Source organism: Symsagittifera roscoffensis, chromosome 5, assembly GCF_963678635.1.
Source record: "Symsagittifera roscoffensis chromosome 5, txSymRosc1.1, whole genome shotgun sequence".
Lineage (NCBI taxonomy): Eukaryota > Metazoa > Xenacoelomorpha > Acoela > Convolutidae > Symsagittifera > Symsagittifera roscoffensis.
The window spans coordinates 35,742,996-35,856,492 of NC_087066.1; the positions used below are offsets into that span (position 1 = coordinate 35,742,996).

Consider the following 113,497-nt stretch of genomic DNA (forward strand, 5'->3'; position numbering starts at 1 on the left):
AGCTGCTGGCTGTGTCAAATAAATCGGGCACTTTTGCTTCTTTTGCAGTGGTGTGTCAAGTATATAAGCATGCTTTGTTCTTTGTGGGTTTTCCCAAAATCTAATGAGAACCATAAATCCGTAAACCCATAATGGATTTATACCAGAATGATAATTTCTGGAGAGTTACTCGAAAATTTACTAAACTGAGGTACCAATGGCACCAATGTATGTAGGCAATCAACCCGCACAAGCGCTTCAGCTGGTTAAAGTACAACTTTCATGTTAGTTTCGGGTAAACTTACAGGCTCCAAGTATTTTTATGTCGTTTGATCCCTGAAGTCATTACAAAATGAGCCTGCCAATGGGAACTAATTTTTCTGCAAAAGGGTTTTTGAGGGACTTTGAACATAATAATTGAATTGACTCTCAACGCCGCGTCAATGCATTTTATTCTGGGCAAATTGAAATCAGACAAATACAAAGAATGAATTCATTCTAAAATTGTTCGGGTATTTTCAGTGCAACAAGTGAATTGTTGTAGTATGCCCATACCACGTGTAGTGTGGGGCAATTGAAGCGGAGGAAATGGGCAATAAATGTGCTAGGCGCCGCAGCAGGTATGGCGTGTAGAGTGTCAAACTGAAGGAATGGTAGTTGTACGGAATGGAATGTCTATGAGAAGAGCAGAGTTGAGTTGAAGTTGAAAGGAGAAAGAAAAGCATAAAAGAGATATTGAATTTTATAGCGGGTAGTAGTCCTGAATTCAGGTTCAGTCTCAAAATATAGAGGATATGCATTGAACACAACACGGAAGGAACAGGAAGGAAAGATTAGGGCTATTTCTACTTTCCCATTCAAAGACCCCCTCGCGATTCACATGCCAATTCTTATACATTATACGCATTACTAGCACTACTATTATAGTCTATGGTTCAACTTCCACTTGCTTGATTATGAAATTAAACGCACCATGCTATTATACCATTTCAATTTGAATAATACCAAAAACTGCGCAAGTCATTTGCTGAAAAGTGAAGTTGTCGCCAAAGAAACAGTCCCAAGTGTTAGTTCAGCACATCAAAAAGTCAAAATATCAGAATCAGAATCAACTTTCGTGCAACAGAACACTGATCCACTTTGCAATTTCTGCTTTCCTGTGATATGTCTAAGAGTGCACAAATTGTGGACCTATTATGCTATCCCCTTCATTCCTTTTCAATCTTGAAATTTCTGAAGAAAGAAATCTGGACAAAAATGATGTTTTTAGACACTTTTTTGAAGATTTTGGCCAGAAATTTGCATATTTTGGCGCGCGCTTCCCCCTCAAAAGGCAATTTTAGAAAAATCAGAATTAGGGAGGGTGGTTAAAATTTCCCCTCACCCTCCTCACGCTACTGCTATCAATACCCATATGTTTCGTCCATATGGGATTGAGGTGGCTAGAAGAAAACCAACTTAAAAGAAACCCCACTGGTTTTGTCACGTAGCCGGATGTTCCCTAAATTGAATATGCTCTGTTTCACTGTTTGTCATTTCCTTCATATCAGAGGATAAACAACTTTGTGTCTTAGGAAAGGTATTTGCACTCAACGGAACAATATACACGCTTCAGTGATTGAAGCTCCAAGTTTTGATTAAGCTAAGTGCGTTTTAAGACCAGCTATTAGCCTATACTTCTCTTTTCTCCAATGTTGAAATTCTTATTAGAGTTTTTATTACTACCTCCCCTCACTATAGTAGCCAGCAATAAATTCAACTACTATTTCAAAAATTAAGCACATACGAACTTGGTACCTTCTAAGTGATCCCCTTTGCGATGGGAATGGTGGGAGTGAGAACCAACACGATCCCACAATTTAGTCATCCTTGCTCAACCACTGATGTACGAATGAAATTAAAATTATGTGCCTTTTATGCGTATTTCCGATCATCTGAGTGCAAATTCTCAATGGAAAGATTAAGACAGTACGAGCCAAAACAGTACAAGTGGAGGTCAAAACTGATTAAAATGGTGAAAACTGATTAAACTCAGACAAGGTCAACTAGTGGTCACAAACTAATTAATTAATCAGTAATTAGCTAACTGGTACTTTTGTGATGCTTAGTTTGTCATGTCACTTATATTCACTTTCTCAATTTGTTTTTTAACAATCACTAACTCTTGTCAATCCTCAGTTCAGACCTCAGACTCTCTCTCAGTCTCTAACACCAGCCCTTAAGGTATTTGCTCTAACTCTAAATCTTAACACAAAACGAGTAACCCACATCAATAAAAAAGTCTTGCAAATTAATTGAGTCATTTTTATTGCCGCTCGTCCTAATTTGAGTTATGAATTATTTGAACTCGGAATGATTGTTTGAAGCAGAGTTAATTGAATTTCAATTTTTAAAACCAACAAGACTGCTCGTATCAGGGCGAAGCCCTGAATGTTCCGACTGCCTTTTAAGGTTTATGGAGCAGCAGTAATAACATAAAAAAATAATTGAAATAAAATAAAATGAGAAATTTTTTTAATGAAAATCATCACCCCACACGCCATATAAAGTACAAAAAGATAGATTTCGTTCCTTGTAAGAAATCAATTATGGCAAATAAGCTTCGTTCAACCAATTTGGAACGGTTTATACGACGGATTAAATCTCCTCTTACGCGTTACTAGCGAAAATTATATCGCGCATTAATTGTCCCAAATTGGTCAAAATGGCCAAAATGGCAATGTTTAGAACCTCATAACTTTTCGAAAAATGATCACAGGTGAAATGTCTTTTCAAATTTGAGCTCAGGACAACAATAGCTTTCGAATGATAAAAAAAAATTCAGTCAAAAATGGCTGGTTAAAAAGTCGAAATTTGTCTGAAGAAAAAAAAACCCACCCCGAGCACAAATATTCCGTTACTTTCGTATCAAAAGTCGGAACAATAATTTGGTTAAATTGACGAAAATCATCACACTACTATCTCTGATACCATGTGCAACCAGATAAAACACTTGATTTAGATAGATTTATTGCTTCAATTTTTATGATTTTATTCATTAAAACAGTATGCAGTAAATTTATAAAACTAACACACCCACAAAATTCTATACTAGAAGTGTCTTATAACCCTTACTACCCAGTTTTTTTACTAAAAAAGTAACATAATCCGGAGTTAATCATAATCAGTTGCTGTGCAGTTAGCAAAGAAAGTTCTGAACCAAAATTTTTGATGTAAAGGAAATCGAGCAAGAAAAACCACTTTTCTCAACATGTTCTTTTTTTATTTGAATTGGTTTATTGAGACGATGTATAAGCTAAACTAAAAGAAAAAAAATTTGAAAAAGAAATGAAATCAGAGTTCGCTCCAAATTAATGTCGTCGTGCTATTAAAAACTGAAAAACGGGACATTTCAGAAATGCTTTTCTCGACCCATATAATAAATTTTTTTCTTTTGAAATCCAAAGTACGATCTATGATATTTCACTTAGACCTCAGAAAATGAGTGTTTTTGAGATACTTAAATATAGGCAATAAACTTAAGCTAAATCATAATTGCTTCCCGTCGCTAAAATGGTGTTGTCGGAGCAACAAGGATGGCCGATTTTACAAAGGCAGGAAATTTCGGCCAAAAAAGTTTTCCAAAAGAATCTCTATTTTTTGTAATTCGATTTAGCTATTTGCGTCGTGTGGATAGATATACCAAAACCTTAAAACTTTTCTACTAGGCGTATTTGCCCAAATAAAAACAAGAGTATAAAACAACACGTTTTGAAAAAATTGAAATATTTTTCTTTCAAAAACTTTTGTGGAGTTCTTTTGAGTCTCTTAAATTAGCGAAGCGCTTTTAAACTTATTCGATATTCGAAAACTCATTTTTCTAAAAATAAAACATTTTTTCAGCGCTTTAAAAAACCAATTTTCAATTTCGATTAGAAAAAAAACATTATCACACAAGATGTAACAAAGAGACTAATGGCAAACCACATTATTCTCGTACAAGGAACGAAAATGATCCTCAGCATTTTCGAAAACGCTGGGGTCGACTGTATGCCCAAAGACACAACAAAAACGGAAGATTTGACTCTCAGTTGCTCCGATTGCAGTTTTTTTGCTATTTTTAAATTCCCAATAATTCAACCAATAATACGGGGGCGTTCAACAGTACCGAAAAACAACTGTGCCGAAAGTGGAAAAGTGTTCAACCGTGCCTAAAATTGATGATTTTTGGAACTGTTGAAGAATAATTTTGATTTTGGCACTCTTGTACTTCGGCACTGTTGAACGCCCCTCTGAAGGCATCACAACAGTGCCGAAATACAACAGTGCCGAACATAACTTCATTGTTGAACACTTTTCACTTTTGGCACAGTTGTATTTCGGCATTGCTGTACTGCCCCAATTATACTTAAGCAATCGAATCTGTCTATACTACGTTTATCTAATAATGAATGCGCTGTTTTTTACGATAATCAAATGTTCTGTCAAATCATAAGTATTTAGACAATTGTGATATAAAGTAAACTTTCATTTGTTTTTGCACCTTTGGGCGTTGTGAGAATAATTAAAATGTTCAATCCAAAAAAAAACATTAAGTATTTTTTAACAATTTGGTGAAAAAAAAACATGAAATAAATCTAAGATTATAACCCGGGTCGAGGTCTCAGACTCAAGTCTAGATTTCGCGACAAACTTTTGGCATGTTCAGACTTTCCAGACCAACATAAGGCATGTTCAGATTTTCGCGACCAAAACCTGGCAGTTTCAGACTTTCGCGACGATGATGATCCGTCGCGACTTCCGCGACCGAAGCGGAGGTGGTGCGACAAAAACATCGCGAATCATATTTGGTATGCCCAGACTCTCGCGACCAAGATTTACCATTTCCAGACTTTCGCAACCGAAAAATTCAGGCGTGACGTTCGCGACCAAGTCGGATACGGCGCGAACCTGTGGCTCAGGAAACGGCGCGACCGGCGCGACCAAACATTTTCAGACGATTCAGACCGAGATGGAAACGGTGCGACTTTCCAGACCAACATGGAGACGGCGCGACTATACAAAAGTTTTTCAGGGCCTTCGCGACCGAGTTGGTTACGGCGCGACTCAGAAAACGGCGCGACTCAAGAAGTAACGGCGCGACAGGCTTGGCCAGCGCGAACAAAAATTGCAGTTTCAAGACATTCGCGACCGAGGTGGAGATGGCGCGACTTTCCAGAGAGAGGCGGAGACGGCGCGATTATCCAGAACGGGGCGGAGACGGCGACCATGAAATTATTCCTTGCGACCAAGGTGGATATCGTGCGACTTTCCAGACCAGGGTGGAGACGGCATGACTTTTCAGATCAAGGCGAAGACGGCGCGACTTTCCAGACCAGGACGGAGACGGCGCGACCATGAATAAATTCCTCGCGATCGTGCTGGAAGCGGCGCGAATTTTGCGTTCTGAATGGAGACAACGCGACTTTACAGACCAAGGCGGAGATGGCGCGACTTTTTATACCAAGGCGGAGAAGGCGCGACTTTCCAGATCGGGCGACCAAGAATCAATTCCTCGCGACCAAGGTGGATACGGTGCAATTTTCCAGAGCAAAGCGGAGACGGCACGAGCAAGAATCAATTCTTCGCGTTCAGAGTCGGGACGGCCCAGACTTAGGCGGATACGGCGCAAATTTTCAGATCAAGGCGGAGATAGCGCGGCCAAGAATCAAATTCTCGTGACCATGGTGGAGACGGCGCGACTTCCGAGACCAAGGCGCAGACGATGCGACTTTTCAGACCAAGGTAAAGACAGACTATCCGGCAATTTTAATCAAAAGAAAAATAATTAAATGAGTAAAATCACTTAAAAAACGATTAGTATTGACTACAAAAACTTTTGTAACCTTTTAAAATACGATTCTTTTTCAGATTAGAAAAAAAAATAAAATTTAGCTAATTAGGCTTTTCTTAGATTTGAAAATGATATGTCATTTCTGAAAAATTCTCAAAAGTTTTCTTACCAGCGTACATCAATTCAGGTTTTCTAAATCATCAAATAAGTGATCGAACAAAAAAATTCTTCTTCAAACTGCAAGATAACTGTAAACTTTAAAAAAAAAAACCTTTTTGTGTGTGAATTCTACAATTTTGGAATAATATACTAGAAAATAATATCTCGCCAACGCTCTTACATAAAATACAATTGTGTTCAGACATAAGTTGTGTTTTGATAAACTGTACCTTCATAATGAATTTGTGGCAGCCTATGGAAAGATTTTTATTGCCTATGTTAAAGATAATTTATTTTAAAATGACAATTAGCCACATTATTTTTGAAAAAATTTCAATGTTGTTTTAATTACTAAGCTTATCAATTGCTACCAACACTGAATTTTTTGAAAGTTTGTATGGGAATTGATATATAACCAGATTTTTTGAGGTTTCTGATGACCGGTAGTGGACATTTGTGGACCAAAAAATCCACTCCTTTCAAACAAAATTTCTCAAGACGGAGATAAGCTAAGCTAAGACAGACGCGAAGATTATCTCCAACCAACTAGATAGGGCAAGAGATGTGATACAAAGAGAAAAAAATTAGGATCGACCATTCGGCCTGACAAATCAGATATCGGTGACAACCATAGATGATATAGATTTACCATATCGGATTCAGCAACCTTGTCATTGGTATCAAAACATCTGGTCAGGGCTAAGTTCACAGAGACACACTTTCTCGATGATCTCGACTTTTTCTTCTCAGATCTCAAACATCGGAAAAACCCCGGGAAGCTCTTGATAAGATTGAGGACGCGGCAACACCCTACAGTAAACTGCGTAAGCTAGTGAAACAGACATCATCGAACAATGGCTTCGAAAAAACGAGAAATTACACCAAGGGCAACGGTCTAGTGGCAGTGCTTTTGACAAGGGGGTTTTTTTCTATGCAATGAGGAAAACAATTTTTGAATTATATTTTGAGGGGTTGCTTGATCCGAATCAATTCAGTGAAAAGACAGCAATGACTGACTTTTGATAATTGAGAGTGAAAAATATACGAAAAAAAAACTATTGGCTATGAAAAAAAGAGACGAAATTAGTGAAAATTTCTACAATAGGTTAAGGTCAAGTCAACGGGTGACCAACCCAACAGATTTTACGGCCCGGCCAAATCACACAAAATGGACACACCATTGAGACCAATCCTGTTACTCCCTGGTAGTTCGTATGATTAATCGAACAGGATCCTCGAAATATTTGTTGAGGATCTGGAGGGCTCCAACGTTAAAACAATCTCATTGGATGCCAGGATGATTGTAGAAAGTACTGAGTTGAAGCCTGAGAATCTCTTGATGGAAGATATTTATACACAAATATCTCACTCAAGTAAGCATTTTTACAGTGGTTAGAAAGCTACTTGAGAAGAAACAAACCACCGGAAGTCAAGAAAGAGCATGAAAACTCTACTGAAAATGGCTATCAGCAAGATGCATTCTAAGTCCAATGAAAATTGGTTTAAACAAAAATATGGATTTTCCTCTCTGGAAATAGCTTTAGCAAATCTTTGGTTAAAAAACTATAAACATGCACTGAGAATTGACTACACCCAAAAATTGCATAAAAAAGTGCCCTCAATGCAACAAACAAGTTTCCTACAGGTCAAAAAGGGTATCGTGTGAGTGATGCTTGAGTTGGTTCAGGTCAACAGGTGGACAACCAATCAGACTTTACGGCCTGGCCAAAGTTCAAAAAGTGGACACACCCTTGAGACCAGTCCTATCACTCGATGGTAGTTTATATGATAACTTGAACAAGACCCAGCAAAATTTTTGAGTTTCTCGACGGCTCTAACATTGAATCAAACTCATTGGAGGCCAGAAGGATTTTAGAAAACAAAGATTTGGAGCCCGATGAGAACATGAAGTCTATTGATGTTAAAATTTTATGCAAGAATGTCCCACTCAAGGAACCAATTTAGACAGTGTTTAGAAAATTATATGAATGGGAAAAGTCATCGGAATTTCCAGAAAGACCTTTCAAGATGTTACTAAATATGGCCATCAGCCAGATGCATTTGAAGTCCCTTGAAATTTGGTTTAATCAAAAAGATGGAATAGCCATGGATGTCTATCTGGAATAAGCTTGAACAATTCTTTGATTAAAAGAGTATGAACATGCACTGAAAATCAAAACTCTTTAATATACTACACCTAAGAGTAATTGATGAAAAATTTGCCCTCAATGCAACAAAAAAGTTTCCTACAGGTCAAAAATGTTAGAGTGTGAGGGAATTTTGAAGTGGTTGGGGAGTGATTATATCTCCGCATATTTGAAAGCGGAGATATAACAAACAGTGATTACCAAAGCTTAGCTGAAACGGTTTGGTATAGTAAGAAGTGCATTTGAGGATAAAAAAAATGAGACACAACCGCAGGGTGTAAAATTTCTTCCCGCTATGTGGATGATATAGTGAATACGGTCAAAGGAGACTTCGAAAAAGTGCTCCAGGCAGCCAAAAGATTTCATCCTCATTTATCGTGCGTTCTTTAAAAATCAAAGAAAAATCTTGCGTTCCTAGAGTCAGAAATTAAAACTCAATAAGGACAGGAGTGTGAGCTGTGAATGGTTTTTTAAAAAAAACAGCTACAAGTACTAACTTAAGTTGTGCTTCAGTATAAAAAGAGTGTAATTGAAGGAACTGTTTGCCGTGTCTTTCTACCTGGGGACGGTTTGATAAGGCAATGAAAGCGAATGGTACACAATAGTCGGAAGCCATTATCCAGAAAACTTTTCGTCTCGGAGTGCGTCTCGGGCCATCAAAAAGATCAGAGGGGAGAAAAATTAAATCAAGAGCAAGGGTGACCATCAAAGGTGTTCTTTTAGCAGTTAGGATGTACCACCCATGCTAGATATTCAATATGAGGTGAACACACTGAGGCGCAGATAGTGTTCCCGATGCGGAAACTATAAAGATGTTTGCTATCGTTTATAAGCTTTTGCGAGCAAACTGAAATCGAAAGTTATTTACAATCCAGGTTGTAATGGATGCACAACCATCTATATCGACAAACTCGACAACACTAAAACTATAGTCCATGTATAACATGGCCAAAATTCTGACAAGTTAGAGACTGACTTGTCAGAGTTGGGAAATATTTCCAAATCGAAATTTTATAACAATGAAAGAACAAAAAATTAAAAAAATTTCAGAAATTTACAGGAAAATGTGATTAATGGTTAAGTAATTTATTATGTAATTATAGTTGTTTAAATTTGATTGGTCAAAAACCTTTAGAAGGTTTTTAGACATGATGCTCATTTTTTCAGATCTTTGATCGTTTTGTAACTATTGTAAAAAAAACTTTGAATCCTGATGATGCACAAAATGTGCGAAAACGTTTGACTGAACATTTTGAAAATCTCATAACCGTTATTGTTAAAACTTAACCCTTTTTAGCGATAAGCTATAAATAAACTGTTATACTCTTTGAGGAAAACAGCCGTTTTTCTATTTTTTCTCTACCATTTATACCGAATTTTATTACCGCTTCTTGTTCATTATGGCAATCGTGTTTGAGCTACTAAAATGACAATGATTGTAGCTGCCAGCTCCCCTTATCACAGCCTGAAAGATCTTGAGCTACAGAAACGGAGAGAGGCGCAGCAGAAGGTCTACGCAGTCCCCGGCCTTTCTTTAAACACCAATACCTTGAACAGGGGGAATAATTTGCGAATTTTATTGGAACAGCAACCTCTGCCCTTAAGCAGATTATCCTCTGAAACGATGAGGTGAAAAACAGCATATCATCCCATCGAACTAACAACTATACGCCCTGCCCAATTGATGAAATACTGGCGTATCTACAATCGAAGCGAAAACAAATAAGTGCCATTGTCTACTGCAGGAGAACAGGTACTCTCGATATTTTTGAGGATCTACGGAAGACAGAGACAATCGTCATAACTACAACCGGTAACTTTATCTCTAGAAGCAAGAAACTAAATCCTGCGGTCCTCAGAGAAAATCTCCAACTGCACAAGTCGAGCGAATTGGAATTGAAGTCACTACGAGTGGTTCTGTCACATCGAGACCACCTGCCAGGCGTTTTCTCAAAGATACGGGCCCAGACCAAGAAACCATCGCAGGGAAGCCAACGAGCAAAGACGTGGAGAGCGGACGTGTTGGCTGGGGACCTCAAGCTGGAGCCGAACGGCCAATAAGTGGTAAGATTTTGTTGGGGCTGTTTTTTTTTGCTGGGTGCCAAATAAGTTTAAGTGCTCGTGGGCTGCAAAGAAGAGATGACCACCATTTTGCTGCAAACACCATTCCTTAGATTGGTCTTGAAGATAAAACTCACTTGAAAATTTGTGTTATCCTAATTAAAACATTCTAGTAAATTTAATAGCAGTTTCCTGAGAACTAAATTTCTGAGAAAACATCTCGATAATGACATTATACCAGATTTTTACGGTTTTGCGTGCCTGATAACGGTGTTTTTTTCGGATCAAGCTTTACACAATTTTCAATTGAGACTCCTGAGATCTGAGATAAGCCAGGCAAATGCGGATAGGGCTAAGGCATCGGGTAACATAGCAAAAGCAAGGAAGATAGTGAGAAAGGGCACATATGAGAAGTGGTGGCCTTCGCTAATATTCTATCTATACCTGAATGCAAGGTGTAGTGGCAATAACCTGATAAGCCGACACAAAAAAAAGCTCGAAAAATTTTCGGAAAGACAGGATAGACCATTAAAAAACTTGGATGAAAGATCAGTCAGAATCTAAGATGAAGTGATTTTGCCGCAGTGCGTGCGGGAAGTCTTAAGTTTTAAACCAATCCATCCGGTCAAATTCAGCAAAATTATTTTCTTAGGGAAATTGTCTGAACTGAAGTAAAATAGACAACTGGGAGAAAATTATGTGAGATTGAAGCAGCTGCAAGGAACTATGCTAAGAATGTGAAACAGACCCCCTCTGACACAGGTGTTGAAAAAGCCAGAAAGTATTTGAAGGTCAACGGTCTTCTGGCAGTGCCGTTTGATAATGGGGAGGGTTTTTGTTCAATAAAAAAGGAGACATATTAGAAGAAACTGAAAGATTTATTACAGGCAGAACAACTTAGTGAGAGGCAGAATCTGACAGACAGTGTGATCATAAAATTGGAAAGAGACATATACAAAGAATAACTCGCCATGAAAAAGACGGAAGAGATTAGCGAAGTGCTGTACGCTAGGTTGAGATCATGGGGGCGCAGCCAGCTAAGCTGTATGGTTTAGCAAAAGTACACAAACAAGGCACACCACTCCGTCCCGTCCTTTCATTTGACCACCTAAATGAAACATCGGCAAAATACTGTGATAAAATAGAGGGGGCAAACATAGAAACGAACACTCAAATGGCCAGGGAGCTCTTGGAGGAAACAGAATTGGACTCTGATGAGAATATGATTTCCCTTGATGTAAAGAGTTTTAACACTAATGTCTCACTCAAGGAAGCTGTTGAAAAAGCCGCGAGGAGATTATATGAGCAAATCAATCCTCCAGAAATATCTTGCAAAACTATGAGAAAACTCTTAAATTTGGCAGTGAGTAAGGTTTATTTCAAATTCAATGGTTTGTGGTATGTACAAAGAGACGGTTTAGCAAGGCGCGCCTCCCTTGCAGTAAATCTGGCCAGTTTGTTGCTCAGAGAATACGAACCTGCATTAATGAAAGAAGCACCAAAATTGACTGTGCTAAATGAGAATAACAATAAAGTCTGCCCTGGATGTCGAACAAAAGGGGTAGAATGCGAAGCTTGTTTGAATCGGTTCCTTGTAACGGTGTGGTAACATATCGAAATCCGAATATGCAGACATCGCTGAAATAGTATGGTAGTGCATGACTTGCAAAAAGCAACAAGAAGCAGATAGGACTGGGAATGGTGTTATAGTTTTTCTAAGATATGTGGATGACGTACTTAGAACTATCAAGGGTGATCCTGGGGTAGTCCTCGAGGCTGCCAATAAGTTGCATTCAAACTTGCAGTTCACCATAGAAGAACTTGATATTAACGGTAATTTGGCCTTTTTGGATTGAAATGTCATCGTGGACTCAGGAAAAAAGGTCACATCACATGCAATACAAAAGAAGCGTTATTGAAGGGACTCTCCATAGGGTTTTCAGAAGTAACTCAACATAAAGAAACTTTGACTGACCATTGGAAAACAACGATGGATTGAAAATCAATATCTGAAAAATTGGTCGGAGAGGGTAGTGTTTGAAACTCCAAGATCTTGAGGGAAAAAAATTTAGAGGTGACGGCAACAGAACCAAAAATTGATAAATGGTTGAAAGACTCACTCCCCCTTTTTACACTGCAATATTGAGGCAATTCATCTCATTTGTTTGCTGCAAAGATTCGGCAAATATCCGGGGCACAAATAATTTTTTATTCAAAAAAAATTGAAAACAAGCTTGCCATCCCTCAAAACTTTCTTTGCTTGTGAACTGAGATCAGAAGTGGTGTAGTGGATGTAACTCCACCTAAGTCGGACAGACAGTCCAACATTTATTCACAAGGATCGATGAACGTGGCAAAGGGGACTCCCCAGTAGGGCAACACTTGTTAGAATGTAATAAGGATGAAGGCGATACTGCTGAGCTGAAGTCAGAGTTTATAGACAAAACAGCCAACACTCCGAAGCTACTCACAACAAAGACTTTGCATATTTGGCGAGAGAGGCCAAGAATCGACACACGCGCTGAATTCAGAGGGCGGGAATTAACACTAAAACTATAGTCCATGTTTAACATAGTTTAAACTCAAAAAACTGACCTGTCGGAATTGGAAAGTATTACCAAATTGAAATTTAATAACAATGAAAGCACAAAAAGCTAAATAAATCCCAGAAATGTACAGGAAATTGCTCTGAATAGTTAGATAATTTATTAGGTATTCACAGTTGTTTGAATTTGTTTGGTCAAAAATTTTTCAAAGCATTTTAAGACATGATTCTCATTTTTTCAGATCTTTGATTGTTTTGTAAAAAATGTGAAAAAAAACGTTTAATCTTGGTGATGCATAAAATGTGCGAAAATGTTTGAACTAACATTCAGACATCCTACGACCAGGGTTAAGGAGCACCGAAAAGCGGATACTCGGGCAGCAACTGAAACAGCGTGGAGGTAATGGTTTTGGTTTAGAGTTAAGTTGGAAGATCATTGAACAGACCAATAGCAAAAATAGGTTATAAACATTAGGAGCGGTTCGTTTTTTTGCAAGGATCCAACCCACGCTATGAATTAGGCTGACATTGAATATTTAGTTCTAAAATCAAAAATTTTGTCCTAAAAATTTTCCACAAATCAGGCCAATTTTTGTGAATATTTCAAATTTGATTGCATAATAGGTTTTTTGTAACAATGTAATAATTTGAAAAATTATTTTTGATCCGTTTTTAAATATAAGGTAGATTTTAAAACCTGTAGATGCACTAAAACTGCGGAAACATTTGTTTAATTTACTATTTTAACGTAATCAATGTTCTTTGAATTTTTTTTCAGATGTTTTTTTGATAATTTTCTTTTCAGCAATTTTACAAACACTTCATTTTTAATCTACAATTTTTAATGATACAAATGGTTCTTTTTTCTTAGGTTGCCAACGCTGTGTGTTTACTCAGCACTATTAATGATAAAAAATACTCCAAAAGAAATTTTTTATTTCTAGAGCCAAACGAACGAACGCGCAGCAAAGTATACGTTCTGATAGACCCGTAGCCTCATATCAGGTCAATCTTTCAACTTGGGTTTCTTCTGCGCAGAAGTTAGTTTTCTCCATCTGAGTGGCTTGATTCCCAACCATCTGACTCTTACTTTCATTCAAGTGATTCTTTGCTTTCCCTTTTTAGGGAAAAGTAAAGCTCTGGGAACAACGACAACTCCAAACTGATTGCTGCCGAACTTGATGAAGATGATATCAAGGGAGCTGTCAGGTTGGCAGCCAGCGACGATACTTTCTTGCCGCCGACTCTTGAGAACAAAACACTGCTCGACGCGAAACACCCTCCTGCACCCGCAGACAGCTACACCCCCATCTAACGACTGTGTTCAACTTCAAGTTAGTCAGTCTGAAGTCAGGAGAGCGGTCATGTCTTTTAACGCAGGTAGTGCTGGTGGACCGACGGGCCTCAGACCACAACACGTGAAGACGCACTTTCACCATCTGCTAACGAAGCTGGCAACAACCTGCTCTCGCATCTGACAGACTACACAATTTTAATGTTGACAGGCAACATCCCTGCGTTCATCAAGCTTGTCGTCTCCAGTGCTACACTCATCTCTTTGGCCAAGAAATGTGGAGGAATACGCCCGATCGCGATTGGAGACACTTTGCGAAGACTCACTTCAAATGCATTTCACGGCGCATGCTGGAAAAACTCAAAGTTTATTTTTGGCCTTTTCAGCTAGGAGCTGGTGTTAAACACGGGCGTGAGGCGGTGGCCCATGTAGCGCGCGATATCATTGAATGCGCAGAACTTGATCAAGCCTTTGTCAAAATTGACTTTGCCAACGCCTTCAACAGTGTAAGACGTGATGCCATTTTGAAAGCCATCAATGAACACGCCACGGAGATCCTTAGCTTTGTGAAACTCTGCTACGAAGACAGCAGTTTTTTGATATATGGTGCCTTTACCATCAAATCAACAGAAGGGTTTCAGCAAGGCGATCCCTTGGCTACGTTTGGCTTTTGTCTTGTCCTACATCCTGCTTTGCAGAACCTCTTGAGCAAGCTGAAAACTGGATACCTGGATGACGTTGCTTTTGCTGATGAATGGCGCACCACTCTCCATGATCTTCTGAGTATCAAACAAGCATGTGAGAAACTTGGTCTTCGTTTGAATGAGAAGAAATGCGAGGTGACAGCTTTTGGGAGCAGTAAAAAGGAGATAGAAAGAGCTTTTCGTGAGACATTTCCCACTATTCAATGCGTTGATGCCGAAAACAGCACACTTCTTGGGGTTGGTCTAGGCACTCGGTCGATTCGTGCAGAGTTAGTGGACAAACTTGCAAAACTCAAGACACTCCTGCAGTGAACAGCTTCTTTACCATGTCAAACCGCATTCTTACCATGTCAAACCGCTTTCTTTCGTCTTTTTAACGAAGCCGTCGACCACTGGGAGTCTATCAGCAACCACCGATTTGAAGACTTAACCCCCTAGTGCGCTCAAAAATTTTGGACAAAACCTATCTACGAACAACAATCCGCAAACATTTTGAGCAATTGTACCGACGAAAACTTACTTGCTTGTTATCACGGCTTGGCTGGACGTCCTTCCTTGGCTGGACGTCGTTATCAGGTTCAGGCGCTTGGCTGGAAGTCCTTCCTTCTCGTCCGCTGGGTCTGACTTTGTCTGATGATGAGTTCCGTATTTCAGCTGGTCTGCGTCTAGGAGCCCCAGTAACCGCACAACACACGTGCAAATGTGGCTCTGTCCCAGCAACAAATGGAAGACACGCACTTGTCTGCCCGAAGATCAAGCACGGGTTCATCAAACACTCGAATGGCAACATGATCATTAAAATGATCATTCTATAAAATCACTCGGCATCATTTCCACACTAGAACCTATCGGGCTGCTGCGCAAAGATGGACGCAGACCTATCGCAAAGATGGACGCCATGGCAGCAAGGACGGACCTTGGCATGGGATTTCACATGTATAAGTCGTTTGGCAAACTCTAATCTGAGAATGGGAGTTCTTCCGGGTTAGAGTTCTTCCGGGTTAAAATCACTCGGCATCATTTCCACACTAGAACCTATCGGGCTGCTACGCAAAGATGGACGCAGACCTATCGGGCTGCTACGCAAAGATGGACGCAAACCTATCCACACTAGAACCTATCGGGTTTTCCACACTAGAACCTATCGGGCTGCTACGCAAAGATGGACGCAAAGATGGACGCCATGGCAGCGAGGACGGACCTTGGCATGGGATTTCACATGTAAAAGTCGTTTGACAAACTCTAATCTGCGAATGGGAGTTCTTCCGGGTGCCAATGCAGCTTCCGAGGCCGCAGTCCGCAAAAGAAACCACTATTCAGACCTGCCTTCCACCGTAATTTTCAAACCCGTTGCCATGGAAACACTGGGTGGCGCTGGTAGGTCTACTGCAGTTTTCTTGAAAGAACTTGCAAGGCGAATAACAGTCTTAACAGGTGAGAAACTAGCTTTTAAATTTCCCGAACAAAAGCTAGACTCAGCGATTCAGCGCGGGAACGCTGGATGCATCCTTGAGGCAACTAGTTGACCCACACCCTTCGCTTTACTGCTTCAACTGTAAACTGTGCGGTATATACGCTCTTTTTATTTCCTGTTCAATTTAATTGACTTCTCTTCAAAATTTTCCCTTTTTCATGAAATTTCAATGGTTTTTTGACCCGGTGAAATGATTAAAGACTAGTGAAATAACTTCGGTTACCATGATATTTTCTCACCTGATTTACTAATATTAATGAAGAGCTCGTGAAATAGCGTATGTCATCAAGATACATTTTGTCATTCTGATTACCCTGTTCACAACCAATTTAAATTTCTAGCGATCAGTCGGTTCTTTTTAATGTCTTATTTTTAATTTCGCTTTTAATCGCCCACATGTTTGACCTCGAAACTTTCCGAAATTTGAACGACGAAATGAAATACGAGCTGTATAAAGACTTGATCGAAAAGGTTACTTATTTTAAACGAATTATCGAAAACTTAACTGTATCAACGAAAGATGAAGAAAAAGGAAACAAATTTATTGATCTAGAAAATTTTAAAAACACGGGCTATTCGAAAATTGCAGAAAACAAATTTGAAAATGAATGGAGCAAGATTGAAACTCGGAGCAGAAATCAGAACAAACGAAGCGAAAATAACCAAGAAAGCAAGAATAACCAAGAAATCAAAATACAAGCAACCATATTCAAGAAGACAAATTCGACCAACAACGAAAACATTTATTTTTACCACGAGAAGGAGAATATTCTGGCCTATTACTGGGAGACTCAATTGTTAACAGAATCAATGGGGAACAAATATCGGAAAATGTGTTGGCGAGAGGATTTGGTGGGCACAAAATTTCTGCATTGCTGGAACGCGTGAGAAACAGCAAATCGCGACATTTTAAACATGTAACTACGCTAATTGGAATAAATGACTGCCTCTCAAATGATTTCGACGCGAAGGAAGCCGTGAGTAGCTTAGAAAAACTAATTTATCTCGTAAATCATAAATTCTCCCCAGAAACAATTTCACTATGTACTGTAACTCCCTTAGGCGCTTTTAGAAAAGATTTTAATCCAAATGTACAGAAGCTAAACAAGCAAATTTTTAATTTAGTACGGAATGTAAAGGACTTGGGCGAAGTAAAATTGGATATTTTAGACATAAACAAAAATTTTAGTCAAAATACCGATGCGCTTAGCTCGGATGGTTTGCATCCTTCTGATGGGGGTGTTGAAATTTTGGTGCAAAATTTTAGAGATTCTTTTAGAGGTTCTGATATTAATGCAAACACATGTGAGATTACAACCCGCCCCAGAATGAAGCAAACCCAACAATCATCAAATTTAGATCCAAAAACGACAGAAATGATACAATTTTTCCAAAACGGTGCAAAATTCTATAGGAAATACTAGTTTCGCATTTTTTCTTGGTGCAAACTTTGGCGATTATTTAATTTATTTAATTTATTATGCTGAATATTAAATTCTGGTTGTTTTGTGCAATTTTTCTAATTTCCAAGGCTCAGATGGAAAATAGAGAAAAAACCATTGTTTACTGGGGCTATCTAAGCTGCCATCAAAAGATATTATCATCGAAATGTGGGATAAATGAGCGGAGAGCTACCACACTGACTCATCTTTTCCTTTTTGCGTTGTTACTGACCCAAAGTGGGGATGTTGAAAAAAACCCTGGTCCTATTGAAACCATTGAAACAGTCTACGGCATCTGCTCAAAAAATTGTGCAAATCTTAAATTTGTTCATTTGAATTTTCAAAGTATTATTAGAAAACGGATGCAATTGAAAAAACTTCATGATGGTATGGGCGAAAATACAATTATAGGAATTTCCGAAACGTGGCTTAAAAAAGAAAATAGTGACAATTTATGGAATCTCCACCCTAGAACGCATGCGATGTTCAGATATGATAGGCAATCAGCGGTAAAAAAGAAAGGCGGTGGCGTTTTGTTATATATACCAATCAAATTGGCTCCGAAATTGAGGCCTGATTTAAATTTATTTGATAAAGAAAAATATGAGTCAGTGTGGGTTGAGTGCAAATCTACATTTAACATTTCCAGTAAAGAAAAAATGTTAGTTAATTTGTGTTTTAATCCAAGCAGATCAAACTTTATTGATTTTTTGGAGCAATTAACGCTTAACATAGATAATGCATTTTCAGTTTCTAATAAAATTACGCTTCTGGGTGATTATAACATAAATTATCTGGATAGCAAAGAAAAAGAAAATTTAGATTCTATAATTATTCCATATGGATTGAAGGTTTTTTGTCCAAACGATGAGACCAGAATTAGTTCCTCAACTAAAACTCATATCGACTACATCATCAGTGACTATGAAACAAACGGCATTGAATTTTGTTTTGATACACCTTATAAAACCGACCATTTTGCTTGATTTATTTTGATGGACATAAAAAGCGGCAAAAGTTTACCGAGGATAATTTCGACTTTCAATAAGAAAAATTATCAGAAAAATGAATTTTGCAATACACTCTCCGCTCTTCCTTGGTATCTCTTATATCAATGTACAGACTCACAAAACATGTCTCGACGATGATTTATTTAATTTCTAATGCTCTTCAGCAACATGCTCCTATCGAAAAAAATTTGTTCGTAATTTTAAACCAAAAAATGTATTGAAAACGGAATGGTTCGACTCAAAATGTCAGCAATTGTTGAATAAGAAACAGAATTCACTCAAATCATATCGCAGTCGGAGCGCAAGCAATAATTGGTCAAAGTACCAGTTTTTACGTAATCAAATGAGCCAGTTGATTAGAAGTAAACAACTCGATCACTCAAAAAATTGTTTTTCACTTCTCAGCACTATCCAACAAAAATTGAAATATATTAACCAAGTTAGAGGTACATGTTCTGGCAACAATCGAATTACAGTTCTACGAAATTCCTTCAGTGAAATGATAACCCAAGACAAAAAAATTGCCAATCATTTAAATTATATTTTTTCGATCTTAGGCGAATTTTTCGGCGCTAAAAAGCCTCAGAATTACAACAAATCTGCCTCTGAATCTGCACCTTTCCATTTTCAACACATTACAGTGAAGCAATGATTTGATATAGTTCGAAAAATCAATGTTAGAAAACCTCTCGGACCTTGTACCGTACCTGCTTGGGCAATCATTGACGGTCAATCAGTTATAGTTCCACATTTAACTTTTGTCATAAATACTTGCTTAGATGGGAACATTTTCCCGATCGAACTGAAAAAAGCACACGTAACCCCTTTGTTTAAAAAAGATGACCCAATGGATGCAAAAATTTATCGGCCAATATCAATAACTTGTGCTTTTTCTAAAATTTTTGAAAAAATTTTTAATGCCCAAATAACAGAATATCTTGACAAATTTCAAATAAGGACACCATTTCAATTCGGATTTCGCAAAAATATTTCAACACAAGATGCTCTTGTTTATGTGACAGAAAGTATTCGAAATCAAATAGATTCAAAAAAAATCGTACATGCAGCTTTATTAGATCTGTCCAAGGCTTTTGATTCTATTTCGCATGAAGTTTTAATTGAAAAAATGGTTTCTCTCGGTTTTTCAAATGGAGCAAATGCTTTAATTGCTAGCTTCCTAAACAAACGTATTCAAAGAGTAAACGTCAATGAAATTTTTTCAGACTGGATTGAAATCAAACGAGGTGTCCCACAAGGAACGGTACTTGGTCCGTTGTTGTTCAATTTATATGTTAATGACATACAAGAGCGATTATATGAAGGTTGTACTTTAGTTCAATATGCTGACGACTGTATGGTTTTTTCCTCTTCTATAATTTCTGAGGATGCTTTGAAACGATTGCAAAAATCACTTAATAATCTAACGGATTTTTTTGCAGAGAACCAATTGAATCTGAATGCATCTAAATCGGAATTTATAACATTTTGTCAAAAAAATGATAGCAAAAATGTAGATACTGATACAACAGTAATTAATGGGCATAATGTAGCCAAAATATCAGAATGCAAATATTTAGGCCTTATTCTTGATTCAAGTTTATCTTTTCATGCTCAAATCAAAACAATTTTCCAAAAAAAGGCACAAGGAATTAAAACTATAGATACAATTGGACAACAACTGCCGACATTATCATTAGTTCCCCTGCTTCATTGTCTTGTTTTATCACATTTAGATTATTCAGCAATTTTTTTACAACAAATTAATGCTACTTTGATGCTATCTCTAGAGAAACAGTTGAACTGGGCGTTAAAAAGAACATATTTCAGACAAAATTTAAATCTTCTTCCCTTCTTCGCATTAGCAAATCGTTCATTGGAATCGAGAAAAGAATTGAATTAAAGTGTATAACATACTTATACCAATATCTTACAAACAAAAAGAAGGCTTTTCAAAATACATTGAGACTACCGACTGCCAATTATAGGCTCAATAAAAGAACGAAATAAATTATTTTTGACAAACATTGTTCAACCGCTTCTCTACAAAAATCATTTTTCATTTGACTTCTAAAAAATGGAATTGACTGCCCATAATTTTGCGCAATTTAGAAAAATCGCGAACAGGATTCAAGAAAAAATTGAAAGAATTTTACGTGAGTGAATTGAGAAACAATCCAATATGTACAAATACAAATACGTGGCGTGATTTCCGTTTTTGCTAGTTCTATATGTTTTAATTTAGTTTAATTTTCCAGACATTTTTTGAAAGAGAATCTGTATATACTCTGTATATACGCTGTATGTTTGGACTATCAAAAAATCGTTTGTAAAGTTTTGATACCAGCTCGTTCTTAATTCTTAAAACTGATGTTTTTTAGTATCCGTAACTTCATATATTTTAATCAACCAATTTCTGAACTGTAACCGAATTTGTTTTGTTTTGTTTTGTTTATTGCTTGTTTTCTGATGTTGTGTTTTTGTTTGATGTAACCAATGAATTTTAACCAACTTTATTATTTACATTTTGCTATACTGATGCCTCGGCTTTTTACTGTATAGTAATTCAGGTGTTCTTTCTTTTTCTGAAAAGAATGAGTGAAATATCTGTGTTATTTTCAGGTAGGACGACGAAAAGACATGCAGTATCTGCTATCATGCAAGTGTCTTCCAATGATAGAAAAATTTTGTTGCGGAAAATGCCTGTGGTTGTTCCTAAATCACCTGATAAGCGTCTTCCATTAAAGGACAATGGACGAGAGTCACCAGAAAACGCTGAAGCAAAATTAATATCTTGCCAGCCCGAAGAGCTTCCAAAGTTCTTTTCTAGAACGATGGGCAATAAGCGGATAAAAAGTGTAGAAATATCCAAAAGTAACGGTAGTTGCAGAGAGCATACATCGTCTGTGAATTTGATAAAATTATATTTCAAAGGGTCAGTGGAGAAAAGCCTTGACTCTAATGCAACTGTAAAATCAGACAGCAACTCAATGTGTATTGAGGATCGACCAAATCGTCAGAAGCCTTCAATACTCACTCGTTTCCAAAGGAAAAGCTCAGCGAAGTCTAGAGCTCCTGAAGTGTCAAATGGAAAACAGTTGGAAGGGCATGCGGCACCGAAATCAGCTTTAGACGAGTTTCTAGAGTCAATTGAACAAAACGTGCCCACCTTTCCTCAGCAATTAATATCACAAACAAATAATATCTCAGAAGCTCTGCAATTAACTGGCAAAAGACTTCTGAGCACTGAAAGTAAGTCTAATCCGTACTCCGCGTATACGAAGCTCGTTAAAAGTCCGAGCGTATGCAAGAAAACCAAAGTAAATCTGGATCATCAGCGTAAAATGCAATTATCCGAGAGATCAGCGATTTCCCCTTACCTACATTTCATCCCAAACGGAAGAGTAGCTCCTCTGTTGAACCCCAATTTTGCAACATCAGAAAGTACAGTAATACATCCACAGAGCTCAAGTACCGAAATTTCAGAGCCGTGTCAACTTTCATTGGACTCGATATTCAATGAAGTCAGAAGGCATGCAGAGCAACCGGCTTTGTTTCCAAATCGAAAAGGTAGGTAACGTAAAAGTCATATCAATGCTTAATTTATCTGAAATTTCACCCATCTATTCGCGCAAAGAATGGATCCGTTTTTCAAGTAACAAATAAAACAAGTTTAGCCCACTTTTTCCGTAACAAATTTGCTTTTTATGATTTCATAAATCCGCATTTTGGTTTCTACCATTTAATTGGTTCATAGAATTAGCAAATGTCCTATAATTTAAAAAAAAACTAAATTACAAAAGGGTCCCTTCCGTTTAGTTACAGTAAGTGCACAAGCTGGATAGGGCCATACCAGCGATATAAAAATGCATATATATCAGCAATGAAGTCATAAATCAGCATTAAATGCATCGTCGTAATATTAATTTATCTTATCCGTCCTTCCTCTACAATAGCGCTTATGGAGTTGTCGATAAATTGAACTTTGCGTAGCGATCTGCACCCCCTTATACAAAGTATAGAGCTCCTCAGGAGCGCGAAGCTTATTTTAGTTCTTATGTAGTTTATAGATTCTGGATAGCTTTCTTGTCTTTTTTCAGTTTTTCGGCTAATCGCTGCATCGTCCGCGTGGCTGTTGGAGCAGCGCCACCAGTGCATCCAAAAATTAGCGGGCAGAAGCTACTCTGCTCTACGTTTAAAATTCTTTGCTGATATTTGGAGTTCTTCAGCGTTTCGTGGTATTTGTATGCATCCTTATGCAGTTTTCGCGATGTTTTGGCATGGGGGTTGAAAATTTTCACATCAAAGAAAGCGCAGCTGAATCGTGAACCTCAGAGTCCGTTTGCCTTAATGTCAAGTCGTGCCTCATCTTCAGTTGTAGTTGAATTGTTGACAAAGCTTTCGCCTTGCAACGGCTGAAGTTTCGGCTCAATCTCGACGTCATGGCAAACCTCGTTCATGAGGTTGGCGAATGTGTCTCTAATTTCATTGTGTCTTATGTGTGTGTAGCCACCCTTTGCATAGTGAAGCGCATGTGTCAAGTTAAAATCAGCACCACGTGCACATGTGAGTGGGATTTTGGTTGGTTCCCATCCGCATCTTAAGTAAATACCATCTCTGAACTCTGATTTATTCAGGTTGAAGTTGTATCTGATCAGTGGTAGAGCATTGAGCCAGTTTGAGGCTCCCTTTTCAGAGGCCAGGTCGATTGTGTATTTATCTGTTTCATTTAAGGAGTTAATGAAGTTTGTTTTTTTTTCGATTTGTTCTATCAGTTTTCAATTTTTTTGATTTTCGTACATATTTTTTCTTGCTGTGTTACTGCTGTAATAGGATCTTGAGATTCCAGTACTAGTGATGTTTACTTAGACCATTCTAGGTAGCTTTCATGATCGGATGGCAGATTGATGTTAAGTCCGCCCATTTTAAGGGGTAAGGAAGATATCTCACGGAACTGGGGGTTTAAAGTGTCTTTACCGACTAGGTTAGGTAATACTTGTTCTTTGATAATATTTTCACATATTTCTATATTTTCCATAGTGTTAGGCGTTGTCCTGGCAAGAAATGAAAGCTTTTCTTGAAATCCTTTAGTATAGCAGGCATAAACGTTTTGAGGGGAGGTTTTAGCGGTTTTCGTTAGTTTTTTCAAAATTTTGATTTTCTCACTCTGTTGAAATTCGGGGAACTTTTTACATTCAGATTCTGTTCCTATAACTGAACCAACCACTCGGGCTCCTGTCTTTATAGTGATTCCTGTATTTGCGAAAATTTTCTGAACTTCACCGAGTTTTTCATCCTTGACAATGAGTTGGCATTTGGATGCTTTCACGTGGTAGCCGAAAAATTTACCCAGTGATACAATTTTATCGTGGACGGATCGTAGATTGCTTAATTTACCGACTGCGTTTCCGTCGTCTGCGTACCATTTCTGGGTTACATCGTCTACTGATAAAAGTTTTATGAGGGGTATTATGGCTAGACCGTACATGGCCATTGCTAGTGGATCCCCCTGGGTTGTCCCTTCTTGAGAGTAGATTGTTTTTTTGTTAACGAATATTTTAGTTGGATTGGAGTAGGAGTTCTTAATCGCTATTAAAAGGGAAGGGCAGGTATTTTCGATGTTTTTTAATGCCAGCTTTCGGTTCAGCGAGTTGAAAGCGTTTTCGGCATCTATCAGTAAAACAGCATCCTATAATCGTAAATTGCTTGAAAATTTGTTGGTACTACTATGATAGAGTTGCGCCTTGAAAATCACCAGGTCGCTTGAGATTAATACACCTAAATCACCATTTTAAGATATGAAGTTTTAAAAATTGCCAAAATTGGAAGTCGACGACAAATAAGTTCACCAAAATATGGTTTTTAAGTAGTAAAAAAAATTTAAGCGAGCATTTTTCTTGAACATTATAATAATTGCACTTTTTAATCTGAAAAATTTCTGACTCAACATATTTTCCGAGATCCCTGAAATGAATAAATTATGCACAAATTAGTTATCAAATTATTACATGCGAAATGCTTGCGGGATCTGTCTATCATAGTTGCTTTTTCGAGGGACCACTCTATCATAGCTGTACCAATTTAATAACTCATTCAGAGTAAACATTTTTCTCACAGTCATGCCTATTTCATATGTGTATGTGTGGCTGGTTTTGACTATTACTCTTACCCTTTTTTTTACCCTTTTTGTTGCGACCATTGCAAATGTGGAGGAACTTTGTCTTCGGGTGTGTTTACGCTTGCCGGAATATAGACTTTTTTCGCTTTAAGAACTAGTGTAACAGATTCACAAATTATTTTTTTACCTTTTTTTCCTATGTAATAAAAAAACAGACGTTAATTCGCGCATGTGGCGAACAGCTTACGTACCTGTCTATAAAGACAAAGGTCAATGGTTCGAATCCCGCCAGGACCTGTTTTTTGTAAGCGGAAAATTGTCTGCGAGTCATAAAATCTTTGTCGGACTTTGGTTCGTCTGCTTTTTTAAATCGGCTTAGTTTCCGCAGCACAAAAATTGCGCAAAGTTTCGGCATTTTTTTAACTCAATTCAAAACCATTTCTGTGTATTCCGGTTTGGTCAAGTAATTGAGTTCCCAGAAGTTTTGCCTATTTTCTATGCATTTTTTCTATTTAAAAATTTTAGAAGTTGCTTACTTTATGAATTCAAGGCATGTTCTGTGCTTTGATGCAGTGGTAACACTCATGCTTGAAACGACAAATGCCAGAAATTCGATTCCAGACGAGACCCGTTTTTGTTGTAGAAACTGAAACTTTTCGAATAGTTTAGACTTTCGTGGCTGCTAGTTTTTGTCGGCTTAGGTCCCGCAAAAAGGTTCGGTTTATTTTTAGCATTTTGAAAGCTCGTTGCATAGTTTGTTATAGTGCAGGTATATTGAGGATTTTTGTCCTTGTTGCTTTTTTGCATATTTTTCTGAAAAAAAAATCTAATAGTTTTTTTTTTCATTTTTTGACTTTTCATTTCATTTGCTGGTAATCACAGTCATTCTTTTGTGTATCGCAAATGATGCAAAGCTCCGATTCGCTTCTGTGTTTATCTTTCCCACGCAAATTCAGTTTGAAATTTCCAGTCTTATTTTAAGCGAGTGATTGTCTTATAATAAACTTGTTATGTTAGTTATAAAAATCAAGTTAAGCTGTGAAATTTGAGTTTTATTCCAATAAAAATTAATTAATGATTTTTTGCGACTTTTTAGGAAAAAGTTCAAAAAAATCAAAAAACAATTTTTTAACTTTATGTTTTACCGAGGAAATTTATTGTCATTTTTAACGAATTTACTTTTACTATCAAAATTACTTTCTTTTAGTTTCTCTCATCCCACGCGACAAAAAGCGGCACAATAGTATAAAAAACAGCTTTTTTCATTATGACCTGAGCGTTCTGTGCAACCAGGTCGAAACGTCCTGTGCTAAAACTTTTATGGCCAGAACTTTCTGTGCAAATTTTTTTAAATTATGATCGGAGCTTTCGGTGCAACAGCAACAAGCTATCCTTGTTACATCTTACATTTAAAATTCCTATTTTTCCGCATTTGACCTAGTCCATTTTAAAGCATATGCTTCTTGGTTGTATTTGTTGATAGCGAGGCTTTCACTCAAGTTTTAGACTCTTTTTGATTTTTTGATGAAAATTTTCAGTGATAGCTAAGGAAAAAATATTTTTTGATTGTTATTGTTCATTGTTTGATAAATTTTCATTTTCCATCCCTGATTGACAAGTCAGTGTTCTGATGCTAATTTTTGTTCTTCGGCTCATGCGTCTTTATGATTTCATAATGAATAAATTGGAAATATTTTTTCGACAAATGACCCCTTATAAAACTTTATGCTTTTCAATTATGTTCAACAGTCGATGAACGTAGTTAAGACTCTTATTAAAGGTCGTGATGATTTCTTTTTCTCGGAAAAAGTCAATTTGGATTTTTGCGGTTTGACTTTTGATTTCTTTTAAAGTCAACTTCAATAATGGCAAACTCCACTATCGAGGAGCAAAAATGTTAAGGTCACGAAACACGTGATCGACCGCTATTTTCGAAAATATATTTTGATTATCAGGAAAAAAATTCTTATTAATTCAGTTTTCTCAAATTGAATTTGTTTCATCAGAAAGTCTCAATCCTCAATTTATTTTGCAATTTGGAGAGCTTAATGGCCATATATTTTAATTTTTGAAATTCGGTTTCTGAAAGTTTTTCAAAAAACAATGCTTTTCTTTGCGTTCATTTACTCTTTTCCAACTCTGTTGGCTGTTTTTTGAATCTCATTTAAAAACATTTGAAAAAGTCTACCTCACGGTCTGGCGATATCTTTCTCCTCTGTTGGGCCAGTGGTCATCCCGCGGCCCTTGATGGGACAGCTATAAGTTACCTGCAGCCATATGCTCTCTCGTTGCCATCTGGTTACGCCTTCTAGAAGTTTCTGATGAACGTAAAAAAGCGATGATTGGCATCTCCTGTCCCAACTAGAAACCTCCGCAGTGTCGTCATGAGGAAACGCTACTCTGCTACTGGCCCTGTACTGTTGTCTTTGACATCAACTGTCGCTTTCTAAATCTTCCCTTTCCACGTTGCCAATTCGAGTCTTTATGGAAGGCGCCGTTTAACATCATTGCCAATTTTGTTTTTCTTGCTACTTATATAGTTTTTCTTGCTAGTTATATGGATCTCTGATTTTACGTTTGCCATTTCCGGGAAATGTTCCTATGAATAATTTTGACAGTAATTAATTTCGTAGAGTTCGGTTTCAGGAAATGCACGGAAGTAGTAGCAATGTGTTGTCTTTCCCTTTTATTGTTCCACTCTTGAGGCCCTTTAACCATGTACTTGTTAATTCTGGTCCTTTTGCTATTCGGTTTATGGGTTCCTTGCAAGAGCCCAACCTACCTGGGACCCCAAAGAGGCGTATCTCAAGTGTCCACCATTATTTGAATGCAGTTTAAATTATGAGTTTCATCTTTTTCAGAAAAATTTTTTCATGCTCATCTTCGACGATGATGAACGTTCACGATACTTTCCTAGAAAATGATGATCATCTTTACTTTTTTCATCGTATGCTAGGATATTTTTTTTGAAGCTTGTGATTTTGACCTCCAAACTATAGTATCGGACATCAGTTTTAAGGGCTGATTGAGATCATAGGACATACAAGGTTTTACGAGATGGAAATTTTGAGTGCTTTTAATCGATAAAAGGGAATTGCCGGTGCGAAAAATGAATACACAATATCGATTTTGCTAGCCTGTTTTAGGAAGACGCTTAGTTATCAGATGTTTTTTGGTGATGTATTACAAAAGGTCGTAATTTAAAGTTAAATAGCTGGATCGCTTTTTGTTATACTTCGCACAGTATTTATAATTTATTTCAAAAGCCAAATTTTTTGGCGAAAGAAGTGCAAAATTTGAGTTTTTGAATAACTTTCATCTGGCAGAGTACTGTATTTACAAAACTATCCTAGCAGCATGTACAAATGATTGAAAATGAAATGATCATATTATGCTTTATAGTTCTCAAGTTTAATACATGCACTATAATTAAAATTATCACCTATTGTAATATATCACCGTTTTTTTTTCGCTCACGAAATCGGGTACCTCAAAGATACATGCTCCAAAAGTTGTTAAAAAAATTATATTTTGGTCACTTCAGTTTGAGTAGAAGTACGAAAAAGCAATGATATACATCTTTCGGATCTCTTTAACTTTCTTCTCTCCCCATTAAAAAGGAAGAAAAAGTTCTTCATTGAGAACAAAATAGCATTGGTATCTATGGATTAATTCCTCTTCGGGGTTGAATTTTTACTTTTGTGATTAGCAATCCTTATCAAATCGGAACAGACTTTTTAGGGCCGAAAACTTGTCGTCAAAGAGAATCGCTGAATCATTTGATTATCGAATGAGCATGTCAGCGTAACAATTTGCTTTTTTCTCGACTTTTTTTCTAAATATTTTAGCACGTGAAATTATTGTTACGCGCTCAATGTATGCGAAAGCGTAACAATGGGCTTTCCATTGTTACACTGACATATTGTTAGCAAATTGTTACGCTGACATACTCAATTTTATGAAAATTCAAGTTGAATTACCGGTTGTTGTTTTTACTCGTGCGATTATATATTTTCTTTTTTTTTCGCTTTAAATGTTAAATCGGCTCTTTTCCAGTTTCCCGACCCCCTCGTGAAATTACAAAACAAAGCTGTTCAATAATTGTTCACACGGCAATTTGTATATTAAAACTATTGTAGAAATTTGTTCACTTGTTCACGCTGACACGTTTTATGCAGTTTATAACATCAAAAGTTATTTTAATTAGACTTTCGTTTAATGAATTTCAGAAAAAAATTAAAGGGGGATCTGCAAAAGAGCCGTTAAATCGACTTTAATGGTATCGTCTATTGTTGTACCAAGCTTGTCGCATTTTATCGCTGCGTTTGAGGAAGGATAATTTGGGTGTAAAAAATTCGGGTTGAAAAACTATTAAGGTCAATTTTTTATGACAATGTAACAGGCGTCTGCACATGTATAGTCGGCTTAGTTGCCACTCGGTGATAAGTTTAATATTTTCCTTAAAGTGAACATTGCTCTAGACATTGTAGACAAATTTATGAAATTTTTGTAGATGTTGTTTTAGCACAATGTTTCTTTAAAAATTCGGCTTGATAGTATACCGTTCCTCCATCTCATTATATTTCGGCCATGCTAGTTGAGCTTGTATTGCAAGATCTGCGAAGCTCCGTTTCTCCTCTCTATTTGTAATAAATTGTTATAATCAGCGAGCCCCTTCGGAAGTCGCGATTCGAATACCAGTAAAGAATCAAAAGAGTTTTTCGGTGTTGAGAAAAGCTGGTCTGATTTTTTCGGCTTCATACTCAAATTTAGCGAAGAGCGTATAATTTCTACATTTTTACGATGAATTTTTCCAAGTTGTAAAACATTATTAGTTAATTACTGTTCTAAAAGACCATTATAATATGCGGGTATATTGGCTGTAGGTTTATATATTGGTATGAAAGATAGTTTTTTCATGGCTTTTTATGATATGTTTTCCTTATTTTCCTTAAACTGAACATTGTTCTAGACATTGTAGACAAATTTATGAAATTTGTGTAGATGTTGTTTTACCACAATGTTCCTTAGAAAATTCCACTTGATAGTATGGCTCTCCTTCACCTCATTATATTTCGGCCATGCTAGTTGTGCGTTGTATTGCAAGATCTGCGAAGCTCTGTTTCTCCTCTTTGTTTGTAATAAATTCACATTTAGCGTCTCATTCTGCTTATTTGGGGCAGTTGGTCCATGCAAGGGACGACTAAGGTTCTAGGTATGAATCGTGCTAGTTGCTGTTCTTCTTGCTGTTCTAAAGCATTAGTGCACTTAGGGTATAATGCACTCTTTGAGTTCGTTCGAAATTCATCTGCTGAAAGTAACGTAAAAAGCACTCTCCAAATACGAACGTGCAAATGGCGCGAAAATTCGAGAACGATTTCTAGTTTCGAAAGTGGAATTTATTTTTTAGATTTCCAGCGGAATAAAAACTTAATGTGTTAATCCAGTTTTCTCAAGTTGGGTTAATGTTATCAAAAAAGCGCCAATCATAAATCGTTCTAACAATTAAAAGAGCTTAAAGGGCATTTTTTTCTTTCAAGTTCGAAAGTTGAGATTGTTTTTCAAGAAATTCAGTGTTATTTTTTATATTTACTTGCGTTCATTGCTCCTTTCATATTTTCGATTGGCTATGTTTTACTGATTTTTGACGGCTTATTCGAAATTTAATTTTGGTTGGGATTAAAAATACTGCTGAATTTAGTTTAGTTCTTCTTACTCCTCAGTCTTAATGAAGCGAGGAGTTAATGAAATCTTCTTAAGTTTTATCTCATGTCAAAATCAAATTGTTTAAAACCATGTTTCATTTATGTGCTAGCAAAGTTTTAAAAAATCCTCCAATCTCCTATTTTTCATAAGTTGCACTATTTTTTTCACCTGGTTTGAGTTTGTCGAATGAGCTTTTATGAATTATAAGTGTGTTTAAGAATGCCTAACTTGTACCTATTTTGAAAAAACTTTGAAGGTTTTGGTTAAAAACTGCGACGTATCGTACCTTTCAGTCAATTATTTTACACCTGAATACTGGCATATATTTTTGTGTTGCAAGTGATGCAAAGCTCTAATTCGCTTCTGTGTCTAACTATCGACTGGCTCGGATATTTTCTGATCACTCTTATAGAGTGGGATGGAACTATGGCGTTGAGTTTTTCTGCTCGATTTTGCCAACCTCAAAGAAGAACGCGCGTATGTATTGGTATAATATTAAAAAAACCATGATTGGTATAATCAGTGAGCCCCTTCAGAAGTCGCGATTCGAATACCAGTAAAGAATCAAAAGAGTTGTTCGGTGTTGAGAAAAGCTGGTCTGATTTTTTCGGCTTCTATACTCAAATTTAGCGAAGAGCGTATAATTTCTACATTCTTATGATGAATTTTTTCAAGTTGTAAAACATGATAAGTTAATTACTGTTTCAAAAGACCATTATAATATGCGGGTATTTTGGCTGTAGGTTTATATATTGGTAATTACATTTGAAAGATATTTTTTCATGGGATCAAAAATTCTGTTTAGATGTCTCGATTTGCGACGTAAAGAATATGATGAAAAAGCGTCAATTGAAAACGAATCCGAGTCTGGACACTTATATGGGAAGAGACTGCAAGAACCCTGACAAGGATGATGTAAATTATATCAACAAAAGATCAGTGCTGGGAAAACAGGCGTTTTTCGCGCAAATAGGTATGGTTGACTGGTCAGCTTAATATGTATTAGATGTCATTGTCTTGTGACTTGAGCATATGTAGCTGAGAAATGATTCCTTCTCATTTATAGCTAAAAATCTCTATAGTCTCTCTGCTTGGCCTGTTTTTATGCTGAAGTGGAGTGTACTCTTTCTCTTTTTGCGTGGCAGTCTCTTCTTCGTAGTATAATTTTCCATGTATGTTTCAGCCGATGCGATGGTTGTTGTAACCCCTGACAGAGGCGAAGAGAAGAAACGGAATGCACTAGAGATGCTGGCGTACTCGGAACCAGCGAAGAAAGCAGCGAGCAAAAGACCTCGGGAGGACACCAGTAGTAGCAACAGTTATTCTCATCCTGCTCTGACTGCTGATCCAAGTGCCAAACGAGCGATGCGATCCATGCGAAAGACAGCCAATGACAACAGACAACTTGTGCTAGTAAGAAGAATTTTCAAGGATGTTGTTAAGACCATTTTAAAGGTTGTTTTGAGCAGTATGTTTGCTTTTATCGCTTATAGGTGAAAACTCTCTTTTTCAATGCTGCACTGGTGTTGTTCTCATTTCTAATTCTATAATCATATTATTAAATGCAATGTCTATTTTTGGCCAGTAACCTGAATAAAAGTGTTTGTTTTTAGGATTTTGGACAAAAGAACTTTGGTGCGCGCTGGTGCAAGTCATGTGGCTTCGTCTACACGCCCTCTCATCCAGACGACCTTAAGTTACACGAGAAATACCACAACAAGAAAACAAAGCTGCTCAAATACACCGTAGTTACATTAAGCATTACTTCATAAACAATAATTGATGATAAATTGAAGCTGATAACGAAAGTTAAGATACTAAATCTGAAAAAATAGAGCAACCAAATGCAGTGCAGCCAAACGCCAACTGCAAGTTTTTTTATTCAGTTTGGGAGTGAATAAGTCAATTTTTGCGCAAATTTCTAGTGCATTGTTCGACTTGTTTAGCTGAAAGGAAATGAGCGAGTGGTTGGTAGCTTCGAAGATGGTTGTATCATCCAAGTGGCCTATGAGAACACACAGAATGTGCATGGGGTCTCCTGTCTGAGCAGTGAGCCTGTGAGTCATCTGGAGAGAGTGGTGGGTGAGCTGAGAGAAAGAGTAGACGCTGAACTGGGCTTTGTGGAGGATTCACAAGACAGGCTTGAACCCCTAGTAAGTTCACTCGTAATATTAAACAGAGTCATAAATAAAACATCGGGTAGACACGACGATTTTTCAGAATCTCGCGTTGGTTTTCTCTTCCCAACGGTATTAAGAAAAATCATCTTTTCGTATAATCATCAAAATAAATCGAGTGTAAACATTTCTTGAGAACACAAATATCGTGCATGCCTTGAAAAGAGTCGTTTTAAACCATTTTTGGCATCGGTCGGAAAATATAAATTTGATTCGTAATAGATCTTTTATTTGGTTAGCAAAATTCTTCGTTCATAAGAAAGGAACAAAGTTTTTTTGAAATTAAGATGTTGCGTGTTTAGATTCTGGTCTTTGTATCAACCAATGGAAACCTTGTGGGCTACTTACTTGGAGAGAAGATCGAATGGGTTAATATCTTTATTCTGGATTTATCAATTGTTCTTGTGATATTTAAGTTAATCTAGCCTGTTCCTTGTACATTTTAAGTGTTCAGCAGATCATACAAACATTTTTTTTGTAAAATTATAATTTGCTTTTGTTCCGATTGAAGAATTCATATGAAAGGTGAAGATTGAGTCTATTTTAAATATTCTTTGTGCACTAATACAATAGTTGAATGAGAGCACTAAATGTAATCCTCGTCGTCCTCGTCGTAACTCTTGTTGTACAAGATGAAGAGAGCGAGAGTGGGGGCACAGAAGGCCAAGTGGACGAATGAGAACACGAAGGACACTATAAAGACATATCGCACCTGGTCATCATACCAATGCAGGAATCTGGGCTCGCAGCCAGCTTTGAAGAAGTGCTTATTTGTATCTTCCTCATTGTACTTCATCAGACATGATTGGCCCGTCTTGGAAGGCGGTGCAGTAATTGGGGCTATCGTTACCATAAGGGGTGGCAGATTTGTGTTGAGCTGAGAGGCATTGAAGGGCAGCGAGGATCCTCCTCTTGGCATGAGAAGAGGTTTCAGAGTAGAGGTAGTAGCAATGATAGAGACTGACCTTCTGGACGTTCTTCGATGTCTGGATCCACCGAAGAGTGTTTGCATCTCTTCCTTATATAAATCGACCAGCTGTTCGAATTTGGAGTGGGTCATGTCGTCTTCCTTGAATAGATCGGAGCAACAGGAGAGGGGGAACATCTGACTGTCTTCTTTTTTGCTCTTCGTGAATACTTTGTTGTTGTCTCGCCACTCCTTCCTAAATAACGATTCACTAGTTTACCTTTGTGTCACGGCAACAAAAGACAACTTGCAAAAAAGACAATTTGCAAAATTTAAAAAAAAAAGACAACTCGCCAAAAGAGACAACTCGTATAAAACTCGGAAGAAACTTAAATTCTTCCTTAGTCAAGATGTGAAACAAAAAGCGGTAAAACATCAAAGCCTTTGAGGCGTCAAAATTTCTTGGGTTCATGTCTTAGGGCCGGGAATTCTAAGAATTGGTTCTGCTCAATCCACTATCAAAATTCATTCAGCAAATAAGGAAGGGGCAAAGTTTAACCAAAAATCGCCTGATTCGTTTCAAATCCGGATAAAATCCCTAAGTCTATAAATGTCCTAAATATGAACAATTGCAACAAAAGATGTCAGAAACTATCAAAACAATGATCTAGTTTCGCAGCTGGAAGCTTCTTCATTTAACTTTGATCAAAAAAAGTTAACGCTCAAAGGCTTTTTGTTTCACATTTTGAGCAAGGAAAAATTTCTTCCGAGTTTCATACGAGTTGTCTCTTTTTGCGAGTTGTCTTTTGTTCGGATTTTGCTAATTGTCTTTTTTTGGCAATTGTCGAGGTATAGTTCCGAATCGCAATTATGTAATTAATTGATAAAAGCGAAAATGGTTATGATAAGAATACGGAAGCTTTAAATTAGAGTTAGTCTTGTAATCTTCTTATTCAGATGAGACGATTGGGCTCTTTTTCACTCCCAAGCCAAGCGCCCATATTTGAATTACAAATTTGATCAAGATTGCTTGTATCAGGGCGATGCCCTGAATGTTACGACTGCCTTTTAAGGTCTATGGAGCAGTAATAACATGAAAAAATTAAATGTATTAAGGTAAAAAGAATTTTTTAAATTAGAGATTTTTTGTTATATCATCTCCCGGCATGCCATGTAAATTACAAAGTGACAGAATTCGCTCCTAATAATAAATATATTGTGGCAAATGAGCTCCCTTCAACCAATTTGGAACGATTTCTAAGACGGATTAAATCTCCGCTTACGCGTTAATAGCGCGAAGTATATCGCTCGTTAATTGTCCCAAATTGGCCAAAATGGCAATCTTTAAACCCCCATAACTTTACGAAAAATGATCACAGGTAAAATATCTTCAAATTTAAGCTCAAAACAACAATACCTTCTGAATGCTAAAAAATTCGGTCAAAAACGGCTAGTTAAAAAAGTCGAAATGTCTGAAGAAAAAAAAGCACCCGAGCACAAATATTCTGTTACTTTCGTTGCGAAAGACGGAACAAAAATTATTTTAACTTTGTCATAATGCTATGACATTTTGCGTGGTAAACTAACATACTATTATGAACTGCTTTATACTGCATACTTTACATAGTAACCTCACGCACTTAGCCATAAAAACACGTAAAACAAGCTATCAAAATAAGAAAATTTGAAATGTGGGGATTGTGGAAAAGAGGCATGGAATGTGTGCAGTGCCTGTTTTGCATTCCGCAGCACTGGAACTTGATCTGCATGGTGGCCCAGAGCATGTGTTCTCCATTCTCCGTCTCGTTGGGACTCTCCGAGAAGTCATCCACACTCTGCTGCTGGTGGGACACCAGTGCTAACTCCAGTCTATGCGTAGGGTACACTGCCCCGATCAGTCCAAACTCACACATGCCTGCAAAGCGGGAGCTACACTTAGTGTGTTGTTTGCTGAGCTTAAGGTGGAATTATTTAAATACTAATTTTCTAGTATTTATTTTGCAATAACTGGTGAAACAAAACATGAGGCTCTTTTTCCTTCTTCCCCCACCGGGCATTAGTATCAATTTTATGGTGCACCGAGTGGTGGCTCTTTTCCACTTTCGCCCAATTTTTCAAATTTTTGATTTTTTTTTCAGTGGTCTTACGTGTTATTATGGCTATGTGTGCTGTTACGATGTAAGGTATGAAGAACACAAATGTGTTCACATTTGTAGGTTTGTTCGCCATGCAAAATTTCATTACATTATGACAACGTAAAGTTACTTTTTCAAAATTATTGAAATTCAAATGTTGGGAGGGGGTAGAAAAGAGGGCTCCTTTTCCTTTCCCCCCCCCCCCCACCTCACATAAGCGTCAATTTTATGGTGTAACGAGGGGTTTTACAAGGTTAATTATGAAGACCAAAAATGTTTGTCATTGCCTAATTAGTTCGCATGCCAATTTTTGTAACATTCGGATAAAGTGAACAAAACTTCACTAGTAAAATTTTGCAGGTGGGCGTGGGCGGGGGGAAAGGAAAAAGAGCCCGAAAGGTTAAGTATAATGACCAAATACGCTTGACATGGCCTAATTAGTCCATATGCCACATTAGCTCTTTTTCTACCCCCCCCCCCCCCCCCTCACCTGCAAGATTTTTAGAGTAATTTTTCTGTTCACGTTGTCGGATTTTTAATACACTTGCCAAGCGAGTGTATTAGTACGAACCGTCTTTTTTTCCAACTTAAAATGCAAATATTGGTGGCACTTTTGTTGCGACTAAGTCGCAAATGTTGTTGCGACTTTAAGCAACAATATTTGCTGCATCGCATTGTCATGGCAGCTTGTTTGCTGCACCTTTACAGCTTTTCGATAGAATGTGCTTTGACATTCGAATAGTAATAAATTAAAACAGTTGATGCATTTTTAGCTGATCAAGTGAGCCGAAAAAAAACTAAATGTTTCAAACAACATAACAATAATAAAATCTCGATTTCAGAAATTTTATAACTCATTGTATTATTTTTCGAAATGCCTAATTTATACATAATGTGGCTTTGTGCTTTACCATTTGTTCCTAGCAAAGTTAGTGTGGATGCCTTCATTTTGTTATATTACAAGTTATTACTTGCAAAATTGATTCAATTTGTATTTGGTGCCAAATTTGCTGATTGGTACTGCCGTTTAATTAGCATATGTAGCTGCTTTATTCGTGACTAGTGTTTGTCGGTTGTTAAGCTTGCGTGGCTGAGTGGCTAGTGCGTGAGACTCAAATTCTTTTGATTGCAGTAGGTCGCAGATTCCGATCCTACTCGTAGCCGTTTTTTTCTAATTCGGGGCTTAATTCTACTTTTTCATATTTCACTTGATAGAGCTGCTTTTTGGTCATGTTCTCGCAAGTGTTAGCGAAGCACAGCTTCGCATCTGTGCAAAATTTGGCATATGGACTAATAAGGCCACGACAAACATATTTGATCTTCATACCCAACCTTGTAAAACCATTCGTTATACCATGAAATTGATGCTTATGTGAGGTGGGGACGAGGAAAAAGAGCCGCCACATTTTAAAACAAGGTGAACAGAGAAGTTTGCATGTGGGTTGGGGTAGGAAAAGGGCCAAATAAGAGGCGTAGAAGTGAAACTTCTACATTTTACTGCCATTTGAGAGCACTCCAATAGGCTGAGTTGCCTGTGGAGTGAAGCCTCATTGAGCAAACATAGTCGTATATATCGCCCTTGTTTTTTTCTGTCTTTTTGTCATCTAGAATGATTTGATAAATGCAAGTGTCTAAGGGTAGCATTACCTAGAAATATCTCAAGGTAGCAGACGGCCGATACAAACACGGCAGCTGGCTTCTTGGCTGCCGCACCCACCAGTCCACTGATTCCCCCACACAGGATAGCCAGCAGAGTGAGATAGAGACTGAGGCTAATGAGTACAGACAGCTTCTGACTGACTGTGAAGAATGCGTTGAGATAGGAGTCTGTAATATTCAAGTGGATCCAATAATACAGAAATATGAAAAACTCCAGAATGAGGCCGCAACTGACTACTATGATGACGATCTCGAGAGCCTTTCTCACTTTCACCTGAAACCGTCGAGTAACCTCTGTTTTAACTGCTGGGTTCTGCTTGGCTGTTTTTGGTTGTTGTCTCAAACGTGGGTTCTGATGGTTCTTCATGGCTGTCGGGGTTCCATTGTGAAGTTTAGTGGATTATTTGGAAGAACTCCTTTCATATGCAGATCGATTTCAATTGTTATAGCCTCCAGAAGAATCACGAGCGTCTTTTTATTTGACACGTGGAACTTCAAGGCTCGTTTTTCTGAATTGAAATTAGTGTTCTTTAAGAAACTTTAATTGAAATCCCCCAACCAAGTAACAGTTGGACCTGTTGGACATAATGTAAGGCTCTTTTACAAGTTCCCACCCCTTTGTAAAATTACAAAATAAAACTGCTCAAAAATTGGGCTCTTTTCCAGTTCCCCTTTTGATTTTCTCTGAAATTCAACATGAGAGTATTTAAAATGACTTTTCATGTTATAAATTGCATTGAAACGTGTCAGCGTTAACAGATAAACAATTTTTTACATTTCCATGCAAAATGCCGTGTGAACAATTTTCTTTGTAATTTTTTTGAGGGGATGGAAAAGAAGAAAAGAGCCAAAAATTGTTTACACGGCATTTTGCAGATTAGAAATGTTTATAAAAATTATTCACCTGCTCCCGCTGACACGTTTGATTGCAGCTTATAACATGTAAAGTCATTTAAAATGACCTTCATTTTTTGAATTTTGAAAATATAGAAGGGGGAACTAGAAAAGAGCCTAATGCAATTTATGACTCTTAATTTTTATATAATTTATGACATACAATTTTCACCAAATTTTAAATCGCAGCAAAATAAGCATTTACAAATCAAAAGCTTAAGTGTAAAAATTAGATCTTAATTTTTAATCAATGTAGCTTAATATTAAAACTTGATGTTCGTAATTATTTGGCGGAAATTAGCGAAAATATATTGTTTACCAATGGTGGCTATGTGCAATCATGTTCTACGAGTTTTATGATCCTTCAATGTCTGCTTTTAGGGCTTCCGAGTAGTGGCAGATGACACAGCAGCATGTAGTTCGACTTCTGACCCGGTCAGTGGCACAGTGACTAATGCCCGTGGTGAAGAGGAAGAGATAGGGCGCAGCTGGAGTTGCAGCCTCACCCCCGAGACAGCAGACTGTGGGGTGAGCAGGATCTGGGTGGCCCCCCAGGTCAAGAGGAGACACATCGCCACTCGCATGGTCAACGCTCTCAGGTCACATCTCACTCGAGTATCGAGTATTTGGCGCTTTTCCAGTTTACTCTTTGTTCAATTAAAACATGAGTTGGTTCAAAAATTGTTCATCCGAGTTTTGCGTTTAAATGTTTGCGTTTTAGTGAATTTTGCGTTTTAGTGCAGTTTAAAATATCAAAAGTCAATTTAAATAAAGTTTCGGTCGTAAAATTATAGAGAAAATCAAGGGGTAACTAGAAATGAGCCGAGTGGTCATCGTTTCACAATGTTATTTTCCATTGCATCATTTAGTGCTACATGTTGCGCAAATTAGTCTGAGAGTCTTTGGGTTGAAAATATATAGCAGCTTTTTTATCTAAGAACGGCTAAAAATTGTGTTTTTTGAAACGTTGGTTTTCAATATCATTAAGGTTTTCAATAAGCCGATAAGCAAGGACATTGCAATCGGGTACTAGAATTTTTTCCATTTACAACTTTGTCAACAGGGTGATCTGCAATTTCAAGATCCCCATTTTCAGCTTGTACTCTGAACTGCAGCAGTCGTCTCTCTGTTGGAAACTGCAGCAGACTTATTTTGAGCATGTTAACATTTTGAATATCCGTACTTTTCAAATTTGCTTTTTAGGTTGGTTGTAATTTTATCAACTAGAAAGAAAAGTTATTTAAGTCACATCTCCTTCATTACACGCACACTTACACAATTTTTTTTGCTTAGTTGATAAAATTACAACCAACCTAAAAAGCAAACTTTGAAAAGTACGGATATTCAAAATGTTAACATGCTCAAAATAAGTCTTTTGAGCAATGTTAACATTTTGAATATCCGTACTTTTCAAAGTTTGCTTTTTAGGTTGGTTGTAATTTTATCAAACAAGCAAAAAAAAATTGTGTAAGTATGTGTGTAATGAAGGCTATGTGACTTATTTATCAGTTTCTAAGTCCTTTTTCTTTTTTTAAGTTTCGTTTTTTTTCTCGCTTTTTTCTTTCTTCTCAGTTCAACTTTCGGCCTATTTTGTATCGGCTTATTGGTCTAATATTTTTTCGTTCAATGAGCGAATAAAAAATGTGTGCGTGTGAGTATTGAAGGGGATATGGCTTAACAACTTTTTTTATTAGTTTCAAGGATTTTAAAAATTTTTTTCTCGGCGTCAGCCTATTTTATATTGGCTTGATTGGCCTCATATTTTGTCTTTTGATGAGCAAAATTTTTTTTGTGTGCATGTGTGTATTGAGAGGAATGGGGATAAAAAAGTCTTTTTTTGAATTTTTTTGGCTTAAAGGGTTTTCTCTCAGATTTTTTTTTTTCGGCTTGTTTACAGCTTGGTAACTTTTTTTAATTCTAATTTTACCTTCTATTGTCATGGAGTGAGTTTTTGATTCTTTTTTTTCGTTTTGTGTTTGTTTTTCGATTTTTTTGTTTGATTTAGTGGCTGTTTTGTATTGTATCTCAAGTGACGCGAAGCTCAGCATCGCCTCTGTGTGAAAAAAGTATAACGATTATAATTTTGTTTAGGCGTTTACGTGGCGTTAATTACGAAGACGGAATGTTGCCTAAAGAGCTGTTAGCTTTCTCGGATCCGACTAATGCTGGGAGGAGTTTCGCTGTCTCCTACATTGGAAGAGAAGACTTCCTGGTGTTTAAGTGCATCCAATCAAACCAACCTGTGAGAGACTTCCTTAAAGAGCAGGAAGAAAGAGATAAGCAGCTTTTGTAAAATACAACCAAACTGAAAGCAGCCAATAAATATCGACAATCGAAAAGTTGAGCTGAACTCATTTTCAAGAAAATTAAACTTGCCTTTGAACCAATGCTTCCTCATCGAAATAAGAATTATTGTAGTTTTTTTGAATTTGCAAGTGTAGATTGTAGATTATTTAATTCAACCTGTTCCCGATGTTTTTAAGTGTCAATGAACAGAGAGAAGTCTTTAATATGGTCGTGTTAATTTTTTCTGTGAGAGAATTTTTGTAAATTTTTCTTTTTCAAATTTGCCCAATCACGCTCTCTTCAAAAACATTAGATGTGGAAAAGTTTGTTGACTTCATTTCTTCATTTTCAAATTAAAGTGGTCTTTCATTTAAGTTTTTCCAGAGCAATCAAAAATTAAACATATCAAGTCAATTTTTTTGAAGTTTATTCTCCGGAAGCTGATAATTGTTCAAACTTTTTTTTTGAAAATATCTGTCAACTCTCTGTTGGTTATGTTTGTTTCTCGTTACCTTTGCGAGGGTTAGTGCCTTGTCAGTTGGTAAATATTTTTCAAGTTGACAGCCTTGCATATCTGTAAAAATCATTACGACGCAAATCTGTTTGCGTTTCATTAGCCATTCTAATCTTATTTCCCGATTTCTTGTTGGTTTTAGTTAAACCAACTCCAGATTAATATAGTTCCGTTCTCTTGTGATGAAAAAGTTTTTTTTTCTATATATTTAATTTATTGCGGCTGAGAACCCTCAGCATGTCAGTTTCTTCACGCACTCTTGAGGTAGATGGAATATAAAGACGCGAAAAATCGCCAATTACTTAGAGTCTCACAATTTCTAGAAATCCTGAAGAAAAAGTATCTTGATTTCTGCTTAAGTGCTCAATTTTCATTAAGCTAGTTCCTACTGTCAGATGACTACGTTTTAAATTTTGATCAAGAACAAGATTGAAAACATTTGAGTTTTCAAAACCAGTTTATTTGCTTTAACCGATGCTCAGTACAAGCATAGATGATATCATGAACCTTACAAACTAAGAAAACTATCAATGTAACAATTCGAAACCTGGATTGTTCGGTCCATTGAAAATAAGAAAGAACTTCGACTTCGCGTGTGTTCGTCTTTAGTGTCTTTTGTTTGACTTTCTTAACGCAAATCAGGTACCACAAAAAATCATTTCAAAACTAACAATACAAATTTGAAAAGCTCAATTGAGGGCTTTTTTTGGCAATGAGTGTTTTCTAAAATTAAAAAGAAAAAAGCTCTGCTAAGATTCAGCAAATTTCAAAACCTGGCTTGCAAATTTATGATAGCGTTTAATTCAACAGAGTCAATGAAAAATCTCACCATAATTCTAAACTTTGATACAGTAGATTTATTCAATCAAAACAAATGTGAAAAATGGTGTATGATTTAGCTTCAATTCTTTGAAAAGAAAATGTGACAATTGTAATGAATAAAGGCAGGATTTATTTTGTTTCTCACTAAATATGATGCATAAAAATAAGCTTCATATCTTTGAAAAATGTTTGGCTGTTGCTATGTAAAAAAAATTTTCGGTAGCATGGTGCTCATCAGCACAAAAAATTAGGGATCTCTTGAGTCTTTTAACTATAGTTTTCTTATTGATTATCAAATCCGAGCCTTAAACTTAATGTTTTGTCGAGAATCTGTAACATAATTGGGAATGAGTCAATATACTTAATAATAATAAAAATTAATTTTTTTTCACTCATTTAACAGTAAATTACTCTTCAAAATAAGTTGTTTGAACTCAAAAAAAACAATGAGACGTGGATATGAATGATTGTTCCGACATATAATAGTGTCAAGTACTACAAATAATCATCGGATCGGGCTGAGTGATATATCAAACTGAAGCATTTCTAGCCGTATTTCAAGCCTTTTAGCACAAAAAACTTTCAAAACGTTTTTCCAGTGTTGATAAAAAGCTGTTTGAAGTAGCGCATTATAATTTTGAGCTAATAGATCTATCAATTAACGTTCGTAATTTGATATTTTTAGGCTGAAAAATCTTGATTGTACCCGAAAGAAATGCATCTAAGGCTTTCTGGGCCAAAGTGTAGTTCAATTGAGCGCTACAAGGCAAACACTTTTTTTTAATTTCTATTTTTCAAAATTTTGCTGATATTTTTGTTTGGTATTCATTTGTTTGGTTAAATGATGTTAATTATGCTCAATCAACTAATTTTCTACACGTTTGTAGTTTTTTTTTGTCACAACGCGTACTCATAACTACTTCAATTTGATTTTTTTTAAAAGTTTTTGAGGAATATGTTTATTTAAAAACTTGAAAAACGTTTCATCAAAGCCTTTTTTTGCATTATATAGTTCCGTGTAGTTGAAAGAAAGTATGCCGACTTATCTGACTAACTCTTATCTGATTGCTTGTGATAATTAAAACTGAAATTAAGCTGATTGATTACAAGTAGATAATCTGAGTCAATTTTTTAGAATGATGTTTCGCCGTGAAAAATTTGATTGACGAACATAAAAACTAACACATTCATTAGCTCAAAGATTTTTAAAAAGTTCAAAAAGTGTGTAATCTGAGTAGGCGTATTCATATTTGGTACTGACAAACCAAAGCTCTAAAAAATCACAACTATTCCATTTTTCTTCGATACCACCAATGTGTAATAAATTGTTGAAGGTCTGACAATGATCTCTGTTTAAAATTCTATCTCAATGAAAACAACGCTTTTTTGTTATTTTTGACTGAAAATGTTTGCAGTAAACGCCTTCGTTTCAAATTTCATTGAAGTTTTAAAAATCATGAACGTAGCTTCCATTTTTTTTCAAATAAACAACTCCGTGCTACTATTATTCCATTTTCATTGCTATTTGTTTCAATATTTTGTTAGATCAAAAATGGATAGAATAATTGTCAAGACTTTGATTTAAAATTTTTGACTTTGTTTTTTTTAAATGACAATGTTTGTGCCAAAAAATCTCAACAATCTTGTTGTCGGCTTTTTGATTTTTTTGTTCAACTAAGGCTGCTTTGATTAAAATATGCGTTTAAAAACTGAAAAAATCTGTTGCGAACTCCAAAAATGAAGACGAACAGTTTGGCAATTTTCCTCTATGACAAAAGTAAACGCAGATTCGACATCTAAAGAGGAAAGAAGCTAACAGCTGGGATTATTTTTAAGGTTAGGGCTAGCTTAGCATTGTCTTCATAGGTTTTTTTAGCCCTAACTTTGAAAGCTCGCGATGGAATCTTTGGCATAAACCAAAATCGCAATCTTTGCTTTCATTTTCTTGAAGAGATGGAAATTCATTCAAGGCAGCTTGTTCGAAGCTAAATAGATTTTTTTGGGGGGTACGGCGACTTCTTTAAAGCTAATCACGGCTTTTAAAAAACTGATGTTGGTGCACTCCGTTTTGTTGCTAAGCAAAACGTAAACGCAGGGGGAATAAAAGCCGATAATCTGGATATGTACTGTGTACAATCGATAAAACTGAGACGGAAATATCCTAAAGTTCCATCACAAAGCCAAAATTTGCTATGGATGCAAAAAGCATTTAAGTTTTCCATATCCCCGAGAGTTCCGAGTCGCTCGCTGTCTTCTTTTCAGCAGTCATGTACACAAAAAGGTAAATATATTTCGGGAACGTCGAAGTGACGCTTAGTTGATGAAATTACTTCTCGTGGTTCTTCCGTTTTGTTCCTAATGAGGGTTCTTGTCTGGGCTGCATTTATCGCTTACAGCCTTAGGCTAATTGCCATCAACTGGTTGTTTACAGGATTGACGTGGGGTTTTGCTGTTTTTTTTTTCATTTGACTAACTAGCTGCCTTGCTTCTACGCGACCGGGGTTAAACTCATGGCTGTGCTCGTGACCGAACGAAATGAAGGTTTCATTGCCAAATTCAATAGTAATTGGTCATTAACGTGAACGTGATTTTGCACAACGCCAGTGAGTGGTAGATTTAGTGTCTCGCTTTTTAGTGAGCTCGTGTCCATCCAATATAAGTAACGTTTTGCCTTGTTCAGTTTTTACCGTAGATAAAATCTGTCACAACGGTGTTCATTTTATTGGTGCTATGTGTGTAATGATATATCTTTACGTTGTGTTTCGTTGTTAAAGTTTTTTTTTAATTATGACTCCATTAACAGGTTGAAAAAGAAAATTCAATCCCTAGAAAAGAGTCTTTTACCATTGGGACTATCTTTATGTTGCGTCTCAAAATAATTGAGGCAGCTGAATTGAGTCTCTATTCAATTGCGATATAGAGATGCAGAATCTTTTTTATCTCTGTCAGATTCATAAACAGATTCGGGGAAGTTGGAATTAGTAGCTTTTGTTTTCAAAACTTGCTGCTTTTAAGTCTAAACCAATAAGCTTTAACAAATCGTTTTAGCTTGGGTATGTTTTTGGGGCCACCATCCAAGTAAAAAAGTGTAAAACCTTAATCAGCTCATTTGCCAATACAAAGGTTTTCAAACGGTTTAAAATGATGAAAAAATCTTTTTGCTTGCTTCTTTCTAGTGACATGTTTTCAAAAACTGAAGCCTCGTTGATAAAAAAATTCCTCGTTACGACTTAAGCGACTTGACAACTAAAAAGTTGAAAAGGAAATAATTAAGTGAATTAGTGGCAAATCTGAAACAATTGAAAATGAAGTCACATCACTCAATTGGAGCGGTAATTAATGAAGGTCAGACGCTAGCTGTTACATTTATTAGTTAAAATGGTAACAAAAAAAACCTTCAATTCACAAAAGAAATTTAATGTACGATAAAACTAATCAGTATTGACTACTACATCATTTTTTCAATTGGAGCATAACAAGCAGAAAACAAACTGTTGCTAAAACTTTTTTTGACTAATCAAAACAAAATTCGGGATAAAAGACTGGATTTAATTACCTGATAAAAAGAGAATGAATTGGGGAAGTTAAAGTTCTTCCAGAGATGTTAGAACTAAGAAAAATCGTTGTGGTAATCCAATATTGAAATTATAAGAAAAATTGACAGGAGCAAATAGAATAACAACAGCCGTAGTGGAATAAAACTGCAGTGAATATAGCTAGAAAATGCATACATGAATATGAAATTAGAGTACGAGAGAATAGAGTACTCTGGCAATACTTGACTATCGGTCGGTAGTCCCTTTGAGACACTTCTATGCGATGAATCGATTGAGAGACGAAAGAGTGCATCATCCATTTCTGGCAGTTCAGTAGGCTCTTCCTGAGTTTTTGGTTCTTAGCTTGTTTCCAGAAGTGTGGTGATGGACGATTCTGACAGCAAATAGTTTGGTTCAGTTCTTTAGGGAGGGATTTCTTCTCGTTGGCTCAAAGAAGGTGTTTGTTGAGATCGATAATCTTGTTCTTTTTTTACTCCAGTGAAAAAACTATCAACAAATGTGTGCGAAGATGAAGCTGGGTCCAAAATCCCAAGCTTCATGTATAGACGAGTCGTTTCTCTCGGAACCATATGAATAGGAGCCAGTTTTGATTTTTCTGGGTCTGAAATAACTTTTGAAGCCGTATATATCTGCTTTGGTAACCCTCTACTGACTTTTCCCATATTCACATTAGTCCAAATTATCCGGCAGAATAAGAGTTTATTCATCGCAAAAAAAGATAACCTCCTGTTGTTGATTTTTTTGTTCACACTGGCAGTTGTTCAAGTCGCTATTGATCTTTGCTTTTCAAAGATTTGATTCTCAATTTTCTTGTACCTATCCCTAGTATTAGATTAAACATCGTAGTATAAGATTTATCTCAGCAAAAATGAGTGATTTAAAAGAACATTATTTAGGGAACACAGTATCCAAACTTGGTTCACTTATTTTCACATCACTTATTTTACATCACTTTTTCCCATCACTTATTTTACCGTATGTGTAATATTGCTCACAGTATTTCCATTGAAATGCCGAAATGAGGAGCCACCACTTGATCTGTTGTTCCTTTTAAAAGGTTTCACATTTGTAGAATTGGTGATTCTACTGTATTACATGCTAATGCTATAGTAACCTGAGCGTAAGAATGATTCGTCATTAAGTTAAGTAGTAGAGCAAACAAAGGGTAGAGTTCAAATTAGTTCAATCTTCGAAGATATCGTCCCTCCTATGCCACAAAACAAAATTTGACAAAATCGGCGAACCCCCCCCCCCCCCCCAAAAAAAAATCGTAACAAACGAAGCAAATGTTATGAAAATCAGAGGAGCGATACTAGAGATGATCTGACCCGGGTATACAAAAAACAGGACCCCTCAGACCCTTGGGGGGCAATTGATCATGGTCCCCGGAAGTGTAAATGACCCGGCCCTATCAGAACTCGGAAACTAGCGGCGGTTTTGGGCTCAAATTTTAGTATGTTGTAAGCCTAGTAAAGGGAAGCTTAAGTTTATAATACCAGACTCCTAGGAGCCCTACTTCCGGTTTTATGCCCTAAGTAAACAAACCGACCCCTAACTTCCGGAAGTCGTTTCTCGGCCTCTAATGGTCATAGGGAGCTGAAACTTGGAGGTATGATAGATAGTGGCAAGATACATCTTGTTTGAACCAAATCCGGCGGTTGGATCGGAAGCTATTAGCACTTGAGAAAAAACCCCTTTCAACCGGAAATAGGCAATTGACGCAAAATAATGAACGGTGGCATAATGATTTTATTCCAGCAATCGACACAAGATGCGAACGTCAAAAAGAGACACGTTGTGAGTGAAAACCCTCCGGCGACTTCTTCCGGTGTTAGTAGCCTTTTTCCGCAAAAAGTCATTATTGACCTTAGAAATGGGATATTGTGCGAAGTATTAATGGGATATGAATGGAGCTTGTTAGCAAGGATCCCCATGGAATTCTGAGCCCAACCATTCTGATCCCTGGGTGAACTTAAGTTGACCTTTGTGCGTTTTGACCACAAAATTGCATGGAAAACCACAAAATTAACACCAGAATGTGGCGTATTACCCAGCCCAACCCCTGGAAATGAAAATGGGTCACCTTGCTGAAAGTTGTGAGGAAAAGTCATATAATGGGAAGTAGAGCAGAAGCTGATAGAAATATATCTTTTACATTGCAACCATGGAGTAATAGAGTTAATTCAAAGTGGACTTGGTAAACATTGGGTTCAGTTTAGCTTGGCGAGTGATCTATTAATAGCAATTCAACTAGACTAAAGAAAAATAGTTCCAGAGGAAATTGATAGTAATAGGACTGCAGCATGAGAATTAGGTCTTCTAAATAGTATGAACAGCCGGGGAATTTACTTGGCTTCCCAGACGTGACTTTTGGTTTGATTTGACCCCTAATAGACTAACTACATTACCCTGATAGCTAGAAGTTCGATATTGGAATAGAGTACAGATCAAAAAATTGGATGCATGGAATAAATTCGCTATCCATGAAAAGGGTCTCTTCTACCCTTGGGAGGTCGGTACGTCAACGGGATCATTAAAATAAAGATCTTGGGAGAATCACTGAGTAAACATAGCATGGTTTGGAGGTTGAGTTGAACACGAGGAATGAAGTCACTGAGGTCAGGAACTGGCTGATTAGAATCGTTTGTTTGCTTGGTCAGTTTGTGACACCTACCGCATACCGGGTATATAATACTCTTGAAAATATTGATAAGAGAAAGCGAACTGGGCATGTGGCAGAGTTGACAGGGGGAGGGATATAGTCTTGAACATGTGCGGACGGGTGATTTAAGCGGATGTCAGGACTGATAGGGAATGGCGTGACTCAACTAAAACTAAAGTGTAAAGAAAGATAAGGAAATGGAGGGTACCGGAGAGCCTATAAGAGTCAGAACAGTTGTTGGCTACTATCAAGAGTAGTTGGTTCTCAGTCAGAGTAGAGAACAATTATTGCTAGTGAACGAGTTGCGCTGGAACCCGAGTTTAGTACCGGGTTGAACTAGTAGTGTGAGCGAGCTGTTTGGAACCCGAGTTTAGTACCGGGTTGAACTAGTAGTGTGAACGAGCTGATTGGTGCCCGAGTTTAGTACTGGTTTGAAATTTTTCGGCGAGCGAGTTGCGTTTCAACCCGAGTTTAGTACCGGGCTGAATTAATTGTGTGAGCGAGTTGCGCTGCTGGAGTAGGTGAGTTTAGAATTGCGTCAAGCGAAAATCGACGAGCGAGATAACGGAGCGATGGAAAGGAACGAAACGCGGGTTTCGTTAAAAAAGCTGCTAAAGACTAGTTAGCTCATTAAGGGCACTGTAAGTTACTTTTACTTCCTTTAAGATTGAGAATTTACTTATTGAATCCACAATTTGCTGAAATAGCAAGAAGCGCAAGAGGAGAGCCGAAAAGAGCCTAAATTAAGGGGGGAAATTGCGTAATCCTTTGATCGGCCAATTTAGTCTGACCACCAACACAACCCTTTCGAGATTGTGGATAATATCGTGTCTTAGTGTCTTAGCTATTACACGGTATAAAGAGGAGAAATTCTGCGGCCGTTAAGTAGAGTGAAAGCGTGCTTAGAGGAGACGACTCCCCGGAAAAAATCTACATTATTTGCTAATGGGATCCTCCCGGGGAACTCTTTGTCTTGTGTGCTTCGAAGTCTAAGAAACAGAGTTCGACTCTTTTGTTTGATCAACATGTCTTTGTGTTCGTTCGTCTTTGACTCGATTCCAGCTGTCTCTTTCGATTCCAGCTGTCTCTTTCACGAAGATATTACTCCCGTTACCTTAAAATTTGTGGCAAGGGTTGCTTACAATCAAAATTCCTAATAAAGATTTACTTGTGGGTGAAATGCTCATCGAACGTCGACCATTTGATCTTCAATTGAAAATAGTAACAAAGGTTGGCCTAGTACAGATACTGCATCGCTTATTGAAAGTCTGAGAGACTCCTGCAACATAGTAGTTTTTTCTCACCATTCGAAAAATGGGCAGAAACATTGTGTTCGGGTGTGTTTAATTTTTTTTTTTTTGTTCCGACCATTGAAAATTGGGAGGAACTTTGTATTCGGGTCTAGTTTAGTTTTTTCTTTTTGTTTTCCACGCAAAATCAGGTACCACAAAAAATGATCGGACTGAGAGGAGTGATATATCATATTGAAGCTCTTGCAGTTACAATCCGAATCACATTTTACAGTTACAAAAAATTTTACAGTATCGAGAAAAACCGGTTTGAAATTTTTGATTTTTTGTCTTATTTCGAGCCAGCGAGCAGTCTTGTATTAGTTGCTAAAGCTTACAATAACTTAATTTAAAACATAAAAACATAGTTTTACTTGGGTTACGTTAGTTTACTTTGAGTATTTAAGCTCATTTTGGAATCAAAACTTTCAAAAAATTCAAAAAAAAAACTGCAAAAAATTTGAAAAAATGTTCGAACGTATTTTAAATTATTTTTTCGTTTTCTAGTAACTTTTCTTCAAGAATAGTTTTTCACTTTGCTTATTCAAGTATAATTGACGAATATACCTAATCTTCAGTTTTTTTTCTGCTCCTTTTATCCCACCAAGCCGAAAATCTGTTGTATTTTTTTAGGACTATGAACAGAACATTCTGTGCTACTTGCACAGCTACAAGCTCTCCTTGTTTTCTTTTTCTTTTCTTTTCTACGCAAAATCAGTTATCACAAAATACTTCGGAATAGGTTGAGTGAAATGTCATATTAAAGCCCCTTCAGTCGTGATTTGACCGAAATTTAAAAATTAAAAAAAAGTTTTCCCAGTGTTGAGAAAAATTTGTTTAAATTTTTGTTTTTTGGTCTCATTTCGAGCGAATAAAAATAATCGAGCAGTTTTACAATAGCTGCTTAAATATGCTTGATTTAAGCCGCAAAAACTTGATTTTATTCGATTTAAATTTTTTTTGGCTTTTTTCAGCAAAAATTATAAATTTAAAAACTAAAATTTTACTTTCTTTTTTTAATATAAGGGTCAATTTCTAGTTTTTTGTTTTGATTGTTTCATCACACCACGCAGAAAAAACGATACTTTTGATAAACTTTTTCTTGGTCTGATGACTATGGTCAGAACAATCTAGGCTATTTGCACAGAATCCGGATATTCTTGTATATAAATTGGGTTTTATCAACCTAATATGTTTAAAACATGGTCTCCCAATAAAAAAAAATTAAAATGCTATTGAAATAACAAAAAATTTTGAATTCGTGGCTCTTAATGCACGAAGCTTGGCCTTTTTTCATTGCATTAGAATCCAAAAGAGGTAAAAATGTCTTGGCTAGAGTTCATGACATTTTTACTCCGAAGCGTTGGAAATAGTTCTCATCAAACGAAATCTTGAAAAGCGATCGATGCAAAAAAAACTTGTTCCTCAGAATAGTTCTAGAGAATTTGCAGAAAGTTAGTAGATTTTTTTGTTGGAATTGGATAATTTACTTGGTGTCTAATTTCGTTGAACGGAATAAAGCTGTACGTTCTGATCGGTTTGGAGCAAAATCTGCAGCTTGTATCTTGGAAAAGAAAATGACGGTATATCTATGGTTGAAGGATTTATGCTGCTAAGGTCTTCATCCAGAATTGGCCGGAATGCGTCTTGTGAAGGTCTCATTATCACATTCCTCGAATTGAAGGATATAACTGACTTCCTTTTCATGTACAGCAATCAAAAGCTTTGCGTAGTAAAAGAAATAGGCGCCAAACTTGCAGTTTTTTAATCCATTTTCCCACCAAAAATTCAACCATTGGACTAAATATTGTGTTTTTTTCCGATAAAAAGAGCTAAAGAGCTTTGTGTTGAATAAAACAGAAACATTCAAAAATTTTTCAGGCATTTCCGGACTTTTCAGGCGGTTTTTCGACCGATGGAGAGAAAAATGTGATGTTTGTTCTTTAATGACAGAATTATTAATGCCTAATTATAGGGTTTGCCAGTTTGAACCGAAAGCGTGATTAGCGTTTTTTCCAATCATGTCAATACTCAAAAAATCCTATCACAAGCTTTTAAAATTAGAGTTTTTTGAACAGTCAGAACAGTGATGTTTGACATTACCCCATGACGGAGTATAAATGATTCAACTTGAAACTGAGGCTACTATCTGGTTACGCTAATTTCAGAATTTATCAGATTTGAAGCGATAGCGTGATTGTGGAATAGTGTCAGTTTTCAATAAGTCCAACGCAATGCTTTTACAATTACGAGTTCAAAATGATGATTTTTAAAATTGCCCATTGACAGACTAGAGTTGATGCAAACTATTATTGAGTCTTCTATGGTAACGTTAAAATTAGAAATTTCCAGATTTGAACCGATAGCGCTGCTATAAGGCTTATGTTTTTGTTCTGACGGAATAATACTTGAAGTTGATTTTGACACCGTATCAATGAAAAACTTTTTGTGATAACAGAAAGTTTTAGTACTTTTCTTCAACTAAAATAACCCGTTTAGTTACAAGCGAAACATATAATTGAACAAGACTGCTTGTATCAGGGCGTAGCCCTGAATCTTCCGACTGCCTTTTAAGGTCTGGAGCAGTAATAACATGAAAAATTTAAATGTAAAAATAGAAAAATTAGAGAATTTTTGTTAAAACATCCCCCACACGTACCAAGTGATCAGTTTTGCTCCTATTAACAAATCAGTTGTGGCATATAAGCTTCCTTGAACCAATTTGGAACGATTTCTTTGACAGATTAAATCTCCCATACGCATTTACAGCGCAAAATCTATCGCGCCTTAATTGCACCAAATTGGCCAAAATGGCAACCTTTAAACCCCCATAACTTTGAAAAAGTGGATCACAGGTGAAATAATTTTTCAATTTAAGCTCAGGACAGCAATAGTTTTTGAATGATACAAAAAAATCGTCAAATATGGCTAGTTAAAAAGTCGACAATTGTTTGAAGAAAAAAACCCATCCCGAGCACAAATATTCCGTTACTTTCGTTACGAAAGTCGGAACAAAAAATAAATTGCAATGGTCAATCTATCAAGAATGAGAACCTATTGTGTCAAATTCAATCTCTTTGATACAATCGCTTTTTAAAAAATCTCAAATTAAAAAAAAATTTTTTTATTTAATTTTTTCATGTTATTACAGCTCCATTGACTTTAAAAGGCAGTCGGAGTTTTGTTTACCATGTTTTGTTTCAAAGGCGATTGCATGCGACACACATTCTATTGAAGTAAGGATTTTTTTAAAATATTTTAGATAAAATCTCATTTTTTTAAAACAATTATTAAGAAGACTGTTTACAATAGTTGTGTCCATGACTTAGTGCCAGGGATGCGTAAAAATATATTGCGGTCACAATATATTGCAATATAATATATTACAATAATTGATTGTCAGCTTTCACACAATACAATAATTGATTGTCCTGTCGACAATATAGTGTAACAATATGATCAAAGCGTGCAAACACCGCAACTGCCAGTGATTGGCCGGAAGTGTTGCTGACGCAAATTGACTCATTTCAGCCATCACTTGGTTTCAGAGCACAGCCATGCCTAAAGCCTTTGACTGCACTCCCCATACGAGCAAACAAGTTGCGAATTTCTATTTCACCGTTTTTGGGACATTTCTGTTGTGGATAAAATAATTACGCGTGGTTGATTGTTTTAATTCACAGTGTTTACCCCAAAAAAAAATTTCTCAAAGCATCCGGCAATTAATTGCAATTATTCCAATAATTGATTGGCAGGGTAGAACCAATACAATATATTGGGTAACGGGTACACAATATTATTGCAATATATAATTACGCATCCCTGCTTAGTGCTAATCATTTGGCGTATGGTTGAGTCCACAAAAGCAGTGGACTACAACAATGGTCTTCTTTTTAGGTTGCTGTAACAACTATTCGATGCAGTTAGTTATACGCCTTCGTTCAACCCAAATTAGATAAACAATCTGTTTCGTTAAGTTTTTCTGATAATTGAGCAGCGACATTATCTACCAGTTCATGAGTGTTTAGCAGCTTGATTTCCAAATTGTACAGTTTCTGTTGATGGCTTTGAATCCAAGGCCTTTTCAACTAACTAGTCTTTAACAAGTACTTGCAATTAGGCCGGTAAAACACTTTTTATCGTTTTGTAGTTTTTGATAAACCTTTCGGATCTTAGTCTAATGAACTCATGCTCATCAAGCCGAGAAGACTGAAAACTACCCTTTTGCGTTTTAGTTGGATGGGTCTCAGTGGCTCGTAAAAACGGGTAGTTTTATCTGGTTATTTATTTGTGCGATCCGTTGAAATTATTTTTTCTTTGTCAAAAAAAATTGATTAAAAGTCCAACTTTGAAGATCCTGAGGGGCAAATATAGTTAACTGATTTAGTATAATTTAGAGAATGTTTTTGTCTCACTTCGATTTCAAAATTTGGCGAAAAATTTCAAGGATGTTACTTTAGAATGGGTTTGTATAGGTGTTCAACCTATCGGAGAGAATAGGGACGCATTATCCTCCGATTAGCTTGGTCGCGTGGTCTTTAAAACCACAGTAGCTGTGTCCCTGGTTTTTGAGCCAATGGAATCATCTCCGCATGACGGTCACAGAATGTCAGCTCATGCAGTACATTTTTCTCCACGAAATCACCAGGGTTGTCTGAATTACTTGGATGTTCAAGGCTATTAACGCGTAAGCGAGATTTAATCTGTCTTAGAAGTTGTTCCAAATTGGTTCAAGGAAGCTTATTTGCCATAATTGATTTGTTAATAGGCGCAAAATCTATCACTTTGTACTTAATATGACGTGTGGGGGGATGTTTTTACATAAAATCTCAAATTTCAAAAACAAAATGATTTTGTTTATTACTTTGAATATTTTCATCTTATTAATGCTCCATAGACCTTGAAAGGCAGTCGGAACTTTCAGGGCTTCGCCCTGATACGAGCAGTCTTGTTAAATTTTGGTTTCAATTTTAAGTGAATTTAATGTTTGACAGGGTGTTTTGACTAGTTTTTTTCATATTAAAAAAGAATCAAATTTTTGCAATTGAGTTCAAAATTCAAACGAGTTTAGGTTAAGCTTCTCAACTAGATTGAAAGCACTGAAACATTCTAAATCAAATGTTCTGAATTAGATTAAAATCACTGCACAATCAATTAGCAAAACAAAGAAAAGTACGGAATTATGTTTTTTGTTGTTCGAGACCTTTTTTAATGAAAAAGGATAGCCGGTTGCTGTGCAAGTAGCACAGATTGTTACGAACATATTCTTAAAACAATACTTAAAAAAATTTTCGTGCTTTTTTCATAAAAGAGTTATTTTTGCGCGTTGTGTGATGAAAGGATTTGACAAAAGCCTAAAATTAAGACATAATTGACTGTTACAGTAAAATAGGCAAATCGGGCAACATTTTTTTGCCAAAAAATGATAGAAAAAACAACAAAAATAAAATGAAAATTTTTTTTTTGCAGAAAGTTTCAATGTTTTTTGGAGAAACTAATTTGAGTTTTTGAAATTTTTTATTCTAAAAAAGACAATAAAAAACTTAAAATCTTATAGTTTATTATTCTACGATAAGCCTGCTCGCTTGCTTCATTCACTCGAATTAGACCGAATTGAAATTTCAAATCGGTTTTTCTCGACACAGGTACAACTTTTTGAATATTTTAACATGTCGTTTGAATCAGCACTGAGGGGCTTCAAGTTGATAAATCACTCGCAACATTACGATGATTATTTGTAGTAAGACTTAAACTTGGCCATTAATTCGAGCGTCAGAAAAAAATTTATGATAAAACGCGTCAAAAAAACTTGGTGGGCACTCTTCGGAAGTTTTTGATCGAAAAAAAAATGTTTTTGTTGGAGTCATTAGCCATATAATTCAGTTTTATGTTCTAGCCTTACAAAAAAGAATAGTTAGCCTACGTTTTGTGTCTTATATAGTACCAATTGGGGAAGGGAGATGATTATTGGCTCTAAATAATTTTCCGGCCGATTATATTAAGCAAACAAAGAATCAATGCCATATGGAATGAGTCTTATTTGAAAAAAAATTGCATGCACTGCCTTAAAAACTAAAAATGTTTAATATATTGCACCTGCTGAGCTGTATTGCAAAAAAAAACGTTTAAGCAATGAAGAAATTATCTATAGCTTGTCTGAAACTCACGTGTAGATTTAAACACGTTTGTCTGTTTTTTCTTCTGTTTAACGTATCAAAACATGTACACTCAGAGCAAAACGTCATGATTACGCAAATATAGCAGACTACATGCAGATCTTTTAGACTACTGAACTCCAAACAGGAGTAGTACTGCCTTGTTTTTACTTCCAAATCAAACAAAGCCAAATTGGGTGCAATTAAAATGACAGTGAATGGGTGTGATGGAAATAGTACCTCTGATGTCAGCGCCAGGGAAGATTTAGAAATTGTACAGACTGATTCAAAGTCAGAGAGTGGAAGCAGCAAGGGGGCTGTCCCTGTTACCCTGGGGGTCACACCAGCACATCGCATGTACAGGGGGGAGAAAGACGCCAACTATCGAAGCGGTAAGAAAATATTTCGACTGACAGAACGGTGCAATAGATCAACTTTTGACAATAGTGTTTTAAAAATGTAGTTCATGTATTAAGATATTTTTATTGAACTGACCAGTCAAGTTGTAAATGGAGTTTGAAACTTTTTATTCAATGTCGTTCTGTTTTTCTAAAATAATCTATTACTTTTTTCTCTTTTGTCAGTTATCTAAGTGGTAATATATTTAAGGCTTCGGAGTGTACGTGTATCCGAACAACTTCTTCAGGTACGAGGGAGAGTGGAAGGACGGCAAGAAACATGGTAAGCTCAAACTCAATCTTGTTTCAGGCTTTGAGCTTTTTGTCGAGTTTTTTAGCTGCAAAAACGAGCAATTTAAAGCTTAGAATAGTTTCAAATTAATTAGAAGCGTGATAAAATGTTTGGTGCCAGAAGGTTCCTGGTCTTCGATAGTTTCCTTTGTGTAGGTTCACACTTCTTCGATAGTTTCCTTTGTGTAGGTTCAGGGCCAATCTAGGACTTTATCAAGGGGAGGCTGACTTTTGCAGGTCGACCAATTTGATTTTCCGGGCGCTCCCAGAACAAACAAGAACAAGACCCTGTTTACACTAAGCATTCTGCTATTTTCGAAAAATAGGTCAAAATGCTGTTGTCAAAAAATGACAATATTTGAAAATTTTTGACCCAAAAAAATGCATTTTTTGGCGCGCGCTCCCATTCAAAATTGATATATAATGGCGTCAAATGCATTTTTTGAAAATTATTTACCGTTGGTTGGTCGGCCGAAATTGATGCCATAAAATATTGACAAAGGGTGGATCCTTTGATTGGTGGGAGGTGGTGGACCCTTTGGTTGGTGAGGGGGTTGAATCGCTGAAAGTGGGAACGCATGCAAAACCCCGCCCACAGCAACAACCCCCCCCCCCTAAATGCGCCCCTGTGTAGTTTTGTTGATTTTCTTAAGCTACAGAAATCATCCAGTTAATGATGTGCTTCTAACTGTCGATTGTTATCATGCTCTTATCCATTGTAGGTCATGGTAAGTTGATCATGCGAGATGGGAGCTACTACGAGGGCAATTTCCTCAACGGGGAGATAGTGGGCAGGGGCACTAGGTTCTTCGCCAGTGACGGGAGGAGGTACACGGGGGACTTCTCCTGCGGGGAGTGTCACGGGGAGGGGCAAGTGGAGTACAGTGATGGGTCCACTTACCACGGACAGTTCGAGAGCAACAAACGCGAGGGTAAATTCTGCAACAAAAAGAAGAGTACTCTACAAAGTGCAAACTGGGGCGCATAAATTTGCATCATTGACATCAAAAACATCTGCATTGATCTGTATAAAAAAGAGCATAAGCACAGACGAAACAAATTTGCTCTTAGACTTTTGTCAACAATTTTGTTTAGGTTTTGGTGTGTTGAGTTGTGACAAGGGAACTTACGAGGGACAGTTCCACAGCAACCTTTGTCATGGTGACGGAACCTACAATTACAAGTTTGTATCAGTGTATGGAACAAGCTGATTCATAGTGTCAAAGTGTGATAAAAACTAAAACTAATTTCATAAAATGAGTTCACTAATTTTACGCCAATTTTTGTAATTATAGATTAGTTATAACGATCAATTGGAATAAAGAACAGTTCGTGCAATTTTTCTGCTGCTGTTTGAAGGAATGGGGACGTGTTCAGTGGGTACTGGGTGCAGGGGAAGAAGCAGGGACATGGGAAACTGCAGTTCAGCAACGGCACCACATACGAAGTGAGAGCACATATTTTCCTATTAGTCTTGAAAATTACCAATATATGTTAGATTCAGCTCATTCGGGGTGCTAGTGTTAGTTTTTTATCGAGAACTGCATGAAAAATTTGTAAAGCATTTTTTTGTGAAATGTTTTCCCACATCATGATCAACTTTGAATCATGTCACTTGTGTGTATTAACACCGATGATGGTTTATTCATACTCTCTCTCTCTTTCTCTCTCTCTCGTGAATAACTTGTCATTTCACATTGTAGGGACAGTGGAGGTGTGACAAATACAACGGAGAGGGTGAGTTGCGAGACAGTTCAGGGGCGACATACAGTGGGTTGTGGTGTTACCATGTGCCCAGCTGCAACCCAGTCAAACTCAGTATCTCCATCCCGCCAGACAGCAGCAACAGCACTCTCAATGTGTCTACTTCTGAGGATGGACTGACTGCTATCTCAGTGGCACAGGGGGAGGCATTCAGTATTGAGGTAGTTGTGGTCAGCAGCGAAGACCAGGTCGTCACCCAAGGTATGTTACAATTGCTGCTTAAAAATCAGGTTTGCACCCATTTACAGTATTGTTAAGGTAAATTAATCTACATGTAAAGCATTTTACACTTGCTTCAATTCATAATAATAACAGAAATATGAATACTTAAGATGACGCAAAGATGTAATTATGTTTTTAAATATTCGGTTGAATGATTGAAAAGGCTGAGAGATTTTCTGTGAGGTCATTTATACGACCCGTATATGAGGTTTCTGGAGGAGACCTTTCGAGCTGGGTTTTAAATTTGGTTAACTTCAGTGGGTGGCCTTCAGATAGCAGCCAAGGCTCTCTACAAACACATCCCTGCGCCCCCTGATTACAAGGAGCCATTGCTAGAAATTGTACAGCAGACTGAGCTACCTGTGGAAAACACTCCTGTGTAAGTATCAGCGCATAAATCTTCCTTATTTTGGTAATTGAATTTTTCTGGTATTTTTTTTACTTTGTATTGAAGGGGGAAAACTCATTAAAACAGGTCGACGTTGCAAAAAATTTAGCTCGTAGTGTGTCGTGAAGCGTTTTAAACAAACTTTTTTGTCAAAACTAAGACACATTTTTGTCATTATGTAATTTTTTCATGCGTTCAGCAGCATTGAACATCTGTACATTGCAGCTATGCTGCAGTATCTCATCCAATCACAGACCTACTGGAGTTCATGAAGGAGGTGGACAGGGCAGTGGGCAGCCACCTCAGTCAGCAGAACCAGAACAGAAAAACCACAGTAGTAAATGCCACCGACAACAAAACAGTGGAACACAATAATGGTCCCAATCTGGCCTTGCCTCGGGCTTCTATGTCTGAATCGGTGCAGAGTTGTATTGCAGGAATGGCAGCTGACGCTCTTTTGGGAAACCAAGGGAAAAATGAGGATACTCTCAATCAAGATTCAAGTAAACATGTCAAATTTCTTAAATTCTAGAGTTACAATTAAGCCGAAAACAGAAAAAGAATAAACTTTTTCATTTGAAGAACTTCGGATGAAGCTGCAAAAGTTTCAAAAAACACGACGAAAAAATGTAATCATGGGTAAGGTAATCGGAATATCAATTACCATAATGATCATAATTCAGTTTGATTTTGTTGCTACTTTTAAGTTCTGTTACTATTTTTGTTCTGTGTTTCATTTATTTTTTTGCGCATTGAGTTGACAAGCTCATTTCACAAATTTCAATTAAATTCTGTTGATTTTTGTAAATTATCATCATAACTTGAGTTATCGCCAGGGGTGGATCTAGGATGTTCTCAAGGGGGGTGGGGTAAAAAAATTTTGTCGACATTTTTTCCGGTCGATCAAATTGATTTTGCAAGCTCTCCCAAAGCACTAAAAAAACCTGTTTTGGGCAAAATTTCTGCGTCGCAGGCAAAATTTAAAAAAAAACAGGCAGGCAAATTGCGTTTTTTCGGCGCCCGCTCCATACCCCCCTCTCAAAATTAGTATATATGCCGCCAAAGGCGCCTTAAAACTTTTTTAGAGTCTGTCACCAAAAACGGATATCTCAAAATAGTACAAAGGGAGACCCTTTGGGTTAGCAGGGGGTTAAATCCCCCCTCCAATTCCGCCCCTGGGTATCATATCGATAAACATCAATCTTCAAGATAGATAAGATGGTCCAAAAACTCTTCGAATCATTGCTAACATGTTTTTTTTTCTACTTTTATTTCTAAAAAAAATATGTTTTTTTCCATCTGCATCAGATAGGAGCACCAACAGAGATAACTGGACTGCGCCATCTGCTCAGACGCAACTGATCACCGAGGGAACTACCCGCTTTCCCGCCCTAGTGATACCCTGTGCCCCTTTGGGCTACAGACCCCATGACCTGGAGGACTTCCTGGACCAACAGAGGAGGCACCAGCTACACAGCAAGGGAGGAGGGGGCAGCACTCACCTTTTGGGGGTGGGAACAGGCGGCGGAGTCGCAACAAAGAAACGTGAGTGAGGTCTTCGTTTTTTCTAAGTTTTATGATGAGAGCTTCTGGGCAATTGCATATGACTGATTACGTAGCTATCTTCAAACTAGCGTTCATTGTAGTTTTATTTAGATCACGCTATTATATGGATTACTTCCTTTGAATCATGGTTTGTTTGCAACTTCCAATGAGCTTTTACCAATCAAATACATACAATTTTACATTCAATGTTCAGATTTTCATCAGGACAAAATGAAGCTCATTGAAGCTTTTCAGCGTTTTTAAATTATTCCTGAAGATGATTTTACAAAAACGGTTGAAAATTGTGTCAGGAGTATATTATTGAGAAGTGCCCCTTTAGACCACTTCTTTGGGGTCCGGAGACCCACCTCGTCCATAGTTGGCGAAGAGGAAAGCGAGTCTAGTCTAGACGACAATGGAATCAGACACAGTAGTATGGAGGGGACATCTAGTCCCCCTCTAGTAGAAGAAAAAACCCAGGAAGATAATAGTGGGGAGGGGGAGGCAGAATGTAAAAGCACAACCCCTTTTGTCCAAAACAGAACAAGTACGGTATAAATGAGAGTGTTCTAACAGCCGAATGCCACATAGCATTGACAACTTGACTGGGTTGACGCGATCTCTAACTCTTAAATTTCATTATAACTAAAAATTGTAAATTATTTTAACCAATTCTAATTCTTAGCATTCGTTCTAACTCTATTAACCTGCTTGCCGCTTACTGTGTTGTTGAATTAGTTTTCAAAGAATTTTCATCGTCTAATATTCAAAATGTATGAGAAAAATAACCTCGAAAAAAATAAGGTTTTCTCGAATTCTTTTCTTGCTAATAACGAAAATTCGGTCAAATTACAAGGTTTTTTCTAGAAGTTACCGAATTGAACTATTCCCGAATGACCGAGGCGGAGTTGAGGAGAACAGTCTCGTGTGAGAAGAGTGCCAGACCAGGTGAGACCAGACGATGAGAGTCTTATAAACTATACGATACACTATGATAGAGTGGTCCCTTGAAAATAACCAGGTCCCTTGAGAAATAGACACATAGAGCTCTCGAATAGTCGAATAATTATGAGTTCGCATTTCAGAAAAAATGCCGCAGTATATTTTCAAACAAATTTTATGTTTTGTTTTAACTTAAACCCTCTCCCTCACCATTTTAAGGTTGAAAATTAAAAAAAAAACGCCAATGGAGGGTTTTAATGACAAATCAATCAACCCAATAATGGTTGTTAAACCGTAAAATAAAGTGAAACGAGCACATTTCAATATATAAACAATGTAGCAATTACTGTTTTTAATCTGAAAAGTTATTGATTCAACATATTTCGCAAGATTTTTGAAATGAATAATTTTTACACAATTTATTTTACAAAATTATAACATGCGAAATGCATGCGGGACCTGCCTATTATAAATGCTTTTTCGAAGAACCACTCTATCATAGTAATACCAACAATAAACCCAAACAATCATTCAACCCAATATCAATTTTAAATGTCAAAGCATGGGGACCGCTCGTTTAGCAGACCAATCTTTCAGCATAAAAACTGAAAAATGAGTCTTTTAACAGACTAACTAAATTTTATCTCACGATTTGCAAACAAAACTATCAACTTCGAAAACAGAGTCTAAGGTGGCGTCCCTCATGCTGGAAGGACCGAATGCTTGAAATTTATTTTGGCTCATTTTTAGGCAATCACAATTGAGTATTCAAAAATCTCGGGGAATTGCAAAAACTTTGAAGTAAGCAAATAAATCCAGGCCATTAGTGTTAATATTGCCCAATTAGATAATATGCAGATAAATGAAAATCATGCCGGATCGAAGGTGGATTGGAACAAATTTAATATTTTAAGCAGGGGCGGATATAGCATTTTCTCGAGAGTGGGGGTGCGGATTTTCAAATTGAATTTTTGAGCTCTCCCAAAGCACTAAAAAAAAACTTTTTCGGGCTAAATTTTTGCGCCGTTAGCGCCTTTTGTAAATGTTTAGGGTTCATCACCAAAAATGGATATTGGAAAATAGTACCTCTGGGTCGGCACGGGGTCAAATCCCTGAAGGAGAGCGTCTGCCCTCACCCGCCCTCACCCCCTCCCCCCCTAAATCAGCCCCTGATTTTAAGAATACCGATTTACGAAAAATGGAAAAACAAAAAGTAAATTTATTAGATATGCACCTATTATATCGTTATTTTTTATACTTATTATGTTATCTTTTTTTGTTAATATTGACTTCGATTTTGGCATGAAGCCAATAGGAACGCTTAGCGATTTGGTTGGTTGAATTTTTTCTAGCATGAGAACCCTCCCCACAATCTAATTTAGCGGCAAAACAAAGATAATCGCGCACAATAGCAGCGAACAGAAGCGCATCGGAGCAAGTGATCGCTAATCGCCAACGCCGTGTTGGAAGTTAGCTTTCTGACTTGCTAACTGTTTTGAGTCTGCTAAAAGATTGGTCTGCTAAAAAAACGGTCTGCTCAAATTGTCAGCACCTCAAAGCATATATCTCATATTTCCAGAAGACCTGACAAAATTTCATTTTTATTGTTTTCCTCAGGAAATACATAATTGCAATTAAATGTCGGAATCTATGTAAGCTCGAAGCAACATTGAAACTTCCTATGAGTTGACTGTTAGTAGATTTTGCCCCGGAGCTTTTGCTTTTTTTTAATGCATTTCTCTCAATCGATTCAGGTGAGTATGTAGTGAAGATTGAAGATGTGACCGAACCCCCTTTCCTCGGAAGGAGACTGGAGCCAGCCTACCTCCTCATCAATGTCCTCGCCAAAACTCCTACACTTCCTTGAAACGTCCATTTTCTAAACTGATGCATTTTGGCAGAGCTTTCAGCCAAAAACAAATCTAACATGGAGGTATAATCTCTCCTATACAATTGATTTCAGAAGTTAAAGAAAACTGACACACAAAAACTAGCATCCTGAAATTGTCTAAGTTCAATAGAAATCCTATTTCAGTGCCAATGACTTCACGTGCTCCTACATATTATAGATGCACATCTGCACATCTAAACAAAATTTGAACAAAACGCAGGCATCTGAAAATTGTGTTAATTTTCATTCAAAGGAAGTTTGAGCAGAAATTGTATCTACTTGAAGATTATAAGGTTGATGCTGATAATGATATACTTTTTGTAGAATTGGTGATTCTACTGTATTACATGCTATAGAAACCTGAGTGTAAAATTGATAATTTTATGATGAAAATGGTTGAAAATTGTGAAATTTGATTTCAACGTAAGCCGACTGTATGAACTTAGAGAAATGAAATTCAGTGACAGATAAGCTTAGTTTGAGAGCAAACAATCGTAATCGGACTCTGCACCTTGAATTTGGCCTCTAGGGCGAAGAATTAAAAATAAGAAGAAAGCGCTAAAATTCTGGAAACCCCCCCCCCCCGGATTGGGAACCACTGGTCCGATCCCTATGAAAAATAGTGGGTGACTAAGAGAGATGATTTTAGCTGGGCATGCAAATTTTCAGACTCCTGGGACCCCTGGGGGGCGAGTGATAATGATTTCCGAAAATGCAATTAGCACTTTTTGTAAACCGGTAACTAGTGGTCAGAATGACTTCATGTTGCAATATGTTGTAGCCCTAGGCGAGGGAAGTTCACCACCGGGATTTTGAACGCATCCGGTTACTACTTCCGGTTTTACACCTTATGTAAACAAAACCTACTTTTTGTTATTTCTCAACCCCTGATGTTGTTAGGAGGCTGAAACTTGGGGGGATTGTAGGTTGGGGTGAGACCTACAATGTATCAATTTTTGGACCCAATCCGGCGGCTACGTCGGAAGCTATTAGCACGTGAAAATTAAATAAGGCTATTAACACCTGATAGTGATATTTGACTTGCGATTTTAATGCACCAATGTGAAGGGGGGCCCAACCCAGTAGGGGGACATCTAGTGATCCAATCCTCTCCGGAACTTCCTATGGGGTGAAAATGGCAGTTTTAAGGAAAAGTGTTAATTGACCCAATATTTTCGAAAATATGGGAAGGGATGGTCCGATAAGAATGAAACTTATTGAGAATGATCTCCCATCGGAATTAAGACGTTTGGACGCGTTTGACCTCATTTGACCTCGGATGACCTCTAAGAGGTCATTTGGCATTTTTGACTCCAAGACCCCGGAAACCCCTGAAAAGTAATAAATTAGCATTGTAAGGACCCGTAAGGGGTACCTACCCACCTGGGGGGTAAGGGGAGGCCCTAAATTGAGAGTTTTTAGTTCTGACCTTTGTACGCGAGCGAAAGTGATTATAATATTATAATTAGCAAACATTGGGGTCAGCTTAACCCACTCCACTTGGACTTTCGATAAAACGACAAACAAGTAAAAATACAGCCCCGTACAAAAATTGGGAACAGCTATGGGAGGAAATGGGAATTTCGGGATGAAGATTTTATGAACAACCCTAGCATATTAAATAAATTCTTGTGGTGTTTTTTCGGATCAAAACGGACACGGGGAAGGGAATTACCCAGCCCTTGGACTTAGGGGAATAAAATTAAAATGACCAAAATGGAAACTTTTCAATTATCACGGAAGTTAAATTACCGGTTGAGTGAGAACTACCCAATTCATAGGAAAGGAAAAAAATTAGGAAGAACTAAAATAAAGTCATGCAAGGGGTCATTTGTCAAAGACGATTGGGAGCTGACTTTGTAGTTGAACCCAATGTTTGCTCAGTATGTCCTGATTAACTAAGTGGCACCCCGATGTTTAATTAAAGCTGACCTAATGGTTGATTCAGCTGATAAGTCCTGAGTGGCGGCTACTTAAGTGAATGTCAGTAGCGATAAGGAACGGTAGGCCTCTGACCGAACCGAAAGTAAATAAAGATAACGATACGCGATTAAGGTACAACCACCGAACCGGGTGAGAACAATTGATACTGAGATAGAGTATAGTTGGTTTTCAGTTAGTTAGAGAACAATTTGGGCTACGAGTTAAGGTAGTCGCTTTATTCTCAAAGTAAAGTGGGAACAAGTTGGAAGACTTGTTAACGTGATTTAGTTAGTTAGTGGATATAAGTTAGGCTATCTAGAGGATAGTGGGATCGTTGTTGAACGATCGATATTGAAAGAAGTTCTCGAGGAGAACGTTAGTTAGTTAGTTAATGGTAAGGCGTGAATTGAACTGCAAGGAGCAGGGGGTTAAAGAATAGTAATCGCGGACCCATTCCATTGACTGAACGATTGATTTATATTCCAGCCATTTATGGGCTACTCTGTATTTGGTTATATTTATTTCTTCATTCAGTCTTATTATTGGAATTGTTGTTGCGATCGACTATTGATTGACTGAGTGAGATACAACCGGAAGAGCACAGATCACGGGGCAAGCAGCATAGTACGATACAGAGAAGCCAACCACCAAATTAACCCTTTTGGGATTGTAAACAGTACTGGGAATCGGTTGCCCCACTGACCCCAGTACTAAAGGGAACATATTGCGGCGGTGCGAAGAACGATAACGAGGGAGAAAAGCCGGCCTAGAGATATTGTGAATTCCCCCTCGTTTACAGTGGCGCTACTGGGTGGGCGTTATTCTGGATTTTAGCTGCAACAACGACTTGTGTGAGATTGAGACGATTAGTGCGAACGAACAATCGACAGACGATTACCATGAATGAACAGGATAGACAGCTCATGGCAGAGGCTGCAGTGGCAGCGGCGAATGCTCTTGACAGACAGCAGGGGGTGTTTGGATTCGGTACAATACGACCAGATCGGTTTCCCTCGAGCAGTTATCAGAACTGGCGAGACTGGAGGAAACACTTTGCTTGGGTCACAGATGCCAATCGATGGCACGATGAGCAGGCCAGGATGGTGCTTCCGACTTGTTTGACAGGCTGGGCATTGGATGAGTTCACGACTATGCCAGCTCATTTTCGACAAGAAGTTGACGGGTTCGATGAGCCAACACTCGGAAGAATGCTGGCCGAGCTCGATCAGAGGATGATGCCGTTTCAGACACGATCGACAGCGCGAGCTGAGTTCAAAAGCCGTATGCAGGGCGAAAGGGAGGACCTGAGGGACTTCTCCCGACGAGTGCGATCAGTGGGCGAAGTAGCGAATGCGAATATGCCAGTGCAGATTCGAGACGATATGAATCGTGAGCAGTTCATCGATGGGATATTCGATGCGGATCTACAGGAGTTGCTTCTACGAGAAGATTTCGATAGCTTCGGTCAAGCTGTGGCTCGAGCCCAAGCACTAGAGATGGCTAGTAGGACAGCCAGGCTGCGCAACAGAAGACTTCCTAATGCTGTTCGGGAAATGCACGATTTTCCAGAGATAGAATCGGGAGTTATCGGCGACGAATTGCAAGCAGGCGGGGCTCAACAACTGCGAGCGGACCTGACGATTTGGCAGAAAAATACAGATCAACGGCTAGATCAGATTTTGACACAGGTGCAAAGACAGGGGTCGCAGCAGAATGATCTAGCGAAACAACTGAAAATTCAGAACTCGAGACATGATGATGTGATGACACAGATGCAGAGTATGATGGCTATGATGGGAAAGTTAGTTAATTCGCTTACCCCTACTCCGAACCCCGATGGCCGACCCCAACAGGAGACTCCTCCCCAGTCGAGGCAGTTGTTCGAGTCGGGAGGAAACAGTCAGAACAGTGCGGGCAATGGTGCTGGCCGATACGGTTTGAAGAACCCATGGACCCAGGGTGCTTGTTTTTGTTGTGGACAGGTGGGCCAGATTGCGAAAGGCTGTCCCCAAAGAAGTGCGAACCATTTAAACTACCAGGGGCCGGGACAGTAGACGAGTTCGAAGGAGGCTTTGTTCCGGCCGAATATAAGAAGCAACGAGGTGTCAGACGACCTACAGCGACAGTTGACGATCCCAGACGGATCATCGAGACTGAGCGAATGCGTGAAGACAAATGCGAAGGTGATTCGATCCTCGACGGGGAGCATGTGAGGACAATATTGCAGCGTCGGCCACGAACCACAGATAATGCGAATGATACAGGCGCGATCCACAATCGCCAAACAAAGATGACATACGAGTGCGTGGGTATTAGTCATTGGACGAATGATCCGTACGGAGCCTATGTGGATGCTTGCGTTGGAGGAACGAACATGGACACGTTATTGGGACACGGGGGCCACAACGAATTTGATCCGAAGCGACAAGGCTCGAAAAATTGTTGATGGACCGGAGATAAAACTGTACAGGGGTCACTTGGAGACAGCGGACGGAAAGAAGGTCGCTGTTGATGGTTGCATAACAACAAATTTGAAGTTAGGTGTCATCGATGATGAAATCGAGGCTCTGGTGGTACCCGAACTGAAGGCTGAGATGGTACTCGGTCTCAGATCACTGAGAGGGTACAAATGTTCGTTAGAATTCAGCAGAGACGACTTGTGGACGGGGCCTACGGAAGGATCGGTTGTACCAGTGTTTTATAAGGCTCCCCAGCTGGTCCCCCGAGTTCCCCCAGACCCAGGAGGGAAAAACAAGTTGGAAGCGAATCGGTGGGATAGACCAATTCTGACAAATAATATGTCCAGCGATGTACTGGACGAAATTCCAGAGGGTTGGCCAGTCAACTATGAGAGTCACAATGTAAATATGCTCCATGATAACGAAGCTGAAGACGACGACATGAATGGATGCCCCAAGCCAGTATCGTTAGAGGAAGCACTGAGAAGGACTCGTGGCGGAGGTCGATCAGATATGGCTGCAGTGGTTCCAGAGTCAGAGGGGGCCACAACGAGCAAGCGACCGACGCCTTATCGGTCGGTTAGTTTCTTCGATGACCGGGAGATGTATGATAAAGATGAGTTGTTGTGGGCGAACAACCGGGAGGGTTTTAGTCATGACCCAGGTCCAAAAGATGTACCAGTGAGATTGTTGCCTGTGAGAAATCAAGCGGAAGAGCAACAAGTGAATCCACCCGGAATTAATGTGCGAAACAGGGCGATGTCCGAACACTTTGCTGATCCACCTCAACGAATGATGGATGTGGCTAGGAGGGAAGAAGATGTGATAGAGACGTACGATGCGACGGAGCTCAAGGCCAGAAGGGAAGAAGAGCCTGCGAATCTACCGAGTGAGGCGGAAGGTAGACCCCCGGGAGAGCCGATGGCTGCTGAACCAGTGATAGAAATTAGCACTGCAGATGATGGCGGTCGGCCAACTCGAGTAAGGAAACCACCTGTGAGGTTTGGAATCGACGAGTTTGTGAGTTAAAACTTTCCTTGATAAAGTGTTTCTGTTCATTTCATATATAGTTGGTGCTTCTTGTTATCTGAGTGCGATCCCACCTAACGATTTTGTGCGGATTTTGAACATTGATGATTACGAATAGAAAAGGGTTGGATCGTACCATGAAGATTAAAGTTAATTCAGTTACGTCCCCTCTTAGGTTACTCATTGTGCTATATAATTGTTTATTTAACGGGGACTAACTGATGGGTCCGCAATCTTTAAGGGTAAAATTTTAAAAGGGGGAAAAACGACCAAGTGTTGAGAGCACGGCGTAGCGGAATGAAGCGTTATGTAAGTTAACCTTAGGCTTGTTATTAGTAACGTTTTCATTATTCGGGAGAATAATAGACTAGAAGGCAAGATTGTAGAATTGGTGATTCTACTGTATTACATGCTATAGAAACCTGAGTGTAAAATTGATAATTTTATGATGAAAATGGTTGAAAATTGTGAAATTTGATTTCAACGTAAGCCGACTGTATGAACTTAGAGCAATGAAATTCAGTGACAGATAAGCTTAGTTTGAGAGCAAACAATCGTAATCGGACTCTGCACCTTGAATTTGGCCTCTAGGGCGAAGAATTGAAAATAAGAAGAAAGCGCTAAAATTCTGGAACCCCCCCCCCCGGATTGGGAACCACTGGTCCGATCCCTATGAAAAATAGTGGGTGACTAATAGAGATGATTTTAGCCGGGCATGCAAATTTTCAGACTCCTGGGACCCCTGGGGGGCGAGTGATAATGATTTCCGAAAATGCAATTAGCACTTTTTGTAAACCGGTAACTAGTGGTCAGAATGACTTCATGTTGCAATATGTTGTAGCCCTAGGCGAGGGAAGTTCACCACCGGGATTTTGAACGCATCCGGTTACTACTTCCGGTTTTACACCTTATGTAAACAAAACCTATGTTTTGTTATTTCTCGACCCCTGATGATGCTAGGAGGCTGAAACTTGGGGGGATTGTAGGTTGGGGTGAGACCTATAATGTATCAATTTTTGGACCCGATCCGGCGGCTACGTCGGAAGCTATTAGCACGTGAAAAATAAATAAGGCTATTAACACCTGATAGTGATATTTGACTTGCGATTTTAATGCACCAATGTGAAGAGGGGCCCAACCCAGTAGGGGGACATCTGGTGATTCAATCCTCTCCGGAACTTCCTATGGGGTGAAAATGGCAGTTTTAAGGAAAAGTGTTAATTGACCCAATATTTTCGAAAATATGGGAAGGGATGGTCCGATATGAATGAAACTTATTGAGAATGATCTCCCATCGGAATTAAGACGTTTGGACGCGTTTGACCTCATTTGACCTCGGATGACCTCTAAGAGGTCATTTGGCATTTTTGACCCCAACACCCCGGAAACCCCTGAAAAGTAATAAATTAGCATTGTAAGGACCCGTAAGGGGTACCTACCCACCTGGGGGGTAAGGGGAGGCCCTAAATTGAGAGTTTTTAGTTCTGACATTTGTACGCGAGCGAAAGTGATTTTCTGTAATTAGCAAACATTGGGGTCAGCTTAACCCACTCCACTTGGACTTTCGATAAAACGACAAACAAGTAAAAATACAGCCCCGTACAAAAATTGGGAACATCTATCGGGGGAAATGGGAATTTCGGGATGAAGATTTTATGAACAGCCCTAGCATATTAAATAAATTCTTGTGGTGTTTTTTCGGATCAAAACGGACACGGGGAAGGGAATTACCCAGCCCTTGGACTTAGGGGAATAAAATTAAAATGACCAAAATGGAAACTTTTCAAGTATCACGGAAGTTAAATTACCGGTTGAGTGAGAACTACCCAATTCATAGGAAAGCAAAAAAATTAGGAAGAACTAAAATAAAGTCATGCAAGGGGTCATTTGTCAAATACGATTGGGAGCTGATTTTGTAGTTGAACCCAATGTTTGCTCAGTATGTCCTGATTAACTAAGTGGCACCCCGATGTTTAATTAAAGCTGACCTAATGGTTGATTCAGCTGATAAGTCCTGAGTGGCGGCTACTTAAGTGAATGTCAGTAGCGATAAGGAACGGTAGGCCTCTGACCGAACCGAAAGTAAATAAAGATAACGATACGCGATTAAGGTACAACCACCGAACCGGGTGAGAACAATTGATACTGAGATAGAGTATAGTTGGTTCTCAGTTAGTTAGAGAACAATTTGGGCTACGAGTTAAGGTAGTCGCTTTATTCTCAAAGTAAAGTGGGAACAAGTTGGAAGACTTGTTAACGTGATTTAGTTAGTTAGTGGATATAAGTTAGGCTATCTAGAGGATAGTGGGATCGTTGTTGAACGATCGATATTGAAAGAAGTTCTCGAGGAGAACGTTAGTTAGTTAGTTAATGGTAAGGCGTGAATTGAACTGCAAGGAGCAGGGGGTTAAAGAATAGTAATCGCGGACCCATTCCATTGACTGAACGATTGATTTATATTCCAGCCATTTATGGGCTACTCTGTATTTGGTTATATTTATTTCTTAATTCAGTCTTATTATTGGAATTGTTGTTGCGATCGACTATTGATTGACTGAGTGAGATACAACCGGAAGAGCACAGATCACGGGGCAAGCAGCATAGTACGATACAGAGAAGCCAACCACCAAATTAACCCTTTTGGGATTGTAAACAGTACTGGGAATCGGTTGCCCCACTGACCCCAGTACTAAAGGGAACATATTGCGGCGGTGCGAAGAACGATAACGAGGGAGAAAAGCCGGCCTAGAGATATTGTGAATTCCCCCTCGTTTACACTTTTCAAACAAACTGTTTAAGAACATTTCGCAGATACTTAGTATACTTAGCTTATACTTGTTTGAACTATTCAATATCGAGGGTAAAAAATTCCAAAACACGATTAACGCAAGACTGCTCCCACATATGAGCAAAGCCCTGGATGCTCCGACTGCCCTTTAATCGGATTTGAATTGCGTTTTTGCGGAAAAAAATAAATTTTGGACAATCTCATATATCAAATGTGATGTATTTCATTTGAATGAGCAATTAATTCAAACTCTTGAAAATAATAGATAATCTGAAATTTAAATTGAAAGAAATTTTTATAATATAGGTGGTTTGGTTTTTTCCGAAGAAACGTTTTGGTTTCTAACGAAGTCATATTTCCTGTCTTGCTATAGTAAGTTCTCGTTAAACTTGTCTCTCTCAAAAATGCATAATTGACTTCAGGGTTTTTTCCGTTGAACGGCTTAAAATTTCTCGACTTGTCAATTGGATAGCTGGTGATCTAAGCTGATCTATGTAAATAAGGCAAGCAAAGAATCCCGAATTTCATTAATAAAAGAAGTTCAAATAGCAATATGGTAACTTTGGGCCGTGCAAAAGAAAAGACCCAAATGCAAATAGCGGCTAAAACGGCGCCACTTCAAGTTTCGTTAATAAAGTCAATGTTAAGCGGATTTTTTTTAAAAAAAGGTTTTTGTACTGTAGGTTGTTTAATAATGCTGAATAAATGAAAAAAAAAATTGAATAGTTTTTTTTTTCATTTTCTACTTGTCTGATGCAAATGTTTTGGTTTATTTTTCTGTGCAAAGAACTGTTGTTTCAACTTACGTATAGAAAAAGTTTTAAACAGTTTTGAATGTTTCCATTTCTCGACCTAACAAGGAGCTGAAGGAAGCAGAATTTTTTGAAATAACAAATATGAACAAATTAAGTGCAATAAGATTCAGCGGCAAAACTTTTGATTTTTTTTAGGAATCTCGAGTTAGGAATCTTGCTCAAAGTTTGACCAGTTGGCTTGAAACACTGAGTGATATAGGTGACTAAATTAACGTTTGGCGTCAAAATAAGTGACTTTTTTGCAGTTGCAGGTATTTTGGCACCAGAGTTCAAGTATTTAATTAGCATTTAAAATTTTCCCTTTTCTAGAAAATGTGGTTCGTAAATTTTCTCGCTTTTTTCAGCACAGTTGTATATTGTATTTCGGCACTGCTAAACGCTCACGCGCCATTTTCAAGTGCAGCAAAAAATATTTTCCTATTTTCTGAAAAAAACTAATCAAATGTGTACCATCATAAATGTTGTGGAAATTTTAGTATTACGAAACTGTTTTAGCCAGAAAAATTAAAAATCTTTTTCATTAATTAAAGTTCTTTTGAAAAAACAATAATTTTTGAATCTAATCAACCCAATGTCTCAATTTGGGAAAAATCTAGGAAAGTAGGGTCTTTTTTGACAAGTACTCAAACTTTCAACCCTTTTTAGGGAACATGAATTTTTTAGAAATTTGTTACGGGGGCAGAAGAAACTAAGAGGCTTCGAAAATTTTTTCAGTTACAACGGGACTAAAAACTCGGTTTAACTTCAAAAATATCTATTTAGTCATTTCTGCTACAGTAAACGAATATAATATTGAGCATTTGGGGCATTTAAAAAAAGAACAGATAGAGTTTAGTAGATAGAAAATGAGATTTTTTTAAAAAAAACATTCAAAATATAGTGAAAACAACAGTTTGTTTTCCTGAAGAAACAAATTCGTACAAACACATCAACCTATTGTGACTCGATCAACGATACATTGTAATGTGTCATACAGAATCAATCAACCATTTTTGAGAAACAGCTTTTGTTGGTACAACCTCTTGTTTTTGTTGGTAATTAATATGACGAATAGGTCACAGATGTTATCGTAGATCATGGTCGATCTGTTTTAGAGTTAGGAGAAGTGAGAATAAAAGCCATGAATCAAAATGATTGGATATGTACACTTAATTGAGAGAAGAAACGATTGAACAAGTGTTTCCTAAGATACAACTTCTTTGGTGGGAGATTTAATCTGTTTTTACAAAGTTTTTAACTGATTATCTGATTTTAGTTTGCGTATTAAAGGATGGTTAGCAGCTAGTTGATTCATCTATCTAATTTAAACCAGCGTTTCGATCGTCAGTACTTCTCGAAATGGGTTACTGTATTTTTTTCAATAATGACTTCAATATCGTAACGTATTGAGACAAAATTTTAAAAAATACATAAAAAAGCAACCAAAATTCTCAGGTTTAAACAGAAAAACGTGTTAAATTAAGTTGCACTGTTGAAGTGAATTTTTTATTCATTAAATTGTTTTCATCTTCCCACTCATATAAAAGTTTGTCCTGTTATCTAATTGTTTTTAGATGGGGTACATATCAGTGCTTTGATTTTGATGTTGTTCTGAGCTATTTTGAATATCTTTAAGTCATGTAAAAGAGTATAATTGAGTAAGATCTCGAAGTGCGTACTCTTTTGGGTAATAAGGTAAAAGATTGTTTCGATGTTGAACGATTTTTTTTTGTTTAAGCCTAAAAGTTGGTATGTTACATCAGTGGCTTTACCAATTATTTGATACGGTCCTCTTCGGAGTGGTTGTAATTTTTTAGACATTCCTTTTTGTGTTGTAAAATTTGGATTTAAAACATATGTTAAGATTTTTAAATTTTTAGCTGGGGTAAATCGGGAATTTATTTGGGAATTAATATTTTGTCTTTGTAATAATTTTTTTTTGTTTTTTTTTTTGTGGTAATTTTTGTTGTTTTTTGTCTCTGTTTAAAATCCATTCGGTGTGTGAACAGGAAGCTAAATTTAAAATTTGTGGATGATGAAAGTAATTTTCATCGTGGGTATGTAGTGGTAGATTATAACATATTGATTTTATAGTGGGTTGACAAAAAACTTGTGTATTTTTTGTTTGATTGGCATGTTAAGCAATCCTTGCATTATACTAAATAAGTGTCCATATATTTGACGGAGGTTGCAGTGCGTGTTTATAGGGGTGCAAAGTACTGCTACGCTCAAACTCTGTTATCGTACAATTTTTTTTTTCACTTTGCATTTTCTTTGTTTTTCATTAAATTGAAATCTTAAAAAATTTCTCCCTAGCGCAATTTAAAATGTATTCAACTAATTTTTTTATCCTAGTCGTAGCCAATAGTCATCTCTAGGGCCCAACATGCTTAGAATTTTGATTTTTTACTCTAGTTTTGAATAATTTGGAAAAATATGTCCAAATTTCTTGTTTTTTGGTGGATTTCAGAGGTTTGGGTTGGGACGCGAATTTTTCTCTGTTGATCTTCTGGGGCTGCTTTTATTAACTAATCTGGGTCTTATAGGCTTGATCTTGCGTCTCGCTAAATAAGATTTCACGATTTTTTGAAAAAATTGAAAAATTTGACCTAAAGTCCATTAAAAATTGTGCCATTTTTGGTCTGTTTTTCGAGGGTTTTTTGTGCAATTTGTGTCTTAAACTTTATTTTTAGTGCTCCAAATGGTGTTTAACATTTACAGACAACTATTGTTGGAGTGTCTGTATATTAATTTGTGTCACCTTTTAAATTCAGTTTTTTGGTGCTTGCGTTTCTTCGTTTTGAAAATCGTTTCCTAATAAATTGTTTTTGTTTGTTAATAACTTTCTTTCTTAGTGTTTGTCTTTTTGTTCTTATGTATCCTATTGTTTGTCTGTGTGGTGTGATTTTTGTCGTTAATTAAACAATTGTGTATTATGATTGTTTGTTTGTTTCCTAAAATATCTCTTGACATAAGGTTTAGGATGATGGATGCAAAATTTGGGTTAATGATTTCAAATGTCTTAAACTGTTAGTTCTTACAATTTTTTGTGGTTAGCTTAACTTGGGTCGTATTGATGGGTTGGAGAGAAAAGCGTATATCGATTCCGAAGAATGATTTTTAATTTCTCGTGACTAGTCTAAGTTAAGGTGTTAACTTACTTAATCTTACTTAGGGGTAGTGATTGTGTTCAAGGGTTGGAGAATAGTAAATCGATCCACAAGGTTCAGGTATAATTAGAACACAAGTAGTTCGTTAGATACTATTTTAAAATTACTAAGTTTAAGTATTATCCTGGGTCAAGTAAGAAGGGGGGTCAAGTGAAGGATGAATAACCGAAATTCTTCACTGTTTATCCTAATTAGAATGGTTACTTTGATTGAAAAATTTCTATTAGTCCTGGGTCTTGAGGAAGGGCTGGGTAGTGAATCAACGTTTGAGGTCGTTAGACACTTTACTAAATGTGTGGGGGAAAACAAAATTGTTCTATTTGATCCAAGGATAAGCCTTGATGATCAGGATATAAAATGAATGAAATGAAATTTAATTGAGATAAAGGTGAATTAAAGATCCAAGGGAAGCCTTGATGATCTGAATATTTAGATAAAGATAATTTGTTTTAAATTAGGTGAAATTAAATTTAAGATCCAAGGGAAGCCTTGATGATCAGAATATTTAGATAAAGTTAATTTATTCTAATTTAAATGAAATTAATTTAAAGATCCAAGGGAAGCCTTGATGATCTGTTATTTTAAGTGAATTTAATTTAAGTGAAACCAAGGATAAGCCTTGATAAATTTCGGTAAAAGTTTAAATGAAGAAAAGATTAAGTGTTAAGTTTTGATGCTGTTAATGTTTTGAGATTTGCTGTTATGTTTTAGGTGATAAAGCTGGGTTGAAAGGATGATTTATATATACTAACAATTATGCTTTATACTAACTAATTTTTGTATTTTGTATTCAATAAATATTTTTTCAAGATGTTATTTAATTTACAGCTGATTTAAGGAAAACGACAAGTGTTGTTTTTATCAGTCGTTATTGTATAATTATTAGGTTTAGCGCCATGAAAGTTTATTGAAGTTAATTCTTCAAATAATATGTCAGTAAATGAAAATTTGAATTTACTGCTGGAAGTATTCTAAATATAAAAGTTTGTGTTGGCTTTTGCCGTACGACCATGAAACTTGATGATAAGTTTCTTTGTAGTCGTAGATCGTCTCTTGTCCGAGGTCTTCTTCCAATACTGGGTAGTTCTCGTATTCTTCGGATAATTGGCTGTGATCTATTGAGTCGTGGAGACATTTCTACTAAATTTTTGTCACTTAACATTTTTTTAAATGTTGTATTTGTCTAATTCTAAACTATTTTTTAAAATCTAGGTTAGTTAAGGTCTGTTTGAGACTTTTTGGTCGCACCAGATGAGTTAATAAAAGCAGTCCCAGAAGATCAACAGAGAAAAATTCGCGTCCCAACCCAAACCTCTGAAATCCACCAAAAAACAAGAAATTTGGACATATTTTTCCAAATTATTCAAAACTAGTGTAAAAAATCTAAATTCTAAGCATGTTGGGCCCTAGAGATGACTATTGGCTACGACTAGGATAAAAAAATTAGTTGAATACATTTTAAATTGCGCTAGGGAGAAATTTTTTAAGATTTCAATTCAATGAAAAACAAAGAAAATGCAAAGTGAAAAAAAAATTGTACGATAACAGAGTTTGAGCGTAGCAGTACTTTGCACCCCTATAAACACGCACTGCAACCTCCGTCAAATATATGGACACTTATTTAGTATAATGCAAGGATTGCTTAACATGCCAATCAAACAAAAAATACACAAGTTTATTGTCAACCCACTATAAAATCAAAATGTTATAATCTACCACTACATACCCACGATGAAAATCACTTTCATCATCCACAAATTTTAAAATTAGCTTCCTGTTCACACACCGAATGGATTTTAAACAGAGACAAAAAACACAACAAAAATTACCAGAAAAAAAAACAAAAAAAAATTATTACAAAGACAAAATATTAATTCCCAAATAAATTCCCGATTTACCCCAGCTAAAAATTTAAAAGTCTTAACATATGTTTTAAATCCAAATTTTACAGCACAAAAAGGAATGTCTAAAAAATTACAACCACTCCGAAGAGGACCGTATCAAATAATTGGTAAAGCCACTGATTTAACATACAAACTTTTAGGCTTAAACAAAAAAAAATCGTTCAACATCGAAACAATCTTTTACCTTATTACCCAAAAGAGTACGCATTTCGAGATCTTACTCAACTATACTCTTTTACATGACTTAAAGATATTGAAAATAGCTCAGAACAACATCAAAATCAAAGCACTGATATGTACCCCATCTAAAAACAATTAGATAAAAAGGACAAAGAACTTCCCAAACAAATATCAAAAAATTTAGACAACAAAAAAATCACTCAAACAGAAAAAAAAATCAAAAATTAGAAAAAAAAATTATATCACAAGATCAAAAAGAGAAGTCGCCACATATACAATTATCGCGATTTCGTAACAGCTACGAAAAGATTACCAAACATTCATCCCGCACTCTAAAATATTAAAGAAACTTGAATTTCAAAAACCACTTTAAATCAATTAACATTTTCACCTCTTGAAGATATTTTTATGGACCGAACATTTTCTCAAAATTCATGCTGGAAAGCACTTGAACAAAATAGTTCAATTTCAGCCAATAAGAACCTTTCCGAATCATCACCTCATTTTTGACACGACTTCTTTAGCCGACAAATAATAACCCTCAAGCGTATCTCTAACTATAACTTTAAGACCTCAAGGTCAAAAATAAGCAACCCGCTCAAATTTGACAACTGAAATAAACAAAACCTCAATATTACGACCCTCCCCTATCAACTAGAACAAAAATCAACAATATTGTCTCAGCTTAGACCTCGAAATACCCTCAAGCAAAAATAATAAATTAGCCTAAAGAACAAAATCGACATGATCATTTAGCCTAAAGTACAAATAAATCTCAAATACCCCCAATCATCCAATAAAAAAAAATAAAACTAGGAAGTCCCTTAATAGCCCTCCAATCTTCCACTCACCAAAAATTGCTTAAATCCAACCTACTTGTCAAAAAACCAATAAATAACCCGACCACACTCGAATTGCTTTGGCCACTTTTCCAAACTAAATACATCATTCGCTGACTAGCTAAACTAATAACATCATCAGAATTAATACACGACGTTTTTCCCCATGGATTCTTCCCCGACGAATAAGGTAAGTACGAATTAAATAAATTATTGTAATAAATTCGAAACAAAACTAACCATGCTTAATAAAGGTTTTCTCTTTTTCTTTAGTCTTCACAGGCACGATAATCAATCATCTACAAAAGAAAAAAAAACGAAACAAAAAACAGAAAACTTTTTTCTAAAATCATAAATTTAGATGAACCAATTACAATAAATGAAGCAGTAAAATTTATCCCCAAAACAGCACTAAATTGATATATGAACTCTTTTCCCATATGCAGTAAATATTCTTAAAATGAAAATAATTTGATAATTTCAACCCCCCAAATAAAACCGTAAAATTAATAATTTCAGAGCAAAAATTAATAAAAATTGCCTATAAAATTAAAGCAGTACTAACCTTTTCAAAGACGCTTCTGTGTAGTTTTAAATATTCACTCGCCCACAATCCTATCCACAATCGCACAGCTCGCCCACGAAGAATTGTTTAAAATAACGAATATAACTTTTAACTTTCACTGATAACAACTCTAACTAGTTTTAACACATTGGAAAGGAATTATGTAATAATCCAAACTAACCAACGCAAGCATACTAAACACCACAAACCACAACCTAACAGCATGACTAAGAAAAGAAAACGCACGGTACCCAAACCGGATTAAAACAATCTTAGAACTGGATAAATTATTCTCTTGAAAATAACTGAACTAAACAAGAACGCTTTTGCGATAAAAATTAATACAAGATCATAACTAAAAACAGAAATAACAAAGTTTTGTATATGTAAATAAGACAATGCAGTATATAGATTACATACAGCCCAAAGCAGCAAGGAATTTGACAACCCAATCTCGCTCCAACTACGGAATGGCAAAATACACCCGATTTGCTGCCTACAGTCACCACACTCAACGGATTTAAAGTAGGACTTGGCATCGCAGCAAAGGAGACCCATTGCAACAGAACAATGGCCATCTCGATGTTCAAGTATACGTACAGATTCAAGTCACCAGGCACTGCATCTAAAGTCGAACTACACGACACTCTCGAATGTGATTAGACCATTCCTATTCTCTAAAATCAACCAGATCAACACTCATCACAACCGATCAGAAATCATAATATGAACGCCCGAAACTATCGTGATAACATCTCTTCTTCCAAACCAGAAAAAAGAATATGCTCGCAACCTCTAAAGAAAAACACCATCTTCCATCCTACACTACAAAACAACATTGAAAAAATAAAACTCTCTAAACCCCGGATGAGTGGAACCAGATCTAAACTAGTATTTTTCATTGGTTATTTTTATGATATCTCTATGAAATATTAAATACTAACCAATCATACTCCATCAAACTAACAACCCACTCATTTGTAAGTGTTGAAACTACTTGTAGTTTCAATACCAGAGCAATTTGAATTAAACTTAGAATACAGTTGTTCTCACTCTGGAACTAACTCGCCATAAGCCAGTATACTCTAGATCTATTGAGCCTAGCAGAGACTAGTTAAACACCCTGAGACTAGTAGATATAAGAGTAAGATTAGGATCGGTATTAGACTAAGAAGTTGGACGAATCTATCCGGCCGAAAATAAGGTAGCGTGACGAGCAGACGACGTACCCTATCCGAAATTACTCTATGAGTTAACCACATCGGACATAACTCACTACCTTAAGACTGTATTGATTTTTTGGACTAAAAAATGTTTATTAATCTACTTTGGTCAAGGCAGTTTCTTAGATTTGCACGTGCTCTAATGTTTCTAACCTTTGATCAGCTTCAAAAAAACTGGTTGCGTATCCCTTTATTGTTGCATTTCAAGGCAACACAATTTAACCAATCAGCCCATTTAGCGTTATTCAGACATAATGTGATTTTATATGCTACCAGCTATTTGATGTCAATCATTTTTGCGGTAGTTGTTTTTGTTAACTTATATTGATAATTTTAGAACAAAATGTGACCGTATAGTAAAAGTAAAATTAGAAGGTCTACAAAGTCACCTATAAAAGCAAAAGTTTCTTCCTTCTTTCATAATAAAGAAATGTTAATTTTTGCACATGGCGGAGAGCTTTCGAATAAAAAAGTACAAAATAACACGTAAGAAACTCAAATAAATTCTTTTCCAGAGGTTGTACAGCATTGGAGAGATATCGATCATTCAACGCAAATATTCTTAAGTAAATGAAATTAGAACGAACTAATTTTGATGTTGAAGACAGTGACAGTTTTTTAGGGTACAGTGATCCCTGTTCACGTGTTTTTGTCGAAAACTATAAACAAATTGTTGGAAATTAGTTCGAACAATTGAAATATGAAAAATTGCGAATTAACATCAAAAAATTTCAAAATTTTATTATAATTTTTACGCAATTATTGAAAGTTTTTCTTTATTGTTTTCTTCGAAAATTGCAACTCAAAACTTGATAGCGAAAAAAAATTTTTGTGTTCATTCTTCTTCTGTTTTTGAAAACGTCATGTGAATTTTGCTAACGATATTGTTCAAAGGGCTCACAGTTTGTCAAAAAATTTTTCTCTTATAGAAAAAACTTTATGCCTGAGTCTTGAAGTGTTTTTATACGGGCTTCAAACGTCGCACAAAATCGACTGAACTTTTTATGTCCCTAATTTTTACTTTAATCCAAATCCTTATGTTTTGAAATCTGTAGCTAGCCCGTATATTAATTACTCCAGTTTTTATCATTAAAAAAGTTTCAGTGAAAATTGAATACTTGAAAAATTCTGAGGCTTTGAAGAATAAAGCTTTTTATTCAAAAAAATGGAGCATTATAAAACAAAAAAAATTATCAATTGTTTTTATCATATTATCAAACATAATTTTAAAATTTTGATGAGTTAACATTTTTTTGATTAATTTAAATCAGAATTTCAATCTCGTACACAATTTGTTTCTGCCCGTTTTTTATATAGTTTTTGATAGTTGGTCAAATTTGGGTTCACAAATTACTGATATAAAAAGTCTTGATTTTTCTAGATTTATTGAAAATTATTCGAAACAAAGTTTGATTAAATATCTTAGACCTAGTACCGAAACCTCAGGCCAGTAAATAGTTTAGCCCTTGCAGTGAAAATATCTTTAGCTAAAAATGAAAATTTTCCGAGTTTAAATAAGGAGCCTTTATTTTAAAACAATTTGAAGCAATTTTTTGTGTCAGAATAGGAAAGGAACAGAATATAACGACGAATACATTCTTGCTTTAGTCCTCAGAAAATTCATTTAGAAATGTAACTAACCTAGCAAAAGTTATTCCATAAAATTTAATTGATAATCTTCTGATACATATTTTGACCGAAAAATTTGCCGCATAAAATACTTCTCAAAAGCTGTGCTTATGTCCTGGATAGTCTTTCAGTTGGTGGGAAAAATTTTTCTTAAATTACTTCTCGCCTTAAACATTAACCATTGGTTTTTTAATTGTTTTTGAAAACTATTTGATTTTTGAATCCACAAAGAAGTTTTAACCCTCTAGCAAAACTCACCAGAAAAAAATTGATACCAGAATGACTATACTTTTTGCTAAAATTTTTCATTTTTGACACTTCAAAAGAAAAAAAATATTTGCTGTTTTAAATGGATCATGACTATATTAAATCCAAGTTTTTTATGAAATCTTGACGGAAGCACCATATAAAGATTTTTTAAAAATATATTGCTATTATTTTATTGTTGACAAAAACTGAAAACATTTTAATTGATCATGATTTTTAGTCTAAAATCTTTTTCATGTTATCTCACAACTGAATGTAGGGAAAATTGTCTACAAACTTATCGCACGCAAAAACAGTGATATATGACTTTGTAGCCCATTCAGAATTATTTCAAACAACAATGCTCAGCCTCTAAAGAAAAATCATTGTCGAGAAAAACCGATTCGAAGATTTTGGCTTAGCATAACTGCGAAATAGGTTTTGTAATGGGAAAAGCTTTTAAATAAACCGTAAGTAGCTACAAAAAACCCCAGCAGAAGAAGCTTTTTAAGCTTCATTAGCTCTCCTTGGCAATTATTTTTTCTCAATAGTTTTTCAGAAAATCACTCCAAAAAAATGTATTAAACAACTTTGTTTTTCTCAATTTTTTCGTTTGTTTTATTAATTGCTGAAGCAAACTATTTCAGTTGCTATCGCTCTGCTCGTTCGTCTATGCTCTCATAAATATCACTCACATTTAAAATGCAATTTTTTGAAAAAAGATAAAAGTTAAATTTTTTCTTGAAAATGAAAAACAGCTCTTGGTATTGTTTTTGTTTTCGTTGATGGCAAGAAACAGGATTTTTTTTCCAAAAAATTGCAATTGATGTGTTGTTTTATCTACTTGTTTTTCTTACTTTATTTGGCGGTTCCAACCAGAACATTTGTGATTCCATGTGAAAATTTTTTTGTTAGTAATTATTTATTATTAGTTTCCTCTTTTAGACCAATTGAAAAGTAAGAAGCGAACAAAATTTGTCTATTAAATAAGCTAAAATGATATTTTTGGAAGGCATCAAATCTTGCTCAGAGAAACTGAAAACACTTTTTGGGAAACCAGCCTAATGTTCTTGTGTTCTCTCATCCCTTGCTTTGAAAACAAAAAGTGAAAAATTAGAAAATAATTTTTTCTCAATAAATGATAACTCATTATGTGAAAAAATTTTGTTATCTGAGAACAGGAACAAGCTACGTAGTTATGCGTTGATTTCGACAGAAAACCTTAAAATTGGTGTATAATAGTTTTCTCCATGATGTATTTTTCCGAAAAAGCTCAAATATCTTACTTTTTTTTTTATTTTTATCTTTTTTGACAAATACTATTGCTGCATCATGAGACAAAACATTTGAAAATGACGATGTAATGTTGTTCCAGTTTTTTCAATATTAAAAAAATCTTCGGTATCAAAAAAAATCCTCGATATCAAAAAAAGTTTTCTCCAGCATGAAAATAGTTTTACTGCCTAATTAACCAATTGTTTATGGTAAAAAAATCTGAAAAAAAACACTAAATCTTTTAAAAAAATGTAAAATTTCAACTTTTTTAAAGACAATTTTTTTTAATTCTTCGATGCGCAAAGTTATGAACTTTGATCCATGTAACCCACAGAATGTAAGTTTAATGCTATTTTAGTCCAGTTTTTTTTTAGTCTGCTTGCTTTCTTTAAAACAATAAGACAGGAATACTTCAATCAAGATAAAACTAAGTATTGTAATAAATTTTTGTTCATTTATCCGCATTTCATTAAACAAACTTTTTTGTTTTTTGAGTAAAAAGTGTCAAAAAAGATGTCTCATTGTTCTTATTAGCTCATTTACTTTAAACAGCCACTTTCAGCTGAAAAGAAAGACGAGTCCTAAAAAAAGGGAGAAAAAATGGGATCAAATCTACGCAACAGTCACAAGTTGTGTTGTTAGCAAAATCAATCAGCTTTAAAAAAAAATTGCAAAGCTGAGGAAAATTATATGTGTACCAAAAATAGATTAAAAAGATGGATCTACTCACATTGTTTATTTTTTTGTGTTTCTTTTTAATCTTCATATATTCCCAAATCAAAACTTTTTTGTCAAGGCAAACTAAAAAAAAAATTTTTGTTGGTAAAAATTCTACAGATAAAACAATATTTCTAGTTCAGAAAATAGGAAGCCAAAATTCTTATTTTGAATAGTGCTTTTGCATTGCTGCCAAAATTTTGCCTGAATCTACAAATATTTATTGCAAAGTTTAAAAAATTTAACTTTGTAGCAAAATTTTTTAACCGATTTTTATGAAAAAGGGCTTTTTTTCATTACCCCCTTCCCACTTCACACAAAAATGAGTTTTATGGTGTAACTAGTGGTTTTTCAAAGTGAATTATGAAGACCAATTATGTTTGTCATAACCTATTTAGTCTGTATGTCAATTTTTTCATAACAATCAAACTAAATGAATATAATTTTTACTAGTAAAATTTTGCAGGTGGAGGGGAAAAAAAGGCAAAATGCAAACTACAACCTGTAAAACTTGTAATTGGGATTGTATTTTTAATTGGAGCGCTACTTTTTTCAGTTAACTTTTCATACGAGTTCGCTAGAATGTGCATTTGCTTTGCCGAGGAGTCTAAATTTGTTTAAAGTACTTTCCCATGTGCTCTAGAGGAAAGCACGTGTCTTGAGAACATAAACTCTACAGCTCGAGTCAGAGTTTATATTTTGAAACTCTTAGGTTCAAGTGAAAAACTATAATTTTCTGGGAAAAATGAAAATTTCAGACTAACTTATTCTACTATCTTGCAATTTGACAATTTGTTCTGGAAGTTTCATTGAATTAAAGGATACTAAAACAAACGATCGAAATTGCTACAATAAAAATGTTACGCATTTGTGTCAGTAGTATAGCAATTCCAAATTGAGCAAAATGAAGCAGACATTCGAACAATGCAATTAAAAAGACAAGCTTGATCTAATTTTGCAAACTTTTTTGAACGAAAAAAAAAACAAAAACAAACTGCAAGAGATAGAAGATTTGAAGCAGGAGCTCAAGAGAAGATTTGATGCAAGAGCTCGATTGAATCTCTGGTAACAAGCAATTGTAGTTTTATTTACAATTAGGAAACTAGACAAAAAATGAGAAAAAATATTTAGATTTACTCTTTTCATGCTTATAAAAGTGTCATTTGTTGAACATTAGCTTTTGATTACTGTAACTTTATGATTAGCTATAAAAATGAACAACAAAAGCAGTTGCTTTTGTGTTGTTTTTGCCACTAACGCAATTTTTGAGGATTTTCGGTTTCTTTGTATAGGATTTTCAAAAGTAACTTGGTTTCGTAAAACGCATTTCTAAAAGTACAACTTCCGATTGTCGAGTAAAATAGTGTTCAAGGTAACTCAAGTCTTTTTTTAGCTGAAAGAGGATGCATATTTTACACAATTGATAACAGAACTTTCAAACATCCATTTTCAGTTGAAAAACGATTGGTTCTGAAATCAAAAAACAAGACTGCTCGTATCAGCGCGAAGCCTTGAATGTTCCAACTGCTTTTTGAGGTTTATGGAGCAGTAATAACATAAAAAATTAATGGTAATAAAACAAAATGAAACTTTTTTTCTAAAATTTGAAATTTTTAATGAAATTCATCTCCCAACACGCCATATAAAGTACAAAAAGACAGATTTCGCTCCTTGTAACAAATCAATTATGGCAAATAAGCTTCCTTTAACCAATTTGGAACAATTTCTAAGACGGATTAATTCTCCGCTTACGCGTTAATAGCGCGAAGTATATCGCGCGTTAATTGTCCCAAATTGACCAAAATGGCAATCTTTAAACCCCCCATAATTTTACGAAAAATTATCACAGGTGAATAATCTTTTCAAATTTGAGCTCATGAAAATAAACAACACCTTTCAAACGATATTTTAAAAAAATGTCAAAAATAGCTAGTTAAAAAGTTTAAAATTTGTCGAAAGAGAAAAAACCCACCCCCGAGCACAAAAGTTCCGTTACTTTCGTATCGAAAGTCGGAACAATAATTGGCAAAAGTATACAAAAATCTGATAATGGTCTGTGAAACATTTGTCTAAATTCTGCATACAACATGTTGACAAACACATTTAATATCTCGTTTAATCAGCAGACAATTTGTTAAGAACTCGATACATAAGCTCATCTACGGCTCGAGACAAAATCAAATTAATATTTTTTAGAATTGTGTGAAACTGATATTTTTGAGAATAATTTAACTGTCAGACTTTGTTTAGACAGTTTTTGCCAGCTTGCTTACAAGACGTGAAGTTTCAAGACGTATTAGAGCATCGTTATTCTTGTGATTTAAGCAGTTTTAACTATAATTGAAACTGGTTTTGTATTTTGTATGCTTGCCAACTTTTGTAAGTTACCGCTTGTTTTTTGATCAGTATTTGTTTAATTAGGCTTGGGTTATGCTGCACTAATTTAGTTACCTCAGTGCATCGAGATTACCCCATTCGCGAAGGGAAAAATGTGTTGTTATGCTTTTGTGTTTCAGGAAAAATTGGGGCGGAAAAACTTCGGTTTTAGAACCTTTTGTTTTCGACTCAACTGACGCCCACCTAATATCATCTGCTTAATTGACGTTTGATAAACGATTATTAATTTTTAATCAACGGCGTTGTTAGTGTTTCTAGTTTTTCGAGAGAACGAAGTTTTTGTTTTGATGTGTTGTTTTCAAAATTAATTTTTTTGAATTCATTTCTTCGATTTAGGGTATCCCTTTTGTACTATTTTGAGATATCCCTTTTTGGCTGACTGACCCTAGAACTTTTCTAAAGGCGCCTTTGGCGCGAATATTTTTAATTTAGAGGGGAGAGCGCGCGCCAAAAAAACGCATTTTCGAAAATTGTTTGGAAATCCGCTCCCAATCGAGAAAATCCTAAATCCGACCTAGTTTCTGACCTATTCATTTATATTGTGATTGGAAATCGGAATGTCAGATTGAATAAGAGTTGAGTTTACACTTGCTACTTGAGTTTACACACAGTTTTTAATACAAGAATTTTGTCATTATTATCAAGTGTAGTATTGGGTTTGATAGCTCAAGGCGAAGCACTTGGACTATCTGAAGGGATTCCGAGGTTAAATAAGGAGAAGGGCGGGTCCTAATAGGCAACAATCTCAGCAGGCAATTTTACCTGATTGGCCTATTTTGCAAAATATAGTCTCCCTTCACTTTTTAAAGCACTCAAAGACCAGATTTAATGAAGAAGAGATTTCAGCATCGTTCAAAATAGCAATGGGCGTTATTTGTTGAAAAGTTGATACTCTTTTTAGAGAAATCTAAGAAAATCACTTGAGTGTTTTAAGACCGATAATTTTACACCCTTAAAATTCATTTCAAACCACGTTTCACTCAAGCAGACTTCCTTGTTTTAGTTTTATAACCACGTGGCTTTTAGTTGGGGCAGGTTTCATTAAAATGTAAAATACGCACTCGAGGGTATTTAATCGGATTTGATGATCTATCATATTATTTGTTACGACCATTGGAGATCCCTGGCGTCAATTTCCTCTCTAACCCTTTCCTACTCCAGTTATTGACAGAGATTGACAGTGGAACTAATGCTATTACTCTTTCTTTCCCTCATTCCACTAATTTCCCCTTCGACGCTTTTATTGTAACACTGACTATATATCTTCGTCCGTTGTTTGACACCCAGTATTCGATAAATTCGCTTCAGCCCTATGAAACCACAAAAAATACTCAAGTTTTCGTTTTGATTACCCTGTAGTGATTGATTTATTTATTGCTTCATGCTAACAGATGATGAAAAAGACTGGTTCGCGTTTGTTGCTAATTGTTATGAGTATGACCTAGCCCACTGAATAACGAATCAGTTCCAATGCAATTTTTCACAGAGAGCGATTTTATCCCATTTTTTGCAATCTACGAATTTGATTTTTGCCTGAAACGCTTTTAAAACTGATAAAAATGAAAAATTGCATGCTGGAAAATTTTCTTTTATTAAGTGTTGTTGTGTCTACAGCAACCATCCTGCATCTCGTTTCAAAAAGTTTATCGGAAAATTGACTTTTGGAATTATTTATAAATATATACAAATAATTCCAATAGTTCTTAATTCTTTCTTTGATAGATTTTTTGAAACGAGATGCCCTACTTCTTCCCGTGGTTCGATATAACGTATACATTTTGTTACAAGCAAAATTAGTGAATTTTGAAAAACTGATCAAATGGTGTTCTTTAAAACACCTTCATTTTCATTTTTAAACCTGATTGTTGATATTTCGTGGTTCTAAATTTTCCTTTTTTATTGGTCGGATTGAAAATCAGGTCCAAAAATTTTTCTTTCTTTCTTTTATAGCTTTCTGTACAATCTTTGACATTATGTCATGCGTTTTACATATCCGTTGTTTGAAGAAAAACAAATATTGAACTCTTGCTTGCAAGCTACGGACTTTTTTGACATTCCAAATTATATTGACAACTTAAGCTGAAAACTAAAAACGTGTTTAATTTGCGATTATTTTCCATAAATCTTTAAGGCTGTGGGAATTGTATTTTGAAAATTTTTAGGATTTTGAACAACAAAAAAATATTTGGAATAATTTGGGATGATTAAACAGAAATTTTTTTTTTTCAGTTTTCTGGAGTTGTGAAATGCCAGTAGGATCAAGGCGCAGAAATGCCAGCGGCGCAGAAAATTCGGCCAAAGCAGGTTCTTTTTAGTGTTTCGGGAGAGCTGAGAAAAAATCAATTTGGTCGGCCTAAAAAAAGTTAGACAAAATGACCCTCTCCCCGCCCCCTCCCCTCGAAAAAACCCTAAATCCGACCCTGGAATGAGCCCTATTTGGAGTGTTTTCCCATCTTTTTAGTTGGTAAATTTTATTTACGTCTTTTTTTGAAAACTGATCACAGCAAATTAAAAAAGTATCCATTATCAATTAATTCTCAATCACTTTATCTTCTTGGTGTACCTTATGTAGTTACTTGAGCTAGATTAATAATTCTGTTTTATAGAATGTGTGAAAAAATGACTTCATTAGTTTTTCTTGGGTTAAGATTAGTTGATAGAAAACATTGGCAAATTATTCAAGGTTTTAAGAAAATTTGCAGTTTTAAAAAGTTTTCCAAGAATTTTCAAAATCGTGACAATGTTCTCGATATGAATGAACCCGGGAGTATTCAGAACTCTAACAAGGAGTGATCATGTCTATGGGGCATGAAGGATCCCTGCCCAGAAGTGCTGAACCAGAATAATCGTTCGATTGGGAATTTATTGGCACAATCACCGTTGGGTGTCTCGAACTAGATCCCTGCTCGTATAATTGTGTCACTACAGACCTCTGCTTGGTGGTTAAGTGGGACGTGTAAATACTTGTGACTTTGTGTTCGTTTTTTTCTCAGTTGGGTCTGATAAGAAAGATTAAGCAGCCCCGAGTCATTAAATCAGAAAGCACTAGGAAATTAACCATGAATTAAAGCGTCTCTAATAAATAACAAAAATAAACAGTCTTGGTGTGTTTTCAGAAGCTTTCATAAGCTATAAGCGAGGTTGAGGTCTCCTGAGAAAATCATTTCTGCTATAAACTAAATTTGGAATAAGTTTCGATTTTGGTGGTTTATGACCTTAAACTGATGAAATATATTGCTTTGAACTACTTTTCAAAAAACCAAAATTTGACTTATTTGCAACCTTAATCGAAGTTTTCCTTGGTAAATTTTTTGCTTCTCGTTTGTTCACGGCGGAATACTTTTCAGCCGTGGGTAAGAAATCAAATAACTGATATAGATTTCTCATTCCTACGTCCGATTAAGTTTTCATAGTCCACTTTATCCCGCTTTACCAGGGAAGTATTCCTTCGCACCCAACCTGTGATCCCCCTTTATCCATATGTCCAACAGCGCCTTTTCATTCTACTCTAAATGGTTATTTTCCAGATTTATCAGTACAATACATGCGGCTATGAAAGCGATCGAATCAACAACCTTGTTTACTTGTAATCAAAATGTAACTTTGTAGAATTCACAAGTATTCATATTACACTCTTTTGCATATTCGTTTTATAGCAGCAGGAAAATTTTTCAAAAGTTAGCAGTAAAAGTTGCACTAAAACTTACAAAAATGGACGCCAATTTTTTTCCAACTCTCCAAAACTTTACATGGAATTCTGGTGCCTCGACAACAAATACTGACGACTTGTCAACTGAGAAAACTGTTCCTTCGACCCAAAGTCATTCAATCGGGACTATTTTGATTGTGAGTAGAATTTGATATCAATTGCTCTATTAGCTTTCTTAAGAAATCACATAGATCTTGGGGCTGTATTTTGCTTGCTTTTTGTAGCAAAAATTCTAAAATTTTAGCCCGTTGGTTTTAAAACGTTTTTGGGGTCTCCTTTTGAGAAATATAGAAAAAATGTAGGGGGCAAAATTAGGTATTAAAATTAAGAAACTGAAATACATTGTTTCTGCTCTTAAAGTTTCGTCACATGGCAGAAAAGACACCTGGACTGTTTACCAGAAAACAAAAGCAATACAAAAAAAGCTCAGCATAAGTTGTTGTAGGGCTTAAAATCAAAATTGAAAAAGCGAAAAATCGTTGTAGAGCAATTTTTGTATCATTTGTATTACTTTTTCAAAATAAAAAGATTTAGCAATGAACGATTAGCAAACGGCCATGCCTTAGTAGGTGTGGGATTCGCTACGGAATGTTTTGCGGAAATACTAGGCATAAAGTCTTGATAAAATTGTCTCGCAATCATTTGTCCTTTTTTATATAAGCGAGAAGTTGTCGCTTGTGAGCAATTATCAACTGCCCCCGAGCCGTTTTATTGGATATGCTGGTTCAAATTAAAAGTATTGAAATTAAGATGCAAAAAGTTACCAATTTTTTTCAGGTCTGATTTAAAAATGATTTTGAAATGGTTGCGATATTTTAAAACTTTTAAGATGTAGCGATTTAAACATCTGAAGGCTTCATTTTTTCTGCAGGCATGCATATTAGTTTCAAATTTCAAAATCAATGCACGCGGTTTTGTGAAAGTTAACGCCAAGTAGCTGTATGTCTTTTGTTCAGGCTTTTAGAAACATTTACTTCAAAACTCAACCGTGCAATTAGGGCCTACTACGTCAAACTTTATTTAATGTCTAATTTTCTTCACTTGAATGTTTAATCTTGTTGAAAAAATTGTTAATTTTGGCCCAAGCCCCAAAGAAAATTGTTGCTGTAAATTTTTCCGCTCTATGAAATTTTTCAGTAAACATTCGTTTTTTTTACAAAAAATTAATGTTAGTGTTGCTTTTCAAGAAAAAAAATTCTTGCAAAACGGACAGAGCACCTTCTGGAAGCAAAATAATAGACTAATAAAGTTACGAGTAGATGCATGTTTTGTATTTTTGATAGATAGAGCAATTTTACAGGTAGTGAAAAAATATTGAGAAAAAACGATTAATTCTGCAATATGATTAAAACTCTGCATTATCTGCTGCTCTATAAAAAATTCTGCTCTAAAAGCCGAATTCTGCTAATTCTGCTCAACTTTGCTGTCAGCAGAATTTTTTGGGGTCTGGTTTTGGCCGAATACTTCGGGTGACAGGAACTTAGACGAAGCCAAATTAGACGGCTCCAATAGAACTGAATTCAGACGTTAAACAAAGCTAGCCTTTTGGACAAAAACGAAAAGCTAACAAGGTTGCTCGTATCAGGGCGTAACCCTGAATGTTCTGACTGCCTTCTAAGTTCTATGGAGCAGTAATAATTTGAAAAATTAAAAGGGAAAAAAATTAAGTTTTTTTAAAAAAGTGATAAACAAAGTGATAAAAACTGATAAAAAAGAAGAACAAAGTGATAAATTTTGCTCCCACTAACAAATCAATTATGGCATATAAGCTTCCTTGAACCAATTTGCAACGATTTCTAAGACGGAATAAATCTCCACTAACGCGTCAATAGCGCGAAATATATATTTTTCCCAAATTGGCCAAAATGGCAAGAAAACAATAGTTTTTGAGTGGTCTAAAAAAATTTTGTCAAAAATGGCCAGTTAAAATGTCGAACTTTGTCTGAAAAAAAACCCACCCCAAGCACGAATATTCCGTTGCTTTCGTTACGAAAGTCAGAACAATGAAGTTTATCACTGAAAAAATTTCACGAATAAGAAAAGGTATATAATTTCACTGAATATCAAAATTTTTAGAAAAAAAAGAAATATCAAACATTGATCCGAATATTGTTAAACATTCTTGAATTGCGTAAGTTAAACAATTACTTTATGTGAAAACTTGATTTACAATTAAGAAAGCTCAAATTATATTAATTCAAGCCAGTAAAAATTTGAAAAAAAAACAACTACTTCTACTTTCTTATAATTAAAGCTTTAAATTCCTTTTTTGGTCTGGTCTATTTTGCTGACGTCTCATTTCCTAGGCCCCATGTTTTTGTTTTTTTTTGTTCTAAAGTGTTGATTATATTTTGGAGTGATTCGTTCCATGATTTTGTACATAATCTGTGAAGAGAAACTTTTGATCAGTAGCTTACGTATACTCCTGCCGTCTACTTTCTTATAATTAAAGCTTTAAATTCCTTTTTGGTCTTGTCTATTTTGCTGACGTCTCATTTCCTAGGCCCCATGTTTTGTTTATTTTTTGTTCTAAAGTGTTGATTATATTTTGGAGTGATTCGTTCCATGATTTTGTACATAATCTGTGAAGAGAAACATTTGATCAGTAGCTTACGTATACTCCTGCCGTGTTCCTTTTTCAGCCTATTGAGGATTATATATTTTTTTGCTTTTGATTCCTCTCGTATGAAAGTTTGTTTTTGCGGATAATTTCAATAAACCAAAATTTATTTTCAACAAATCTGCTGGAAAAATACGAATTTTCAGAAACAGATCATGTGGGGGGCAGCTGTCTTATAGTTTCTTGTGAAACAAATTTTAGATCTACGTATCAACCTCCCCCTCCCTCTCTATCAAACTTTTGCATCCCAGCATGTAATATCCATAACAGTAATTTAACAATAACGCGGATTGTACGAGTTTTTCAAATTACGTTTTAGCGACGCATTTAATTTCCAGCAATCAGATTCGTTGATTGTGATTTCTGGTTTGCCCAGTTTGAAATTGTAAATAGAAACTGACCGAATTCTGCGTACCATTTTTTAAAAAACATTTATTTAGTTCGCTTTCGGAGTTCAATTGTCACTTATTTATCCGCCAAGATGTCTTGCTGAGTCATCGGTCGTTAATTTTTATATCACAAAAATTTTTGTATCATAAGTTTTTAAACCTGATACTCTCAGTTCTTATGATCATTTTATGTCAAGAAGACATACGAAGAAATGACGTAGTGTCTAACTTAATTTTGGTTCTTCTGCTCTTTAAAAAATCGACAGCTGATTAATTGTTGCAATTGTTGTTACTTCACATATAGCATCAGATGGTTTATATCATATATTGCCTCCCGGTCGCCGAATATGGATAAGTGGAGCGACACTGGTTGAGACATCTGGGAGAGGCTTGAAGAACTTGGCATTCAGAATAGATGGAGACACATTCAACAGTTTGTACATCTCATGCTGTGCCATCATATCAGCTAGCACCTCATCCTTCCTAGGCTCCTCAGGCGGCTCATTTTCCTCCAGAAATTTGTTCACTAGGTGTACTCTGTTAGGGTATTGGACCAACTGCTCCGACATTCCATCAGAATAGTTGGAACCGCTTTTTAGAGTGATTCCCCCATTCAAAGGGTAAATACCAGTGCGAGGGCATAGAGCTGGTCGTCGTTTAGTTAAGACTTTGTTTCGAGGAGTTTCTAATAGCTCATCCGAGTCAAATAGTTGTCTTTCTTGACTTGAATAGCCTGAAATGCCAAAAATTAAAAATTTGAAATTCAAACTTCATTTTCTAATTTTTCCGCAAAGTGACGACACATAGTGGCTGTAATTACCCAAATTATTAGGACAAAAACAATTAAATTAAAATTGCTACTTTTTTAAAATTGAAATGACATGCTTCTAAATTTTTAGCATCCGATTTTTGATAATCTTTTGAAATATATTTGAAAGCAACCTGGTTGGAAAACTTGCAGATGGAATTTGAAGGCCGTCTGCCACTCGAAGTACTTTTTGTCGGGATCTTTCAACGCCGACGTGAGATTGAAATCTCGCTTGCGAATCAGGTACTGCAGATCTGCCTCGTCTGAAACAAATAAAACTCACAATTAGTTTCCAAAGAACCCAAAACATAAATTGTAATCCGGAGCTGAGCTTACCTGTGTCAGGGAAGTATTTGGCAAAAACAGGAGTAAGGAACCAAACATCATCCATTGGCCTCAAATCTAGAATATTCTAAAACATTTAGAGCAGACTTCTTAGGAGAATATAATGAAAACATCTAGATACATACCTCTACTGCGTTGTCTGAAACAGCACAACTTTTTAAACTCAAAACAACTCAATGAAAAGTTCACACAGCAGTGATATGCAAAATGATCATACATCGATGAGTTGGAAATTGTCAGGTTAGTTCTGTTGTTCATAGTAGACATTTGTAGATTCTTATTGTGTCCCTCATTCGTTCGCATCACCGGAGTGTTGGCTGCTGTGACGTCAGGAGTGAGACAGTGGTTGTCGATGGGGAGAAGACTGGTTGTTCCACTGGATCCCTGGGTATCGACAGATAATGAGAATGTGGCTTTTGGGTTCCGGGGGTAGTTGTCTCTCACTTCAATCAGGTTCACAGTCGGGCCTGAAAAAGATGTGATAATCTGTTATTATCCCAAATCTGGGGATGACGAAGTACTGACACATCATTCAGAGGATCAGTAGCCTACAGTAATCCTATTCTAAAGTTGTGGATCAAGACTATAAAAACGTGATTCCGCATTGCAGTTTCTAATTATCTAAAAGTTTGTTTATGGTGATAATATTTTCGTACAAAAAAAAACATAGTTGCTGTTGCAGGGGGCGGATATGAAACTTTCAAAATAATGTCAAACTTTTTTATGTCAACCAAATTGAAATTCTAAGCTCTCCCAAACCCCTATTAACACAATTTTTACCCAATTTTCAGAGCCGCAGGCTTATTTTTGAAAAAAAAATCGTCCAAAAAAATGTTTATGGACACTTTTTGGAACATTTTTTTACCAAAAATTGCGTTTTCTGGCGCGCGCTCCCCCTCAAAATTAGTATATGTTAGCGCCGAAGTCGCTTTTTGAACTTTTTATGGCCGAAAATGGATGTCTTGAGTTAGCATCAAAAGGGGAATTTTTGGGTTGTCAGGGGTTCGAATCCTTGAGGGGGTTAACTGGGCTGTTTAACTAAAATATATACCAAGTTCCCACCGTAAATAAATCTCGCCAAATGTAAAATAATTTAAATTTTTTTCAGAGTTTACCTGTTGTTGTTGGCTCCAAAGTTTGCTCCCTGTCATTTTCTTTTATTATGTTGTTCTCCCAATATTCCTCACTGTTTCGCCGTATCCCAAACGACTTCAGTATGTTCTCCTGATCGAACAGTTGACCCCCCTCGTCACTGAACTGGGGGATGCTCTGTAGTTTCCAGAAAGTGTTCTCCAATCTACTCAAGGATTCTTGGTCTTCGACTATCTCCGTTCGATGAATACTGTTTGAAGCAGGGAATCTGGTATAATAATCGGGGCGGCCAACGATCATTTTGAGAACTTATCAATACGCGGAAACAGTAGATCTGCAATGTGCATTGAATCAAAAGCCGACTTTCAAGCGTGCCTTTTCTTGTTAAATTTGGTCTAATACTTAAACAGGTGCGCGAGTAATCCCCTCATCAGAGAAGATTATGCAAGAAACCAGTTAAACAATAATGAAGGAAAATTTGATTAAATTGTTCAGTAGCGTCTTTCTTCTGTCCCCTGAATTCTGATTGTTATTGTTCCTACTTTAAAAAAAACGGAATATTTATGCTTCAGTCAATTTTTATAAGGAGCTCAAATGTAATTGACTGCCGTCTTTCCCTGCCTTCGTAAAGTTATGAGGGTTTGAAAATTGAAAATTTGGGAATAATGCGCGATATATTGCTTTTTTATATTGCGGTGGATTAATTGGTTCCTAATCTAATTAAAGCAAACTCTTTAGTCCTAGCATTCGGACAGACGCTAAATACATTCCTTTTTAGTTTAAATTAACGTACGTCGACTAAAAAGTTTTCTCGATTGTTTCGTTAATTTTTTCATTAAAAAAAAACATTTTAATTGGCCTTAAAGAGCAGTCGGAACATTCAGGGCATCGCCCTAACATACGAACAGTCTTGTTATTTTTTCAAACTGTTCCCTTTTGATTAAACTTTGCGAATACTATCATTCTGGTTTTGGCTTTGAGTTGAACTCAAAAATAATGATCCTCACAACTCTAAATAAAACCATGGCCACTGTGTTAGAAGAAGTGATTAAGAAGTTGTTTTCAGTAGCTGTAGCTTGCAAAAAAGTGACCCAATCTCATCCCTCTGGCCCTAACTGTTCTAAATCTGAAGATGACTTGCTATAGGCGTGTGTGCAGTGTGTGTGCGTAGCGTGGAGTGCAGTGGTGAATGTGGTGGTGATGGCCGCTGTCTACAGGAGTCCCCCTCTCCACTCCATCATCAACTACTTCATATCCTCACTAGCACTTGCCGACCTCATGGTAGCTATGCTCTCTATTGGTTCACCCCTCTCTATTTCCCCCCTGGGAAAGCTTCTTGACCAGCTTTTACTCCCCCTTACCTTCCTCTAGAATTATGATCAAATTTTTTTTTTGCAATTTTATATTATTTTTTTTTGGCTTCCGGCCTTAAGGCGCCTTCAAAACCTGTTACTAAATGAATTTAGATGCATTTTGAAATCAAAAATGTATTCAGATTAAAAAAATCAACTTGGATCAGTCTTATGACCTCTTTTCACAACCGGAAAAAAATCAATTTGGACCGATTTTGAATCGATTTAAGCTGATTTAAATTCCAAACCGGAAAAGAAATAAATTCGATCGATTTCATTTTGATTTTGACTAATCTCACAACAAAACCGGAAGAAATCAATTTGGATTGATTGTAAATCAATTTAGCTTTGTTTTTGAGATGACTTGTTTCGATTTAAAACGATATAATTCAGTTTAAATCAATTTTAACTCTTTTTTATTACTTATTTTATCCAATATTCAGTAAAAAAAAATTAAATTAGAGTCTTGCGGTTAACTTTTGAAACTGATAATTGGTCTGAAATAAAAGACTATAAGTTAAACTAATTAGGTAATTTTCATATAAATGTTGCAAATGTTTCATTTTATCAGTTTTTTTTGTTGGTTTTCTTTCACTTCAATTTTTTTATAGTTGAAGAGAACATCAGATTGCAAAAATTGATAAGATTCTAAGAAGCATTTTTTGCGATTAACAATTTTTCAGGTGATTTTCCTTAGATCACTATTACGCTCTAACTCAAATTTTTGCTCAAAATTCTGAGCAAAATTTAAATTAGAACAACTAAAAAATAGCTTGAGAGTAGAAAATTGGTATTCTTAAAAAATACACATAGTTTAAATTTATTTCGCCGATTAAGTAACCAATAAATTCTCATCAAATTGATTTTTAGACACTTGGTTCGATGCCATTTTTTCAAGCACTCAAAAAGTGCAACATTTTTTTGTCAACTCATCCCAATGAATCTGAAAAAAAAACAAATTTATTGGCAAAATTGTTATAAAAAAGGCATTACGAGGTCAAATTATTCATTTTGTGAACTGTAAGTGGGTTACGCAACCGGCCAAAATCCGCAAAACTTCTACATTTTTTTTTTAAATGTTCGTTGCTCTTTTGGATCTCTCTAACAAATAGCTTCAACGCTGTTTTGTTCAAAAGTGCTCCAAACGCATCTTGTTTCCCGAATTCGTAATAAAAATTGCGGGATCTGGAACAGTTTGTGAAATCCACAAACAAATTAGTATATATTTGTGTAGTAAAATAGAGCTGTCGAGGAATACACAACTGCTAGCGGAACCCGTAAATTGTGAGCGGAATCCCCAAATTTTAAGCATTATCGGGAAAGCATAAGCGGAATCTGAAATTCAATTGTGGAGTCTAGCAACATATGTTAGTTTAGGTAAAAACAAAATTGCGGAATCCACCTCTATTTTGCGGTATTGGCTTACATTTTGCGGACTTTGCTTACATTTGCTTAGAATCTTCAGAATTGCTTACATTTGCTTAGACATTTGCTTAGAATCCTGAATCCATAATTGAAAAACTTTTTCGTGCAACAAACAGTTGCCATCTAATTTTTCAGAGCCAAAAAAACATGTAAAATACTGACAAAAAATGCAAAAAAAAGGCAAACGCGAGACCTTAATGAAAAATTTTGATCTAGTTTAAAATCGAACATCAAATTTATAGTTAATTCAAATTGTTGGCAAAATTGGTGACCCTGAGCAAATTGATTGGTCAAATCTATAGCATTTTTTGTTAACCAATATTTTGTAAACAATTTTTACAAGTGAAAATCAATGGTAAACTAAAATTCCATGCCGAATTGCGCAGTCTCAGGTTGAGTATCTTCGCTCAGATTTGTTGACTAAAAACTGTATAGCTTTTAACAATTTTATCGGACAAAGCCTTAAATTTTATAAAACTTATGACCTTGAGACAATGAAATGGCATTAAAACTACAATCGCATTTTCAAAACTGCATTTAAACTGTGACAAGAGCAAGACAAAATGATTTGTTCGTGGATTTTATTGATAACGGCTCATTGACAACAAGTTCTTGCTTTTAAAAGCTGCTTTTGCCAGATATTAATTCTAGCTTTCTTTATATTTTGTTCACGCACAAACTTACGTCAAGGTAAAAAATATAACTGCGGAATCCGCTTACTTTTTGCGGACCGCTTACATTTTGCGGAATTTGCTTACATTCGCGGCATCCAGAAGAACTAGTTATATGCGTTGGTTACGGAGTCCGCTAAAAAACTAATAGTTAAACAAAATTTCAAAATTTCGGTTACACGTATTTGTACGCGGAATTTTATGAAATTTTGTAAGTAGGATCCAAGTTGGTAAGTTTTCTCTGGATTCCAGTGATCTGCAGACGCCAAAATGTGCGCTAATCTAGTGCAGAGTTTGGCCTCATAATGACGTGGAGCGGCAACACCCATGACATATAAGGATTTTAGTGAATTCAGAAAAGGCAATCCACTCTAGCTGTAAAGCACTTGTTTTGAACTGATATTCTTCTGATTTTTTAAAAGAGGGTCAAAATTCAATTGAAGAATGGACAAACGTAGGTATCTATAAGAGTGCTCATTTATCTCATTTATAATATATCTGAAACCAGTGATACTGTTTCTCTGTTGATATGGCTCTGAACAAATGTATCACACAACGTGTTTAGTTTTTGAAATAATTCTGACCTTGAGACAAAGAAAGGGCAGTATAACTGCAATCGAATTTTCAAAACTGCATTTGAACAGACGATAAAGCAATTGCAAAATGATTGCGTTTTTCGGGGCATTTTTGTGCCTTTTTTCAAAAGCATAATTGAAAAACTTTTTCGTGCAACAAACAGTTGCCATCTAATTTTTCAGAGCCAAAAAAAACATGTAAAATACTGACAAAAAATGCAAAAAAAAGGCAAACGCGAGACCTTAATGAAAAATTTTGATCTAGTTTAAAATCTAACATCAAATTTATAGTTAATTCAAATTGTTGGCAAAATTGGTGACCCTGAGCAAATTGATTGGTCAAATCTATAGCATTTTTTGTTAACCAATATTTTGTAAACGATTTTTACAAGTGAAAATCAATGATAAACTAAAATTCAATGCCGAATTGCGCAGTCTCAGGTTGAGTATCTTCGCTCAGATTTGTTGACTAAAAACTGTATAGCTTTTAACAATTTTATCGGACAAAGCCTTAAATTTTATAAAACTTATGACCTTGAGACAATGAAATGGCATTAAAACTACAATGGCATTTTCAAAACTGCATTTAAACTGTGACAAGAGCAAGACAAAATGATTTGTTCGTGGATTTTATTGATAACGGCTCATTGACAACAAGTTCTTGCTTTTAAAAGCTGCTTTTGCCAGATATTAATTCTAGCTCTCTTTATATTTTGTTCACGCACAAACTTACGTCAAGGTAAAAAAATATAACTGCGGAATCCGCTTACTTTTTGCGGACCGCTTACATTTTGCGGAATTTGCTTACATTCGCGGCATCCAGAAGAACTAGTTATATGCGTTGGTTACGGAGTCCGCTAAAAAACTAATAGTTAAACAAAATTTCAAAATTTCGGTTACACGTATTTGTACGCGGAATTTTATGAAATTTTGTAAGTAGGATCCAAGTTGGTAAGTTTTCTCTGGATTCCAGTGATCTGCAGACGCCAAAATGTGCGCTAATCTAGTGCAGAGTTTGGCCTCATAATGACGTGGAGCGGCAACACCCATGACATATAAGGATTTTAGTGAATTCAGAAAAGGCAATCCACTCTAGCTGTAAAGCACTTGTTTTGAACTGATATTCTTCTGATTTTTTAAAAGAGTGTCAAAATTCAATTGAAGAATGGACAAACGTAGGTATCTATAAGAGTGCTCATTTATCTCATTTATAATTTATCTGAAACCAGTGATACTGTTTCTCTGTTGATATGGCTCTGAACAAATGTATCACACAACGTGTTTAGTTTTTGAAATAATTCTGACCTTGAGACAAAGAAAGGGCAGTATAACTGCAATCGAATTTTCAAAACTGCATTTGAACAGACGATAGAGCAATTGCAAAATGATTGCGTTTTTCGGGGCATTTTTGTGCCTTTTTTCAAAAGCATAATTGAAAAACTTTTTCGTGCAACAAACAGTTGCCATCTAATTTTTCAGAGCCAAAAAAAAACATGTAAAATACTGACAAAAAATGCAAAAAAAAAGGCAAACGCGAGACCTTAATGAAAAATTTTGATCTAGTTTAAAATCGAACATCAAATTTATAGTTAATTCAAATTGTTGGCAAAATTGGTGACCCTGAGCAAATTGATTGGTCAAATCTATAGCATTTTTTGTTAACCAATATTTTGTAAACGATTTTTACAAGTGAAAATCAATGATAAACTAAAATTCAATGCCGAATTGCGCAGTCTCAGGTTGAGTATCTTCGCTCAGATTTGTTGACTAAAAACTGTATAGCTTTTAACAATTTTATCGGACAAAGCCTTAAATTTTATAAAACTTATGACCTTGAGACAATGAAATGGCATTAAAACTACAATCGCATTTTCAAAACTGCATTTAAACTGTGACAAGAGCAAGACAAAATGATTTGTTCGTGGATTTTATTGATAACGGCTCATTGACAACAAGTTCTTGCTTTTAAAAGCTGCTTTTGCCAGATATTAATTCTAGCTCTCTTTATATTTTGTTCACGCACAAACTTACGTCAAGGTAAAAAAATATAACTGCGGAATCCGCTTACTTTTTGCGGACCGCTTACATTTTGCGGAATTTGCTTACATTCGCGGCATCCAGAAGAACTAGTTATATGCGTTGGTTACGGAGTCCGCTAAAAAACTAATAGTTAAACAAAATTTCAAAATTTCGGTTACACGTATTTGTACGCGGAATTTTATGAAATTTTGTAAGTAGGATCCAAGTTGGTAAGTTTTCTCTGGATTCCAGTGATCTGCAGACGCCAAAATGTGCGCTAATCTAGTGCAGAGTTTGGCCTCATAATGACGTGGAGCGGCAACACCCATGACATATAAGGATTTTAGTGAATTCAGAAAAGGCAATCCACTCTAGCTGTAAAGCACTTGTTTTGAACTGATATTCTTCTGATTTTTTAAAAGAGTGTCAAAATTCAATTGAAGAATGGACAAACGTAGGTATCTATAAGAGTGCTCATTTATCTCATTTATAATTTATCTGAAACCAGTGATACTGTTTCTCTGTTGATATGGCTCTGAACAAATGTATCACACAACGTGTTTAGTTTTTGAAATAATTCTGACCTTGAGACAAAGAAAGGGCAGTATAACTGCAATCGAATTTTCAAAACTGCATTTGAACAGACGATAGAGCAATTGCAAAATGATTGCGTTTTTCGGGGCATTTTTGTGCCTTTTTTCAAAAGCATAATTGAAAAACTTTTTCGTTCAACAAACAGTTGCCATCTAATTTTTCAGAGCCAAAAAAAAACATGTAAAATACTGACAAAAAATGCAAAAAAAAAGGCAAACGCGAGACCTTAATGAAAAATTTTGATCTAGTTTAAAATCGAACATCAAAGTTATAGTTAATTCCAAATTGTTGGCAAAACTGGTGACCCTGAGCAAATTGATTGGTCAAATCTATAGCATTTTTTGTTAACCAACATTTTGTAAACAATTTTTACAAGTGAAAATCAATGATAAACTAAAATTCCATGCCGAGTTGCGCAGTCTCAGGTTAAGTATCTTCGCTCAGATTTGTTGACTAAAAACTGTAGAGCTTTTAACAACTTAATCGGACAAAGCCTTAAATTTTATAAAACTTATGACCTTGAGACAATGAAATGGCATTAAAACTACAATCGCATTTTCAAAACTGCATTTAAACTGTGACAAGAGCAAGACAAAATGATTCCGCTTTTTCGGAGATTTTCATTTTTGCTTAATTTCAAGAGCACAGCTAAAAAAACTTTTTCATTCAACAACGATTTGCCATGTAATTTTGCTGAGCAAAAAAAATAAAACGCCGACAAAAAGGCAAACGCGAAACTTCAAAAAAGTATTTCGATTTAGTTTACTTTTAAAGGCCAGAACTTTTCAAGAAATTCAATACGTTTTCCGATAAACTTGTTAAAAGCTATAACTGCTCACTTTTTGAATGTGTGTGTTGTGCAGGTGTCGATAAACATCATGCCGTTTGCAGTAGCGCTGTACCTGAGTGGGGAGAGGGGGTGGGTGTTTGGGGGGCTGTTCTGCACCCTGTGGACCAGTGGGGACATCCTCTGCTGCACTGCCTCCATACTCCTACTCACAGCCATAGCACTAGACAGGTAGTCAGCTCCTTATCAGTAATTTCAAAGAGGCCCCAAAAAGCGCTTTTCAATATCTTTGTTGAAATAAGCTCGTAGTTTCTTGATATCATATCCCATTTGCTGAAATTTTTTGTCTTAAAATGAGAGCTTCTCTCAAAACATTTTCGGTACCCAGAGGTGTTTCGACCTTTCTCTGGGCCTCTTTTTTGAGTTTTTGGCTTTGAGCTAAGCCTGGTTTCAGCAATTTTGAAAAATGCGGATACGTTTGTTTTCTCTTCAGACACTGGGCGGTGTCTGACCCGGTGGACTACCGAGAGAAAATGACGGAGAGGCGATGCAGTGTCATCATCGCCTTCGTCTGGATCTTCTCCACATTCCTCGCTCTGGCCCAGATACTGTGGCGCTTCATCATCGAGACAGCGAGGGACAGACGGACGTGTACCTACACCATCGACAGGGAGTTCCGAATTGTGTCCAGTTAGTACACAACTCAATCATTAAAATAGTCGCGGAATGTTTGAAAAAAAGGCGCGGCATGGTCCGAAAAAAAAATCCTGCGTCGAACTCAGTCGAAACGTTTTTTTTCCAGTCGTTTTTTCCCCGATTGCCGTTAAATGCCCTTTAGTCGCGCCAGTTACGGACACATTGCCTTGGTCTGCAAACTCAGGAAATACCAAAATTTGGTCGCCGTGGTCTGCAAATATTCAATTTCGGTTGCGGCACTCTGGAAATATCAAAACTTAGTCGCGATCGTCTGATCATAAAAGCACAACCTCGACCCGGGCTAAACTGTATATTATTTCAGGCATGAGTTCGTTCTTCGTGCCTCTTACAGTCTTGATCTTCACGTATATCAACATTATCACAATTGCGAGGTCAAACCGCAACAACGTCAACCAACAGCCCCGTGGCTACTTTGGATCATTAACAGGACATGACGTGGAAGAGAGGAACACTTACAGTCGTTCTTGGAACAACTTGGTGACGAGTCACGCTGAGACAGCGAAAGACATCGTCATCAGTACAACAGAGGAGCTCTCCAGTGAACTATTGCAAAAAGGGCAGAGCAAAAATGAGGAGCTGGATGGTCCGACTCGAGCTTTTCAACAAAGTCCGCAGTTAGTAACCAAAAAAAACACAGTAGTTCCCGAAATATATTTTTTCAAAGGGAGAAACAAGAGCCGTCAAAACCTTACGCCATTGTGCTCGAATTATGTCTCTTGAATTCAGCAAAAAAAATAAAATTTCCACTTCTCGACTCATCCTGCATAACTCGAGCGTACATTTTGCTTGAAAAACTCAATACAGGGCCGTATTACTTTGCATAGTATAAATGCCATAATTCTGCAGTTTTTTAATTAATAATGCGGAACCCGCAAATAAGGTATAATCGTTCGTTTTTTTTTGGAAAGTGCGTTTTTTGAAATCTTAAGATTTGACCGAATTGTTATCCGTTTGAACAATCCACTTTGCTCGTTTTTTTAAAAATGCTGTGTATGCTGACATTAAAATCAATACCGCTCGAATCAGGGTAAAGCCTTGAAAAATCCGATTGCCTTAAATAAAATATGTCTAAGTTAATTTTTCCAATCTTTGAGAAAACTGCTGTTTCAGCCTACGCGTTGCCAAAATTAGCGCAAATTGATAGCACAATTCGACTAAACTGCCAAGGTTTAAGAACCCAAAAGCTGCCAAAAAATAATCCCAGGCAAAATATTTCCCCTATTTTGAATATAGGGCTTTGATATCTTTCTGATAAAAAATTATATTCTCCCAAAAACTGTTATTTAGAGAATTTTATTCTAAGAAAACACTCAGAACTTGATAATTCTTTCCCTGCATGCTTCAAAAATCGGAACAAAAGGTGTGATTCTTTTTTTACTGTTTTTGGGGTCAATATCGCTAATTAGCTTTCTGTCAAGAGTATGTTTCTGAAAAACAAGAGAAAAATGCCCAATAACAAGCCAAAATGCCTCAAAATAGTATGAAGTAGCGCCAAGGGGTTTTAAGAGCATTTTAGGGTCCTTGGACCAAAAATGGATGCCTAGAAACTGTACCAAAAATACTTGAAGCCTCACAAATTATCTCGTATGAATATTTTCTCGGATATTTTTTCGACAAAGGTTTGAAAAATGTTGCCCAAAAAGTTTTGACCAAAAGAAAGAGTTTATTCAGAAAAATAATAACTTATCTGGTCAAGAAGATTAAAAACGAAACTAGCTGCAAATCGGAATAAAAAAAATTTAAGAAATGTAAAACCAACAAACTCCTTTCAACCCTAGAGTCCCGAAAAACGAAAGAACAAAATTTTTTGATATACATCTGAGTATTGTTTCAGCTGCTCGTCCAGTTTGTTCAGCCTGGAGAAGGAAGAGTTGCGCACGGCCAAACTGATCGGCTTAGTGATCATCTGCTTCGTGGTCTGCTGGCTGCCCTTCTTCACCCTCTACGTATTAGAGGCGTTCTGTGTCTCCTACAAGGACATACCAGTTCAAGTAAGGCCTCAGTATGACGAGATATAAGATTGAAACAAGGATGGCCGGTTACTGTGCAAGTAGCACAGAATGTTCCGACCATAACCATGAAAAAAAATACAAAACAAAGTTTTTGCCAAATTCGAGTCATTCTTTTCTGTGTGGTGTGATAAAAAGATGTGAATAGAATAATCACATTTAGGCATATTAGGAAATCAAAATAAAATGGGCCTGTTAGAAAAATGACTACAAGAACAAGAAAAAAAAGAATCGTAGAATAAAATTTTTAAAAATTTTCAGAAGTTTTTTTAAAATATTTGTGCAGCATTTTTTTTGAATGTTTGAAGTTTTTGATTAACATAATGGTAATAAAAACTCGCCGAACTAGCTTTAATTGAGTAAAACGAAGTTTTCATGGCCTAAATTAAGCATAAATAGACTATTGTAAGCCTAAACGCTCACCTAATTAGCTCAAAATTAGAGTAAAAACAAAAACTTCAAGCCATTTTTTCTCGACACTAAGTAAAATTTTGTATTAAATTTGAGTCACGACTGAAAAAATTTTAATGTTATATCACTCAACCAAGTCCGATGATTACTTGTGGACCTGATTTTCCGTGGACAACAAAAAAAACAAGGATAGCCGGTTACTGTGCAATTAGCACAAAATTATCCGACCAAAGTTAAAAAAGTACAACAAAGAGTGTTTTCAAACTAGAGCCGTTTAATTTCAGCGTAGTGTGATAAAAAGAGTTTAATAAAAATCAAAAGATTAGGCATATTCGACATCATTAGCAAATTGAATAAGCAAATTGAAAAGCAGTTTTCCAGAAAAATGACTAGATAAACCTTGCAGTTTTTTGATTGTTTGAAGTTTGATTCCAAAAAGGCGCTAAAATACTCAAATCAACTAACATTAATTGACAAACTTAAATTTGACGTTTTTGAAGTTTGATTCCAAAAAGTCTCTAAAATACCAAAAAAAAATAACGTTACTCGTATTTTTTTTTTGTTTTGAATTAAGCTAATGCAAGCTTTTAACCCAATGAAAAAAGCCTGCTCGCTCACTTTATTCTTTCAAATTAACCAATGAGGGTTTTAATATGATATTTCACTCAAATTTCTTCGATTATTTTTTGTGGTAGCTGATTTTTTGCGGGGGAAAAAAGAAAAAAACTTAAAAACATCCGAATACAAAGTTTCTCGCTACTTTTGAAATGGTCGGAAAAAACTGAGCGCTGCTTAAAATGGATCAACGACCATGTTTGAACATCATTTATGACGAAAAAAGCTTAGCTTAGCAATTTCCAGCATGCAATATCCGACAAAAACACGCTTGGCTAGCATTTGATACGGAACTTTTTGTTTCTGGATTTATGAATTTTTCAAATTAGGTACGTGGTCGGCAATTCAAATAAAAATACAAGAAAATTTAATTTGAAAAAAAAGAGACAGAGCGGAGCTTTGCTTATTCTGATCAATGTCTGATTAAGTAAAATATCAGTTTTTTTTTAAAAATCATCTATGAAAATTTTTGCCAAAATTTAAAAGTTTGATGATTTCATTATATCATTTGTGTAAAATAATTCTTGGGCAATTCAGCTGGTTTCCAATGCCTTGTTATGGAAAGACGTTCGAACCTTTAGTGATTCTACTTTTGAGTAAACCATGGTTTGTGTCTTTTGTGTTCGGTTACGAACACATCCCAAAAACTTTGAGAAATTAAATTTAAAAAATCAAATTTTTTGGTTCATGGAAAAATGCTAGTCATTCAATTTCCATATCTGAAAAATCCTTAATCATAGACCTTTCATGCAAATTTTAGTACTTATGGAATTGCATAAAAAAAGTGTGACTAGCGTTTTCCCAGATATGCAAATTGTATAATTAGCATTTTTGGTCAACCCGGACGAATACAAACTCCCGCCACCATTTTTCAAATAGTCGGAACAATAAACTTACTAGAATACGAAGTTCTTCCCCATTTTTAAATGATCGGAACAATAAACCCCATATGTTTTAACTGAAAAAAAACTCAGTTGCAAAATCGGAATTGATTATTCCGTTTATGCATTTCAAAATCTAAATGCACGAATCGTATAGTCTTTATTTTCAAATTTTGTTTTTCCGAAATTATGTGCTTCGAAATTCTTCCGCATCGAAAAAAATAACTCCAACTTATTTTTGATTTTGACAATTCCTGCAGGTTTCTCTATTATGCCTGTGGCTTGGGTACGCCAAGAGTGGCTTGAATCCAATAGTCTACTTCTTCTTCGACGAGTCACACAGAAAGGCATACAAGTCCCTGTTCCTGTACGTGTTCTCCTGTTGCGGCGGCCGACCAGCTCATTACGTCATCTCTTTCCGAATCCCACCACCCTCTGCTCTCCTATCGCCCAACACCTATCTGAGTAAACTGCATCACGTCGAAAGGGATGCGTTTGATGCTGCAATGATTGAGAACAACTTTGCTGTTGATTCTGAATTATGTCTGCACCAAAGCATTTCAGAGAGCAAAACGCAAAAGATAATATTTCACGACAAGTCGCCTTCGTCGCGTAGAAACTTCGCTTCAAATATCTTCACGTTTGGCAGTCACCAAAACATACAACAACAGAATCCGAGTTCTAACCATAACAGCAGAAGACACGACATTAGATTTGTTTCGGACTCAACAGCAAGTAGGATTATTTTCAGTCCTGTTTTGTCGGAACATGACAGGGAAGTAACAACAGGTAGTCCCCCAGGTAACTTCTACCGCACCAGTCCCCCAGAGTTAGGGGCACTAAGAGCTCAGAATGACTCTATCGGGAGCAACTCTGTCTTTAGTTCCCCTTTTTTGGGGAGACATGAAGAAGGACAGAAAAGTAGTCAACACTTTTCGAGCCAGATCAATCTAGCTCCCCATGGATTTACAAATGCCACTTTGATCACATTGGACAGATACTGTCACCAGCGAGTGATGGTCAATGAAGAACGAAGCAACGTCAAGGCCGAATCAAACGTATAAACTGACAGCAGCTGACACATATCGGATTTCAACTATTTACTCATGATTCTTACAAACTTCAATTAGCTCTTTCAATTTTGGTTAAACTCCGGCTAATATGAGGCTACATTTTAGTTTAGTAGCACCAAAGTCTGATTTGATTTTGTTTATCATAAAATTTTTGTGAATGCTCAAGAAACGTCTCAGGAACTCCAGAAGATTTTGACTCATAGCAGACTATTCCAACCGAAATTGATAAAGTTAGTTTGTAATATAAAAATTTTTAAAAAGTTGATTTCCCGTCAATTTTTTTAAAATTTGCTTAGTGACTGGTTATTCAATTCAGCGGCACATTTTCTTTGCGCAATTAAAGTGTCTGAAACTCCATGTTATGGATCGCTGCAAAATAAGAAAAATAAAACTAAAATTTTTATTGGAGTCAATGTGAGCTATTATTTGCCTTAAAACTAGTCATTTGAAGTTTGATTTAATTTACCATACAATACAAAAATTTAATAATTCAATATTAACAGGAGGGTTTTCATAGGAGAAGTACTACTCAACATGCGGGACACCTGAATGGTGAAATGAAGAACGTTTTAGTAGTCTGTAATATCCTTTTGTCGAGGTTTACGGGTACAAGCAAGAAACTGAATGCTATCAACATGAAACGTTTCTGGGTTTCTTCATATAATTATTCCGACAAAAAATAGATGGCGTAATGCCTCCGGCTATACTGAGTGATTGACATGCATTTGTGCCCAATTCGACGTCATTTTTTCTCATGCTGTTTTTGTTTTGCATTGACTTTAACAAGATTTTGAGTATTTCAATGAAAAAGTTTTCAAAAACTGAAAATTTGCCGTTTTCAATCGTGATCTCACGTAAGGCTTCAGATTTTTGTTTGAAAAATATAGCCATATTTACTCTTTTTTCTATTTTTAAATTTCGTTCATGATTTTCTTATGTGCTAAGATACATCAATACCCCAAATTGTTTCACAGTTCTAGCATAAGAATTATAAATATAACTATTTGTTTCTTTGAAAACAATGTCTAGCCTTTTAAACATTTTCACAGAAACTTGCTTGTGACAATGCTTTGAATTTGATGCTTAAGGATAAATTACGATCAAAATCCTCAAACAATTAAGCAAACAACAGAGTTTGTTTTTTCTTCCGAAAGTTCCCATCCGACAGGTTCCCCCCTCCCCCAAAAAATCATGTATTGAACTCTTGACTCGTTGATGATTAATCAGTTCTTTTCAAACCAGCTTCCGCAGCGTTTCAAATTTTTAACAAAAAATCATTTTTGAGTTTGTCAGCATGGAAGTTTGTAATATCGTCTTCAAGCAAAACAGTTTCAACTTCCTTGCAAGACTGTTTGAACTTCCTTGCAAGACAGTTTGAACTTCCTTGCAAGACAGTTTGAACGTCCTTGCACAAAATATGTTAATTTACAGAGTCAAAGTTAAAATCAATGAAATTATGACATTTTCTAATGCGTCTGCACATGATTTTCTACGATAAAAATGCACAATGTAAGCGCGAAATAAGTTTTACCTTCTTGTTAAATTTGAATATTCGTTTATTAATAAGTTTCTGAAAAACTTTCGAAAAGGATGGAAGTTAAGCTAATTATGGAGGTAAGTCCTGTAAATATCACACTCTTTTTGACTTTCAGTTTTGTGAATTGGAAAAACTTTCGCCAAGTTAAAGTGTTTTAGAAAGAAGCATTTTAGTGAACATTCATTAAAATATCCAGCCATAAATTGGCCCACAATAGGTAAAGGATCATTTTCATTATGCATTGGCTCGCGTTCTTGCATATTTTGTTGAAAGTTTGAAAAGAGATTTAGAATGGTCAGCTGTTTGAAATGTTTTATCAATATTTGCTCGTTTTTCAATCGTGATTAGCTTCGTTAACTGAATGCGCTGTTTTAAAAAGGATGACGACCTTTTCAGCATAATCGCTAATCGGAAAGCAGAAAACTCATTTTGGTTCATACGGACAGATCTGATATTTTTGCTTCGTGTGGTTTCGCTGGTTCTTAGTGTCGTCGATGGAGCAAGTTTATTTACCAAAAAAATGAAAAAATCACAAACAACTCAATTTTCGTGTCATTATCAGTAACTTTCAGATTTTTTCCATTCTTTTAAAAATCTTAGGGCCTCAATTTTCCCTATTCATTGCCTAAAAAATCATAGTTCCGATTTTCAAAGTTTTGTTATGAGGCTTTCAAATTCGTTGCATTGGTCAATATAATGGCAACATGCTCGCTAATAGATACTTGAGTTGTTAATTGTCATAGAAAATTAGTATTGATGTGAGTTAAGCATAAGTTTAACGATCTAGTTCCCCCGGTGAGCGAATTTTTTTTAGAACAACACAACACAGCTTTTGACTGCTTAAAAACTTTGACAAACAATCTTCAGCATCCAGAATATCGCAAACAATTCTCCTAATGTAACAACTTCACGCTTAAGCCAACAACTCTGATGAAAATTTCATAAAAGAGATCAAAAACGATCGCATTTAATTGATGACGGACCATGAACCACGCAAAAACGCCTTCTGTTACCATTTATTTCGATGGTTATTGCTAAAAATTTTAAATAACAATCGATTCTATTGATTACACAAATGAGTTCACCGCATTAGTGGAAGTCACAAGCTCCATCTCTCTTTGTTTTCTATTTTTAGTTGAAAGAGGGCCATAATCTTCAAAATTGTAAAACAAAAAATGATAGGTAATTTTTGCTCAGCCAAGTTTGAATATCAAGTTTCTCATCAACCATTTCAATTAAATTCTTTAGTTGATCGTGATGGAATCTCAGTGATTGAATAATAAGGAAAAATGACCTTTTGCTCTCCAAAAAAGACACCTGATCACCCTCGACATCACCAATTATTGTTCCGACTTTCGATACGAAAGTGACGGAATATTTGTGCTCGGGATGGGTTTTTTTTTCTTCAGACAAATTTCGACTTTTCAACTAGCCATTTTTGACGGAATTTTTTTTATATCATTCAAAAGGTATTGTTGTCCTGAGCTTAAATTTGAAAAGATATTTCACCTGTGATCATTTTTTGTAAAGTTATGAGGGTTTAAAAATTGCCATTTTGGCTATTTTGACCAATTTGGGACAATTAACGCGCGATATAGTTCGTGCTATTAACGCGTAAGCGGAGATTTAATCCGTCTTATAAATCGTTCCAAATTGGTTGAACGAAGTTTATTTGCCATAATTGATTTGTTACAAGGAACTAAATCTCTCTTTTTGTACTTTATATGGCGTTTGGGCGTGATTTTCATTAAAAATTTCAAATTTTAGAAAAAAAAATTTCATTTTGTTTTATTTCATTTAATTTTTTAATGTTATTACTGCTGCTCCATAAACCTTAAAAGGCAGTCGGAACATTCAGGGCTTCGCCCTGATACGAGCAGTCTTGTTGCAATTTAGTAACGAAAAAGCTTAGAGATGTTTCTGCTTCTCTGTTACGCTGTTCAGTCCGTATAGGAGGTAAATGTAGCAATATTTTTGTTGAACGCGTAGGCATATAGCCATTTTGATCATCATCAAGGTTTTTCGTCGAAAAAATTGGAGTTGTATCTCGAATTTGTTTTGCTGTTTTTCTTCTTTTTATGCTCCATATGTTTAATTTTTCTGAAACTAAGTCTTCACCTGTATCAATTGCTTTTTTGAAAAAATGTTTTGAAAAATGATTTTTCTGTCAATACTTATTCACCTGTATCAGTTGTTTGGTTTTTAATTTTTAACGGCAGGGTCTGCTGTGTCTGAAGTAAGTGTCACTGTACTGTCGTTCCGAGTTACTAATTTTGACCAGACACAAGTTCACACTCCTGTTTGTCTTCCATGTTGTGATTTGATAAATGCTCATTTATAAAAAGTCTTTTCTTACTCATATTGTTTAAGTACCCTGCCAAAAGTCTTCTCCGTTCAAACAACTTGTCCTTCTCCGCAAAGTATACAAAATTCACAGTAAATTTTGAAACGACCTTACTTCAGTATCACGGCAGTGGGTGGCAGGCCTTTATTGCTCCAAGGAAAAAATGTATTCAAAATAATGTTAAATAAGATTGCAGGACCCGTTTTTTCTAGGTCAGTAATCTCATTTTTCCAAAAATTGATAATTTCTGTTTGATCATTAAAATTTTTGCTTTGTTGGAAACGTTGTTTTTGAGGTAAACCTTTTTTCAGTAAAATTACTGATCAGCTCAGCAAAGTCTGAAATGGTCTCTATCTTATTTTTGTTTAAAAGGGGACAGAAATTTTTGGAGGTTCATTCGTTTTGGGCAAAACTTCAATGATAATCTGTAGCAATTGCAAGCAGAAACAAGAAAATGTTTCTAGTTTGAACGCGCACGAAAAACTTTACTACATATTCGGACAAAAGAACAGATCGCACTAACAAAGCGACGGGTTTTAGCTACTCATTTCGTGTGTGTATTTTTTCATGTAATAATTGAGAAAACTATGCATAAAATTGTTTTTTTTTCCTTTACTTCTTTCAATTTCCATTTGTTGTTGCCTTAAAAGCAATCGACAGATATAGAACGAATTCATGAATACAATTGATTAAAATCATAGGAAAGTTCCATAGCTCACCTTTTTTGGCAGTAGGCTAAAGTCAAAGTTATAATTAATAGATTGATGATAACATATAACTCGTTTTTCATTCTCTTCAACTTTCAAACAATAGTTCTAACTCAGACAAAGTCTCATGTCATCCCAAGCTAGAAAAGGCTGACATTGTGTAGTACGTATAGTTGTCATGGTTTCTTAACATCAATAATAAGAGCGCAGTATAGCATAGAGTGTCAAATTACGGTTCCTCATTGAAAAAAAATTTGATTTGAATTTTTTTTGAAAGATTTTTTGCTGTTTGTACCCGGGTTGAACTCCATACAAAATAATGCTTATCATACAATTCCATCTCTGAGTTTTATGGAAAAAAATGGTTATCATAGGATTTCCATTTATGAAAATTGTTTGATAAGCATTTTTCCACTATTTTTTTTTGTCAGAAAACCTTTAAAAACATTTTTTTTGGTAAGTTTAAATGAGTTCAAATCGCTTTCTGATTAAGTTAGAACAGTTTAATTATATTTTTTTAAAAAAAAACTTGATTACCACATTACAAGGTCAAACTGTGCTTTTTGGGTAATCGAAGCGGATTCCGCAACAAGGACGCTCCCTTTGTTCTTCTTTTATTGTTTCATTTTCATTGAACGTTCCGACAAAATTTTAACAGGTTGAAAGACTTGTCTCTGGAATGCAGGAACATACAGTCACAAAATTGTGCGCTTATCCAGTGCACTGTTTGACC

The 113,497-nt window shown here is 36.1% G+C and overlaps 6 protein-coding genes across 8 annotated transcripts in view; 3 read left to right on the plus strand and 3 right to left on the minus strand.

The window, feature by feature from the left end:
- The window catches only part of LOC134846994 (sodium/calcium exchanger 1-like), a 14,999-nt gene extending 14,309 nt beyond the window's left edge, over window positions 1-690 (minus strand). Inside the window, exon 1 of one of the 2 annotated variants that reach the window (XM_063864470.1) lies at window positions 285-690. Coding sequence is in view for 1 of the 2 variants with exons in the window: in XM_063864467.1 (XP_063720537.1) it covers window positions 1-114 (114 nt within the window). In the remaining variant the exon portion in view is untranslated. Of the gene's footprint in view, window positions 257-284 lie in introns of those variants that run through there. The other variant, XM_063864467.1, reaches the window with a different exon arrangement.
- Window positions 691-21,209: 20,519 nt separating this feature from the next.
- On the plus strand, window positions 21,210-40,688 carry LOC134845689 (N-acetyltransferase ESCO1-like). The gene is made up of 8 exons (XM_063862733.1): window positions 21,210-22,194; window positions 31,254-31,421; window positions 31,632-31,861; window positions 32,062-32,193; window positions 32,395-32,601; window positions 32,928-32,993; window positions 38,602-38,819; window positions 40,312-40,688. Exons 1-8 carry the CDS (start codon window positions 21,219-21,221, stop codon window positions 40,511-40,513), a joined length of 2,199 nt encoding a protein of 732 aa, XP_063718803.1. The 5' UTR covers window positions 21,210-21,218; the 3' UTR covers window positions 40,514-40,688.
- LOC134845690 (uncharacterized) lies at window positions 34,908-37,991 on the minus strand. Its single transcript, XM_063862734.1, has 2 exons — window positions 37,315-37,991; window positions 34,908-35,447 (listed from the first exon to the last, which is right to left on the minus strand). The coding sequence occupies exons 1-2, from the start codon at window positions 37,691-37,693 to the stop codon at window positions 35,173-35,175; spliced, it is 654 nt and encodes a 217-aa protein (XP_063718804.1). The 5' UTR covers window positions 37,694-37,991; the 3' UTR covers window positions 34,908-35,172.
- Window positions 40,689-55,487: 14,799 nt separating the features above from the next.
- Window positions 55,488-63,362, plus strand: LOC134846367 (MORN repeat-containing protein 1-like). Of its 2 annotated transcripts, XM_063863686.1 has the most exons (12): window positions 55,488-55,897; window positions 56,115-56,186; window positions 56,917-57,126; window positions 57,290-57,377; window positions 57,554-57,641; window positions 57,898-58,159; window positions 58,439-58,559; window positions 58,794-59,071; window positions 59,877-60,113; window positions 60,454-60,660; window positions 60,981-61,061; window positions 62,810-63,361. In XM_063863686.1, the coding sequence occupies exons 1-12, from the start codon at window positions 55,714-55,716 to the stop codon at window positions 62,920-62,922; spliced, it is 1,941 nt and encodes a 646-aa protein (XP_063719756.1). In that variant the 5' UTR covers window positions 55,488-55,713; the 3' UTR covers window positions 62,923-63,361. The 2 variants fall into 2 exon arrangements, with proteins under 2 accessions (XP_063719756.1, XP_063719757.1); XM_063863687.1 differs by lacking the exon at window positions 60,454-60,660 and having other exon boundaries at window positions 62,810-63,362.
- A 25,889-nt stretch (window positions 63,363-89,251) lies between these two features.
- On the plus strand, window positions 89,252-108,357 carry LOC134846910 (probable G-protein coupled receptor No18). The gene is made up of 7 exons (XM_063864332.1): window positions 89,252-89,930; window positions 96,194-96,328; window positions 102,547-102,701; window positions 102,964-103,160; window positions 103,489-103,801; window positions 105,022-105,178; window positions 107,364-108,357. The coding sequence occupies exons 1-7, from the start codon at window positions 89,796-89,798 to the stop codon at window positions 108,165-108,167; spliced, it is 1,896 nt and encodes a 631-aa protein (XP_063720402.1). The 5' UTR covers window positions 89,252-89,795; the 3' UTR covers window positions 108,168-108,357.
- On the minus strand, window positions 93,075-95,466 carry LOC134846414 (uncharacterized). Its single transcript, XM_063863759.1, has 6 exons — window positions 95,071-95,466; window positions 94,173-94,422; window positions 94,081-94,094; window positions 93,947-94,012; window positions 93,745-93,873; window positions 93,075-93,535 (listed from the first exon to the last, which is right to left on the minus strand). Exons 1-6 carry the CDS (start codon window positions 95,345-95,347, stop codon window positions 93,123-93,125), a joined length of 1,149 nt encoding a protein of 382 aa, XP_063719829.1. The 5' UTR covers window positions 95,348-95,466; the 3' UTR covers window positions 93,075-93,122.
- Window positions 108,358-113,497: the final 5,140 nt, after the last annotated feature.

Bases quoted from the DNA above. Each gene is read 5' to 3' on its own strand.
- LOC134845689 (XM_063862733.1), top strand. From the start codon at position 21,219: ATGAGTGAAATATCTGTGTTATTTTCAGGTAGGACGACGAAAAGACAT. The intron at 32,194-32,394 runs GTAGTTACATTA...CGACTTGTTTAG, and splicing joins CAAAGCTGCTCAAATACACC to CTGAAAGGAAATGAGCGAGT. The intron at 32,602-32,927 runs GTAAGTTCACTC...TTGCGTGTTTAG, and splicing joins AAGACAGGCTTGAACCCCTA to ATTCTGGTCTTTGTATCAAC.
- LOC134845690 (XM_063862734.1), bottom strand. From the start codon at position 37,693: ATGAAGAACCATCAGAACCCACGTTTGAGACAACAACCAAAAACAGCC. The intron at 35,448-37,314 runs GTAATGCTACCC...CCCGCTTTGCAG, and splicing joins CTACCTTGAGATATTTCTAG to GCATGTGTGAGTTTGGACTG.
- LOC134846367 (XM_063863686.1), top strand. From the start codon at position 55,714: ATGACAGTGAATGGGTGTGATGGAAATAGTACCTCTGATGTCAGCGCC. The intron at 55,898-56,114 runs GTAAGAAAATAT...AATATATTTAAG, and splicing joins AGACGCCAACTATCGAAGCG to GCTTCGGAGTGTACGTGTAT. The intron at 60,661-60,980 runs GTACGGTATAAA...GGTTTTTTCTAG, and splicing joins TTTTGTCCAAAACAGAACAA to AAGTTACCGAATTGAACTAT.
- LOC134846910 (XM_063864332.1), top strand. From the start codon at position 89,796: ATGGACGCCAATTTTTTTCCAACTCTCCAAAACTTTACATGGAATTCT. The intron at 89,931-96,193 runs GTGAGTAGAATT...GACTTGCTATAG, and splicing joins CAATCGGGACTATTTTGATT to GCGTGTGTGCAGTGTGTGTG. The intron at 96,329-102,546 runs GTAGCTATGCTC...TGTGTTGTGCAG, and splicing joins TAGCACTTGCCGACCTCATG to GTGTCGATAAACATCATGCC.
- LOC134846414 (XM_063863759.1), bottom strand. From the start codon at position 95,347: ATGATCGTTGGCCGCCCCGATTATTATACCAGATTCCCTGCTTCAAAC. The intron at 94,423-95,070 runs GTAAACTCTGAA...CATCTTTTTCAG, and splicing joins TTTGGAGCCAACAACAACAG to GCCCGACTGTGAACCTGATT. The intron at 93,536-93,744 runs GTTGCTTTCAAA...TTGGCATTTCAG, and splicing joins TCTGCAAGTTTTCCAACCAG to GCTATTCAAGTCAAGAAAGA.